Source organism: Lampetra fluviatilis, chromosome 62, assembly GCF_964198595.1.
Source record: "Lampetra fluviatilis chromosome 62, kcLamFluv1.1, whole genome shotgun sequence".
NCBI classification, from domain to species: Eukaryota; Metazoa; Chordata; class Hyperoartia; order Petromyzontiformes; family Petromyzontidae; genus Lampetra; species Lampetra fluviatilis.
This window is the reverse complement of record NC_136336.1, coordinates 4,403,722-4,547,900: the sequence shown is the minus strand read 5'-3', so window position 1 is coordinate 4,547,900 and position 144,179 is coordinate 4,403,722. Positions and strand designations below refer to the sequence as shown.

General features: G+C 52.2%; 3 protein-coding genes and 1 non-coding gene across 5 annotated transcripts; all 4 read right to left on the bottom strand.

Annotated features, from left to right (window-relative positions):
• Positions 1–28,660: 28,660 nt before the first annotated feature.
• LZTFL1 (leucine zipper transcription factor like 1) lies at positions 28,661–40,251 on the bottom strand. 2 transcript variants are annotated; one of them, XM_078881769.1, is made up of 10 exons: positions 40,052–40,251; positions 36,218–36,342; positions 35,354–35,548; positions 34,070–34,130; positions 33,314–33,385; positions 32,841–32,906; positions 32,154–32,231; positions 31,387–31,563; positions 30,507–30,610; positions 28,661–29,632 (listed from the first exon to the last, which is right to left on the bottom strand). In XM_078881769.1, the coding sequence occupies exons 1-10, from the start codon at positions 40,052–40,054 to the stop codon at positions 29,614–29,616; spliced, it is 900 nt and encodes a 299-aa protein (XP_078737895.1). In that variant the 5' UTR covers positions 40,055–40,251; the 3' UTR covers positions 28,661–29,613. The 2 variants fall into 2 exon arrangements, with proteins under 2 accessions (XP_078737895.1, XP_078737896.1); XM_078881770.1 differs by lacking the exon at positions 40,052–40,251 and adding an exon at positions 39,914–39,962.
• A 9,457-nt stretch (positions 40,252–49,708) lies between these two features.
• Positions 49,709–67,896, bottom strand: LOC144951395 (SWI/SNF-related matrix-associated actin-dependent regulator of chromatin subfamily E member 1-like). The gene is made up of 12 exons (XM_078881634.1): positions 67,606–67,896; positions 64,587–64,636; positions 63,935–63,984; positions 62,499–62,603; positions 58,450–58,530; positions 56,660–56,791; positions 55,782–55,950; positions 54,939–55,111; positions 53,865–53,966; positions 53,029–53,160; positions 50,848–50,959; positions 49,709–50,412 (listed from the first exon to the last, which is right to left on the bottom strand). The coding sequence occupies exons 2-12, from the start codon at positions 64,591–64,593 to the stop codon at positions 49,709–49,711; spliced, it is 1,767 nt and encodes a 588-aa protein (XP_078737760.1). The 5' UTR covers positions 64,594–64,636; positions 67,606–67,896.
• A 7,625-nt stretch (positions 67,897–75,521) lies between these two features.
• On the bottom strand, positions 75,522–143,378 carry LOC144951394 (uncharacterized). Its single transcript, XM_078881633.1, has 53 exons — positions 143,053–143,378; positions 134,224–134,409; positions 132,573–132,589; positions 131,955–131,984; positions 130,218–130,283; positions 127,375–127,431; positions 123,094–123,153; positions 121,834–121,878; positions 121,100–121,153; positions 119,309–119,362; positions 118,170–118,223; positions 115,937–115,990; positions 114,324–114,377; positions 111,195–111,239; positions 110,556–110,609; positions 109,651–109,695; positions 109,457–109,510; positions 108,336–108,434; positions 106,314–106,358; positions 105,868–105,966; positions 105,249–105,302; positions 104,418–104,525; positions 103,354–103,407; positions 102,559–102,657; positions 100,481–100,534; positions 99,648–99,746; positions 99,002–99,055; positions 98,392–98,445; positions 96,931–96,984; positions 96,427–96,480; positions 95,675–95,719; positions 94,893–94,991; positions 94,088–94,195; positions 93,279–93,332; positions 92,537–92,590; positions 91,637–91,690; positions 90,873–90,926; positions 90,274–90,381; positions 89,634–89,687; positions 88,817–88,870; positions 87,456–87,617; positions 86,055–86,162; positions 85,056–85,163; positions 83,696–83,749; positions 83,195–83,302; positions 82,305–82,358; positions 81,581–81,688; positions 80,167–80,220; positions 79,328–79,435; positions 78,508–78,796; positions 77,432–77,619; positions 76,731–76,970; positions 75,522–75,817 (listed from the first exon to the last, which is right to left on the bottom strand). The coding sequence occupies exons 1-53, from the start codon at positions 143,132–143,134 to the stop codon at positions 75,671–75,673; spliced, it is 4,350 nt and encodes a 1,449-aa protein (XP_078737759.1). The 5' UTR covers positions 143,135–143,378; the 3' UTR covers positions 75,522–75,670.
• LOC144951523 (U6 spliceosomal RNA) lies at positions 124,232–124,337 on the bottom strand. Its single transcript, XR_013640512.1, has one exon. It is a non-coding gene; the product is annotated as a U6 spliceosomal RNA (small nuclear RNA).
• Positions 143,379–144,179: the final 801 nt, after the last annotated feature.

The window sequence follows — 144,179 nt, the reverse complement described above, 5'->3', positions numbered from 1 at the left end:
GTTTGGGGGGGTGGGTTTGGTGGGGTGGGTTTGGGGGTGGTGGGCTTGGGGGGGTGGGCTTGGGGGGGTGGGTTTGGGGGGGTGGGTTTGGGGGGGTGGGTTTGGTGGGGTGGGTTTGGGGGGGTGGGCTTGGGGGGGTGGGTTTGGTGGGGTGGGTTTGGGGGGGTGGGTTTGGGGGGGTGGGTTTGGTGGGGTGGGTTTGGGGGGGGTGGGTTTGGGGGGGTGGGCTTGGGGGGGAGGGTTTGGGGGGGTGGGTTTGGTGGGGAGGGTTTGGGGGGGGTGGGCTTGGGGGGGGGGTTTGGGGGGGTGGGCTTGGGGGGGTGGGTTTGGGGGGGTGGGTTTGGTGGGGAGGGTTTGGGGGGGTGGGTTTGGTGGGGTGGGTTTGGGGGGGGTGGGCTTGGGGGGGAGGGTTTGGGGGGGTGGGTTTGGGGGGGTGGGTTTGGTGGGGTGGGTTTGGGGGGGTGGGCTTGGGGGGGAGGGTTTGGGGGGGTGGGTTTGGGGGGGTGGGTTTGGTGGGGAGGGTTTGGGGGGGTGGGTTTGGTGGGGTGGGTTTGGGGGTGGTGGGCTTGGGGGGGTGGGCTTGGGGGGGTGGGTTTGGGGGGGTGGGTTTGGGGGGGGGGCTTGGGGGGGTGGGTTTGGGGGGGTGGGTTTGGGGGGGGGCTTGGGGGGGTGGGTTTGGGGGGGTGGGTTTGGGGGGGGGCTTGGGGGGGTGGGTTTGGGGGGGGGGCTTGGGGGGGTGGACTTGGGGGGGTGGGCTTGGTGGGGTGGGTTTGGGGGGGTGGGTTTGGGGGGGTGGGCTTGGGGGGGTGGGTTTGGGGGGGGGGGTTTGGGGGGGTGGGCATGGGGGGGGGGGTTTGGGGGGGTGGGTTTGGGGGGGTGGGCTTGGGGGGGGGGTTTGGGGGGGTGGGTTTGGGGGGGTGGGCTTGGGGGGGTGGGTTTGGGGGGGTGGGTTTGGGGGGGTGGGCTTGGGGGGGTGGGCTTGGGGGGGTGGGTTTGGTGGGGTGGGTTTGGTGGGGAGGGTTTGGGAGGGTGGGTTTGGGGGGGTGGGTTTGGGGGGGTGGGTTTGGGGGGGGGGTTTGGTGGGGGGTGGGTTTGGTGGGGTGGGTTTGGTGGGGAGGGTTTGGGGGGGTGGGTTTGGTGGGGTGGGTTTGGGGGGGTGGGTTTGGGGGGGTGGGTTTGGGGGGGTGGGTTTGGTGGGGAGGGTTTGGGGGGGGTGGGTTTGGTGGGGTGGGTTTGGGGGGGTGGGTTTGGTGGGGTGGGTTTGGGGGGGTGGGTTTGGTGGGGTGGGTTTGGGGGGGTGGGTTTGGTGGGGTGGGTTTGGGGGGGTGGGTTTGGGGGGGTGGGTTTGGGGGGGTGGGTTTGGGGGGGTGGGTTTTGGGGGGTGGGTTTGGTGGGGTGGGTTTGGGGGGGTGGGTTTGGTGGGGTGGGTTTGGGGGGGTGGGTTTGGTGGGGGGGGTTTGGTGGGGGGGGTTTGGGGGGGTGGGTTTGGTGGGGTGGGTTTGGGGGGGTGGGTTTGGGGGGGTGGGTTTGGGGGGGGTGGGTTTGGTGGGGTGGGTTTGGGGGGGTGGGTTTGGTGGGGTGGGTTTGGGGGGGTGGGTTTGGGGGGGTGGGTTTGGTGGGGGGGGTTTGGTGGGGAGGGTTTGGGGGGGTGGGTTTGGGGGGGTGGGTTTGGGGGGGTGGTTTGGGGGGGTGGGTTTGGTGGGGGTGGGTTTGGTGGGGGGGGTTTGGTGGGGGGGGTTTGGTGGGGAGGGTTTGGGGGGGTGGGTTTGGGGGGGTGGGTTTGGGGGGGTGGGTTTGTGGGGGTGGGTTTGGGGGGGTGGGTTTGGTGGGGGGGGTTTGGTGGGGTGGGTTTGGTGGGGGGGGTTTGGTGGGGGGGGGTTTGGTGGGGTGGGTTTGGTGGGGGGGGTTTGGTGGGGGAGTTTGGTGGGGTGGGTTTGGTGGGGGTGGGGTTTGGGCGGGTGGGTTTGGGGCGGTGGGTTTGGTGGGGGTGGGTTTGGGGGGGTGGGTTTGGTGGGGTGGGTTTGGTGGGGGTGGGTTTGGTGGGGGGGGTTTGGTGGGGGGGGTTTGGGGGGGTGGGTTTGGGGCGGTGGGTTTGGTGGGGGTGGGTTTGGTGGGGGTGGGTTTGGGGGGGTGGGTTTGGGGCGGTGGGTTTGGTGGGGGTGGGTTTGGGGGGGTGGGTTTGGGGGGGTGGGTTTGGTGGGGGTGGGTTTGGTGGGGTGGGTTTGGGGGGGTGGGTTTGGGGCGGTGGGTTTGGTGGGGGTGGGTTTGGGGGGGTGGGTTTGGGGGGGTGGGTTTGGTGGGGGTGGGTTTGGGGGGGTGGGTTTGGTGGGGTGGGTTTGGTGGGGGTGGGTTTGGGGGGGTGGGTTTGGTGGGGTGGGTTTGGGGGGGTGGGTTTGGTGGGGTGGGTTTGGGGGGGTGGGTTTGGGGGAGTGGGTTTGGGGGGGTGGGTTTGGTGGGGGGGGGTTTGGTGGGGAGGGTTTGGGGGGGTGGGTTTGGGGGGGTGGGTTTGGGGGGGTGGGTTTGGGGGGGTGGGTTTGGTGGGGGTGGGTTTGGTGGGGGTGGGTTTGGGGGGGTGGGTTTGGTGGGGTGGGTTTGGTGGGGGTGGGTTTGGGGGGGTGGGTTTGGTGGGGTGGGTTTGGGGGGGTGGGTTTGGTGGGGTGGGTTTGGGGGGGTGGGTTTGGGGGGGTGGGTTTGGGGGGGTGGGTTTGGTGGGGGTGGGTTTGGTGTGGGGGGTTTGGTGGGGAGGGTTTGGGGGGTGGGTTTGGTGAGGGTGGGTTTGGGGGGGTGGGTTTGGTGGGGTGGGTTTGGGGGGGTGGGTTTGGGGGGGGTGGGTTTGGGGGGGTGGGTTTGGGGGGGTGGGTTTGGGGGGGTGGGTTTGGGGGGGTGGGTTTGGTGGGGGTGGGTTTGGTGGGGTGGGTTTGGTGGGGTGGGTTTGGGGGGGTGGGTTTGGGGGGGGGGGTTTGGTGGGGGTGGGTTTGGTGGGGGGGGTTTGGTGGGGAGGGTTTGGGGGGGTGGGTTTGGGGGGGTGGGTTTGGGGGGGTGGGTTTGGGGGGGTGGGTTTGGGGGGGTGGGTTTGGTGGGGGGGGGTTTGGTGGGGTGGGTTTGGTGGGGGGGGTTTGGTGGGGGGGGTTTGGTGGGGTGGGTTTGGTGGGGGGGGGTTTGGTGGGGGTGGGTTTGGGGGGGTGGGTTTGGTGGGGGTGGGTTTGGTGGGGGGGGTTTGGTGGGGTGGGTTTGGTGGGGGGGGTTTGGTGGGGGGGGTTTGGTGGGGTGGGTTTGGTGGGGGGGGTTTGGTGGGGGTGGGTTTGGGGGGGTGGGTTTGGTGGGGGTGGGTTTGGTGGGGTGGGTTTGGTGGGGTGGGTTTGGTGGGGTGGGTTTGGGGGGGGGGTTTGGTGGGGGGGGGGGTTTGGTAGGGTGGGTTTGGTGGGGGGGGGTAGCAGAAACACCCGCGCATCACGCAACGCACGTGCGTCGAACTTCTTTCGCACCGTACGTATCCGACCGTGCCAACCGACCGACCGACCCTTCCTCACCTGCAGCAAATCTCCCCGTGGCTCCACCGCTCCGCGCCGCGCATCGCCGCCTGCACGGGCAGCATGGCGAGGAAGAGGACGTCGCAAGCGGCGAGGTGCAGCAGGTGCAGCCGCGTGCTGGTGCGTGGGCCTCGCGCGAGCACGAGCAGCAGCGGGAGGTGACCGGCGATCCCGGCGAGCGCCACGGCCGCGTACACGATGGGAACGAGACTCATGGCCGAGTCTTGAAGCCAGCCGGTGCACCCCGGGGCGTCGACGATTGCGGCCAGGAGGTTGTTCGGTAACTCCGTGGAGTTGTTGTCGTCGTCGTATGAGTAGTTGAGGTCGAATTCGTCGTCGTCCTCCTTGATTCAGAGGGGGGTGGGGTTAGGGATGAACGATTTTGGGGACATGATCTAGTTGAGATTTTTCTTGACACTTTTTGCGATTTGATTTGCGGTGCTTCAGTTCAATATTCGCTGTGTAATAGATTTCAAACATGCGATGTTGCATCACCACGTGATACCATCAACGTATGAACCGCTCTATATATTCGAATGCAAGGATGCTAATGCTTCCAACATGGATTTATTAAAATGGTTTAATTGAAATAGAACAATCAAACTATTTGGGGTACAATATCTAATTGCGATTTTTCTTGACACTTACTGCGATTTGATTCGCTGTGTATTAGATTTAAAACACGCGATGGAGCATTACCACGTGATACCATCAAGATACGAACTGCTCTAGACATGCTAATCAGAGTTCGCAAACGGGTTTTGATTCCTTACCCGTACCCGTACCCGGCCGCACCAGGGTCGCAATCTGGTACCCGATACCCGTACCCAGCCGTACCTGTACCCGGCCAGTAGGGCACGGGTATCGGGTACCCGATTGCGACCTCTGGGATGAAGCCATGTTGCAGGCGCGGGTGGGCTGATTCTAGCAACTTGAATTGTGAGAAGAGACAAGACGTTGGGAAATGAGTGACAAACGGTGACTCACCAGTGACTCACGGTCTACCCGTACCCGTACCCGGCCGCACCAGGGTCGCAAACGGCTACCCGTACCCGGGTACCCAGTTGCGACCTCTGATTCTAATGCAAGGGTGAGAACTTAACATATATGAATTGCTTCCAACATGTATTTATTAATATGTCTTAATTGAAATAGAACAATCAAACATAGAACAATTGTTAAGCTAAATACATAAAGTTATAATAACAATAAAAAATAAAGCAATCCAAATAAGAAAGTAATATGACTTTTCAAATCGCAAAAAAATCGTCATGCCTTTGCGATTTTGCTAATCGCATTGTTTAAAATTGCGATTAATCGATTTGAAATCGTCGGAAATTTACGCCAGTAGCCCTGTACATGTAAACAAGTGTGAGCGTGTGAACACGGTGGGTGTGTGTGTGTGTGGGAAAGGCAGGTAAGTAGGTGTGCGCCGCGTAATGGTCGAAACCAGTTTTGTGTCGTTGGACCGAGTTCTGTGAAATCGGCGAAATCTGACCGCAGCGCGTCCCGGATTCCCCGTATCACTCAGCCCGCTTTCGTTGGAAGGACGGAGTCACCCAGCCGTGGGAATCAAACGGAATTAACCCCGGCGCCGTGAGTCACCGTGGGTCGTGGGAACGACCTCCTTTAGTTCGGAAGGCCCCTTTGCCATTAAGCAGCGGCCGTTTCAGTCGTCGGGAGAGAGAGAGGAAGAGAGAGGGGGGAAAGAGAGTGACACAAAATCTATTTGTTTTAAATATTATTACCATTATTTTAAAAAAAATTGTTTAAAAAAAGAGAGAGAGGGAGAGAGGGAGGAAGAGAGAGGGGGGAGAGAGCGATACAAAATCTATTTGTTTTAAATATTACCATTATTGAAAAACAAATGTGTTTAAAAAAAACTAAATAGATAGAGAGGGAGAGAGAGGGGGGGAGAGAGAGAGTGATACAAATCTCTTTATTTTAAATATTAGCATTATTTTAAAAAATTGTTTTAAAAAAAGAGATAGAGAGCGAGAGAAGGAGGGAGAGGGAGCCGCTGAGTCTGAGTTCGTTCCCTCCACCATGGTCTCCAAGGCACTCGGTTCTCTGTCATCGTCATCATCGTCGTCGTCATCGTCGCCACCTTTTCTTGCGGGGATCGTCGTCACGATACAGCGGCGATGCTGGAATCGTTGCCGTTATTATCATCATCATCATCGACGTCGTCACCGTAATCAGATTTCAATTCATCAGCATCATCGTCAGCACCGTCATCATCGTCATCGTCAGCATCAGAATCGCCATCGGACAACTCCACTCGACGCTCTGAAGCTTGTCGCTGTGTCGCCAGCGAGCGAGTGAGCGAGCGAGTCTCTTAGCCGCTGAGAGACACGGCGAGACACATTCTGCTGCTGTATAGACACGTGCTACTACTGCGAGACACATGGAAGGAACTGGGAGCCAGGTCTGGTGGTGAGTGTGGATGTTTTGCCTTTCTCTCCAGATATTTCTGAAATGTGTCTGATTCATACTCTTAGGTTTTTTGCGGTAAAGTCACGTAGGTAAAAAATAAAATTTTAATTAATAAAGTAAAATAAAAATCACGACGTTTCGGAGGCAACACAAGCTTCCGTCTTCAGGTGGAACCGTCACAGCACGATTGCTGTATCAAGTAAAGAGAGAGGATTTTTTAGATTTTTTACGTGACTTTACCGAAAAAACATGAGAGTGTGAATCCTTGCAGTCACGAAAGCTTCAAATCTAGAATGTGTCTGATTGCCTTTCGACTTCTCGAGACTGACCGCTTCGTCTCATCCAGTCAAATCGGTTTTAAGTTCGTCACGCCTGTCAAGTCTAAACTAAACTATGTTTTAGTTTACCAAGGCCCACTAGCTCGGTTTTTTTCACCAGAACCGAAAAGCGAGCGAGGTTTTAAAGTGATACCCCCTTCCAAATCTAATTACGAATCATTAATATTTGTTTGCGATTTAGAAGTAAAATTATTTTTGGGCGGGGAGAGGGGGGGATAAGATCGCGTACGTAATATTGTGTGTCGTTTAACCCTCCACCACCCGGTACAGCCCATTAATAAATTAGCACGTTTGTTCACCACGTGGCAGCTTCATTAATTGGCAGTGTCGGGCAAAGGAGGGTTTTTAACGACAGATATTTTCACTGACGCGATCTGACCTAGAACATTTGTTTTGTATTAATCATAACGTTGGTCACGAAAGCCTTCGGTGCTGAATTGTAGTGTATAGTGTAGTGTGTGTGTGCGTTGAACCTCTTTCGCACCGTACGTAGCCAACCGTGCTGAATAGGAGGTGCGTGGGGCAAGTACAAGAAAATAAACGCACCAAAAGCAGTTACACAAATTTAGTTTCTCAATATAGATGATGAAAAAGCGGATCGCTCCCAGTGGACTTCTTAATATCCAAAGGCAGAGCGTTCCAGACGGCCGCAGAATTGGCTGCAATGATTAAGATGAAAGCGAAACTTTGAATATTAAATCCAGACTTACGTGGAATTTAGTTCGGGAAAAAAAATCTCTGGAAAGATGTTTTTTAATTTCCGCTGGAAATTTTGAAAATCTCTTTTGGTTGCGTCGTGTTTACTTTGCTTTTTTTTTCACGCGGTTTTACATTTGTGTTGTTGTTTTTTTGTTGTCGGTGCAAGCACACGCGCAGCTAAAACAAATCAACAAAAAGTTTCCACCCATCTGCCCCCCCCACCACTCGCCCACCCACCCCACAACACCCACCACAAAACATTAACAGAGGCAACAACAACAGTCTACATCAGTGCTTCTTAACCTTCACCGCAGTCTTGCACCCCTTTCGTTCTCAATCGTTACAACATTTTACGATATTAAGAACTACGTAGGGATTCATATTCTTGGTTCTTTCGGTAAAATCACGTAGAAGGGAAATAAAAAAATAAAAATTTGAATTTTATTATTTCCCTTCAACGTGACTTTACCGAAAGAACCAAGAATATAAATCTCTGCAGTCACGAAAGCTTTAAATCGAAACTACGTAGGGGTTTGATGAAACAAAGTGAAGTTGTAACTTACATGCGCCGTGCTCAATTTGTATTTGCGATGATTGACCTTCAAAAAAAAATCTGCCCACGTCTCGCCAGCCCCCAGAAAGGGACATCTCGCACCCCCAGGGGGTGCATCGTGCAGCCCCAGGTTAAGAACAATAAGAAGAACCACCGCGTTGATTTCGTCGTGAATTTCGGAAATTAATTTCTCCAATTCGCGTGGCCGATGTTGTGCAGTTGTGGCCCCGACTACGTTCTGTGTAGAGCCACGGCGGAGGGAGGGGGGGGCACTCAGCGTCTCCCGATCAGCCCCTTCACCCCCCCCTCCAACAATTACGAATCATAACATTGGTTCTGAAAGCCGCACACGTGACATATCTCTCAGCGCCCTCCTCTCCTGCACGGATGTCGCGCTCAGAGTCACTGACGAGGCTTTGCGCCGTCTACAGCGGGCGAGCGTCAAGGAGTCGGTGGCTAGGAGATGTTAACTACCTCGCCTGGTATACAGGAGGTCGTGGGTTCGATCCCAACCCTTGACGCCTGCTGTATATATGGAGTTTGCGTGTCTCTCTCATCATCATCATTACGGTGGCTAGGAGATGTTAACTACCTCGCCTGGTCTACAGGAGGTCGTGGGTTCGATCCCGACCCTGACGCCTGCTGTATATATGGAGTTTGCGTGTCTCTCTCATCATCATCATCACGGTGGCTAGGAGATGTTAACTACCTCGCCTGGTCTACAGGAGGTCGTGGGTTCGATCCCGACCCTGACGCCTGCTGCTGTATATTTGGAGTTTGCGTGTGTCTCTCTCTCTCTCATCACGGTGGCTAGGGGATGTTAACTACCTCGCCTGGATTACAGGAGGTCATGGGTCCGATTTCGATTCTGACGCCTGCTGTATATGTAGAGTTGGTGTCTCTATCATCTTCACGGTGGCTAGGAGATGTTAACTACATCGCCTGGTCGACAAGAGGTCGTGGGTTCGATCCCGATTCTGACGCCTGCTGTATATGTAGAGTTTGTGTGTCTCTCTCTCATCATCACGGTGGCTAGGAGATGTTAACTACCTCGCCTGGTCTACAGGGGGTCGTGGGTTCGATCCTGACCCTGACACCTGCTGCTGTAGATTTGGAGTTTGCGTCTCTCTCTCCCATCATCAACACGGGATACCTAGGAGATGTTAACTACCTCGCCTGGTTTACAGGAGGTCATGGGTCCGATTCCGATTCTGACGCCTGCTGTATGTTTGGAGTTTGCGTTTCTCTCTCATTATCACGGTGGCTAGGAGATGTTAACTACCTCGCCTGGTATACAGGAGGTCATGGGTTCTATCCCGACCCTGATGATGATGATGACGATGAGCCCACCTCGTTGAGCTATCATTTGTGGTGACCAGGGTCGCTTCTGAAGTAGAGCTACATAGCAGCTCAGTGGGACCGTACCTGGTAAAATATCAAATGGTAGTGGTAGAAAAGGGCCCCAAAACGCCGAGTGGTGAGCAACAAACAGCACCGTCAAAGTTCATCTTCTTGGTTCTTTCGATAAAGTCACGTAGAATGGAAATAATAAAATAATAAAAATAAAACATCATAAAATAATTCTCACGACGTTTCGGCCACAACGCAAGCAGCCGTCCTCAGGTGAAGAACAGGTCTGTCGAGAAGACAGAGTCTGCAGTCACGAAAGCTTTAAATCGACCGTCAAAGTTGTAAACGGACAATAGTTAAATTCGTGTTGTTGTTGTTGATGTCATTATGAACACGTTGGTTGTGATGACTCTGTGGCCCGCTCCGATTTGTGTCCGCGCGCGTTATACATCGGGACGTGTTCTTTGTCATAGTTACTGAGAAAGGACCGTTGCCTGAAACGTTGCCCGCTGCATCGATTTTGTTTGTATTGTAAAGGCTGCGCGCCGACACGGATCGTGTGTGTGGGTTGGTTGTTGTAGTTTGTGCACCACATTTTTTTATGTGAAATATCAAGGGTGGGCTGCTTTGCTTAACCTTTAATGATATAAATGCATTTTAATGAATGGACTTATCCCGCAATAAAGCTTCAATAATTGCGAATAAAAATAATTCTACCAAGGATATTAAAATGCTCGCATCCGTTAACTCTGTCCCTCTATATAACATAGACAACAATGTAGTCGTTTTATCTCATCATAATAATAATACAAATGTATTTTTAATTAATGGACTAATCCCTAAATAAGTGATAATAAATTATATATAATTCAAACCAAGAACATTGAAATGCTCACAGCCATTCGCTGTTCTTCCGTTTAAAATACACAACTACGTAGTCGTTTTATCTCATAATAATAATATAAATGAATTTTAACTCATGGACAAATCCCGTAATAAAACTTAAATAAATGGTGATACAAATATAATTCTACCAACAACGTGAAAATGCTCACATCCATGAACTCTGCTCCCTCCAAATAAACAATTCAAATTTGCAGTCGCCTTATCTCATCATCCAATGCCAATCGTTATTTGCACACCACGAAAAACGCTCACTAAGTGCCTTGCTGGCAAATACAAGCAACACAATATAATAATTGACCATCATTTACAATTGTAAAATTAATTATCATCGCAAATGAATAACGATTATAACGACGTGAACGCAACGAAGAGCTAAGAGTTGTATGGTGTGTGATATGCAGTTTCTTTTTTGGCGGTCAAAATTCTGGGCTTAGTTTCTTCCGCGACATCGGTTCACGCGGCGCCGCTGATGAGAGACCGAATGTCAAAGCCGATTTCGGCGCTAAGTGATGCTTGTGTTGTACTGGTAGCAAAAGCGCCTCGAGTGAGCTCAGACGCACTTCAACTGGAATCAATCAGAGAAGCACTCGCAGAGAGAGAGACAGAGAGAGATTCGTGTGGCCGATGGGATGTGTATTTCAGACCTGCACCCACGGGACATCGGCAACTCTATAGCTCATCGGATTCCTCCAGTATAAATACATAATCGGGTTCTGTATTTTATTCCGGTGTTCTGGAGCGATACATTTGGCAAGGAGGCGTCAATAGATCAGGTTACGTGTTAGCTCTCTCACTTAAGTGTATCCACAATCACCGCTAAATAACACTGGTCAACACACTTTTTCTGCCATACGGTTTTAATGTAATTTTGGGGTGTTGATTCCAAATCTGGCATCAGTTTTTGTCTATCACATCAGGTTTTTTTGAGATATCAAATATTGCATTTTCAATAAAAACTGCAAAAGAAAAATATTAAATAAATGTGAATATCTACATAAAATTATATTATAAACACACTATCCTAAAAATACAGCGCCATATTTTAACACTAAAGCAGTCACTGACTCGCAACAACTTGCAATCATAAGTGACAGAGTTAATTTCGGGTAAAATCAATGAAAGTGGGGTATGCCGATAGCATAAGAATGAGATGTGATAGAGCAAATCTGAGATCAGATTTGGAATCAGCACCCTGAAATTAGTCTAAAACAGCTGCAAAAGTCCAGGCCAGAAATTTTTTTTTTGTTGACCAGTGTCATTGTGTACGTGCGTTCATAGAGGTCGACTCAGCCTCAAATGAGTACCCGGTGCGGTGTGTAAACATCGCCACTGGGGAGACAAAGGCGGCCGGGCCTGGTGTTGGCCACCCACCCCCTCGTGTGCCGTGCCGGTCTTCATAGGTGCTCGCTAACAGCACTTACCCCAACAGTCTGTTCAGGCTATATGGGGGATCTTTGTCTTTGTATGTACGTGCTTTACCGGGTGGGTTAGGGGGTAGCATAAACACCGCGGATAACGCAACGCAACGTATTGAACTTCTTTCGCACCGTACGTAGCCAAACGTGGCAATCGGAGGTGCGAGAAATCGGCTGTCGTCACGCACGTGGTGAAACAAAGGACGCAGTCTCGGTGCAGCGATAGAAATTCCGTGGATGGTTGTGATGGTGATGGTAATGGTGATGGTAATGGTGATGGTAATGGTGATGTTAATAGTGATGTTAATAGTGATGGTAATGGTGATGGTAATGGTGATGTTAATAGTGATGGTAATGGTGATGGTAATGGTGATGGTAATGGTGATGTTAATAGTGATGTTAATAGTGATGGTAATGGTGATGGTAATGGTGATGTTAATAGTGATGGTAATGGTGATGGTAATGGTGATGGTAATGGTGATGGTAATAGTGATGGTAATGGTGATGGTAATGGTGATGGTAATGGTGATGGTAATGGTGATGTTAATAGTGATGGTAATGGTGATGGTAATGGTGATGGTAATGGTGAAGTAATGCTGATGTTAATAGTGATGGTAATGGTGATGGTAATGGTGATGTTAATAGTGATGGTAATGGTGATGGTAATGGTGATGTTAATAGTGATGGTAATGGTGATGGTAATGGTGATGGTAATGGTGATGTTAATAGTGATGGTAATAGTGATGGTAATGGTGATGTTAATAGTGATGGTAATAGTGATGGTAATGGTGATGTTAATAGTGATGGTAATAGTGATGGTAATGGTGATGGTGAATGCACAAAGTATCGGTTGCTGCCGTGCCGCGTAAACGCCGAGCACACTGGGAATTGCAATACGCCCAGAAGATTTGCCCGTTCGGTTCGATCCCCTTGACGCGGCAGTTTGAAACAATTGGTGCCAATTTATTTGGGGTTTTGGTTTGTTTTAATCATTCTTTTATTCATCCACCGCCCAGCGGCAAAACGTCGTTACAGTTCGATCGTGTGCGTGGTGGGGTAAAACGTGGGTAACTCTCACCAACTCCAAGCCGTGGAAGAGTAGGCCAAAGGAGCCTCTCTCAAAAGGGGGGCTCTGGGGTTGAGCGAGCCCCCTAGAGGAGCCCCCTAGAGGAGACCAGCGTGGAAGAGTAGGCCAAAGTTGCCTCTCGAAAGGGGGGCTCTGGGGTTGAGCGAGCCCCCCAGGAGTGGAGGAGGAGGTTTCTTCCACCGCCAGTGGCGTGAGTGAGAAGTTGCAGGCCTGCGCCTTTAACCCCCCCCATCCCCCCATCCCCCTCGCCCGCCCTCGGCATTCACTCAGCGCCATGTGCACGATTTTGGCGTCACTCACCATAGCGGGGGACCCGGTCGTCCTCGTTCAGCACCACCACCACCACCACGCCTGCAGCAGCAACAACAACAACACGCGCACACGGCCGCGTTGTTAGCGGGCACCTCGTTAGGGCGGTCAGACACAAAGACAAAGATCCCCCGGATAGCCTTAACAGAGTATTGGGGCAAGTGCTGTTAGCGAGCACCTAGTTAGGGCCGCCAAGACATTTAAAGAGGTTTGTGCGGTCAGACACACGCACAAAGACCCCCCCCCCACCACACAACCAAAGACAAAGATCCCCCAGATAGCCTTAACAGAGTGTTGGGGCAAGTGCTGTTAGCGAGCAACCTATGAAGGCCGGCACGGCACACGAGGGGGTGGGTGGCCAGCACCACGCCCGGCCGCCTTTGTCTCCCCATTGGCGATGTTTACACACCGCACCAGCTACTCATTTGAGGCTGAGTCGACCTAGGGGAGGCTCAGGACCGGTTCAGATATTCGTCACCGGTGTTGGCCGTGAGCGGGAATCGAAACCCGGGTTGCTGAGTTCGTAGTACAGCGCGCTAACCACGACACTACCGCTCCCCACACACATACACACACAAACATACAACATCAAACGCATGGCACCCAGTGTCACGCACAGGAACGTGGAGTAACATTACTTAATATACACAATTAGCTTCCGATATAATCGGTGAGAGATACAATTTGGAGCCGATCGCGTAAAATGCACCTCGCCGAGTCGAGCGAGCGACGGATCTTGAGCTTCTACCCGTGCACGAGGTCGCCACGAGGTTCTTCTCGACGGGATAGCAGCCTTCGTAAGCCTTCGTAAGCCTTCGTAAGCCTTCGTAAGCCTTCGAAAGCCTTCGTAAGCCTTCGTAAGCCTTCGGTAGTAGCAGTAGCAGCAGCAGCAGAGTGGCAGTGGTTTAAAGTTTGGGCGAATTCACCAATTAAGAAGCTGCTGCCGCCACTTATCGTTCGCTACGCCTCCACGTGCCACCACCGAACCGCAGTGACGTCACAAACCACAGCTGGGGGGAGGGGTGTGGAGGGGCGGGGCGGGTGGTGTTGTAGAATGAATCTTCTTGGTTCTTTCGGTAAAGTCACGTAGAAGGGAAGTAATAAAACAATAAAAATAAAACATAATAAAATAATTATCACGACGTTTCGGCCACAACGCAAGCAGCCGTCCTCAGGTGAAACCAGGTCTGTCGGGGAGACAGCGTCTGAATGTTGTAGAATTTGTTGAGTTGTAATACGGTAATTTAACAAGTAGTAGTAGTAGGGATTTGAGTTGTTACGGTAGTTTAACAAGTAGGAGTAGCAGGGATTTGAGTTGTTACGGTAGTTTAACAAGTAGGAGTAGCAGGGATTTGAGTTGTTACGGTAGTTTAACAAGTAGTAGTAGCAGGGATTTGAGTTGTTACGGTAGTTTAACAAGTAGTAGTAGCAGGGATTTGAGTTGTAATACGGAAGTTTAACAAGTAGTAGTAGCAGGGATTTGAGTTGTAATACGGTAGTTTAACAAGTAGTAGTAGCAGGGATTTGAGTTGTAATACGGTAGTTTAACAAGTAGTAGTAGTAGGAATTTTAGTTGTAATACGGTAGTTTAACAAGTAGTAGTAGCAGAGATTTGAGTGGTAATACGGTAGTTTAACAAGTAGTAGTAGCAGGAATTTTAGTTGTAATACGGTAGTTTAACAAGTAGTAGTAGCAGGGATTTGAGTTGTAATACGGTAGTTTAACAAGTAGTAGTAGCAGAGATTTGAGTTGTAATGCGGTAGTTTAACAAGTAGTAGTAGCAGAGATTTGAGTGGTAATACGGTAGTTTAACAAGTAGTAGTAGCAGGGATTTGAGTTGTAATACGGTAGTTTAACAAGTAGGAGTAGCAGGGATTTGAGTTGTAATACGGTAGTTTAACAAGTAGGAGTAGCAGAGATTTGAGTTGTAATACGGTAGTTTAACAAGTAGTAGTAGCAGGGATTTGAGTGGTAATACGGTAGTTTAACAAGTAGGAGTAGCAGAGATTTGAGTTGTAATACGGTAGTTTAACAAGTAGTAGTAGTAGCAGGGATTTGAGTTGTAATACGGTAGATTAACAAGTAGTAGTAGCAGAGATTTGAGTTGTAATACGGAAGTTTAACAAGTAGTAGTAGCAGGGATTTGAGTTGTAATACGGTAGTTTAACAAGTAGTAGTAGCAGAGATTTGAGTTGTAATACGGTAGTTTAACAAGTAGTAGTAGCAGGGATTTGAGTTGTAATACGGTAGTTTAACAAGTAGTAGTAGTAGGGATTTGAGTTGTAATACGGTAGTTTAACAAGTAGGAGTAGCAGGGATTTGAGTTGTAATACGGTAGTTTAACAAGTAGTAGTAGGGATTTGAGTTGTAATACGGTAGTTTAACAAGTAGTAGTAGCAGGGATTTGAGTTGTAATACGGTAGTTTAACAAGTAGTAGGAGCAGAGATTTGAGTTGTAATACGGTAGTTTAACAAGTAGTAGTAGCAGGGATTTGAGTTGTAATACGGTAGTTTAACAAGTAGGAGTAGCAGGGATTTGAGTTGTAATACGGTAGTTTAACAAGTAGTAGTAGGGATTTGAGTTGTAATACGGTAGTTTAACAAGTAGTCGTGGTAGTAGGGATTTGAGTTGTAATACTACTTGTTAAACTACCGTATTACAACTCCCTGCTACTACTACTACAATATTATTCATAATAAAGGTTTTTTTTGGGGGGGGGGGTTGGTTTGATCGCATAAATAAATTAATGTGTCGTCAAACCACCGCTGACACCACCCGACGGAGCCATCTCGTGAGGTCGTGCCTCGTTAACAGACCGTGTCGATGAGTTACACAGGTTCATCACACCGTGACGCTCCGCTGGTGATGTCACCACGGTAAGTTGTTGATTGACGTCGATGATCAGAAGTATCGCAGGGATTACATAACCTTGACCCCCTCGATCTTTCGACCGAAACTGGAGGACAATTCTGGATAATCGCCCGGATGCAGAAGCTGGCTGCACCTTTATCATCTCGATGTAAATATAAAAATAACGCCTTGTATCATACTGGTAAAAAAAAAAAAATTCTGGCCTGTTTTTAGACAAATTTCAGGGTTCATATTCGTAGGTTTTTTCGGTAAAGTCACGTAGGTAAAACATTTTAATTAATACAAAAATAACGACGTTTCGGAGGCAACAGGGTGCTGATTACAAATCTGATCTCAGATTTGCTCTATCACATCTCATTTTTATGCTATCGACATACCCCATTTTCATTGATTTTACCCGAAATTAACTCTGTCACTTATGATTGCAAGTTGTTGCGAGTCAGTGACTGCTTTAGTGTTAAAATATGGTGCTGTATTTTTAGGATAGTGTGTTTATAATATCATTTTATGTAGATATCCACATTTATTTAATATCTTTCTTCTGCAGTTTTTATTGAAAATGCAATATTTGATATCTCAAAAACCTGATGTGATAGACAAAAACTGATGCCAGATTTGGAATCAGCACCCCAAAATGACCTTAGAAACCGTTGGAATACCTTACGCCAGAAAAAGTGTGTTGAGCAGTGTTATTGAACGACAAGAAATCTATCATCTCTGCACGGGATGTTTGGCCCATTTCCTGCAAGCGCGAGAGGCTGAAACTCAAAGCTCCGCACAGACGGATTCAATAATCCACCGGCCTTACTATCAATCTCCTGGCTACACCGCAGCACAAGCCTCGGCTTTGTGCTGCGAGACCACGCGAGCCACCGTGATAGAGACAGAGACCACCCCGTGTCCTCGATCTATCTGCTATGAAGAAGGGCCATTATCCGAAACGTCGTCCATCATATACTTTTACCTGCAAGGCCACACACACACACAGTGTTGTTGTTGTTGTTGTTGACGAACGTGTTGTGGGTTGTTTATTTTTGTTACGTGTACACCGCTGCTTTCAACGCAGTATCACCGCAAAATTTGTTTAGATGCGTTATCGTTCAATCGCCTGCACGGTATCCATGCCGCAGCCTGCAACGCCCCACCCTCCCTGCCACCCCCTCCCCCCAGCCCTCCCCCCCCTCCACTGTTATACAATTACCACGATATACTAATAGGGGTTTTCCCCCTTTTTTCTGGCAACAAAACTGACACCTTTTGCAAGGAATCATGCTTACATTAACCACAATACTTGCAGTCAAATGCAAACAAAAAACAATACTCTGATCATTTATGCATTGTCCTTGAAACTGATTGGTCCACACCAGAGACAGCTTTCTTTAGAGCCTAGTCTCATATGGTGTTCGACCAGATGACGCCAAAAGGCGCACAGTTCAAAGACAACGCACTACCAGAGTAATGAGAGCTCGGGGCGAGCAGCTACATCATGAGACCTCCTTTGCCAGTAGCAAAATATACCAATAGGGTTTTCCCCCTTTTTTCTGGCAACAAAACTGACACCTTTTGCAAGGAATCATGTTTACATTAACCACAATACTTGCAGTTTTGTGGCCAGAAAAAAGGGGGGAAAACCCTATTAGTATCTTCTTGGTTCTTTCGGTACGTGACTTTACCGAAAGAACCAAGAAGATGAATCCCTGCAGTCACGAAAGCTTTAAACCCTATTAGTATATTTTGGTACTGGCAAAGGAGGTCCCATGATGAAATTACCACGATGTCAACTATATTTATTTAGTGGCAAGGACCGGAGCAAGAGCACCTCGGTCAACGTGGATGATCCATGAATCTGAGAGTTGGTCTTCTAAAACTCTGCCCCCACGGATGTCTGAGAGGCAGGGGAGCTGTGTTAGTCCAAGCGTCTCGGGGTTTGGACGTCCACAACAATAACAACAACAACAACACACCGCTCCAGCCGAGGTTAACAACAAAGGGTTGCCGTTGTCAGTTCGGCGCGCAGCATGGAGGCTTCCTACTCTTAGTTTTTTCGGGAAAGTCACGTAGGTAAAAAAATGAAATACAAATTAATGAAAATAAAAGAATAAAAGAATAATATTATTTTATTTTTATTAATTTTATTATTATTATTTATTATTATTCTTTTATTTTTATTAATTTTTATTTCATTTTTTTTCGGTAAAGTCACGTAGGTAAAAACATGAAATAAAAATTAATAAAAATAAAAGAATAAAAAATATATTATTTTATTTTTATTAATTTTAATTTCATTTTTTTTCGGTAAAGTCACGTAGGTAAAAAAATGAAATAAAAATTAATAAAAATAAAAAAATAAAAAAATATTCTTATTTTATTTTTATTAATTTTAATTTCATTTTTTTACCTACGTGACTTTACCGAAAAAACTAAAGAGTATGAATCCTTGCAGTCACGAAAGCTTCAAATCTAGAATGGAGGCTTCCTGTTGCCAAAGCTCTGATGGAGCTCCCACCTCCTGTCTCACAGCCAGGCGTGTGAGTGGCATCAACGGCATTGACCGTGATGACCTATTGACCTTGACCGACTTTCGAACTCTTTGTACGGACCTTGGGCTTCTTTGGCACCGTAACCTTGCCAAACGCGCTAATCGGAGCGGAGGACGAAAAAAATGATGGACAATCGTTTCAAAATGTTGATGTTCATTATTCGATTGAAAGCTTTCGTGACTGCAGGGATTCATATTCTTGGTTCTTTCGGTTAAGTCGCGTAGAAGGGAAATAATAAAAAGAAAACAATAAAATATAATTGTTTTATTTTTAATAAAATATTATTGTTTACATTTTTTTTAATGTATTGTTTATTTTTATAATTGTATTATTTCCCTTCTACGTGACTTTGCCGAAAGAACCAAGAATATGTTCATCATTATTCCTACAATTATTTCGCAGAGCCACGTCGGGTCAGGCGAGAGGGTTACTCGGTTTGGAACAACATTCAACAATGGGGGTAAGCGTAGCAGCCAACAAAAGGTTGTTAAACCACTGATTTTGATGATTTTGCTGCTGAACATTTCCACGTGACGATAAGAAACTTGGTCGAGCTATCGTTTGTGAGCAGGTCACTTCTGAAAAATAACTACATGCAAAGTTGAGTTTTATTTGCGTGTTATTTTTGTTAAAAGTGATTTATTTACCTTTCCTATACTCTTGCTGCTATAAGTGTCCAAACGATGGGCCACCTTTTAAAGCTTTCGTGACTTTACCGAAAGAACCAAGAATATGATGGGTCACCCTGTTTTATTATCATTTGTCGTTGCCAGGTCGCTTCTGAACAATAAGTTAATATTTCGATTTAAAGCTTTCGTGACTGCAGGGATTCATCTTCTTGGTTCTTTCGGTAAAGTCACGTAGAAGGGAAATAATAAAATAATAAAAATAAAACATAATAATTCTCATGACGTTTCGGCCACAACGCAAGCAGCCGTCCTCAGTGAGAATTATTTTATTATGTTTTATTTTTATTATTTTATTATTTCCATTCTACGTGACTTTACCGAAAGAACCAAGAAGAAGAATAAGTTAATACTGGTAGGAACCCCCTGGTTACACCAGCCCACAGGAGATTATTGTGTCCGTCCGTCCGTCGTGCAGGGAGGGGCTGGGTGGGGAGGGAGGGGCTGGGTGGGGAGGGTGGGGCTGGGTGGAGAGGGGCGAGTAAGAGAGAGGGGAGAGGGGGGGGAGAGAGGGGAGGGAGAGGGGGGGGCTCACGGGGACGTAAACAGCCCAGGGCGCCGTGACCGCGAGAGTGACCGCTGCCCTTCCTGGGTCCACCACCTGCCCGACCCAGCCCGGCCCCCCGCCCCCCACTACCCAGACCCAACACCCCGCCCCGCTCCACACACCCTGTACCCCACTACCCATAACCCACCACCCCACTACCCCGCACCCCACTACCCATAACCCACCACCCCACTACCCATAACCCACCACCCTGAACCCCACTACCCATAACCCACCACCCCGAACCCCACTACCCATAACCCACCACCCCGAACCCCACTACCCATAACCCACCACCCCGAACCCCACTACCCATAACCCACCACCCCATTACCCATAACCCACCACCCCACACCCCACTACCCATAACCCACCACCCCACACCCATAACCCACCACCCCATTACCCATAACCCACCACCCCACTACCCATAACCCACCACCCCACTACCCATAACCCACCACCCCATTACCCATAACCCACCACCCCACACCCCACTACCCATAACCCACCACCCCACTACCCATAACCCACCACCCCACTACCCATAACCCACCACCCCATTACCCATAACCCACCACCCCACACCCCACTACCCATAACCCACCACCCCACTACCCATAACCCACCACCCCATTACCCATAACCCACCACCCCACACCCCACTACCCATAACCCACCACCCCACACCCATAACCCACCACCCCACACCCCACTACCCATAACCCACCACCCCACTACCCATAACCCACCACCCCACTACCCATAACCCACCACCCCGCAGCCCACTACCCATAACCCACCACCCCACTACCCATAACCCACCACCCCATTACCCATAACCCACCACCCCACACCCCACTACCCATAACCCACCACCCCACACCCATAACCCACCACCCCATTACCCATAACCCACCACCCCACTACCCATAACCCACCACCCCACTACCCATAACCCACCACCCCGCAGCCCACTACCCATAACCCACCACTCCACTACCCATAACCCACCACTCCACTACCCATAACCCACCACTCCACTACCCATAACCCACCACCCCGCACCCCACTACCCATAACCCACCACCCCACTACCCATAACCCACCACCCCGCAGCCCACTACCCATAACCCACCACTCCACTACCCATAACCCACCACTCCACTACCCATAACCCACCACTCCACTACCCATAACCCACCACCCCGCACCCCACTACCCATAACCCACCACCCCACTACCCATAACCCACCACCCCCGCTACCCTTGACCCCTTCGTCTCTCCAAGTGACGATGTTTTTAACGCACCACACCGGGTAACCCATTGGAGGCTGAGTCGACCTAGGGGGGGCCCAAGTGGCCGTGAGCGGGAATCGAACCCGAGGGACGCCGGGTTCGCAGCGCAGCGCGCTAACTGCTACTAAACCACCGCTCCCCCCCCCCACACACACGACACACCAAGGCAGTCATTATCATATATATTGGGACACACACACACACACCCCCCCCCCCATATTCAAATATGCTCAAAATGTCCCCTACCATATATTGCTATAAAATATATTTCTGTGTTTTTTTTATCGTGGTTATGGTTTTACTTTATTAATCCCTAATCTCTGCCATTACATGCTATGAAACAAGAAAAGGTAAAAAAAGAAAAAACAGAGCAATGTAATACAATACACTATTAGACATTATTGTATGTGTTAGTGAATTTTTTAATATTTTACACAGGAAATTCGTTTTCAAATGTAGATATTTTTCTGGGGGGGGGACCCCCAGACCCCCTGGAAGAGTTGGTCCCCCCCAATATTGACTCCATGGCTACGACCTTGCGACACACACACACACTACACACACACACAGCATGCGCCACACCCTGCACCAACACCCCTCGCCCCCCTAACCCGCACAGCACCGTCGCCTCTTCTAGAACAATGACGTTGGATCGAGCAGCGGACGGAGCGTGCGGAGGCAGGGAAGGCGTTTCTAAGTCGTGCTTCGCGTCACCACGTGGCGAGAGAGTGGCACGAGTCACACATTGGCCGCTGTGAGTGAAGTAGACGGCACGTGGCTGCTGGTGGTACTACGAATTAATGCCACGTCGTAGGAATAACTGGGGCGGCCGCTGGAATTCGAACCGCGAACCTCTTGCCACGCACCGTCTCGCGGCCCAAGGGAGGAAGTTTGAAGACTGTGGGGAGGGCGGGCGGTCGTGAGGATGGATTGAACGTGTTGATGATTGATGATGACTGTAATGGATTGCGGGGAGAGAGAGAGAGGCAGGAGGGTGTGCGGTTTGGAGGTGGTCGTGTGTTGACTGGGAATGGATTGAACAATACGGTGGATTGAGGATGATGGTGACGACGACGATGATGATGATGGATTGTAAGAGGAGGGGTGTCTAGGAAAGAGTCGGCACATTCGGCTGATGTTGATGGATGGATTGATTATACTGGATGGATTGAACACGATGATGATGAAGACGATGTTAATGGATTGTCAGAGGAGGGGAGGAGGGGTGTGTATGGAGGAGTCGGTACATTCGGCTGATGTTGATGGATGGATTGATTATACCGGATGGATTGAAACGACGATGATGAAGACGATGTTGATGGATTGTCAGAGGAGTGGAAGAGGGGTGTGTATGGAGGAGTCGGTAACATTCGGCTGATGTTGATGGATAGATGGATTATATAATTATACCGGATGAATTGACCACGATGATGATGATGGATTTTAAGACGTGGGCGTTGGAGGTCGGCTGTGTGTTGACTGCGGACTGGAGGAGACGAGGGGAGTTCGGTTGGGGGGGGGGGTCGGTTGGGGGGGGAGGGTTCGATTGGAGGGGGGGTTCGATCGGGGGAGGGTTCGATTGGGGGGGGAGGGTTCGATGGGGGGGGGGGGAGTTCGATTGGAGGGGGAGGGGGGGTCCCCCGGGCGGGCGCTGCGTGAGTCACACGCACGTGCGGGATCTGTAACATGGCGATGCACGCGGTTTTCCGTGGCCCGGGCCCTCCCTACCAGAGCTAGAATCGCTCCACCCAGAGACGACCTCCGTTTCCTCCCCCCCCCCTCCCCCCCCGTGGCCACACGGCTCCCGCCAGCCACTCGGGTCAAAGGCGCAACCCTTCAAAGTGCCCGCTCACGCCACTGCTTAGCAGAAAGGGAGGCCCTTGCCTCAATCCCACTGGGATATTTGCACACAGCGTTGGTGTACGGTGATTTTTCTCTGCAATATTTTGCTGTCTTTTCTTGGATTTTCTGTTTGCACATAGTCACTTTAAGATGTTTTCTTGTTCGTGTTTTTGTTTTTTGTTTGTTGCGGTTGCACCCGATTCAAGAGCCGAATGGCTCACAGGGCTATACCTAATAAAGAAACTTTGAAACGTTGAACTTTTAACAATTGCAAGGGGCAGCTCTGGTAAATCGGGGGGAGTGTTGCCGTCGGGCTACTGATGAGAACCATTGAGTCGAAACCGCTCCGGAATTTTTCGCCCGCTTAAGCAAAAATGCTGCTGCTGCTGCTGGATATCTGTTTGGAAAGTTATTAGGCTCATGGACTGAAACGTCAAAATGGTATTGTTGTATACAGGAGGTCGTGATTTCGATCTGACCCTGACGCCTGCTGTTTATTTGGAGTCTGCGTGTCTCTCCCTCTCTCTTCCCGTGGGTCGCGTGGATTTTTCTCCGGGTCAGCCGGTTTCCACCCCCCTCCAACATTTAGAATGAACATCCACGCGTTTAGAGGGTTTGACTGCTGCTATACACTTTGACGTGATAAGCCACTTTGTTGGGCTGTCATCTATGGCCAGGTCGATTTTGAAAAAGAGGCTCAGTGGGCCTCACCGGGTACCATTAAAATAGTTAGTTAATGGATAGTTACATACATTTCAATTTAAAGCTTTCGTGACTGCAGGGATTCATCTTCTTGATTCTTTCGGTAAAGTCACGTAGAAAGGGAAATAATAAAATAATAAAAATAAAACATAATAAAATACAATTCTCACGAAGGTTTCGGCCACAACGCAAGCAGCCGTCCTCAGGTGAAGAACAGGTCTGTCGGGAAGACAGCGTCTGAATGAAACACCCCAGGCTTGGAGCGTATATTTAAGCTGGGTTGGTCAGAGTAACGTGTTCTTGATATTGCTTTCCTCTGACCGTCATCAGCAGCAGCCATGGTCAATCCACTGCTGGACTAAGTCCGTCGTGACAGCCGCCGCCAAGCTGTTACGAACCAGCCATTACCCCCGGGTCGACCTTGCGAAAGTGAAAATGACCGCACAGGTCCCAACGAGCGGTTAAGTCGAGGATGCTGCTGCTGCTGCAGCTGCTGCAAATCCAGCCGGCATCTGCACGCGGGCGGAATTCATTGCTCCATCTCCTCCGTGTAACGTCCTACGTTGACATCGTAAATGCTGCACAAAAGAGGTGGTGTCAGTCCGTGTGTTCCATTGCCCCCCGCCGCCCCCCGTAAGACGCGTGGGCAGCGCACGTGTGCTTAGCCACGCGTCAAAATTTCTGACAGGTTGGTTGACCGTCTTTAAAAAAAATAAAGGGAAGGTCTCTCCACCACCCACCTCCCGTAGCAAGAGATGTGATGCACGTGCGGTCCCCACGAGCACAAGGGGGGGGGGGTGCAGCAGATGTCACACGGCTACAGATCGACGAGGCTGGAGGGGGGGGGGGGTCGACATCGCTGGAACGATCCTAACCGGTGGCCGGTTATTGCCGCGTGTCTGCGTCCTTGAGCGAAATGTGTTGATTGATAACACTGGTCAACACACTTTTTCTGGCATAAGGTATTCCAACGGTTTCTAAGGTAATTTTGGGGTGCTGATTCCAAATCTGGCATCAGTTTTTGTCTATCACATCAGGTCTTTTTGAGATATCAAATATTGCATTTTCAATAAAAATTGCAGAAGAAAAATATTAAATAAATGTGGATATCTACATAAAATGATTCTAGATTTGAAGCTTTCGTGACTGCAAGGATTCATATGCTTGGGTTTTTTCGGTAAAGTCACGTAGGTGACTTTACCGAAAAAACCTAAGAATATACATAAAATTATATTATAAAACACTATCCTAAAAATACAGCACCATATTTTAACACTAAAGCAGTCACTGACTCGCAACAACTTACAATCATAAGTGACAGAGTTAATTTCGGGTAAAATCAATGAAAATGGGGTATGCCGATAGCATAAAAATGAAATTAGTCTAAAACAGCTGCAAAAGTCCAGGTCAGAAAAAAATGTTTTTTTTTTGGTGACCAGTGTAATAATTAAATTTGTTTTGGGTTAGATCATTGCGTAGGTATCATGCCAACTGGTTTTCTTTCTTTCTTTCAACTCTGACCCTTCACCATCCGACGGCAACTACCACCGCTCCTGTTCCCTGCTTGCTGCAACTCGCGAGCAAATATTGCTGGGGTCTTCCTCCATCCACCCTCCACTATCTGGTGATGTGGCAGAGGTCGCAACCGGGTACCCGCAAGTCATCAAATTCATGACTCGAGTCTGACTCGAGTCCAAGTCACATGACTCGAGTCCACATCTCAGAGGTGGGACAAAGTCATTGTTATGCAAGTCCAAGTCGAGTCGCAAGTCATCAAATTCATGACTCGAGTCTGACTCGAGTCCAAGTCACATGACTCGAGTCCACACCTCTGCCTGTTTGCGAGTCACTGGTGAGTCACCGTTTGTCACTCATTTCCCAACGTCTTGTCTCTTCTCACAATTCAAGTTCCTAGAATCAACCCACCCGCGCCTGCAACATGGCTTCATCCCAGAGGTCGCAATCGGGTACCCGATTACCCGTACCCTACCCGGCTGGGTACGGGTAGCCGGGTATCGGGTAGGGTACGGGTACCCGTTTGCGACCCTGGTGCGGCCAGGTACGGGTAAGGAATCAAAACCCGTTTGCGACCTCTTTGGTGTGGGGGTGGGCGTCCATATTTATAGGAAGCCGCCCGCACTAATAGTTTAACACGTGTGAGGCTTTCGCGACCAATATTATTCATAATCAACGTTTTTGGGTTTAGATCGCGTTGTTTATGTGTCGTAACCCTCCACCACCCGACACGGCCAATCAGCAAAAAAAGTGTCACGTTGACAAAAGACAAATAGTTCACTGCTTTAGCCCACCGGTGTGTTGAAGCGTGAAACCACAACATTTACAATTTTTGAGTAGCACGACGTTTCGCTGGTAATTGCATCCAGCATCATCGGGCAATTCGCCAGAATGGTGAGGCTCTGCTCTTGCTCCCGGTCTTGCTCGCTGCAGGTGCCTCTCATGTTCAACAGCCGCTATCCCCACGTGACCAGGTATCGTGCCAACTGCGTTTTATTTTTAAATCCTTTATATTAAGTTCACTTGCGCGCTTGCTTGCTTGCTTACGACCGTGCAAATCTTTCGGTCGTTTTTTAACCCACTTCCCGTGATCCAATCGAGCTTACATTTTCCACACAGACTCGTTGTGCGTGACAATTAATGTTCGTGAAATTTTTTTCCCAAAATTTTACACTTTTTAGGACAAAAATATTATACTTAATTACCAATTGCTTAATGGTGCCATGCAATCATCTGACCCATAGGTGGCAGCCATCTCAAGCCAGAGGACGAGAGGACTCTAGCCGCCACGCATATAAAGGATTTATAGTGAAAAACTTTGTTTTTACGGGTTATACTTGTTAAACTCTGACGAACCCTCCGCCGGCCGATGGCTCCGACCACGGAGAGCGCTGTTGGCTCATTCACGTGGATTTTATTTTCCCTCCGGGACCTCGGGGTTTCCCCCTCCACATTTAGAAACATGCCTTGAGATTATCGAGATGGTTTTGCTGCTATAAATGTCCAAACAATGGGCCACCTTGTTTTGTTATGGGGTCGTCCATAAATGACGTCACGCGATTTTGGACGATTTTTGACCCCCGCCCCCCTCGTCACACGGCGTCAAATATGACGTCACAAAGCTCTGCTCCCCCCCCCCAAATAGAACATGCTTCAAATCGCTTTAAACTATTGTCATCATAGTGCGTATTTAATGTGGCGCTGAACTCTGATGTTGTAGGAGTGTTGTTGTAAAAATTAGTGTTGTTATAACAATTTTATATTTATTTAAAGTTGCGCATTTTTACGTGACGTCACATTTCTGAAAACACAACTTGGGGAGTGCTGTTGGTTGCTGGCTGCGTGACGTTTTGGCCTCTGGGCCTGTGTGTTAAAACAATAAAAATAAAGTTCATGCACAGCTTTCTCACACAAATACAGAGATCCCCCACCCATATAATCTTAACAGGCTGTTGAGGCAAGTGCTGTTAGAGAGCACCTATGAAGGCCGGTACGACACACGAGGGGGTGGGTGGCCAGCACCACGCCCGGCTGCCTTTATCGCCTTAGTGGCGATGTTTTTACGCAACGCACCAGGTACTCATGAGGCTGAGTCGACCTAGGGGAGGCCCAAGACCGCTTCAGATAATCGTCACTGGTATTGACCGTGAGCGGGAAATCGAACTCGGCCCGCCGGATTCGTAGCAAAAGCGCGCTAACCCCTCCACAACCGCACACTCACAAAGACATCTCACACACACGCACACACTGGTGTATCACCTCCATGTCACGTTTAATCAGCCGTGTTCCAGAGACGCTGCTATGCGATAGCGATTTCACGAAACCTCCAAAACGGACCGCTCACCCCGCCTCCCCCCGAGGTTATTATGAATCAACAGCAGACCCGGACAGACGTGCAGAGGAGGAGCAACGCGCACTACGGGCAACAAAACGCGCTGAAACTTTGGCCAGCGCTAACCACAGATTTTGGCCAGCGCTGACCACAGATGTGGGAGGTTGGTGGCCGCGTGACCCAGGCGTCAAGACCACTGGCCTGGGTTCGAATCCAGGTCTCAAGACATAACGTGAAGAAACGTGTTCTTTTTAAAAAGAGAGTTGACATATCCTCGGCCCGCTCACCAATCAGCGAAGTGCTATTTGGGGTGAGGTCCATTGAGCCGGGAGCTCATTTTCAATGGCAGATTTTTTTTTAAAGAAAATCCGTTCGGTTCTTACGTATAAGATGGCAGTGTGTTCAGAAGCCAGTTGTAGATGTCTGCTCGCTACGCCGGGGGGGGGAGGGGGGGGCTTCAGGAGAAAGAGTTGGTGTAGTTTTGCCGTTCCTCCTCCTCCGTCGAAGGGAGGTCAGATAAAAACCCCACCCCGCATTAAAACGTGGTGTCGCGCCTACTCAATCCGTATTCCAATTCCAACTCCGAGAGGTACAACTCCCATTCTGACTGCCCTTGGTAGTTGGGTTGGTTAAAGAGATGAAGTGTATGAACTTCAGACACAGCAGCAGCAGCTCCTTCTTGGGCCGTCCTCTGAACAACAAAGATCCCCCGTGTAGCCTTGACAGACTGTTGGGGCAAGTGCTGTTAGCGAGCACCTATGAAGGCCGGCACGGCACACGAGGGGGTGGGTGGCCAACACCACGCCCGGCTGCCTTTGTCTCCCCAGTGGCGATGTTTTACACACCGCACCAGGTACTCATTTGAGGCTGAGTCTACCTAGAGGAGGCCCAGGACCAGTGCAAATAATCGTAACTGGGTGTTGGCCGTGAGCGGGAATCGAACCCGGGTCGCCGGGTTCGTAGTGCAGCGTAGTGCTAACCACTACGCCACCGCTCCCCACAACAACAACGTACGCACACTGGGTTGGTTGCGACTGCACCTGCGAGTGCTCCGCTGGAGTTGTTCACGGATAACTCGTCTCGTCACGCGACGCCGACGGTGCAAATTGCAGTTGGGGGAAATGTTGCGGTCACGTGGTGCGGCGCGGCGGGAGGGTGGTGGTGGTGATTGGTGGTGGTTGGTGGTGGTTGGTGGTGGTTGGTGGTTGGTGGTGGTTGGTGGTGGTTGGTGGTGGTTGAGGCAATGTCCATCCTGCATCTGACGCGGCATTCCCGCATTTGAAACTTGAATGTGGGTCGTCACTCTAGGCAGCGGACACTATGACTGCACGTTTGATTTTCACCGAATTTGGCTCGGCACGAAAAGGCTAAGCGTAATTTTGATGCGGAATTAAGTTTCTTTTGGGTGAGATCATCGCGTTGTGCAAAATGTGAATCTTTTTCTTTTTAGTCTTTAACCATAACCCCTCCACCACCCGACACGGGCCACGTGCAGCTGTCTGGATCCTTCCCGTGCCCCCCTCCGTGCAGCCGCCCGTTTAACGTGAGGTTGGCAGATTCGGCGCTGCGCGTGTTGAAAAGTCGGCCACACTTCAACAGATGTCGCGCGTGCGTGCCGGCAGGAAACTCTGAACCCTGCGGTGCCACCACTCAAACCCCGGCCCCCCCACTCCCCCCCCGCCCACCCGCCCACCCACGCTCCGCGAGCCGAGAAGCCACAAATTTCAGATGTGAATCAGCAGTTTTCTATTTGAAGGAGCAGACCGAACAACTTCTGTGTATTTACGTTGCTCCGGTAACCGAAATAAAAGCGGCCGCCGCTGTTGTTGTTGTTTTTCCTTTGAGCGACGTCGTCTCACTCCGCAGCAGCGGTGTGGAGACGTCTTCCCTACCGGGGGCCAAATTAGGACTCTTTGAAATAACCTTGGGTGGTGGGCACATTAATAACACGCGTACGCGCGCGTGCACAAAGACAAAGATCCCCCGTGTAACCCTGACAAGACTGTAGGGGCAAGTACCGCTAGCGAGCAACTTTGAAGGCCGGGCACAGCACGGCACACGAGGGGGATGGGCCAACGGGGGCCGCGCCCGACCGCCTTTGTCTCCTTCGTGGCGATGTTTACACATCGGCACCAGGTACTAATTTGAGGCCGAGTCGACATAGGGGAGGCCCAGAACCGGTTCATATCATCGTCACTGTTGCCGGGCCGTGAGCGGGAATCGAACTCGGGTCGCCGTGTTCGTAGCGCGGACCGCTAACCCCTGCTGTTTGAGAGCAGCAGCAGCAGCAACGGCAGGAGCAGCAGCAGCACACACACACACACCTCTGCAGGGTGGTGCTGTTATTTCTAAGTTGTGGGTAACATCCCTCCCCCGTGGGCTGTAAGTTGCCCACGCCCGCTCTGTAGCGCCGCGACGCCCGTTTGCCAGCGCCGTGCGGCTTAAGGGGTCTCGCCGCGCTGTGGAGGCGGTAGTGCCGGTGGCGGGGAGGGTGAGGAGGAAAAGGGAGGGAGGGTCGGATTGACGTGTGCGGCAAGGGCGTCACTACTGCGCCCCCTTCAATGTGGGCAGTGAGGCAGTGGGGGGCTGGGGAGTTGCGGGGGGGGGGGGGGTCCCACACAGAGCCAGGGCCCCCCTCTCATGATTTTCACCGCGCTAGTCCTCGGGCTCGTACCTGCACGCACACACACAGACAACAGATGTGGCTGTCGGCCACGATTCTGTGAAGAGCAGCGGCCTGATGTGCCACCGCCAAAAGGTAGGTTTTCAATCGGTGCACACTCTGCATTCTAAGCTTTAAGCTTATTTTGTTTAACATTGGTGGGACCTCAAGAGACCAGGACTAAGTGTAATTTGCATGAGTTTCCTGGAGCATCAGTCTGCCGGTAGTGGACGATGATTGCCATGTATGATTGATCCCAATTGAGTAACTGGCGGTCTAATTTCTGCTTCGGACACCAAGGTCTCAAACTTTTACAGCCTCATGTCGGTTCTCTGCTATCACGTCCCGGTGTGGAACTCTCTCATCCCTTTGCACATCCACAATATCAAATGCACTCTGACTTTCAAGGAACATCTAAAGGCCTCTATCTGACTGGTCAGTCTTTCGAGCAGCCCCTGAGCTTGTCTCCGTGCCTCTGAGTTGTTGACTTGGCTGCAGATTTTGGCGCGTTATGTCATCTTCTTGGTTCTTTCGGTAAAGTCACAAATTATTTTATTATGTTTTATTTTTATTATTTTATTATTTCCCTTCTACGTGACTTTACCGAAAGAACCAAGAAGATGAATCCCTGCAGTCACGAAAGCTTTAAATCGTTATGTCATCGTTATCCATTTTACAATTTGTCAAAATGGACCGCGACGCACAATGGCCCAACTCTCGCGAATTTGCATCGCGGATTCTTGAGCATCGACTGAGAAGCGGACGACCAACGACGCGTGGTTGCCATGACACCACCCGCAGCGATAACCGAGGGCGGCCGCTGGATTATAAAACCGCCACGCTCTGCTACAAAGCGGCCGTGCGGTTGGTCCGCGCGTCCCCTCACCGCGACAGCCGCTTGCGCAGGTCCTTGATGGAGTCGTTCTTGCGCGCGAGCATGTCCTTGAGGTTGCGGTAGGCCGCCGTGTCCTGGAACTTGCTGTCCAGCTCCTGCAAGCGCGACCACCAACAACGTGGGTCGTGACGCGGTGGGTAGGGCGCCAACGGTGGCTGGGAGACGTTAACCACCTCGCCTGGTGTGCAGGGGGTCGTGGGTCAGATCCCAACGCTTGACGCCTGTTGTACGTTTGGAGTTTTGCGTTTGTCTCTCTCCCCGTGGTGGCGTGGATTTTTATCTGGGTCCCCTGGTTTTATTTAAAATCAATGTGTGTTTAGAGTATTTGGCTACAGCTAGAAATTTCCACGCGATAAGCCACTTCGTTGAGCTATCATTTGTGATAGCGAGGTCGCGTCTGAAAAAGAGCTATACAGCTCAGTGGGCCTTACCTGGTCAAATAAAAAATTGTTTAGTTCATTCATTCTTGCGTCAACACTTTTGTTCGCCTGCGCCGTTCGGTAGTTCAGACGTTCATCCGGGCAAGTGTCCACCCACCCAGTCAGTAAATCTACCCATCCAAGTCACACATCCACCAATCGAGTAATTAAGTCGGTTACTCAAAAGCCCATTCAGACATTCATCCATGCATCTAATCGCTCATCTTCCCTGTCATACACCCATTCCTTGCTTCTGCTCCTCTATATTTCCAGCACATCGATCCTCCCCACTTCCTCAACCAGATCCACCTTCTTCCTCTCTGCCACCAGCTTCTTCACCTTTCATCTCCTCCTCCCCCCCTCCCTCCTTCCTCCCTCCCCTCCCTCCTCCTCCCCCCTCCCTCCTCCTCCTCCCTCCCTCCTTCCTCCTCCCCCCCCCCCCTCCTCCTCACCTTCTCGGCCACCTCGAGCTGCTGCTTGATGCGCAGCAGCTCGTGCTGGCTGGCGGCAAGGCCCTCCTGCAAGGCCGCAGCTCCGGTCGCGCCGGCGCTCTGCTGGCGCTGCAGGTCCGCACGCAGCGTCGACACCTGCTGCTCCAGCGCGCTCAGGTCCGTCGACGGGGGCGGGCGCTGCTCTCGCAAGCACACGCACGCACGCGCACACGCACAAACATTCGCCCTCTCCAATTAGCCTGCAACAGGCTAATTGCAGGCTAAGCTAGCACCTAATGAAGCTGCCACGGCATACGAAACTGGGTGGGTGTTCTCGCACCGAGCCCGGCCGCCTTTGTCTACCCAATCCTACTGTTTACACAGAGCACCAGATACTAATTTAAGGCCGAGTCGACCAAGGGGAGGCCCAGGACCGGTTCAAATAATCGTCACTGGTGTTGGCCGTGAGTGGGAATCGAATTCGGGTCGCCAAGTTAACCGCTACGCCACCGCTCCCCACGCTGACATACGCGCGCGCGTCAACATCGCAAGGATGTCAAATGCACGCGCAAACGTCAAGCAGAATGCAAGTCGAGAGCCGATGACACTGCAGCGTGCAGCAAGAGAACACACTGCCGGACATAAAACGTATCCTGCAAGCGCGTCACATAGTTGCGTCTGCCTCGCACGGGCGCGCGTGTGTGCCTGTTGTGTATTCGAAGCAACACCGGTGACCCATGGACAACGGTTTGGCCACAATAGCTCGGCCCCATCAGTGCGGAGGTCACCTGATCTGCAGGTGGGTGCAGTGACGCCTCCTTGAGGCTTCTCTCCAGACGAGACCTCTCCTCGAGAGCGCTGGTCGCCTGGCGCAAAGGGGAAGCGGTCAAACACACAAGCGGCGGGCGAGGTGGCTCGGACAGATAATCCAGTCCTACCGTTTGCGTGGTGGTCGCGTGGAGTTTTCTCCGGGTCCTCTGGTGTTTCCCTCCGCAGTTTATAATCGATGTGTGTTTCGAGTCATTTGGCCGATATTAATTTCCACGCGATGATGATGAGCCCACTTCGTTGAGCTATCATTTGTGATGGCCAGGACGCTTCGGATATAGAACGACGCAGCTCAGTGGGCCTTACCTGGTAAAATAAAAAGTTTAGTTTTATTTGTGTGATGCGGTGATGCGGTGACGGCGTATTCTCACCACGTACCGACTGGCCGCACGTTAATTTGTCCATCTTGCAAAATGTATTTTGCGCGCGAGCAAATTATTATTCCTCTCGATTGGACCACAAAACTCCGGAACAAGCGGCGAACGTGCCACCGCTCAGCTACATCACTGCCCCCCAAACCCCGACCCCACGCTCCCCACTGCCCCCCACAAACAAAATGTGGGGGGTAGCTGGCTGCACGATGCGCCAACCCCACGCTCCCCACCGCCCCCCCCCCCCCCCCCCCAGAGCCTCAAGGGCCCTCTCACCTGCATCTCCACCATCTTGATGCGCACCTTCAGCTTTTCATTCTCCTCTCTTAGCCGCTGAATCTCCTGCATCAACGCACACAGACACACCCCAGGCCTCCCTTTGTCGGTTGGTTGAAAGACGGAGGGGGGATGCGGCCACGGTGGATGGTGTCAACGATTCCAGGATTTCCCTGATTGCAAACGTCGGGGCGTTGAAGTACCCTCACCCCCAACCGCCACCAAACCTGGGAAGCAGCAGCAGCCACGTGATAGGCCCACGTGACGCGGTCGCGACAGGAGGCGGGGCGCCACATGCCGCGTGCGTGAGCGACGACTGCGGCTGGATACGAGGAGCGCCACGAGGGGGATCGTCATTTTTGAAAAGTCGTCGGTGAGGTCCGTCGCATCGACGGCTCGAGCCAGGGTAGGTTGCCCACATCTGGGCTTTAGATGCCGAGGGCTACCGGGGAGAGGGCAGTAGCAGCACGCACCTTGTTGAGCAGCTCGGTCGCGCCGACGTCGCTCAGGGGGGTCAGCTTCGCCTTGCTGACCTCCGTGCTGGGCTGCAACGAACGCAGCACAGCAGCCCGTCGCGTTTTGACAACCAGCAGGCGCGCCGCGAGCGTGCAACAGTTTCACTTGCAGCTGGACGTACAAGGCTACAAAACGTGCGAGAGACGCACCGGGAAGGGTCACAAATGATACTGGTGTTTGGTAACCTCTGCTGTGTACAATGATCTTCCCAACTTGTAATTGAGTGCATTCATTTCCATTATTTCAATAAAGCAATGTCCTTTATTTGACCACAGAAACATGTAAGGGACACCCTCTATACATCTCTTTAAATGTGCGTCCACACCTGCGCAATCAGTTACGCAACACCCAAATGGCTCGCCTCGAAATCACGCGACGCAATCAACCGCTTTGTTCCACACACCCGGGCGAGTAGTCGCGCAACAGGGAAACTGCATCGCGCAACCAACAATCGTAACAACCAATCGTAGTTCACACAAATGTGGCGCATGATGAGTGAAATGTCTCAAAAGTCGAGTAGGTCCCTACTGCAAGAAACCGGTTGCGCAACTAGTTGCAGAGACGTCCAAGTACATGCAATGCAGTTGTATGCAACCGAGCTGCACAACTGAATTGCTCAGAGGTGGCCCTGGCTTTACAGACAGTGCAAGTTAAGCCGGAGCAGTTAGTAATGTATTAGAAGAGGACTTCAAGAGCCTCCAGAATTCTCGTACCTTTTTTCCGGCTGCAATGAACTCAGATTTCTCCAGCTCGGCTATCTGTTCCAGGAGCTCTCTGTTAAGCAGAAGAAGAAAAAAAAAACAATGCATACAGAGCAAACACAGGCAATGTCAGAACATCACAAGGAAGAGGGCAGCGCTTCAGATGGTAGGGGAGACGGTCCACAATTCGCAGTCAACACTTCGACAATTAGGGATGTTCGGATTGGCTTCGCTAGCGATTCAATTAATGTTCCCTATTCAATTAAACTCGAGTTTTTTCTTTAAACACCATCGTGAATGAGGCAGTCACTTGTGGCTGGAGGTCACGTGAGCCCTTTACATACAACGTATAGGCATCAAAAAATGATACCTACTCGTGAGCTTGTGTTGATTTTTATCAATTATTCGAAACACTGGAAGGGAAGAGGGGGGCACGGTATAATTTCTTGAATCAGGGCGCATACCACCCATGCTATGCCACTGGTAGGTGGGTAGACAAGCAGGTCGGTATGTATTTAAGTCCACTTCTGCGTGGGTTTTTCGCGGCTGTGCAGCGTTGCTCTCCGGCTGCACCGCGCGTCAGAGGTCGCAAACGGGTTTTGATTCCTTACCCGTACCCGGCCGCACCAGGGTCGCAAACGGGTACCCGTACCCGGCCGGGTACGGGTAGCCGGGTATCGGGTAGGGTACGGGTATCGGGTACCCGGTTGCGACCTCTGCCGCGCGTTGTTCGGCACCGTCATCCCGACGTTTTGCTCCATCTGCTGAAAGCTTCTTAAGGAAGTGAACTCGGTTACAAGCAGAAGCTGCCAGCATATGGGAGCGAAGCGTCGAAGGACGTCATGCCGATCAACGCGCGGCAACGACCCGAAAGAACACGTGGCAGAGTTAGGCCATTCAATTCAGACTCGTTTCTCAGCGGTGAGGCCCCATTGAGCTACGCGGCTATTTTACAAAAACGACCACGCCCCAAGACCCGTCGGCAGTGGCGGCAGTTACAGGACATCGCAGTCGGTCGGCAGTGAGACACCAGGGGCGAGTGGACAAGTGGGCGAGTGGACAAGTGGGCAAGTGGGCGAGGGTGGGCAGGTGATAAGGGAGCAGCAGTTAAAAGATATTGCAGTCGGTAGGCAGTGAGCCAGCAGGGGCGAGTAGGCAAGTGGGCAAGTTGGCGAGTGGGCGAGGGTGGGAGGGTGATAAGGGAGCAGCAGTTAAAAGACATTGCAGTCGGTCGGCAGTGAGACAGAAGGGGCGAGTGGGCGAGGTTGGGCGGGTGATAGGGGGGCGGGCAAAGACCGGTTCTCCAGCTCGGAGACGTCGGCCTGCAGCTTGAGGTGCCAGTGCTCGGCCTGGCTGAAGAGCTGGCGCAGCAGCAGCACGTTGGTGTGCGCGGTGTGGATGAGTTCCGACTCAAGCTCCCCGCGCACCACCACGCGTAGCCCCTCCAGCATGTCCGCCACCTCCTCCGCCGTGAACGTGTCGTCCACCAGCCTGCGTGTGTGCGCGCACGCAGAAGACGAAGATTACCCACCCGGTCCCCGGCCGTAGCCGTGCGGACTGTTGGGGCGAGCGCTGTTAGCGAGCACCTGTTAAGGCTGGCACGGCACACGAGGGTGGTGGTGTGGCCACATTTTTGCTGATGTTTACACACCATACTAGGTACTCGTTTAAGGCCGAGTCGACCTAGGAGAGGCCCACGACCGATTCGGCTATCACTCGGCACTGATTTTAGGCGTGGCCAGGCATCAAACCCAGGGGGTGGGGTGCATAGTAGCGCAGTACACGAACTACTACGCTACCACTCCCCACACGCAAAAAACAAACCCAGGATCAGCATTACAGACATCATCATTGTCCACACATAACATATTGTCAGCATAACCGTCATCACTGCCCTCTGCATCGACGTTGACTATCGTCACCGCCACCTCATTCACCTTGACCTCCACCACCGTCTCCTTTAACGTCTCTGCTCTGTCATCGGTGGCTGGAAGAGAGGGAAGCTGATTTAACAAATAGCAGGGAGGGTAGCTAAGTGAAGGTGGCTGATGCAGGGTGGCTAAGTGAGCATAACTGAGTTGATGGTGGCTGCGCGTGGGAAGTTGAGCGAGGGACAGCAGAGCGAGGATAGCCGAGGAGGTGGTGCAGGGTGCAGCCTACCGGCTCTCCTTCAGGTCCTGCACGCACGAGTCGACCGTCTTCAGACGCAGCAGGCGCTTGGAGCGGGCGAAGCGCATGTACTGGATCACCTCGTTCTGGTGGTGCTCGTTCAGGCCCAGCTCAGCCTGCAGCCGGCGCGCGGGACACACGCACCGACACGCACCGGCACGCACCCCACAGAAAAATCAACACGAAGACAAAGATGGCCTTTAACAGACTGTTGGGGCAAGTGCTGTTTGCGAGCACCGCATGAAGGCCGGCACGGCACGCGAGGGGGGTGGGTGGCCAGCACCACGCCTGGTTGCATGTATCTACCCCCAGTGGTGACGTTACGTTTCAAGGCTGAGTCGACCTCACTGGGGGTGCCACCACAGCGCCGCAGGGCTCCGTTCTGCCAAGGAAACTGTGGCGGCTTCATCATCAACCGCTTCACAACGGCCACCGCTCGCCGCCTGCCGCTGCTGCTGCCCGCTAACGCTTCTTCCACATGCGAGACGTGAAAGATGGACCCACGGCAGAGGTCGCAACCGGGTACCCGATACCCGTACCCTACCCGATACCCGGCTACCCGTACCCGACCGGGTACGGGCACCCGTTTGCGACCCTGGTGTGGCCGGGTACGGGTACGGGTAGGCCGTGAGTCACTGGTGAGTCACCGTTTGTCACTCATTTTGGGTAGGGTACGGGTACGGGTAGCGTACGGGTACCCGTACCTGGCCGGGTACGGGTACGGGTACCCGTTTGTGACCCTGGTGCAGCCGGGTATGGGTACGGGTAAGGAATCAAAACCTGTTGGCGACCTCTGCCCCACGGTGCAGGGACCGCGGCCACCCGAACCACGCAATGGACCACCAACGTCGCCAACAACGAAGTTCTACGCCCGCTCTCTGGCGGGCTGGGCAGCATTTAGTTGTGCTACTCCAGAAGCTATCGTCACGTGGCTCACAAACTTAAACCTGCTTGCCATACACTAGAAGAATAACGTTGGTGATGATATTTTAAATTGTGCACCATTGCCAACGGAGTCAAAGTACAGGGTGGTTCCCGATGTCTTGTGAGCCCCATTTAATTCTCTAAAACGTAATAATTTTTCAAGTAAGGTTGATTTAAAACAGTAATTAATATGCAAAAGGGACAAAAATGTTCAGGGTAAATTCATTGAACATGTTTTTTCTTCTGCAGAATGGTGGGACGGAAAGTACTGCCCTCTAGCGTAGCAAAGTGGTAAATTCACTTAAAAGTACTGTGGTATGATAATTGGTTTTTTACCCTTCTATCTGGCAACAAAACTGACACCTTTTTACGAGGAGTCATGTTTGCATAGACCACAATACCTGCAGTCATAATGCAAACAGAAAACATAACTCTGATAATGTATGCACTGTCCTTGAAGTTTTGTTTGCATTATGACCGCAGGTATTGTGGTCTATGCAAACATGACTCCTCGTAAAAAAAGGTGTCAGTTTTGTTGACAGATAAAAAGGTAAAAAAACAATTATCATATTTTTTACTGGCAAATTAGGTACCAATGGAGTACTGTGGTAGTTCTGCACTAGTGGTAGGTAGGTGTACTACTACTGTGGTAGTTCTGGACTACTAAAACACGTGCAGTGTATCTGCTTCTGCTGACCATTCTCAACAAGCAACGTGGAGCGGTGGTGGCGGAGGTGAGGGCCGGGGGGGTGGGGGCCGGGGGGTGGAGGAGAATGGGGGGGATTTGGGGGGGAAGGGGGATGTGGGGATGGGGGGGATATGGGGGAATATGGGGGGATACGGGGGGGAATGGGGGGTGATGTGGAGGGGATGGGGGAGTGATGTGGGGGGGGGGGGTGATGGGGGCCGGGGGGGGGATGGGGGCCGGGGGGGGATGGGGGCCGCGGGGGGTGGAGAAAAATGGGGGGGGGGTTTGGGGGGGAAGGGGGATGTGGGGGGTGGGGGGATATGGGGGAATATGGGGGGATACGGGGGGGAATGGGGGGTGATGTGGAGGGGATGGGGGAGTGATGTGGGGGGGATGGGAGGGGGGTGATGTGGGGGAGATGGGGGCCGCGGGGTGGGGGGATCGGGGCCGGGGGGGTGGGGGGGGATGGGGGTTGGGGGGGATTGGGGGGGCACCATTCTGTGAAATGTCCGAATGGGGATTCTGTGTCTCGTGGCATGACATCGTTCGCACAAGCTGGACAAAATTGGAACGTGGGAAAAGTTCAACAGAAGTGCGTTTTACTCGCTAGCACGCTGGGTCCTATTTTATTAAAGGGAACCTACCGAGCGTTCATCATCAACGTTCAGATGAGGGGAGTCAGGCGACGGTACATTGAAGTCTGGATTTAATATTTAAACCTGTTTCTGCATCCACGAACAAATATATTTTTAAAAACTACTTATTTGGTGACGCTACACTGGCAGTGATGCAAGAGCACAAATAAAGAAACCCTCACCCCACCCAACACATTCGTCAATAACTCTGTGGGGTGAAAAAATAAAAGGTGACGTTTCGGACAATTACCCTACTTCACAACACCCCTTACAAAAGCACTTTGTTGCACTCAACGTTCACGCCATACAACGCATCTAACATGATAACAAGCTATTAAATTATCATCAAGGTTTAACATTCAGACGCAATAATAATGGCTATGGGGCCGTCCATAAATGACGTCACGCACCTAGGGGGGGTGGGGGGTCAGACATTTGTGACGATGTGTGATGAGGGGGGGGGGGTTGAGAAATGTGACGTCACATCAAAATGCGCAACTTTAAATAAATATAGACAACACGTTCTACTTAATTAAATAGACTTGTTAATAAATTTTCTCCTACAACATCAGAGTGCATCGCTGTGATGGTTCCACCTGAAGACGGAAGCTTGTGTTGCCTCCGAAACGTCGTGATTTTTATTTTATTTTACTTTTATTAATTTTAATGTTTTACCTACGTGACTTTACCGAAAAAACCTAAGAATATGAATCCTTGCAGTCACGAAAGCTTCAAATCTAGAATTAGAGTCTATGAGTTTCGCCCCCGCCAGAGGAATTTGAAACAGTGGCTCCGGATATGTAAACAGTGGACAGTGATCTATTGACCAATACATCACTTTCACTTCAATGTATCATTAAGATCTAAGGGGCCGTCCATAAATGACGTCACGCGATTTTGGACGATTTTTGACCCCCCCCCCCTCGTCACACGGCGTCACAAAGTCAGACCCCCCCCCCTCAAATATGACGTCACAAAGCTCTGCCCCCCCCCCCAAATAAATAAAACATGCTTCAAATCGCTTTAAACTATTGTCATTGTAGTGCGTATTTAATGTGCCGCTGCACTCTGTTGTAGGAGAAAACATTTATTAAAAGTCTATCTAATTAAGTAAAACGTGTTGTCTATATTTATTTAAAGTTGCGCATTTTGATGTGACGTCACATTTCTCACCCCCCCCCCCTCCTCGTCACACATCGTCACAAATGTCTGACCACCCCCCACCCCTAGGTGCGTGACGTCATTTATGGCCGGCCCCCTAATCGTTAATACAAACGTACAATTGTAATCATTGTCATGGAAACGCTCCAAGGTGGGCGTACACACACCCACACACACACAGATCAATCCAGCAGTAGATACACCACGGCTCGTGACGATTTAACACAACAACAACAGCAATTTCGGCATGGCAAACACACACACGCACACGCGAATTGCCTCGTCGTCTGCCGTGTAACTCGCCCCCAAGAAGAAGAAGAACGCCCGGTGACTTTGTGGGGCACAGAGAGGGCCTCGAAAAAAAGGCCTCGACTAGAAATTGTCGATTTAAAAAGAAAAAACAACAACCGCGCTCACCATTTCCACGCGTCGCGCTCGGCCACGACAGAGGACGCGGGTGTCGTCTAACGCACCCTGAGACTGTCTTGTTGTTTACAAGAAAGAAAGTAAGATCGTTTGCATTCGAACGGTGAAACTTTAGCGATGTTGGTGGTGGTGGTGGTGATCGGGAGGTCCGAGGCTGCAACGGTGCGGCGTAGGTCGGTTACCATGGCAGCAACGCGAGCCCCTCTGCGATTGGACGCCTCGCGTCACGTGGTGCGAGACCAGTAAAGGTGGGGGCCCACGTGGGTTTCCCCGTGTGCGTAAAATATTGGACGGTACGTGAAGGGTCACTGCCCGAAACGTCGCCAATTATTGATATTTTTTTACTTATTTTAAGGCCACATTGTGTTTGTTGTTGTTGTTGACAAATGCGTTGAGTTTTTGTTAATTGTGCTTGTGCGCTACTGCCAACGCAGCAGCAGCATCACCAAATTATTCATAAAAAACATAACCCGTAAAAACAAAGTTTTTCACTATAAATCCTTTATATGCGTGGCGGCTAGAGTCCTCTCGTCCTCTGGCTTGAGATGGCTGCCACCTATGGGTCAGATGATTGTCTGCCACCATTAAGCAATTGGTAAATAAATATTTAAAAAAAATCCCTAAACAGTGTAAAATTTTTGTCATTTTTTTTCACGAAAATTCATTGTCACGCACAACGGGTCTGTGTGCAAAATGTCAGCTCGATTGGATCACGGGAAGTGGGTTAAAAAACGACCGAAAGATTTGCACGGTCGTAAGCAAGCACGCAAGCAAGCAAGCGAACTTAATATAAAGGATTAAAAAAAATTAACCCGTAAAAGCAAAGTTTTTCAATGTAAATCCTTTATATGCGTGGCGGCTAGAGTCCTCTCGTCCTCTGGCTTGAGATGGCTGCCACCTATGGGTCAGATGATTGTCTGCCAGCATTAAGCAATTGGTAATTAAATATTTTAAAATATTTCCCTAAACAGTGTAAAATTTTGGAAACATTTTTTCACGAAAATTAATTGTCACGCACAACGAGTCTCTGTGGAAAATGTCAGCTCGATTGGATCACGGGAAGTGGGTTAAAAAACGACCGAAAGATTTGCACGGTCGTAAGCAAGCAAGCAAGCACGCAAGCACGCAAGCAAGCAAGCGAACTTAATATAAAGGATTTAAAAAAATACCGAAATGCTGATTGTATCTAACAAAGCTTCCACTTGTAACAGCTGGTGGCCCCAGCAGCATTCGTTTGGTAGGCTCCTCCTAAACAAAAGTATCGAGACTCATTGAGGCTTTCCCGGGTAAACGATCGGAACGATAATTCCAATCAAGTCCATTTCCGTTCTTGAGTCCAGCTTCTCTGTCGATGGGAAACATGCGTCCGATCAACGTCACAATAGGAATAATAATAATTCCATTTATATTGTGGCTTTTCACCAAGGATTTCAAAGCGCTGTACAGGACACAGCAGCAGCAGACAGCATAAAATATTATATAATCAATTTAATAGATGAACTAAACGTTACAAAATCGGAAGCGTACATAAATAGGTTTTAAGACGCATTTTTAAAAATGTTCACAGAATCAGAAAAATCCATGATATCACGTGGAAGAGCGTTCCATAGCCTGAGGGTTACACAGGGGGAAAAAAACTCGGTCACCCACAGACCGAAGCCTTGACCTTGGAATGCAGAGAAGATCTCCATTCCCAGATCTTAGGGACTTTGACGGGACACGTGGGTGCAGCGTGTCAATGATGTAGGCTTGGGCAAGATGGTTCACCGCTTTGCATGGTTAACAATGGGATTTTAAACTGTGTTCCATGTGAGGCTGGAAGCCAGTGCAGGGAGGCCAACACGGGTGGAATATGACGCCGTCTCCCCGACAGACCTGGTCTTCACCCGAGGACGGCTGCTTGCGTTGTGGCCGAAACGTCGTGAGAATTATTTTATTTTTTTATTATTTGTATTATTTCCCTTCTACGTGACTTTACCGAAAGAACCAAGAAGATGACGCGAATATGTTCTGGTTAATAACACCCGAGGATCCGCATTCTGAACATGCTGCTCCTCCCACCCAGCTTAAAGTACGCTGCCAAGCTTAGCAGTGTTCATTGGAGCGCTATCTTGCAGACAGCTGTCTTGTGTTGTGGCCGACACGTCGTGAGAATTTTATTTTATTATGTTTTATTTGTATAATTTGTATTATTTCCCTTCTACGTGACTTTACCGAAAGAACCAAGAAGATGCTGCAAATGATTTGCGTATTTCGAGAAACCCTCCGTTTAGTTCTTAAAGAAAGTGTCCCGTTTCATTTCCGAGTTTCCAAACGCACATTTATTAATTTTTCCAATATGTGAAGTCACAGCCATGGAATGTTAAAAATACAAAACAAATAAAACATCACCCCCGCTTAGGTTTAAAAAAAATGCACCGAACCTGGTACCGTGATTACCAGCAGTGGATATGTGAACGAAATGCATTGAAAAATGTGTCCTTGGTTCATTTTAACGCGTCGTTTTTCGCAAACAATGTTACGATTCACAATTTATTTGATTTATTTTCGGGTAAAAATGCCAACGTTGTGTTCGTGTACCCTCCTCCACCCAACGCGGCCAAATGAATAAAGTTGCACCGTCAACAAATGTGCCAAAAAATATGACTATTGTTTCAGCGCACCGATGTTATCGTCAGGGAGAGATGCGCACACATTTAACGATAACGTACGACCTGTAGCTGATAGCTGCATCATCGTTCAAGGCCCAAGACTGGTGGCCGATGATGCTGCTCGTAATTACGAGCGAAGCTTATTGTTAAATGTGTGGATCTCTCTCCAACATCGGTGTGCTGAAGCAGGGATGCATTAAATTTCGATTTAAAGCTTTCGTGGCTGCAGGGATTCATTTTCTTGGTTCTTTCGGTAAAGTCACGTAGAAGGGAAGTAAAGGGAAGTAAAGTCACATGTTTTATTTTTATTATTTTATTACTTCCCTTCTACGTGACTTACTTCCCTTCTACGTGAAGGGAAATAATAAAAATAAAACATGTTTTATTTTTATTATTTTATTACTTCCCTTCTACGTGACTTTACCGAAAGAACCAAGAACAGGGATGCATTGGCACGTGTGTTCACGTGGCAACTGTATTTGTTTGGCTGTGTCGGCTGGATGAGGGTGTAAAAACACATCTTCACACAATATGGCCCTAGAGTTAGTTATGAATCAATATCGTCATGGTCCATTTCCAGAGTTGGGTCAGGGGCAGGGTTAGTGGCAGTTTTGTTGATATGGCCCAACGGTAGCGCACGACGCCGCTTGTTGAAACGGGTTTGTGGTTCGAATTCAAAAGGCCACCCTAGTTAATACTGCCATGTGTATTAACCATGAAATACTGTGCACCGTCTGCTCCACGGTGATCGTTGAAGAGGCCCGTGGCGTCGTTCGAAAAGCGTAGGCCACTGTGCGCTGGCGTCACGGCCCAACGTTTTTGAAAATGCACCCACAAAATACTCAATCGGGATTAATTACACAAAGAACACAACGTTGCCCCCTACTGTGAAACTACAGCGGACTATGTTCGCGAAGCGTGGCCTTCGCGATAGCCTTCCGCTCGTGAGAATGGCACGATGACCAAATGCGCCACTGTTTTGAGTCAACCATTTCGTTGTGGTCAGAGCTGGAGCTAGTGTAGCCGAAAGTGAACTCATCTGGCCAGAGGTCGCAATCGGGTACCCGATACCCGTACCTACCCGATACCTGGCTACCCGTACCCGGCCGGGTACGGGTACCCATTTGCGACCCTGGTGCGGCCGGGTACGCATAGGCCGTGAGTCACTGGTGAGTAACCGTTTGTCACTCATTTCGGGTAGGGTACGGGTAGGGTACGGGTAGGGTACCCATTTGCGACCCTGGTGCGGCCGGGTACGGGTAAGGAATCAAAATCCGTTTGCGACCTCTGCATCTGGCTCGGAAGGACGTGTACACGAGTAAGAAACATGACGCACGCTTCAGCGCCAGGGCCAGAGACCGAGAGAGAGGCAAGGGCCTAGACAGAGGTGGAACCAAGTGGTGAACCAGGGATGTGAAGGGCTGTGGAGTGGACGTGGAGACGATGGCCCAGGAAAGGATGCCGAGGAGGAAGGCAGACTCCCCCCCCTCCACATGAGAAACATTCCAAACGGAAGCAGAGAGAGAGAGGGTCTGGTTGGCTAGCGTGGTAATGGGTATGGCCTTCTCAACGTTTCGCTTTTGTCAAATGTATCTGCTCGTTCTTCACTTTGGCTTGTTCGTGTGATTCTGCGTGTGGCCTTGTCCCCCACCCCCACCTCCCCCCATTCCTAAGCAGGACTGGTGCCGAGATTTCTGGGAGCCCTCGCGTTTTGTTCAGGGTGCGACGTTGGCAAAAAAAAAACCCACAAAAGTGTGCGGCCCGAAAATAAGAATTGGTGTGCGATTCCAACACGCCAACAAGGGGCAAGCGTCCGTGTCACAACACCAGACACGGACCAAAATCCACAAACACCAAACCCCCAACTCAATCTCAGCTCTATTTCTAACCCCCCCCTACCCAATCCACTCTCGGCCTATATCAAATCACATTGACGTCAGAATACAATCGAGTAGTATTGATTTCACTATGTAACACAATTTGACTATGTAACGCAATTTTTTCTTTCCGTGGTTGTCACACCTGATGATGATTGCTTGTGTTGCAATCGAAACGTCGTGATTTAATGTATTTATATATTAATTAAAATAATTTTTTATTTGTTTCACTTACGTGACTATCGAAAGAACCAAAGAGTAACACAATTTTTGTTCCTGGGTACTAAGTGTTCTTTTTTTATTGCTTATGCCTTTAAAAAAGTATAGAAAATGGCTATTATTCACCACAAACTTTGCTTTTGTGACCAGGACTTCATGTGAACAAAAGACACAAATGCACACGTTTTTTTTCTCATTGAAAATAAGTAAATTTCAAAATATCACTGTCCTGGTCACAAAAGCAAAGTTTGTGGGGGGATAATAGCCATTTTCTGTACTTTTGAGGCGTAATAAAGTAGGAAATAACACTTACTGCCAAGGAACAAACATTTTTTTGCTACATTGTTTTCATGCAACTTTAATTGGAAATAAACATTTCACATTAGCCTCTCGAGTCTCAGTTAAATCTAGTTCCGAGTAAATCCCCGCTCTGCTGCGAGTTTGAATTCCCTAAATCTCACTCTAGCACCGACCGTGAAGCCGATCTTACGAAATGAATCTTACTTTAGTCCAAGTCCGATTCCAAATCCTCGTCCGAGTTCGAATCGCACTCTGGTCTTTTCTTCTGGACGCCAGTTTTTCACCTTGATGTGTGAGCTATTGGCCGAGGCCATGAGACAGCGGTGAGACGATACGGCACAGTCACGGAACTCACAACCGTTAGGCGTAACCCAATGACGAAACGGGTCGAAAACATCGAGAAAGCACTGAAAATTCAATCAATTCTTTACCAAAATACAGATCATGTACGACAAGACACAATCGCTCTCAGTTGCAACCAAGCCTTGCCAGATATCCGCCAGATCTCCCCTTGCGTAGCGATGCCACCAATATACAACGGCGCTTCGATATTGGACGAGGAATCGTGAAGAGGGCGGCGTTTGCGTGCCAGGCAAGGCGAGGGTGAAACAGGGGCCATGCCACAATCATAATCAAGATTACTATAATGATAATAAAGAGATACTCAAGGCAAAACAAAACTCCAGATACACGAGATTGTAACAGGCAGACGCAACCCATAAAACAAATAACGCTGCTCTTGTACACAGGTGGGGTGTCCTGGGCAGTTGATGTTGCGAGCCCCCCCTCTATCAACATTTAAAAACCTAGTGGGATGACAGAAGAGAGAGATGGACCGAGATAAGAGACAGATAGACAAACGTGTGTTGAGAGGAGAGACGAGATGCAGACAAGGTAGAGTTGTCAAATTAATTGGCATTTAAAAAGTGAATTGGCTTGCTAGGTTTATTATAATTTACACTCAAGCTCAGATGTCTTTCATGGAGCCGGGGAAGGAGTGGGACTTTGGGTTATCTTGTTCGAGTTGCTTGGGACCCTTCTTGCCACGGCAGCGTGCGTTAAAAGAAGTTAAAATGCGTTTTTTTCTCTCTCCCTCTCTCTCTCATATTCACGTAGCTCTGAGCTTGTGCCCGATGGCCTGGGAACATCACAGAGCCAGGGATGTGTGTGCGCGACTACGACGGAAATAAAGAGACGAAAGTTGATGTTTCCTGGGTTGCGTTTCGATTTAAAAGCGACAGCGCAGGCGCGGTTCACAGCCATCGCACGACCGCTTGGGGAGGGGGGGGCAGAAGGGGGGGGGCAGGAGGGGGGGCAGAGGAGGGGGGGCCCTGCACACCGACGAATCCAGAGCGTTTTACCGTTTTCAACGGAACCTCGGCTCAATTGGTTCCAATTGCCTCTGGCGGCAACACAGGAGGCTCGATGAACAAAGCTTGCCTGGAACGACGGACATACCGTGACGGGGGGAGGGGGGGCCCAACAACATTCATTTAAACCTAGCAATAACATTGACAATATTGACCATAGTACAGTAAGGGTTATTTCCACCACGTCACCCACTACACACCCTGTACCCTGTCCAACGCCAGCAATCTTAACTAAGCAGCGAAACACATTCTCTATCGCGGTCAATACCGAAGTTGGGGAAATCAACACGTGCGTACAGGCTGATACACAACATCAAACATGCTCAGACGTGTCAAGGGCCAGGGCTTTGATTTGAGCCGGGTCCGTGAACCGTGAAAAATATGTCCGCACCCCGGCACACCACGTGCCCTTCTTGACCAAAGTGTTACCGATGCATTGTTCAAGCCAGGCAAAAACGACACCTCCGGGTTTCGATTTAAAGCTTTCGTGACTGCAAGGATTCTTCTTTTTGGTTCTTTCGGTAAAGTCACGTAGAAGGAAAATAATACAAATAAAACATAAAATAATTCTCACGACGTTTCGGCCACAACGCAAGCAGCCGTCTTCAGGTGGAGAACAGGTCTGTCGAGAAGGCAGAGTCTGCCTTCTCGACAGACCTGTTCTCCACCTCTCGACAGACCTGTTCTCCACCTGAAGACGGCTGCTTGCGTTGTGGCCGAAACGTCGTGAGAATTATTTTATTATGTTTTATTTTATTATTTTATTATTTTCCTTCTACGTGACTTTACCGAAAGAACCAAGAAGATGATACCTCCGGGTTTCGACCTTCCGAGTTTCATCAGCAGGACGTGGGTAAACTCCCGATCGCGCCACCACGAAGCGTGTCAACGAGACGATGGCGAAAGATGCTTCACCCCGTGGTGGGCAGACGGCTCGCTGAAGGCGATACTGCAGAACTGCCTCGGAAATTCCATCAAGTGGAAAGTCAGTCAAGTGTGTTTTTTTTTATTTAAAGCTTTCGTGACTGCAGGGATTCATCTTCTTGGTTCTTTCGGTAAAGTCACGTAGAATGGAAATAATAAAATAATAAAAATAAAACATAATAAAATAATTCTCACGACGTTTCGGCCACAACGCAAGCAGCCGTCCTCAGGTGAAGACCAGGTCTGTCGGGGAGACAGCGTCTAGAAGACAGAGTCTTATTATTTCCATTCTACGTGACTTTACCGAAAGAACCAAGAAGATGTGTTTTTTTACTTTACCTGTACACCTCTCTAACAACGTGGTCTCTTTCTCGACTGGAAAGAGGGCAACCGTTCAAGCCCCAGATATACAGGGCCAGGCCCATATCGTGACAGTGTGCACTGAGCGATGAGATCGTGGCCAATGAACATGTTCGGCCAGGGGTGTTTTTACCGTCACCGTTACAGCCCCGTCGCCTTGTTTTGGGCCAATTTGAGACAGTTTCTTGTAGAACACCACAAGTTTGTGTTCTAAGTTGGACATGCAAGTGCGGGCAGACGCCCCGACATGGCGAAAGCTCTAGAGAAGAAATCCTCAAACAACGTCGGCAACCCCAGCTCCTGGAGAAAAAAACCGCACTTGGGTTATAAACGCGGCCCGCGGAAAGTTCCACGCCGGTGAAATCAAGTCGGTCGAAACGTGGAGATCTCTCCTTTCAAGCGACGAAAATAAATGGAAAACCAACGCGGTTCTCACGTTTAACCCGCGTGTTCTACTCCACTCAGCCACCCCATCACACCACGTGTGTTCTGGTGGGACGAGCGGGCTCCTCCACTCAGCTACCCCAGCACACCACGTGGTGTTCTGGTGGGACGAGTTGACTACTCCACTCAGCTACCCCACCACACCACGTGTGTTCTGGTGGGACGAGTTTACTACTACACTCAGCTACCCCATCACACCACGTATGTTCTGGTGGGACGAGTTTACTACTCCACTCAGCTACCCCATCACACCACGTGTGTTCTGGTGGGACGAGTTTACTACTACACTCAGCTACCCCATCACACCACGTGTGTTCTGTGGAACGAGTTTACTACTACACTCAGCTACCCCATCACACCACGTGTGTTCTGGTGGGACGAGTTTACTACTCCACTCAGCTACCCCATCACACCACGCGTGTTCTGGTGGGACGAGTTTACTACTCCACTCAGCTACCCCATCACACCACGTGTGTTCTGGTGGGACGAGTTTACTACTCCACTCAGCTACCCCATCACACCACGTGTGTTCTGGTGGGACGAGTTTACTACTCCACTCAGCTACCCCAGCACACCACGCGTGTTGTGGTGGGACGAGTTTACTACTCCACTCAGCTACCCCATCACACCACGTGTGTTCTGGTGGGACGAGTTTACTACTACACTCAGCTACCCCATCACACCACGTGTGTTCTGGTGGGACGAGTTTACTACTACACTCAGCTACCCCATCACACCACGTGTGTTCTAGTGGGACGAGTTTACTACTCCACTCAGCTGCCCCATCACACCACGTGTGTTCTGGTGGGACGAGTTTACTACTCCACTCAGCTGCCCCATCACACCACGTGTGTTCTAGTGGGACGAGTTTACTACTCCACTCAGCTACCCCATCACACCACGTGTGTTCTGGTGGGACGAGTTTACTACTCCACTCAGCTACCCCATCACACCACGTGTGTTCTGGTGGGACGAACGGGCTACTCCCCTCAGCTACCCCATCACACCAAACTTGACCTACACACAAAGTTACTCCCCCTTCATACACTCTATCTCACGTACAAATACGCATAAATTCTCTTACACATGCATTCTCACACGTACATACATGCACACATATACTATCTTACACACACACACACACATGGTACTGTCATTCAAGGCCGAGCTAACCTAGCGGAGGCTCAGGACAAGTTTTAATACACCACTTACCACTGATGGTAGCCGTGGCCGGGTTCGTACAGCAGCGCACTGTACACTGCGCTGACGCTCACGCACACACCACATCTGCGCACACAATGACCCATTTACATACGTACACACGCACACATTACACGTGCACACAAAGATAAAGATCCCCCATACAGCCTTCAACGGATTGCAGGGGGCAGGTACTGATCGCGAGCACCTACACGCACACACACAGACGTATACACACTCACACACGGAATACACACACATGCAACCACAGACGCCCACACGTACACACACATACACGCGCGCTCACTCCTGCTTCTCTGCACGCTGATGACCTCCACTCGCAGTGGGGGGCAGGCTCTCCGAGCTGCCGGGCGACCCCCCCTCCCTCTGCCCCCCTCCTACTTGCTTCTCCCGCCCGCTGCCCCTACCCCCCGCTGCCCCGGCCCTGCTGCTGCCCACGTGCCCCCCACACGGCTCCCTGCCGTGCTTCCCCGGCTTCCCGATCGCCAGCTCCTCCGCCGCCCGCTCGGCCAGACCACCACCGCCTCCACCACCACCACCGCCTCCACCACCACCACCACCGCCACCGCCACCACTACCACCTCCACCACCACCACCGCCGCCACCACCACCGCCGCCTCCACCACCACTACCGCCGGTGCTGGCGGCGCGGCCGCGGTTCCCATCGCCGCGTCCGCGCGTCCCGGCCGGTGGCGGCGTCTCCCCCTTGTCCTTTGCCGCAGCTGCCGGTTCTGCCGCCGCCGCCGCCGCCGCTTCCTCCTCCTCCTCCGCTTCGTCCTGGTCGTCGTCCTCATCTTCGTCGTCCTCCTCGTCTTCCTCCTCCTCGTCCTCCTCCTCGTCGTCCGCGTTGTTGTTGCTGCTGCTGTTGCTCTCGTCCGGCTTCTGCGGCTCCGGTTTTTTGATGACGACGACGCCGCCGACGACGCCGTCGCCGTCGGGGCCGCTGGCCGGCAAGGAGCCCTCGTCGGTGGCCGACGCGTCCGAGGCTGCACACACAGAAGGCAAAGATCCCCCGTGTAGCCTTAAACAGACTTTTGGGGCAAGTGCTGTTAGCGAGCACCTATGAAGGCCGGCACGGCGCACGAGGGGGAGGGTGGTTAGCACCAAGCCCGGCCGCCTTTGTCTCCCCAGTGGGGGGTGGGTGGTGTGGCCGGAACCACGGCGGACACCTTTGACCTCACCACTACCTCCCGTCCAGCAGCACACCAGGTGGGGACGGAGGTGAGACATTTTCTACTCGAACTATTGTCACGTTATCCATTCAGTCGAGTTACTGAGCGGGTAAACAGGAGAGAAATCGATTACTGAGAACATCGAACAGGCCCAGTCTCTCTCCCTCACAACGCTGCGTTTGTGGATGTGTCTCTCTCACCACGCTGTGTGTGTGGATATCCCTGGCACGTCTAGGGAGGGAGTCTCACCGTGCGGAGCTGTGGGCTCCGTGTGTGCCGATGCGGTCGTGCCGGGGCTGGGCTCATCCTGCCGCTCCGAGTCGGAGCTCTTCTCCCCCTCGGTCACCTCCATGGGGGCCGACTACAGCACACGGGTGGTGGGGAGACCACACACACACACACAGACACGTACAAACACACACACACAGACACGTACAAACACACACACACAGGCACGTACAAACACACACATTCAGACGCTGTCTCCCCGACAGACCTGGTCTTCACCTGAGGACGGCTGCTTGCGTTGTGGCCGAAACGTCGTGAGAATTATTTTATTATGTTTTATTTTTATTATTTTATTACTTCCCTTCTACGTGACTTTGCCGAAAGAACCAAGAAGATGACACACAGACACATACAGATCTAATGACAGTAGAGTCAACCTGCGGTGCGAGTGGCCACGGGAGGTAATAATGACAGGGGAGTCAGCCCACAGTGCGAATGGACTGGTGGCCACGGGAGGTAATGACAGGGGAGTCAGCCCACAGTGCGAATGGACTGGTGGCCACGGGAGGTAATGACAGGGGAGTCAGCCCACAGTGCGAATGGACTGGTGGCCACGGGAGGTAATGACAGGGGAGTCAGCCCACAGTGCGAATGGACTGGTGGCCACGGGAGGTAATGACAGGGGAGTCAGCCCACAGTGCGAATGGACTGGTGGCCACGGGAGGTAATGACAGGGGAGTCAGCCCACAGTGCGAATGGACTGGTGGCTACGGGAGGTAGTGACAGGGGAGTCAGCCCACAGTGCGAATGGACTGGTGGCCACGGGAGGTAATGACAGGGGAGTCAGCCCACAGTGCGAATGGACTGGTGGCCACGGGAGGTAATGACAGGGGAGTCAGCCCACAGTGCGAATGGACTGGTGGCCACGGGAGGTAATGACAGGGGAGTCAGCCCACAGTGCGAATGGACTGGTGGCCACGGGAGGTAATGACAGGGGAGTCAGCCCACAGTGCGAATGGACTGGTGGCTACGGGAGGTAGTGACAGGGGAGTCAGCCCACAGTGCGAATGGACTGGTGGCCACGGAAGGTAATGACAGTGGAGTCAGCCCACAGTGCGAATGGACTGGTGGCCACGGGAGGTAATGACAGGGGAGTCAGCCCACAGTGCGAATGGACTGGTGGCCACGGGAGGTAATGACAGGGGAGTCAGCCCACAGTGCGAATGGACTGGTGGCCACGGGAATGATCGGGAAGGGAGCGTGGCCAGGTGACGGAAGAGGACGGTGGAGTCTGCTGGTGGAGCCAGTGTCTAGAACCAACGAGAAGGTTCGGGAAGAGGGGCGTGGCCTCGGTCCGTATATCAGGGAGATGCGCGGGATACTTGGGGCTGTTGCAGTGGCGGTCTCCGCCTGCTCGAGTGAACATGTCTACTGAATAAAGAAACCATCTCAAGACGAAGTGTGCCAAGTCGTTTTTACACAGACACAAAAAAACAAAGATCCCCCGTATAGCCTTAACAGACTATTAGTGCAAGTGCTGTTAGCGAGCACCTATGAAGGCCATCACGGCACACGAGGGGGGTGGGTGGCCAGCACCACGCTCGGCCACCTTTGTCTCCCCAGTGGCGATGTTTTTTCGCACCGCACCAGGTACTCATTTGAGTCTGAGTCGACCTAGGGGAGGCCCATGACCGGTTCAGATAATTGTCACTTGCCGGATTCGTAGCGCAGCGCGCTAACCACTACACTACCGCTCCCCACACACGCACACGCACACACATACACACAGGTATGCACGTAAACAAATGATAAAAACGACGGTCCCCAATGTAGCCCGCACAGGCTGCTGAGGCGAATGCTGTTAGCGGAGCAGCAACTATGAATGCTGGCACGGCGCAAGAGTGGGGGAGTGCCGCCAAAACCACACCCGGCCACTCCCCAGTCACCGTGGTAAAGTGTGTGTCGTGGCGTGTGTCGTGGCGTGTCGTGGCGTGTCGTGGCGTGTGTCGTGCCGTGTGTCGTGCCGTGTGCCGTGTGTCTCACGACAGGCTGTGGACGTGTGTGGAACTTCTTTTGCACCGTGCGTAGCCGACCGCGGTGCGTGTCGCTGGGTGCTGCGTGTGGCCGTGTGTCTCGCCATGCGGTGTGTGTCACCGCGCGTGTCGCCACGCGTGCCGCGGTGTACGTCGCCGCGTGCGGCACCTGTGCGGGTGCCGGTGGCGCCGTGGGTTTGTCGCGCTCCTCCTCGCGCCGCTTCTGCGCCGTCTCCTCGGCGGTGGCGGCCACGTCGGCCGCCACCTTCTGCAGGTCAACCTCAATCTTCTGGCCTCGCAGCTGCAACGCACACACCACCGGCGACGACGACGACAACAACAACCGCCGTTCGCCACTATGCAGTGGTGACGTCACCATGGCGCTTGCGCCAGGCTAGGCGCAGTGTGAGACCACGGGAAGTGTCGAAGGCTCACAACGCAGGAGGTTGTCACAAAACAGACCCAGGTGCCGTGGGTTGACTGAGCGACATCACTGGCGGATGCACCGCCTGTGCTCCGCACTGTGCCAATTTGCGGACTTTTAGCCGCCCGGCGCTGCGCTCGTTGGTGTGAGCGTCACTCCTCCGCCCTTCGCTGTAGCTGGAGAGCGACTGCCTTCAACTGCCCAGTAACAGCATCCTTCACGAGTGTCCTCCACAGAGGCTGATCTTGACGCTGGTGGTACCAGTCGTCCACTCCTGTACCACGCTGACTAGCCTCCGCCATAGCAAAGTGGGAATTTCTGCCGATGCCTTCGCTGGAGGAGAAGAGAATCTCGGAGCAGCTAATCTCTTGTAAAAGCTGACTGGTGTCACCCAGCGCTTCCGTAGCAGGGGTTGGTGGGTCACGCAGATCACGTAAGATTACGCTTCCCGAAACCAGCCTGGCTCGGACGTGGCCAAAAGACGGGCGAGTAACAGCAAACGGGTTCACAAAAAAAATCGTGTGGTTGGTCTAACAACCCCTAGGCCCCATGCAAGCCCACGGTGTGACCCCGGGCCTCACCCTCTTGAGCTCCGAGTTGAAGCGCTCGGTCGAGTCGAGGAATTTGCGCTTCTTGCCCTGGTGCCGCTCCTCAATCTGCAGCAGCTCCGCCTCCAGCTTTTGCTGCGACGCGGAAACCACGGCGCACGCCACACCGAGTGGGCAACGGTTACTTTTCCACTTACAGAAGAGGGCAAAGAATCTTAAAACGCACGTTTGTTTCTCAACGTGGAGGAACGCCGAGAACAATCCACGCGACCACCAACGGGGGAGAGGGAGAGAACCCGCGATCGAACCCATGACCTCCTGCGTACCAGGCGAGGGAGATGACATGGCCGTGCCACCGCCTGCTTATCTATCATGACACAGGATCGTCTACGACAGTCGGCAGCGATCCGCTCTGTGCCATCTCACCGAGCGGCGCGTACTGGCCCCGAACTCTCCGTCGACGTCGTCTACGATATGCAGCCCGCGGTGTTAGCGCCGGTACTGCAATACTAAAGCTATTTTTAAAAAGTGTAATTTAGTAGGTAAGGCCCACTGAGCTATTTCTTTTTCAGCAGCGAAACCTGGCCACAAGTGATATCCCAACGAAGTGGCTTGTCACGTGCAAATTTCAACACCATCATCACGATCCATGAGCAGATAGCCCCTCGGTGTCCACTGCACATTACAGAATTTTTTTCACTTTCCTACGTATACTTATCCATTATAGTAATAATCCGATATTGCTGTACCCTATATTACTGATCATCCTATGAACAGATTTTCAGTAATATAGGGTATAATGCAGATCTAGACACTTTCCAGGGCGGGGGGGGGGGGGGGAAGAGCAATCATGAAATGTCTCTCTTTTATAATTCGGGCCCTAAATGTATTTTATGGTATCAATAGAATACCAATTTTAGGGTCTCAAGGGGGCGGTATGGGGGGAGTTGGGGGGGTGGGGGGGATTGACCCCCTCCCACAGCCACCGCCCCTCCCCCAACGTAGATTCACCACCGACTGCACCGATCCCTAATCGCGCCGCGCTGTGTGGCAGTGAGCACCGTGCCGCGTGGTGTGCAGCCGACGCCGTTGCCGCCGTTGCCGTACCTGGTGGACCATCAGCGAGTGCACCTGCCGCTTCAGCACCTGCATGCGGTTGGTGGTCACCACGGAGCGCACGTCGGGCACCACCGACTCGTTAAAGATCTCGTTAATGAGACGGTGGTTGCGCAGGAATCGCCCGGCCGACACGTGCTTCACCGAGAAGCCGTCGTCAAAGTCTGACGAGTCGGGGTGGGGGTGAAGTGGTGGGGGGTGGGAGAATAATAATAATAAGATAAAACGCCTTCGGTTAATCAGATCACGGATCATCAAATCGCCCAACGTACGTTTCTATCGGATTGTTTTCACGAGACGGTGACTGGTGGGACGCGCGTGCGTGCAGGATGCAGGCAAGGCCGATTGCCGGGCACCAGAATGGTCTCCACGAGTCCGGCGACCGAGGGAAAAGACTTCGTGCGACTGCGTACACATCTTCTTGGTTCTTTCGGTAAAGTCACGTAGAAGGGAAATAATAAAAAATTAAAACATAATAAAATAATTCTCACGACGTTTCGGCCACAACGCAAGCAGCCGTCCTCAGGTGAAGAACAGGTTTGTGTTCTTCACCTGAGGACGGCTGCTTGCGTTGTGGCCGAAACATCGTGAGAATGATTTTATTATGTTTGATTTGTATTATTTTATTATTTCTCTTCTACGTGGCTTTACCGAAAGAACCAAGAAGATGAATCCCTGCAGTCACGAAAGCTTTAAATCGAAATTTGCGTACACATCGCGATTGAGTGGGGGCGCGGGCGCGCGCGCACATGATCACGCAAGCAGCCGCGTGTGTGCGCGCGCTTGCGTGATCGTGTGCGCCCCCCGCCTCCCCTCATCACCGCGCCCGCGCACCCTCAGGGTCCTCTGCGGGCTGGATGCTCATGTAGGACTCGAGCTTGTCGTTGCGCTGGCGCTGGCGGCTCTCTTCCTCGAGCGCCGCCTCGGCGCGGCTCTTGGCGTTCACGTAGGCCAGATAGGTGGGCGAGTTGAGGTACGTCTTCATCGCCTCGCTGTACTCGATCTGCGTGCGACAAGACGGCGGCGGCGGCGGCACTCGTTCAGCTCGCTCAACTCTCGGCAGCGGCTCGGTCGCCTCTCACGGCAAACCCATCGCGGGCGACGGGTCGCGAAATCCGACAGCTCGAAAAGTCGCACGACGCAAATTGTCGCCCGCGGCCGCTCTCGTACGCTCCCCGAGCGGCGGCGGCGGCTGCGCAACAAGGACGCGCCGAAGCCTCACTCGGTCTCTGGGCAGCCCCTTATTCACCCAACGCAGCGATTGCTCGTTCGTCGGCAGAGGTGGCAACCGGGTACCCGATACCCGTACCCTACCCGATACCCGGCTACCCGTACCCGGCCGGGTACGGGTACCCGTTTGCGACCCTGGTGCGGCCGGGTACGGGTAGGCCGTGAGTCACTGGTGAGTCACCGTTTGTCACTCATTTCCCAACGTCTTGTCTCTTCTCACAATTCAAGTTCCTAGAATCAACCCACCCGCGCCTGCAACATAGCTTCATCCCAGAGGTCGCAATCGGGTACCCGATACCCGTACCCTACCCGTACCCGGCCGGGTACGGGTAGGGTACGGGTACGGCCGGGTACGGGTACGTGTACCCGTTTGCGACCCTGGTGCGGCCGGGTATGGGTACAAGTAATGAATCAAAACCCGTTTGCGACCTCTGCTTCCGCCTCCCTGCAGCAACGGCCGCTCCCCCCTTCCACCCCTTCACCTTCTCCGCCTCGTAGTCGTTGATGTACTCCTGCTTCTCCTCGTCGCTCAGGTCCCTCCACATGCCACCGATGATCTTGCCGATCTCCCACAGCTTGAGGTCCGGGTTCGACGCCTTCACCTGGTCCCAGACCTGGCAAGAGACACGCCCGCGCGCCCCGTACACGCATCTCGCCATCACCACCGCCGCCACCACCACCACCACGACGACCACCGCCACCACCACCAGTGCCGTCACCGCCACCACGATCACCACCAGTGCCGCCACCACCACTAACACCACCACCACGATCACCACCAACAACGTCGACATCGTCATCAACACCGCCACCAAAAAGAAAACTTGACTGCTCTAAAGGCTGCCTGAGAATCCAACCCCAAGTTCTAAGCCCAACGTCTCCGCGGAGGCCGTTGGGCTCGGACAGCGCTCGCTGCTCTCTCTCGCGCGCTCTCTCAGTCTCGTCGCAGGCTCTCGCGCTTTGCTCTCAAGGTCACTCCACACGCGAGGGTCTCTTTCGCCCGAGTGCATCTGAACGAGGGCTTCCCACCTGCACCGTGGCGCGCCCTGCCTTCTTCTTCCCTCCGGTTGGCTACACGCGCACACAGCAGTCGACCAATCAACGCCACCCTCATTGGCAACACGAGCCGCACGTCCCAGCCACTAACCCCCCCCCCCCCCCACATGCCCGTCCGCCCCCCCTGCCCGCCCGCTCCCCCCCCCCCCACGATCCATCACTCTCTCGTGCGAGGAGTTGATGCTCGGTGTGTTGGGGGAGGGGGGTTGGCTAGAGCCCCCCACCCCCCCCCCCCACGGCCGGCTCGCTTCTCTTAACCAAAGCGGAGTTCAACTTATTCCTCACGTCCTCGTCGCATTCGAGAACGTGTGCCCTAGCCGCGCGCTGTCGACGTTCAATTTGAATGCGACGCTGGATCTGAATTGTTCCCAAATAATGTTAGTGGACAGTTGCGAGGACCGTTCGTGTCCTTTATAGGGGGATCAGTGGTATCATGCACCTATCACTTTCAAATAATTTACGTGAAATTGCAAATAATCGATGCTCAGACGCACACAGTTCAAGGTATGCGACAGATTTCTATTGGCGTCGGGTCGTGGCATAATTCGATTCGGCCACTCGCGTTTGTTTAGCTGTGCGTGTGTGCGTGTGTGCGTGTGCGGGGAGCGGTGGTGTAGCAGTTAGCGCGCTGCAATATGAACCCGGCAGCCCCGGGTTCGATTCCCGCTCACGGCCAACACCCAGTGACGATTATCCGAACCGGTTCTGGACCTCCCCTAGGTCGACTCAGCCTCATGAGTACCTGGTGCGGTGTGTAAATATCGCCACTGGGGAGACAAAGGCGGTCGGGCGTGGTGCTGGCCACCCACCCCCTCGTGTGTCGTGTTGGCCTTGATCGGTGCTCGCTAACAGCACTTGCCCCAAAAGTCTGTTATGGCTATATGGGGGGAGCGGTTGTGTAGCAGTTAGCGCGCTGCGCTACGAACCTGGTAACCCGAGTTCAATTCCCGCTCACAGCCAATACCAGGGACGATTATCTGAACCGGTCAAGGGCCTCCCCTAGGTCGAATCAGCCTCATGAGTACCTGGTGCGATGTGTAAACATCGCCACTGGGGAGACAAAGGCGGTCGGGCGTGGTGCTGACAACCCACCCCCTCGTGTGCCGTGCCGGCCTTCATAAGTGCTCGCTAACAACATTTTCCCCAAAATAATATTAAGGCTGTCTAGGGGATCTTTGTCTTGTTTAGTTTTGTATGACGCGCGTGTTTCTCGTACCTTCCGGCTGTAGCGCATGTACGGCATGAGGGGCTTGTCTGGAGGCTTGGGCGGCTTTGGCACCGTGATCCCAGGGTTTGTCTGCGAGCGAAGCAAAGCATGGCACACGGTAACGGTTCGCCACGCCAGCCTGCTAGTGGAACGGCTTGCCACGCCGCACTGACACGCCTCACTGCACGGCGCCAAGACGGATACAAAACACCGCGACACACGCAACTCAGCGCACAGCAACACGCCACACGACGCCACACTACGACAAGCCACTCCAACAAAGCCACTGCACCACATATTCTTGGTTCTTTCGGTAACGTCACGTAGAAGGGAAATAATAAAATAATAAAAATAAAACATAATAAAAATTCTCACGACGTTTTGATTGCAACATCATCAGGTGTGAAAACTACAGCAAGAAAATGTTTTAGCTGTAAAAAAAACAAAAAGTCTTGCTGTAGTTTTCACACCTGATGATAATTGCTTGTGTTGCAATCAAAACGTCGTGATATTTTTTATTATTTTTATTTTTATTATTTCCCTTCTACGTGACTTTACCGAAAGAACCAACAATATGAATCCCTGCAGTCACGAAAGCTTTAAATCAAAATTACACTGCACCACATCACAACACACTGCACCACAACAGACTGCACACCATACACCACGCCGCACTACGACAATCCACTGCAAGCGACACAGCACTCCTATGCAAAACCACAGACCTCAAAGAGTACAACACAACACTAACAACAAACCCAACCTGCAAAACACACCACTCGATGCAAGAACCCACCACTCCACAGCACACCAAAGGCACACGCGGCGCACCACTGCCCACGACAGAAACACTCGCTGGCTCGCTCGCTTGACACAACACGCTCCCGCCGCCCCGACGTTTCGCTCCGCGCGCTGCCACAGCGCTCTCCACTCACTTCCCGAAGAAGCTTCCAGGACGCGGAGCGAAACGTCGGACATCACGCCGAACAAGGGGTGGGGGGAGTTGGGGGGGGGTGTGGTGGGTGCTGCTGGGGGGCGGGGCAATCCGAAAGCATATCGGATAACTACAAGCCACTCGGTGCCCCCCGCCTTGTCAGCTGGGAATGTCGGGGGGGGGGGGGCAGAACGAGGCGAGCCACCCCCGGTAGGGGAGTGACGCCCAGGGTTGTGGGTAATCGTGTACCTTAGCGCCTTACCCGGGGAGGGAGGGACATGGGAGGGAGGTACAAGGGAGGGAGGGATTGAGGTACGAGGGAGGGAGGGACATGGGATGTAGGGAGGTACATGCGAGGTACATGGGATGGAGGGAAGAACATGTGATGTACATGGGATGTAGGGAGGTACATGCGAGGTACATGGGATGGAGGGAAGAACATGTGGTGTACATGGGATGGAGGGAGGTACATTCGAGGTGCATGGGAGGGAGGGAAGAACATGTGACGTACATGGGATGGCGGGAGGTACATTCGAGGTGCATGGGATGGAGGGAGGTACATTCGAGGTGCATGGGAGGGAGGGAGGGAGGTCACTCACTAGGCCGTGCAAGGCATAGCTGTACGCGGGGGCGGCCCAGGTGTCACGAAACTGCCTGGAGGCTATGTCGTGAGACTGCCTACCCAGGTACGATGTCTACGCACACGGTGAGGGGAGGGGGGAGGTGGGAGGGAATGGGAGCAGCAGGCGGTGGTGGTGATGAGGCATGCGTTACGACAAAGCCAAAAAGAAAATGAGGGGTGGGGGGATGGCGGGAGGTTTGCAAGCTGTGGAGGGGGGGAGGCTGCTCAAAAGCGGACCGCGTAACTCTTCTTTGGAGGCAACCGAAAGAGCCTTCAGACCCAAACGAAAAGCAAGGCAACCGATTATACGTCCCCGTTCACCCCGCGCTAAAGACAAGATAAGCATTCGGCGGCGTCGTGGAGAATCTAAGTTCCATGATGAATAATCAGACGACACGCCTCCTCCTTCGCACACATCTGTCCCACTGCATTAAGAAAAAAAACTATTTTAAAAAGTATTTTATTACACATCCCATCATCAGCCACGTGGCCTTCTGAGAGTGCTTCATGCAAGGAAAAATTCCGGACCGGTGTCATCAGCAGCATCTCATCAGCAGTGAGGCTAACGTGGATCAATTGTATGTTTATTTAGTTTAAGTGAGAGGACAGACGTGTTGAGGAGACGCGCTTGTCCGATTGTCCGTTCTGTGACGTATGCCACAGTCCACAGCAGGTACATGGGCGGTGGTGGGCGGGCAGGGGTGGATGGGAGGGAGGGTAGGAGTTAGGGTGTGGAGGAAGGTGGGGGGGCGGGCAGGCGGGGACAAAGCCAAGCAGGGTCAAGCGCAGAAGGCGACAGCCGTAACAGTCGGGTGGTGGCAGCCGAGCTGGAAACTGAACCCATTACGCTGTGGAGAGAAGTGGGTCTGTGGAGGGAACACTGGCCCAGGAGTTCAACTCGGCCCTCGTGGTTGAGCCATGGAGGCAACCGGCTTCCCCAGCTGGTGTCAGAGGTCGCAATCGGGTACCCGATACCCGTACCCTACCCGATACCTGGCTACCCGTACCCGGCCGGGTACAGGTACTCGTTTGCGACCCTGGTGCGGCCGGGTACGAGTAGGCCGTGAGTCACTGGTGAGTAACCGTTTGTCACTCATTTCCCAACGTCTTGTCTCTTCTCACAATTCAAGTTCCTAGAATCAACCCACCCACGCCTGCAACATGGCTTCATCCCAGAGGTCGCAATCGGGTACCCGTACCCTACCCGATACTCAGCCGGGTACGGGTAAGGAATCAAAACTCGTTTGCGACCTCTGGCTGGCGTACACCATGATTCGCCACCACACCCACACCCTCCCCGCCTCTCCCCCCACTGCGGTTCCATCACGTGTCACAATGCAGGGTCAAAAAGAAGCGCGCTGGGTGGGGCACGTGTGTAAGATGGGGGGGGGGGTGAGCCGGTTTACCGAGACGTGAATTGGAGTGGTCTCCACGAGTCTAGCGACCAAGCGGAAAGAAAGAAAAGAACTAAGACCTAAGCCCAGATGGTGCAGTTTCAGCTGCAGGATATAGCGGGTCAGAAAGCGTTGGCCACGAGGTGGTGGTGGAATCAACAGCGTCGGCCTCCGTGACGTCTTGACCCTTCATCTTGAATTCAGGGTCAAGGTTGACTTCAAGCGTGGATTCAACTCTGACTATTGAATTCAAGGTCGAGTTCTTTTTTTTTTTTATCTAAAACTTTGTTGCGGACGAAATCGCTGCGTTGTAAATGGCGTGGCGCAAAGTGGGAGGAGAAAAACAAACCCAGCGTAGCGCACCGACCCAGTCCACCGTTTAACGAGACGAGGCACGGCAGTAGCCATCTTAATGCGGAAAGCTTGCATGCAAGGGAGGACAGCTCGCACACACGGGGGGGGGAGGTCATTCACAATGCAATGGTTACAAAAGACGAATGATTCAAACGTCATAGGCAAAAATCCGACATGCATTATTTGAAACGTGCGATTAATGGGGCCGACGGGCAGCGTTAATGACGTCGCTGCTACGGTGCGGGGCGGGTTACGCGGGCGCGTTCTACACTACTCAACTCGGCATGGTCCACAATTCAAAGCTTGGTCTCCGCGAATGCAATTGTTTTGCCTGAGGGTCGGAGGCAGGCAGGGGCTGTTAGCCGCAATCGCGCTGTTCTCTGTGAGGTTCAATAATGTTTATCGTCAGCGGTTACAGCAGCCATATAAACCCCGCCGGCCTCCGGCGATGTGATCATAATGGTTTTGAAACTAAACTCGGTTACAATCGTCAAATGTCCGCTTAATTTTCAACAGTCCGTTTTGCAGAAAAAACCCCCCGAATAAATTGGAATATTTTCTCACGTGACAACTGGTGGACGGTTGTAGTTTAATAACAAAAATGTACATTACACTGACACTATCTAAAGAAACGAAATATGAAGTGTAAAATTGGTCAAGAAAAAGCCTACTTGTAAAATGCAATTTAACACAGTTTTTGTTCCGCCACCATGCGGCTCAGCCTGGCCCCAGGGCCTGTCACTCACTCACTCACCATGGCTCTACTGTTGGCTCCAGGCTGTCCACCCAACTTGTAGTTGTTGTAGGCCAGGTGGCTGTACGGGTTGTAGCCCACGAAGCCAGGGTTGCTGGTTGTTTGCTGTAGATACGGTGGGGCCAACGGGGTGTGAATATACAACAACAAAGACAGCGGTATCCTTCTTAACACCCATGAAGCAAACCCATACACACTACACCCAAACACACACACACAGACATCAATGTCCCCAGCAGAGAATGCAACAGGCTGTTGGGGCAAGCGCTGTTAGCGAGCACCTACGAAGGCCGGCAAGGCACACGAGGCGGTGGGTGGCCAACACCACGCCCGACGGCTTTCGTCTCCCTAGTGGCGATGTTTACCAGGTACTCATTTGAGGCCGAATCGACCTAGGGGAGGCTCAGAACCGGTTCAGATAATCGCGACTGGTGTTGGTCATGAGCAGGAATCGAACTCGAGTCGCCAGGTTCGTAGCGCAGTGAGCTAATCGCTACACTGCCTAAGCCCAGATGGTGCAGTGGCACTAACAACAGCACACACACACACATACACACACACTAACATACACACGAGCTGGCAGAGTGTTAACAACAACCACTGCAGATGACTCAATTGGGACTACACAGTAGCAAGCATTACTCCCTACTGGCAGACTAATGCTCCCAGGTCACTCTTGTAAATGAAAAGAACACTCAACACATTCATAGCACATAAATGAAGATGGGCCCATTACTCGAAAATTCACCTTAACATATTTTTTTCTTTAAAGACTACGCAGTGTTGTTGACGAACGTGTTGTGTTTTAGTTTTTTGTTGTTGGTTGTGCTTGTACACAGCGTATCTAATTAATTTGTTTAACCTCGCAAGATACCAAATCCTGGTCTTTTGAGTTCTCACACTGGTTAAAGAAAATAAACCTGAAACGTGATTCGCATTACGCACAACCAGGGCAAGGGCTGTTTAGCGAGCACCGGTTTAGGACTTTATAGCAAAACACGGAACGCAAGGACAAAAAAAAAAGACTCAAATAATTCTGACTCGATCGCCATGCACGGCACTCCTCTTATTAGCTGGCCATGTGAGGTGCACAATTACCCAGTGTGGAAAATTATTACACAGGTAATTGAGTTTAGTGACACCTATCACATTCCACAGGCAATTTAGTGCTTCGCAACCTTTTTCATTTCACGGCACACTCTCAAACTTGCCCAGATCTTCACGGAACACGCAATTCGATTTTCTTTTTCAAAGCAACGGCTCAATATCCGTGACTGTTGGCCCCGGTCAAAAGGACAACTGTCGATGGCCAAAGGATAGCCGGATATGAATTACGAAGACGTTCCCGGGCTGTTTGGGTTTCCAGGCCAGAGAAAGAGGCCCAGTGTGGGTTCAGAGTTCACGAAGCAGACAGGAGAGCAGGCCGATTGGCTTACTGCCGGAGTGGTGGTGCCGGGGGCTGGGGAGGCGGTCACAGGTGGCCGTCCTGCACACACGCACACACGCAGACACACACGCATAAACTCACCTACACATATACACCATCACTTCTTAAAACCCCACTCTTTATCTCAACCACTATCATCTTAAATTTCGATTTAAAGTTTTCGTGACTGCAGGGATTCATCTTCTTGGTTCTTTCGGTAAAGTCACGTAGAATGGAAATAATAAAATAATAAAAATAAAACGTTATAAAATAATTCTCACGTTTCGGCCACAACGCAAGCAGTAGTCTTTCTGACAGACCTGTTCTTCACCTGAGGACGGCTGTTCTATTTTTATTATTTTATTATTTCCATTCTACGTGACTTTACCGAAAGAACCAAGAAGACACTATCATCTTACATACAATTTGAATATTTCTGCAAAGTGCCTCGGAATAAGGCACGATAAAAATCTAGATAAGATGTCACATACACAAGCAGACGCACGGTATAAAGTATAGTATTAATAATAATCCCCCTCTGTTTATCTTTGATATTTTCGGGGTAAGTACTGTTAGCGACTGCGGTGGATGTGAAGGTCTGCAGAGGAGACGGGGACTCGAACCCAGCCACGTGGGAGCACGGGGCCAACGGTAAGACTCACGCGACATGGTGACTTGTGGCTACTCCGCTGGTCACCCACAGAGAGAAATCCTGCCGTGGAAACACACACAGATACACACACGTGGGCGCAAAACGTGTCATCCACCCCATTGCCCCATCGCACAAACCGCCATCCACGGGCACACGTTTTATGTATGTTGCACTTGTCGCATCGTACGTAGCCAGCCGTGCTAAGGGGCCGTCCATAAATGACGTCACGCACCTAGGGGAGGGGGGGGGTCAGACATTTGTAACGATGTGTGACGAGGGGGGGGGGTGAGAAATGTGACATCACATTAAAATGCGCAACTTTAAATAATTAAATAGACTTTTTAATAAATGTTTTCTCCTACAACATCAGAGTGCAGCGCCACATTAAATACGCACTACAATGACAATAGTTTAAAGCGATTTGAAGCATGTTTTATATTTTGGGGGGGGGCGCAGAGCTTTGTGACGTCATATTTGAGGGGGGGTCTGACTTTTTGTGACGTCGTGTGACTAGGTGGGGGGGGGGCAAAAATCGTCCAAAATCGCGTGACGTCATTTATGGACGGCCCCTAATCGGAGGTGCAATTATGTATGTATGTTGAACTTCTTTCGCACCGTACGTAGCCAACCGTGCCAATCGGAGACCGATTCATACACCATAAGTGTTGAGCAGTATCTGAAAACATATATATGTGGGCTGATGTGAAAAAAGTTCGGATATGTAATAAGTATAACCCGTAAAAACAAAGTTTTTCACTATAAATCCTTTATATGCGTGGCGGCTAGAGTCCTCTCGTCCTCTGGCTTGAGATGGCTGCCACCTATGGGTCAGATGATTGCATGGCACCATTAAGCAATTGGTAATTAAATATATTTTTGCCCTAAAAAGTGTAAAATTTTGGAAAAAAATTTTCACGAACATTGTCACGCACGAGTCTGTGTGGAAAATGTCAGCTCGATTGGATCACGGGAAGTGGGTTAAAAAACGACCGAAAGATTTGCACGGTCCTAAGCAAGCAAGCAAGCGAACTTAATATAAAGGATTTAATAATAAATTTCTACTCTGGACGCCCTAGCAAACGAGACGTTCCACCCCAAGGGTTATCCTGGTAAAACATTTACTAAATAAACGAATTAATAACTCGAATGTACATAACAAGTTGCACCATGCGTAAACAATGCACCGAGTGAATGCGAGCGGACAAGTGGCGATTGAATATTCGACTTTGTCCTTGCACACAGTTTGTTGTCAATCCACTGCTGGATGAATGCCTCCTCCATGACTGTTGGTGGTGGGTGTTTGTTGACCATACTTCACCTCGATGGTCAATGCGGGTTGGTGAAGAAGAGAGGAATTGGGTGGAGGTAGGCCTCGGCAAGGTAAAGTAATTTACCATTTTTAAATCCTTTATATTAAGTTCACTTGCGTACTTGCTTGCGCGCTTACGACCGTGCAAATCTTTCGGTCGTGTTTTAACCCACTTCCCGTGATCCAATCGAGCTGACATTTTGCACACAGACTCGTTGTGCGTGACAATTTATTTTCGTGAAAAAAAATGTCCAAAATTTTCCACTTTTTAGGGAAATTTTTTTTGCATATTTAATTTAAAATACCAATGTGATAAAAATGAAACTCTTACTCAAGAAAAACAGAAATGAATAATAAAATAAAACCGATGCCACGCATATAAAGGATTTATAGTGAAAAACTTTGTTTTTACGGGTTATTTTTTTACCGGGTAAAAGGGTAAAGGTAAAGGGTAAAGATGTAGACATGCCAAGGGGTAAGGTAAAGGGTATGGTAAAGGTAGCTCGGAAGAATTACCAGGTAGGGTAAAGGTAGCGTGAAGTATTACCCGGTAAATACAGTACCTTGTTTACCGCTAAAAGCTCTGTGGCGCAGTCCGTGGCCTCCATTTAATAAGTTATATTTGAAAAAACTTGATTAAAAACACGCTTTTATTAAATGTACTAGTAATGACAGAACTCCAGGAAGTGTTAAAAATATATATATTGTAATGATATACAGTAATATAGTATTGTCATGCAGTCGATACCACATTAGGAAGTGGGTTAAAATTGAGTTACAAGATTTGAGGATACAACAACAACGACAACAACAGAGTGAGTTAAAAGAAAGCGTGTAAAATTGGAATCATCGAGAGTATTCTATATGAATAACGCGATCTACCTATAGCGTTTACCGTTATAAACCTTTTTCATGTGTAGTACCCCAGTAATTACCCTGTAATCGGGTAATTTGTATGGGGTTAGGGTAAAAGGTATGGTAAAGGAATGCACGTTGCTTTTTTACATTTTACCGTTTACCTTACCTGCTAAAAGGTAAAAGGTAAGGGTAGAGTGATTGTATTGTGGTAAGGTAAAAGGTAGGGTAAAGGTAGGCTCGTTGATTTTAACTTTTCACCTTACCGAGGCCTAGGTGGTGGTGTGAACTGGTTGTGATATCAAAACGCCCCCATCACTGCGCCACCGCTCCACTGCACAATGTATTTACTCAACACTATTATCATGCGATTACAGTCATGCCATATTATTTGTGTGGGTTTCCACACGGTGTTATTATTATACGCCTGTCATAGGACAGTCGCCATATTAATAACGGCGAATTTAAATACGGTAATAGGGTACAGTACTATTGTTTTACAATCACCATATTGACTGTAAACACCACATCAACAATAAACGGCCTTCATAAATCCACTGCTGGATGAAGGTCCCTCTTAATTAACATTAACGTACCTAATTTAACGATTGTCTTTATCGAACGATATTAAAATCGCTTATTAATGGCGTGCCGACACGTAATCGCAGCGCACACATTAACACGCCCAAAGCTAATGCAGATATTATTGAATTTTTTTTATGACCATCGATTAACCCCGTTAGCATCAACGCCTTTGTTATGCAATTATTATTTTAAAGTTTTAATCCAGATACCCCGGAGAACCGGGAGCCTTTAGGAGGTGGTTGGTGGTGTTAAGAGGGGTGGGGGGGGGGGTCCCGCGTACCGGGGCTTCCGCGGGAATCCGAGCACCGGCGCCCGTAGAAGAATCCAGGCAAGGCGGCAGGCTTCACCCCGCGCCTGCGGTCCGATGGGGTTGGCGGGCCACGGCGACACGGAGAGGACGTGAGACCAGCAACACCACTCCTCCCTTCCTCCTCTTCGCCCGCGATCGACGCACTCGAAACGCGGTCGACGAGGAGGACTCAGAGGGACATCGTTTTACGTCGAAACGGACCTACGCGCGACACGGCCTTACCCGCGCCGGCCAGGACCCCTAGGGCTGCCCTGCGCAAGAGCCCGAGTGCCTGATTAATATAATTTAATATTAGATATTTTAAATATTTAATGTATCATATAAAAATGTGAATAATGTAGGAGAGGATGTTAAACACGGGAGATGGAGCAATTAAATCAGTTTCATCTTCTTGGTTCTTTCGGTAAAGTCACGTAGAAGGGAAATAATAAAATAATAAAAATAAAACATAATAAAATACAATTCTCACGACGTTTCGGCCACAACGCAAGCAGCCGTCCTCAGGTGAAGAACAGATCAGACGTCTTTCCGACAGACCTGTTCTTCACCTGAGGACGGCTGCTTGCGTTGTGGCCGAAACGTCGTGAGAATTGTATTTTATTATGTTTTATTTTTATTATTTTATTATTTCCCTTCTACGTGACTTTACCGAAAGAACCAAGAATATGAATCCCTGCAGTCACGAAAGCTTTACATCGAAAAAAATGGCTGATGATGATTATATATTTTTTATGCCGCTTGCAACTGCTGCAATTTTACTGGTAGGAACCACCTGGTTCCACCAGCCCACAGGGGATTATTGTGTCCGTCCGTCCGTCGTGCATCCAAAAATGGGAGGGGTCGGGCTGGGTGGACAGGGGAGGGTGGGGAGGGGCTGGCCACCCCGTGGTGCCCTTATAAAACTCAACGTTTAAGCTACTCACGCCGGCTTGTGCCCGCCCTCACAGTCGGGCATATTTGCGGAATACACCACGCCGCCGTTGACCCTGGCCATTGACCGAGCAACCCAACGTTCCTACCAGCTGCCCTCCGCAGGACAATGTGTTTATGTAAAACGCGTGGCGTCCCTTGAACTGAGCCAGGTTATTTATTACTAAACTAAACTTTTTAAAAATGTTACCACGTAAGGCCCCACTGAGCTAATTGTATATATTTTTTAGTACACGCTTTTATTAACTCACTATATCGTATCCTCAAAACTTGTAACTCAATTTTAACCCACTTCCCAAATGTGGTATCGACTGCAAACTTGATATACTTATGTAATACTGATGACAATACTATATTCTATAAAAAAAAGTATTTTTAAAAAAATTTTATATGTTATGTTTCGGCTTTGGTCTATTTGCCCACGGTCCCTTACGTTATGGCAAGCTTCGGGGCCACTTCCTGGAGTCGTGGAGTTCTGCCATTAAAGCGTGTTTCTGAAAAAAGTATTTTTAAATATTACTTATTCAGAAGCGCCCTGACCACAAACGATAGCTCCACGAAGGGGCTTATCATCTTTATGAGCTGCCAACACTCTGAACGCGTGACGTCGTTTCTAAATGTGGAGGGGAAAACCGGAGGACCCGGAGCAAAATCCACGCGACCACGGGCAGAGAGAGACGCAAACTCCAAATATCCAGCAGGCGTCAGGGTTGGGATCGAACCCACAACTTCCTGCATTCTAGGCGCGGTAGTTAACATCTCCTAGCCACCGTGGTGATGATGAGAGAGACACGCAAACTCCAAATAATAGCCAAGCGTCAGGATCGGGATCGAATCCACGCGTTTCTGCATACAAGGCGAAGTCGTTAACATCTCTTAAGGGCCGTCCATAAATGACGTCACGCGATTTTGGACGATTTTTGACCCCCCCTCCCTTTGTCACACGACGTCACAAAAAGTCAGACCCCCCCCCCTCAAATATGACGTCACAAAGTTCTGCCCCCCCCCGCCCCAAAAAATAAAACATGCTTCAAATCGCTTTAAACTATTGTAATTGTAGTGCGTATTTAGTGTGGCGCTGCACTCTGATGTTGTAGGAGAAAACATTTATTAAAACGTCTATTTCATTAAGTAGAACGTTTTGTCTATATTTATTTAAAGTTGCGCATTTTGATGTGACGTTACATTTCTCAAACCCCCCCACCTCGTCACACATCGTCACAAATGTCTGACCCCCCCCTAGGTGCGTGACGTCATTTATGGACGGCCCCTAACATTTTATAGTAGTTTATTGATATAATAGATCAGAGTGCTGTGTTAAATCGCCGTGTCAAAACGTCCTTTTATACTAATATGTACTACACTTAGAAATCATTGTTATGCTAATGTACGATTTTATATCACAGTCGCGATTCAGTGTGTCCCGGTGTTGCTACTTCATCTTTAAAATTGACTCTGCGAGTGTCAGATTTCGTTCTTTGGTTCTTTCGGTTAAGTCACGTCTAAAAATAAAATAATAAATTAAAATAATAGCGACGTTTCGATTGCAACACAAGCAATCATCATCAGGCATAAAAGAAATAGCAATAAAAATCTAACTAGAAAACTATAGACAGACATACAAGCAGACAGACATCACAAGGACACACAGAGAGAGGACACATATCGGCACAGAGAGAGGGGTCGTTTCTGTGACGGTCCCTTAAATATAGAGAGGGGGGGCGGGGACGGAGAGAGGGAGGGGGCAGAGAAAATTAGCATATCAATGAGTGGACGGCAACGTGTTGCTGCTGCGCAAGTAAGATGACGACGTGGCACGGCACACAAGCTTGAAAATTAGGAGAAAGGCACACTAAAATTAAATAACCTCGCAAAATATCGAAATGTGATGTAATGCAACACAGAGAGTCGGTCAACACACAATTAACGCATAGCCTGGTTCGTATTAAATGCCATTGAGTGCATGCAAGCGATCCGCGCGAGAAACCATGTGGACATTCGAGGCTAACCTAATTCCTGGATGCAAATCAACGAGGAAACGAAAAAAGTCGTCACACTTTTTATTTATTTTGTCGACAGACCATGGCACGCCACTAAATTCAAGCAACGACAAACACAAAAAGTGAGATGTGAGCAACACATCAAATGGTGCAACCACCCTCCTCCACTACCCCAGATAAATATAACAACAGCCATATGCAGGTGTAAAGTGAGAACGTCACTCACGCCTATGGTTAGACGCAATCGTGACACACAAACACACGCACAGAGGCCAAGTCTGCACAGCACATCATCTGCTTCACTCAACTTCAGCTGTGAGTTCTAGATTTGAAGCTTTCGTGACTGCAAGTATTCCAATTCTTAGGTTTTTTCGGTAAAATCACTTAGATAAAAAAAAAATCAAAATTAATAAAAGTATTTTACTTCTAATTTCGTAGATAAAAAAATCTAAATTAATACAAGTATTTTACTTTTATTAATTTAGATTTTTAATCTACGTGACTTTACCGAAAAAAACTAAGAATATTCAGCTGTGAGGCCAGCACAGACGCTTCAGCTGGCCCACAGTCTTGGTGAGAGTAGAGATAGGCCTGGGCTGGATCCCTCACCTGTATAATGGTGCACTCCGTAGAATTTGGGATTCCTAAAAGACAAATTTGCATAGCTATGGGTAGTCAAGTGCATTGTGATTATTATTTAAGATCAGGCAAATGGTGATCAGTGATTGGAACCCGAGCCCCCCACGTGCACAAAACAAGCCCCAGATTTAGATTTGGACCAGCTTCTGGACCGCAAAGCTGCGTTCTACATTAGCTGAAATATAATATACTAGCTTTACTACCGGGCTTCGCCCGGGGACGTGGATTCACCACGCCCGGCCGCCTTTGTCTCCCCAGTGGCGATGTTCACACACCACAGCAGTTACTCGTTTGAGGCTGAGTCGACCTAGGGGAGGCCCAGGACCGGTTCAAATAATCGTCACCGGTGGTAGCCGTGAGCGGGAATCGAACTCGGGTCGCCGGGTTCGTAGCGCAGTGCGCTAACCACTACACTACTATGCGTTACGCTTCCACATGTGCGGGTCACGTGACAGATGTGACGTCACAGCTCACTTTCCGTGCAAAAAATATATGTATTTATTTTATTTTTTGCATGGTGTACAGTCTGGAAAGTACACACATGTCAAATTTCAAGTTGCATGTCGGGAAGTACGCGAAACATTTTGAACAGACACATAGTCACAACTTTGCCTTTTATATATATGGATATAACTTTCATTGAAATTGCTCGAATGTCAATCGACGGACAGAAACTCGGCAATGTTAATTGATTGTTGATCGAGTTATCAGTGGAAAAGAAAATGTGTGCGGATGCCGACCCGCTCTCGTGGCTAATAATAAAATGGCGTCGAGCCTCGTGGTGAGTTACTTAATTTATTATGAGTGTTAATTAACTTGTTTATTTTGATCAATCCAACTCGAATCAATAGATATCATGGAGTTGGAAGATGATTAGAGTGTTTTGGTGATGACAATATTAGTTGTTTTCGTAATAGTTTATAACATTTGGTATTATTGTAATTGCGTATTGCTCTTCATTAGAAGATTAATTTGAACATTAAGCTAATGGGGTGGTGTTCTTACAGAGGTTACGTTCCCGATTCGGGAATAAGAAATAATCATTGTTTTGTATGATTATTGTCAGTAAAATGTGATTCATCTAATTTACACGTTGTTAATATAATTAGGTAGTAATTGTACAAGTACGTATTGTCTCGTTTATGCATTACTAGCTTTACTACCCGGTTTCGCCCAGGACTTGGATTCACCACGCCCGGCCACCTTTATCTTCCCAGTGGCGATGTTCACACACCACACCAGTTACTCGTTTGAGGCTGAGTCGACCTAGGGGAGGCCCAGAACCAGTTCTAATAATCGTCACCGGGTTCGTAGCGCAACGCGCTAACCGCTACACCACCGCTCCTCAATACCAACACAATCGCCATTCGCCAACAAGTGACAGTGACGTCACCACGGCGCCTGTGCCAGGCTAGGTGCACTTTGAGGCTACCACGTGAAGTGTCGAAGGCTCGCTGACAGGTCTCGAGACAGATCTTGCAGGTGCCATGGGTTGGCTGACTGAGATGACCGGTAGATGCACCACCAGCTGTACCCCCTACTGTGCCAGGCTAGGTGCAGGAGGAGGTCTCGAGACAGACCCTGCAGGTGCCATGGGTTGGCCGACTGAGATGACCGGTAGATGCACCACCAGCTGTACCCCTTGCTGTGCCAGGCTAGGTGCAGATGGAGGTCACGGGACAGACCCTGCAGGTGCCATGGGTTGACTGACCGAGATGACTGGCTTTTGCACCACCTGTGTCCCCTGCTGTGCAGGAGGAGGTCACGGGACAGACCCTGCAGGTGCCATGGGTTGGCTGACCGAGATGACTGTAACTTATGCACCACCTGTGTCCCCTGCTGTGCCAGGCTAGGTGCAGGAGGAGGTCACGGGACAGACCCTGCAGGTGCCATGGGTTGGCTGACTGAGATGACTGTGGCTTATGCACCACCTGTGCCCCCTACTGTGCCAGGCTAGGTGCAGGAGGAGGTCACGGGACAGACCCTGCAGGCGCCATGGGTTGGCTGACTGAAATGACTGTGGCTTATGCACCACCTGTGCCCCCTACTGTGCCAGTCTAGGTGCAGGAGGAGGTCACGGGACAGACCCTACAGGTGCCATGGGTTGGCTGACTGAGATGACTGTGGCTTATGCACCACCTGTGCCCCCTACTGTGCCAGGCTAGGTGCAGGAGGAGGTCACGGGACAGATCCTGCAGGTGCCATGGGTTGGCTGACTGAGATGACTGTGGCTTATGCACCACATGTGCCCCCTACTGTGCCAGGCTAGGTGCAGGAGGAGGTCACGGGACAGACCCTGCAGGTGCTGTGGGTTGACTGACCGAGATGAATGTAACTTATGCACCACCTGTGCCCCCTACTGTGCCAGGCTAGGTGCAGGAGGAGGTCACGGGACATATCCTGCAGGTGCCATGGGTTGGCTGACTGAGATGACTGTGGCTTATGCACCACCTGTGCCCCCTACTGTGCCAGGCTAGGTGCAGGAGGAGGTCACGGGACAGACCCTGCAGGTGCTGTGGGTTGACTGACCGAGATGACTGTAACTTATGCACCACCTGTGCCCCCTACTGTGCCAACTTGCTGTGAGTTATCCACCGGCGCTCGTTGTTTGTGAGCGTCGCTCCTCTGAACAAAAAAAGACAAAGATCCCCCGTATAGCCTGAACAGACTGTTGGGGCAAGTGCTGTTAGCGAGCTCCTATGAAGGTCAGCACGGCACACAAGGGTGGGTGGCCAGCACAACGCCCGGCCGCCTTTGTCTCCCTAGCGGCGATGTTTACACCCCACACCAGGTACTCATTTGAGGCTGAGTCGACCTAGAGGAGGCTCAGGACCGGTTCAGATAATCGTCACCGGCGTTAGCCGTGAGCGGGAATCGAACCCGGGTGGCTGGGATCGTATCGCAGTGCACTAACCGCTACACCACCGCCCCCCACACAAACATAGACAAAGATCCCCCGTATAGCCTTAACGGACTGTAGGGTCAAGTGCTGTTAGCGAGCACCTATAAAGGCCGGCACGGCACACGAGGGGGTGGGTGGCCAACACCACGCCCGGCCGCCTTTGTCTCCCCAGCGGCGATGATTACACATCGCACCAGGTACTCATTTGAGGCCGAGTCGACCTAGGGGAGACCCAGGACCGGTTTAGGCAATCGTCACTGGTGTTTGCCGTGAGCGGTAATCGAACCCGGGTCGCCAGGTTCGTCGTGTAGCGCGCTAACCGCTACACTACCGCTCCCCACACTCACACACAGACACATACATCCACATACACACAGACACACACACACATCATCGTGAGACGAGCAAGCACGCGAGACGGAACGACGCCACACACACCGGTTGCACTGTGTATTTCGGTTTGTTTTTTTATTTAGTTCAACGACTGTTTCAACACAAGTAACACACACGTAAAAGGGGGGCGGGCAAGACTGTATTCTAAACAAAACAACCCTCAGCCCACGAGGCTTGGGAGAGTGTTCAATTGTAGCCGGGACATGATGGGGTGGGGGGGGTTGGTGAGGTGCATTGGGGCGACACGATTTTAGGTACCGCTTGCAAAAAAAAAGTGGGGTTATTATATATAAAAAAATTATTATTGTCTCTAAATTTGAGTAATTTACAGCCAAATACTGCTCACTGCAGTGTGTTTTCCTTTTAATCATGTGTCTTGGTTTTTTGTTGTTGATGTACCTTTTGAATTTGACAAAAAGAAAAATTCGATCTGGATCCATCATCCATCTGCCTACATTTTTCAACTTTGGAGGGGGCAAAGAGCCACCGGATCGGACCACGTGACTCTTGATGGCAGGGGGGGGGGGGCGATGAGAGAGATTTTAACGAATATCTCCACGGGGAGGTTACTCGCAGAAACATCCCACCGTGGTTCAAGAAAAAAAAAAAGTCCCAATAAATGTTTAAAATGCTCTCTTGTCGACTACCGCAAAAACGTTTGATGATATATAGCACCATGAGGAAAAGCGTCAATATTATCAGCACCCGGAGTGCCTTGTCACCCCTGCATTGACGTGTTCACACGTGTGTGTGTGTGTGTGTCGGGGGGGCCTGAGGTAGCTCCTACCGGAGATCCTTTGGTCTAAAAAAAAAAAAAACCTACTACCAACTTCTTACGTCGAAACTGACATCGACACAGCGGGCGACATCGCGTTGATGCGAGGGCGCGCGGATAGGCTCCCGCGTGAGAAGGAGCCGAACTCGTTTCCCGTCGGGGTCCCTAACCGAACGCACCTTTTGGGACGTCCCCCGCTCGTGACAAATCAAGGACACGTCTCCGTTAAGGGGATCAGAGTGGAAAGGGTAGCGAACTCTTTGACCGCGTTGTTTCATTGCCTTGCCTTTTCAAAAGATAAGCAGGTGGATGATTTAAGTACACATTTTTCAAACCTTTCAGTGCAGCAGTCCAAGAGTTAGGGGGGGGGGGGAAAAGACTGGAGGTGGTGTCCATTTAGAAGAAGCAGACGGGGCCAATATCAATGCCAAACTCCTGCTCAGGCCCTCCAATGTCCATTGGCGCAATATCCAGTATGGGCAGACGAGAAGTCTTCTGTGACTTGTACTCAATTTCCGCTCTTCCCCATTGACCCGTATGGCTCTGTAAAAGACAAAAGTAACCATCGTCGTCATCATCATCATCATCGTCATCATCATCGCCGTCGTCGTCGTCATCATCAAGATCCCAGAGAGATCCTTCCACCCCCCCAGGGATGGCTGACTGAGAGCAATACCGGCGAGATGTTAACTACCTCGCCTGGTATACAGGAGGTCGTGGGTTCGATCCCGACGCTGAAGCTGTATATTTGGAGTTTGTATGTTTCTATTATCATCGCGATGGCGAGATGTTAACTACCTCGCCTGGTATACGGAAGGTCGTGGGTTCGATCCTGACCCTGAAACCTGTTGTTATTTGGGGTTTGTGTGTCTCTCTCATCATCAGAATGGCGAGATGTTAACTACCTCGCGCCTGGTATACGGAAGGTCGTGGGTTCGATGCTGACCCTGAAGCCTGCTGTATATGTGGATATTTCTCTGGCTCCTCCGGTTTTTCCCATCCACATTTAGAATCAACGTGGATTTACAGCATTTGGCTGATAATATAAATTTCCACGTGACGATAAGCCACTCTGTCGAGCTATCATTTGCGATAGCCAGGCCGCTTCTGAAAAAGAACTACGCAGCTGAGTGGGCCTTACCTGGTAAAATAAACAACATATCTTTTAAAATAGTTTTGAGATAAATTTCAATTTAAAGCTTTCGTGACTGCAGCGATTCATCTTCTTGGTTCTTTCGGTAAAGTCACGTAGAAGGAAAATAATAAAATTAAACATTATAAAATAATTCTCACGACGTTATTTTCCTTCTACGTGACTTTACCGAGAGAACCAAGAAGAGTTTTGAGATACTTTCATCTCGCCGGTCACGCGCACCACCACCACCACCACCGACTGTCGAGTAGCCACGGCCGAGTCGGTTGGCTGGCGGGGGGGGGTGTAGTGGCTCCAGCTCACCTTGCAGCCGTCCTCCAGGACGCTGTAGGTGAAGCGAGAGTTCCCTTGGGCGCGGATCTCCACCTCGCTGGAGCCCTGCAGCAGCAGAGCCTTGCCGAAGTCACCCCGCTCGTCGGACACGGCCACGCTGTTGCGGCAGTGGTAGGTGAGCTTCTGCGACGCCTCGCGGGACAGCAGGCGCAGGAAGGTGATCTGCACGGCCGCCGTGTTGGCTGGGAGCGAGTCGTCGCCGTAGGTGAACTGGACGGGGGGCGCCGGTTCGCGGTGGTGGTTAGGGGGGAGGGGGGGTGGTGGGCAGGGTGGGGGGGGGTGGGAGAGAGAGGCTCCGTTAGCGGCGGCGTCGTTCAGCCGGGCAGCGACGGTCCCGGAACCACCGGACCGGCAGCATTTTGGCGATTTCAAACACCGACCCTCACCCCCCTCCCACCCTGCCCCCCTGCCTCCCCCCTCCCCCACAACCAAGGTTGGCACTTTTTTACCCAAAAATCTGATGAAACTTAACATTTTGCCAGCCGCGGCAATGGGCAGCCTTCGTCTTCAATGCCAATGGCCGAGTTGTCCGTTGGCAATAAACGACGGCTGATTACAAATGGCGTCGAAGATGACGACGAGGGACGACGCAAAACGTTCAGGCGACGACGTTCAGGCCAACCGTTGTCCCGACGTAAGCGCTCGCGCTCGCTCGCTCGCTCTCTCGTCACCTTGAAACCGCCCTGGACGTTCTCCCCGAACCAGATGTGCTTCTGCTCCTTGCCCTGGGCGCTGTGCCAGGCCTTGCGGGCGACCGACTTGGGGTTGGCTGCCACGCAGGTGTGACCCCTCTCCATGTTGCACCACACCTCCATGGCGTCGATGGGGCTGCCCTTGTTCGGGTCCACCCAGTAGTTGCCTGCACGCGCAAGCGAAGCAAGAAAAGACAAAGATGCACCCCCTCACCCAGCCTCCCGTGTAGCCTCAACAGACTGTTGGGGCAAGTGCTGTTAGCGAGCAGCACCTGTGAAGGTTGGCAATGTGGCACACGAGGGGGTGGGAGGCCGGCACCGCGCCCGGCCGCCTTTGTGTCGCGAGTGGCGATGTTTACACACCGCACCGGGTACTCATTTTGAGGCTGAGTCGACCTAGGGGAGGCCCAGGACGGGTTCAGATGATCGTCACTGGTGTTGGCCATGAGTGGGAATCGAACTCGGGTGGCTAGGAAATATGTTAATTTCTTCGCCTGCTATGCAGGAGGTCGTGGGTTCAAACCCGACCCTGACAATCTTGATTTGAAGTAAGGAATCCATACTCTTTGGTTCTTTCGGTAAAGTAACGTAGGTATGAAATAAAATAGATCACGACGTTTCGGGCGCAACACAAGCGTCCGTCATCAGGTGGGAAAGCATGGTCTGCTGCTGATGCAGACTGTTTTTAAAAGGTTTGAAATGGGTGTAGCCCAAGGGTCATAAAGAACTGGCTGGGTCTAGTGATGTTAATGTGAGAAATTATCATGTAACTGGGTACGGAAGTGGCTATGTTAAGTTGAGAGATTAGCACGATGTTACCGACCCTGACACCTGTATATCCGATTGTTCCCTCCACGTTGAGAATGAACATCACGCGTTTAGAGATGGTGACGAGCCACTTCGTGGGGCTATCAGTTGTGATAGCCAGTTCGCTTCTGAACAGAGAGCTCCACGTAGCACAGCGAGGCCCTTCTTCACCTTACCTGCCAAGAAAATAATATAATCCTAACAATTCGAGCGTTAAAAAACGGGGACTCCGCGGAAGGTCAACTCACCGCTCTTGAGGTCGGGGTGGGTGAGGTGCAGGTCGCGGCAGGTGCGCGCGGGCCTCTCCCGGCTGCCGTCGGGCACCTGCAGGAGGTCCACCTTGCCGCTGATCGTCTTGAGCGACGCCTCCATCTCCTGTGCTTGCACGGCCTTCTCCTGCACGGCCTCGTCGCCGCGGTAGAAGCGCAGCGGGTCGGGCCCCTTCTCCACCTCGGTCTGCACCGACTCGTAGAAGTATCCGCCGCCGCCTCCCGAGGGGCCGGGGGGACCGGGTGGGCCCGGAGGTCCGGCGGGCCCCTGCACAGCGGGACACGAGGGGGGCAACCGGTGACGTCAAAGTTCGAGCGGCGTTTTAAATCGGGCGCGGACGTGCCGGACGGCTCGCTCCGCGTCGCCCGGGAGCATGCGGCGTGCCCCAAGAAGCTCCCGGGGGAGAGTGCGGCGAAACGTCGGACGTGCTGTCGTGTGCGTTTATGCAGGATGTGAGTTGGTGCACATAGCCTGGTACAAGGGCCGTGGTGACGTCGCCGCCACTTAGTGGCGAACGGCGGACGCTGTGGTTGCTGTGGCGAGTACGTAGCGGCAGCAGTGGGTGTGCTGCGTGAGTGCGCGCGCGTGCCAGTCGACCCATGGCACCTGGGTCTGTCCCGTGACCTCCTGCCAGTTCGAAACTTCACGTGGCCTGGCACAAGCGCCGAATTGCGGCTGTCGTGGGTGTTGTGCGGTGCGTGTGTATGCGTGCGAGTGTGCGCGTGTGATTGTGAGTGTGTGCGCACGTGTGTTGCGCGTGCGCGCGGTGCGTGAGTGCGTGCGTTGTGCGGTTCGTACAGCAGGGCCGCTGCCTCCAGAGGGGCCACGGGGACCGGTGCCACCGGCGACGCCGGCGTTCCCGGCGTGTCCGTCACGACCGGCGGGACCCTGGGAACCCGGGATGCCCTGTACACACGCACACACGGTTAGACAGCGCGCACGCACGCACAGGTACGCACACAGACAAAGTCGTACATCCCCCGGATAGCCTTTGATAGACTGTTTGAGCAAGTGCTGTTACCGGCACAGTCCTGATGTTCAACACACCCCAATTGGTCTTTCAAACGAGGCTAAGTCGACCTAGGGGAGGCCCAGCAACGGTTTTTCGATGTTCGCGTCCAATGAGCGGGTCGACGCGTTCGTAGCGTGTGTGCCAACCACCACATAACCACTTCGCTCAGGTAGAGACAAAGATCCCCCGTATAGCCTAATCATACTGTTGGGACAAGTGCTGTTAGCGAGCACCTATGAAGGCCGGCACGGCACACGAGGGGGTGGGTGGCCAACACCACGCCCGGCCGCCTTTATCTCCCTAATAGCAATGTTTTTTTTTAACACATAGTACTCGGTACTCAATTGAGGCCGAGTCGACCTAGAGGAGGCCCAGGACCGGTTCAGATAATCGTCACTGTTTGTTGACCGTGAGCGGCGATCGAACTCGGCTCGCCGGGTTTGTGGCGCGGCGTAGCGCTAACCGCTGCACCACCGCTCCCCACGGTAACAAGACGCACGCAACTCCACAACGCGCATACACACGCCTCTGCACGCGCACACACACACGGTCCACACGTTCACAGTCCACGTGCACTCAGAGACCACGGGTGGAGCGAGGAGAAGGAGGTGGAGCTGCAACTCACCCTTGGACCGGTTGGACCAGCAGCTCCAGCACCACCACTCTCTCCAGGGCGACCCTGCAACGGACACCAGGCACTCGTCAGCCGACGCTTCGATCAGGAGGGTGCCTGTGTAATGGTCTTGGAGGGATACGGAGTCTTCGTAGAGACAACACGCTTTATTTCACCAAACAGTTTACACTAATCCCTAACACAACCTGGGGAGGTACAGCCTCCGGGCAATTGTACCTACAACTCTCCCTACTGAGCTCTCCGGCTAGCTTAGACCGCTGGCCCGGTGGGTCCCTGACCACCGGCCCGTCCGGACCTGGCCCTCACAAGGGCATCAGGCTGAGGGAACCTCAGGGTCCTAACCCCACGACCACTGGCACCGCACTGAGCCCCGGCCCTCAGAAGGACATCGGCGGCTTGGGGTCCAGGGTCTTCTTCTTTTTCTCCAGGCGGCTTCTGGCTTCGGCTTGAGGCGGACAGACTTGCGCTCTCAGGGACCCGCCTTATATACTCGTTCTCCCTGAGGGGCGGGGTTTTGGGGGATCGTAGCTTCCCCCAGCCCCCTCCCCTCAGAGGGGTTCCAACCGCCGTTGGCCCGACCGGTCCGGACCGGTTTCTACCCCTCCCGCTGGTTGTGGCGCGTGTGTGTCAATCATGACCACCACACCTGCAGGTCCCACCCTGGGAGCTCCATTGCCTCGGTCTCCTTAACCTCCCCGCCGTTCCTCTCTCAAATCCTCACCTCTCACCCCACTGCCCATTCTCCTCCTCTTCCCTCCACTCATTCGCGTCCCTCCCCCCACGCCCTTTAGTACCCCCGGCAGCTCTGCTCACTCGTTCCTCAATCCGTCGGCCATCTGAATCAGTGTCTCTTGTCACCGTTCCGTGAACTGTGTCGAGCGACCTTGAGCGAATGCGCCTGATTTGGACTTTCGCGTCAATGAACATACACGGCAGTCGTTAAGGGACAGTTTGTGCTTTACATGATGTGCGGTGGTGGTGGTGGTGGTGGCTACACGCCGCTGCACGTTGCTGGTGCCTGGAACCCAGCGCTGTGGGGGCAGCAGCGAGGGTTTGGCGCTGTGGAGAAGGTGCCGTACCCTGGCTCGCCAGGAGAAGGCGGCACATAAAATTGCGGACGAATCTCCATCTCTTTCCATTTGCATGGGATAGAGTGTTTCCCCCTCGCACACGTGGGTTTTCTCCGGGTGCCCCCGATATCCTGAATCTTTTTGGTTTGTTATCCTTCCCTCGCAACTTCGATTAGCACAGTTGGCTACGTACGGTGCGTAAGAAGTTTAACGTACACACGTAAAATCGGTTTGAAAACATCTTCATATATATATTGGACTGCAGAGTTTGGGCAATTGCCAACTCGGTGTTTGGGGGGGGGTGCGCCCGCGAATGAGCCGGCTGGGGGACTCACCATTCCACCATGCATCCCCTGGGGACCGGGATCTCCACGGAATCCCTTCTCTCCGCCCGCTCCAGCGCCACCAGCCTCTCCCTTGCCTCCCTTGCCGCCAGATGGACCCTGGAGGGATACGGTGACACGCGAACGCCCCCGTCACTCAGCCCCGTCGTCCCACCGCCGGCGGGGGCCGCCTGCGTCTCGCGACGCCGAGTCCACGGGCCTTTGCGAGCGCGCCGGCGCGTCCCTAGTCGCTCGAAGCGGACGTCGGGATGGCAGCCGTCTCTGGCTGGCGGCGGCAGCTGACGTCACCGCGCTCCCACGGTAGTCGCGGGGAGTCCCTCCTTTCGGGTGACCGCCGCGAATTCACCGACTACAAAACCGCGTCTCGTTTTAATCGACCGCAGAGAGGCGGGGGGGTTGGGAGGGGGGGTGGATCGGCCCCCGACCGGGACGTGGGATTGCGTTTGCGAGCCGTCGCGCTCTTTGGCGCAGCGACTGCCGGGAGAGACGATCGCGGCGATGAACTTGGTCGATGAAATGAAGCGACGACGACGGTGGTGGACGACCACGATAATTACAACGACGATGACAATCTACCATGTCCTGCAAATCCGGATAGAGGGTGAAATCCGCCTTCCATTTTACCTTCAAGCCCCCCCCCCCCGCCCGCCCTCCCGCCACCATCCCCCGGACCTCAGAGACACAAAAGTGTGGAGGGGGGGGGGGGTTCACTTACCGCGGGGCCTCGGGGCCCAGCAGGACCAGCGGGGCCTCCTGGTCCTCCGGGACCCTGCACAGAGAGAGGGGGACACGGACACGGGGCAAGGCGTGAGAGTGGCTTCATCACAGAATGTCCAGTTTGGGGCACGGGATAAGAACGTTACATCAAGAAACGATGCAAACAATACGAATGGGAGTCCAAAGTACAAGAAAGGTGAAGAGATCACCCAAACGCATACAAATACAACTAAACCATCCCCATCCTAAGCCCACTGAGGTATTAACTTAATGTTCAAAAGCGACCTGGCCACACGTGATAGTGGATTATCATTATTTATAGCTGCAAAATTATCATCATCGTCATCAAAAAGGGGCGTTAGTCTGGCTCAGTGGTCCTCAGGCAATCAAATAGATTCGTTAGAATCCTAACGATGCCTCACGCTGGCTGTGCGACCCTCAGGCAGTACCGCTGAGCCGTTAGAACCCTATGAAGGTGCCTTAGTTTGGCTCGAATGCCGCAATGTCCGAGCTACGTCGTGGCACCACCGGGCGTCTGTGATAAAAAGAGCTTCATAGCTCATCGGATTTCTCCAGGATAACTAAAGATTCTGATTCTGACACAGTGACGCACTCGGCGACACTTGGTGGCAGCAGACGTCTGTGAAAATGAGCACTGTGGCTCATGGGATTCCTCCAGCCTAAGTAAAGCTTCGGAGTCCGCTAATAATGCCGTTGCTGTGCTGCAGAAGAGCAGACTTTGGTGGCAACTTGCTGCGCCGAAGGTCCGCACACAGGCACATTGTACGCCGATTCAAATCCTTCCGCGCCGCGCGTAGCCAACCGCGCGAATAGGGAGGTGTGCTCTCGGTGTTTGGCGAGCGCTTTGATGCACGTGGGTGTTCGTACGGTTTCTCCGCGGTTGCCAGTGCTGCCAGCGGGTCCGCTGGGTCCCGGTGCTCCCATCATGCCCGACGCTCCCGCGGCACCGGCAAGGCCGGCGTCACCGCTCTCTCCCTGAGACAACGGAAGCAGCGCGGTGAGGTGAGCGGTGGCGGCGGCAGTACCATGGACAGCAACAACCCGCGTAATGACACACGTCACAGTGACACACGTCACAGTGACAAACGTCACAGTGACACACGCACACACATCACAGTACACACATCACCGTACACACATCACAGTACACACATCACCGTACACACACCACAGTAACACGCACGCGCACATCAAAGTGGCACACGCACACACATCACGGTACACATATCACCGTACACACACCACAGTAACACACACGCACGCGCACATCATAGTACACGCATCACCGTACACACACCACAGTAACACACATGCACGCGCACATCATAGTGGCACACGTGCATCGCAGCCGCGCAGAGAATTCGTTACCTTGCCTCCTGCGTATCCATCACGGCCTGGGGCTCCATCAGAACCGGCGTTGCCCTGCAATGCAACAGCACGCACGCTTCAGGTCAAAGGCTGCTTCTCGCAATCGACAACGAGCAATGAGCACGTGGGCAGCACGGGGGCAGCACGGGGACCACAGGCTGGGCAGCCGCGACGTTCAGCCAACGTCAAGGCGAGGCAGAGAACTGATGACCGGTTGTGATGGGAAACGGGTGTCGTTTTGATAAGGTTATGCTCGATTCCAGGACGACGTTCTGGTCTCCTAAAATAAACCCCGCCGCCCCCCCCCCCCCCACCCACCACACACCCACCCACCGCTCTCCACGCTCATCCCAAATCTCGTGGAAGTCATCGCCTATGAGTGGCGGCTAAAGGTGCTCCACTCTCAGGGCTATGCTCGATTCCAGGACGACGTTCTGGTCTCCTAAAATAAACCCCGCCGCCCCCCCCCCCACCCACCACACACCCACCCACCGCTCTCCACGCTCATCCCAAATCTCGTGGAAGTCATCGCCTGTGAGTGGCGGCTAAAGGTGCTCCACTCTCAGGGCCGTGCGATCGTCAGCGATGTCGGAGGAGCAGGCCATCATTCTACCCAGAGTGCAGTGCAACCGCCAAAAAGGCGGACGGGGAGAAACTGCGGTCGCAGTTTTCATTTCAACCGGTCGTTTTTCTTTTTTGGTCGCACTTTTGTTTTTACCTAACTTCCGTAACTTCGCAGAGTCTTTCTAAAAAAAATCCACCCTCAGGCTTTGGGATTCGCGAGCACAAATTATGGCCAACGTTTTACCCTTGGAGCTACACACTCGGGTGAAATGTGGCGACAGAGACGACGTGGCGACGTGGCCTCTTCGCGCAGCCATCGATAGCTGACTCAGCGCATGGACTCGTCACACTTTGGAAGCCGGCATTTACCGGTTTAACCGGGAATCAACCGAAACCCAGAGATTCAGCCGTGCCGGCTCAGGGTCCCTGACACGGCCATTATTTAAGTTCTAAACCATTTTTTATTTTACCAGGCAAGTCCCACTGAGCTATGTAGTTTATTTTTCAGAAGCGACCTGGCCACAAATGATAGCTCAACGAAGTGGCTTATCGCGTGTAAATGTATAGCAGCACCCAAATACTCTGAACGCGTGACGTTCATTCTAAATGCGGAGGGAAAAAAACCGGAGGATCCGGAGAAAAATCCACGCGACCACGGGGAGAGAGACACGCAAACTCCAAATGTACAGCAGGCGTCAGGGTCGGGGATCGAACCCACGACCTCCTGTACACCGGGCGAGGTAGCTAACATCTCGCCTCCCTGCCCCGAGTGGAGAGTGTGCATCTCGATTCTCACTTCACGGCCGCTGTCACCGGCGGGTCCGGGGGCACCAGCGGGGCCTGGGGGCCCGTCGGGTCCCCTCTCGCCAGCGGGGCCAGCAGCGCCATCCCTGCCCATGGCTCCCTGGGGACGGGGGGTGGAGTGAGGAGGGGGGGGGGGAGAGAGAGGGGGATGATGAGGCTGAAGTTGGGAGAAGTCTACAAGTTGGCTCGCGTCGGCCGAAATGGATCACCGGCACGTGGTTTGCGTGCGTAGAGCGCGAGCAATTTCCTTGAGCACGACGGGAATCGATTCTCGTCGGTCGATCGATGTCTTCGCGTCGCTTGCCCAAGGATCACAGGAGCAGTCCCGGCAGAAGAGGTAAAAGATTAACCCGTAAAAACAAAGGTTTTCACTATAAATCCTTTATATGCGTGGCGGCTAGAGTCCTCTCGTCCTCTGGCTTGAGATGGCTGCCACCATTAAGCAATTGGTAATTAAATATAATTTATTTTTTCCTAAGAAGTGTAAAGTTATGGAAAAAAATTTTCACGAAAATAAATTGTCACGCACAACGAGTCTGTGTGCAAAATGTCAGCTCGATTGGATCACGGGAAGTGGGTTAAAAAAACGACCGAAAGATTTGCACGGTCGTAAGCGCGCAAGCAAGCAAGCAAGTGAACTTAATATAAAGGATTTAAAAAGGGAATCGACCGAGAGATGACGTGAGACGGAAAGGCGAGAGACGTGTGCAGCACGGCATCGCCAGTGGGGCGACCATCATTTAGTCAAGTGCCCTTGTCACAGGGGGCTCACAGATGGACACATCGAAAACGCATGTAACTTTACATCAACGCAGCAGGCAGGGAGCTTTGCGCTCCGGGAGGAGTGAATACAACGGAGCAGGCGAGGAGCTTTGTGTCACGGAGGACGTCAACGACGCAGCAGGCAAGGAGCTTTGTGCAACAGGAGGAGCGAACGACGCAGCAGGCGAGGAGCTTTGTGCAACAGGAGGACGTCAGGTCGTTTCCTTACAGATGGGCCAGAACCTCCAGGTCCTCCCCTCTCTCCGCGAGTCCCGGGCACTCCCAGCATTCCTCCGCCGCCAGACAATCCGGGGGGTCCAGGGGGGCCGACTGGGCCCTGGGAGCAAGCGGAGAAAACAGAGGCAAAGGTCACCCGTGCGCGTAGGCCTCAACGGACCGCTGGGGCAAGTGCCGCCGTTCGGCGAGCGACACACGGGACCGGAGCGCGCGATCACGTGGGCAACGCGTTTCGGGGCGGCTTTGCCCCGTGAGTTAAAGCGCCATCGTGTGCGGAAATATTTTTTTCACGCTATTTCGAGTGATAATAAAGCGTGGAGTCAATTAGGTTTTGTTTAACACGTAGTAGTAGGGCTTTCGCGAACAATGTTATCCATAATAGGTTATGGGTTAGATCGCGTAAATGTAAATGTGTCGTTAAACCCGCCACCACCCGACACACAACTCTGGCTGTCCCGCCTGATGATGCTGGTTCTAATTACTGGTAAAACCTCACAGTGCTCCAATTGTAAATGTCGTAGCGGGTTTACTCTCCAACACACAACCGGTGTGCTGTACTAGTGACGCCTTAGCACGTTTTGTTTACGTGACAAACCTTACTAATTGTCTGTTTCAGGTGGTGGCGGGTTTAACGACACATTTATAGTTGCGCGATCTAACCCAACAACACCTCTGCTATGGGGCAATTCGGTTTTCGCCAAATATTAAAGGGGGTTCCAGCCCCCCTTTGCCGAACGTTACGCTTGAATTCACGTCTGTGGCTCGCTCGCTCGCTCACGACTGGTTCTCCACGTGTCAGACGTCGCCACGTGCTGTCGCGCACGGCAACGCGTTGCGGCACGTCACGTGGCACTCCGTCGCATTGTTGTGTCTGCGCGCCTGCGATACGCGTCGTTGTTTTGTCGTCGCACCGTTGTTCTATTGACGAGCACTACGTTGCAAGATGCCGTGTTGGCATTCCTGCATGTTGTGTATTCCCACACTGCCAAGTGCCCTTTCGGTCTGGGAAGCTAAGTCTAGATTGAGCCTAGATAGCGCCTGGATGGGCGACCACCATGGATTACAGGTGCTACGGGCGGCGGGACGATGCTGTTGGCAGCAAGACATTCAGCTGTTGTGCTGTACCTCTATGCCCCCATATATATTCTCCCCGCCACCGCTAACGCGCACCGACCAGGGCGGTGAAGTACGGTGACATGACCTCGACTGCGCAGGAGTGGGGGGCCCTCATCCAGCAGCGGACTGACAAAAGGGCGCCTCACTGCGCAGATTCACGCCGCTGTAATCGTTTGCGTTGAGGCAGCGCCGCATTGCCCAACGCGGCGCATTGCAACTGCCGTCTTATCAGTGCCGCTCTCGGCGCTTGCAGTGCCGCGCCGCCTGCGCCACTCACGCCGGCGCCGGTTGCTCCGGAGGGTCCACGCTCGCCGGGTGGACCCGGGGGCCCGCCGGGTCCGATGGAGCCGTCGCGTCCGGAGGGGCCGCCGTCTCCGCGTGGGCCGCGGGGTCCGGACTTGCCGGCTGGGCCAGGCCCGCCGGAGGGTCCGGTGAGGCCCTGGAGGCGTTGTGGGAAGGAAGGGGGAGAGGGGGGGTGGCGGTCAGAGGTGCTGTCGAGCGTTTGTGTGTCCGTGTGCGTGGGGGAGCAGGGGAGCGGTGGTGTAGCGGTTAACGCGCTGCGCTATGGCCAACACCAGTGACGATTATCTGAACCGGTCCTAGGCCTCCCCTAGGTCGACTCAGCCTGAAATGAGTACCTGGTGCGGTGTGTAAACATCGCCACTGGGGAGACAAAGGCGGTCGGGCGTGGTACTGGCCACCCACCCCCTCGTGTACCGTTCCGGCCTTCATAGGTGCTCGCTAACAGCACTTGCCCCTACGGTCTGTTAAGGCTATACGGGGGATCTTTGTCTTTTTTGCGTGTACGTTGAACTTCTTTCGCACCGTACGCAACCAGCCATGCTAATCGGAGGTGCGGTGTGTGTGTATGTTGCTGGTGGATTAGTTAAGTGGAATGCGCTGGCTAGTGGCTGCACCATCAAGCGCCTTCTCTAGCGGGCGGGCACTCGCCGCTTCCCGGGGGGACCGGCGTGGTGCAGCAGCAGCAGCGGCAGCGTCATCATCGCCGTCACCGTCGCCTTACGTGACACTGCACTAGCAGTGGTGTAAAAGCGTGGGACCTTTTTTTGCCAGTAAGCATGAAAAATGAGAATAGGTTTAACCCTTTGAGACCTCCTTTACCAGTGGCAAAATATAGTAATAGGTTTTTACCCTTTAAACTGGTACAAACTGACACCTTTATACAAGGCACCTTTATACAAGGCATCATGTTTGCAATAACCACAATACAAGCAGTCAAAATGCAAACAAAAAGAAACAAGTCTGATGATGATAATGATATGCACTGTCCTTGAAGTTGATTAGTCCATATCCGAGACAGCCTTTTGGCGTCATCTGGTCCAACACCAATGGAGACTAGGCTCTAAGAAAAGCTGTCTCGGGTGTGGACCAATCAACTTCAAGGACAGTGCATATCATTATCATCATCAGAGTTGTTTCTTTTTGTTTGCATTTTGACTGCTTGTGTTGTGGTTATTGCAAATATGATGCCTTGTATAACGGTGTCAGTTTTGGTACCAGTTGAAAGGGTAAAAACCTATTACTAGGTTTTACCCTTTCCGGCAATGCATAGATAGAACACAGACAGACAAAATGAGCACAGCAAACACCAAAGAGCGCGTGCGTGGAGACACTCACAGCGGGTCCTGATCCACCAGGGGCACCAGAAGCACCGGGGAATCCAACGGGGCCCTGCAGAAACGGGAAGAGGATTTTGTCAAACGCCGGCGTCGGGCACGACCGTCGCCGTCGCGGCAGCCGACATCACCACGGCACCCCCCCCCCCCACCCGGAGAGTAACAAAACCTCCAAACCGTCCCGATTGTAGGGGGGGGGGCCCATCGCCATCGCTCCGCGCTGTTCCCCAGCCATCATCAGGTCGGGCGACGCGTCACTCGTCAAACGACACTCCTTACTACGTCAACTCCAGCCGGGCTAAATTTCGATTTAAAGCTTTCGTGACTGCAGGGATTCATCCACTTGGTTCTTTCGGTAAAGTCACGTAGAAGGGAAATAATAAAATAATAAAAATAAAACATGATCAAATAATTATCACGACGTTTCGGCCACAACGCAAGCAGCCGTCCTCAGGTGAAGAACAGGTCAGACGCTGTCTTTCCGACAGACCTGTTCTCCACCTGAGGACGGCTGCTTGCGTTGTGGCCGAAACGTCGTGAGAATTATTTTATTATGTTTTATTTTTATTATTTCCCTTCTACGTGACTTTACCGAAAGAACCAAGAAGATCCAGCCTGGCTCTTTAGGCCTTTCCCCCTGGTTAGGCGACGTCACCCTCCGACATCCGTTCAGCAACCGCGGACGGCTCTCCCCCCAACCCCACCCCCGATCGAGCCCACGGCACCACCGTGGTGGCCGGAGATTTGTTCTTGCCGCGGGCACGGACGCGTAGCGCGAATAAGAAAAAAAGACACGGCAACAACGATCTCGCACTTACGGCTGAGCCGGCGGGTCCAATCCCTCCCTTTCCACCGACCAGACCAGCAGGGCCCTGGCGAAGAGAAAACAAAAACACACGGACGCATGAGCACAAATTCTGAACTCGATTCACGTTCGGACACGCGAGGACACGTGCAACGCACGGGAATGGAACGAGCGTGTGCGTGGGAGCGTGCGTGCGTGTGTGTGCTCGCTCATGGAGGAGGCAATGGAGGAGGCTCGTTAAGGACGCTACTGGGCGGTCACCCTCCAACAACAACGGAGTGCAGAGGAGCGACGCTTACAACAACGAGCAGAGCGCCGGACGGCTAAAATGCAGCAATTTGGTACAGTAGGGAGCGGAGGTGGCGCATCTACCAGTCGTCTTAGTCAACCCATGGCACCTGCTGGGTCAGTCCCGTGACCTCCTGTCAGCGAGCCTTCGACACTTCACGTGGTAGCCTCAAAGTGAACCTAGCCTGGCACAAGCGCCGTGGTAATGCCACCGCCACTCAGTGGTGAATGGCGGCTGTTCTTGTTGTTGTTGTGCTCGCGCTTAGCACTTGCCCCAACTGTCTGTTGAGGCTCCACCGGAAGGGGGGGGGATCTTTGTATTTATCTCTAGTGTGCGGGAATGACGAAGGGCAGCGACGACTCACCGGGGGACCAGCAGGGCCATAGGGGCCGGGAGGACCTGCAGCGCCACCCTCGCCCTTGCCGCCAGCCTCACCACGCTCGCCACGGGTGCCGGGCTGCCCGTCGCTACCCTGAGAAGCGACACGGGGCAGCGTCAGCGTCAGAGGGCAGCACCACGTGATGGCAGCAACACAGGGGCAAGGGCCTTGTCGATCGGGCATAGCGAGTCGCCCGGTGGCCATTTTTTTTTCTTCGCGCTGGGACGGTGGTGAAGGTGCGTTCCATTTATTGTGCGTGTCAAACTAATGAAGTATCCCGGAAAGGAAAAGGTTTGTAAAACCACAGATAGTTACCTTCAAAACAACATTAAATTTTGTTGCGGCATGTTGAACGTGAAGGTTTCCGAACCTGTGGAGCTCGGGGCGTGTTGACGTTCGTTAATAAAAAAAAAAGTCACAATCGCGAAATATTCCAGCAAGTGAGTCTCATTGCCTCGGTTGACTCTCGGACAGCCAAGGATCATTCGCCGCACTGACGTGAATGTTTCATCGCGCATAGAAGAAGAAGAAGAAGAAAAAAATCGTCTTTTCGGTCGGAGTGGCTCAAACAAAGATGTACTCACAGGGGGTCCGGGGAAGCCAGGACCACCAGAAGCACCGTTGGATCCACGCTCACCCTGCCAGCAGATAAGACACCAGTCAGCCAGACATTGAGTCACCCACGACCGTCATCCACTAATGCACAGGGTCACAAAGTCGCCCACCCACCCAGAGAGTCACTCAATTTATCCAGAGATTTACCCACTCATCTACAGGGTCAGCTCCACACCTGGGGTTACCCTCTTCACGCAAATATTCACACACTCATTCACAGAGTCATCCACAGATTCACCCGCTCACCCACAGATTCACACACTCATTCACAGATTCACACACTCATTCACAGAATCATCCACAGATTCACCCGCTCACCCACAGATTCACACACTCATTCACAGAGTCATCCACAGATTCACCCGCTCACCCACAGATTCACACACTCATTCACAGATTCACACACTCATTGACAGAGTCATCCACAGATTCACCCGCTCACCCACAGATTCACACACTCATTCACAGATTCACACACTCATTCACAGAATCATCGACAGATTCACCCGCTCACCCACAGATTCACACACTCATTCACAGAGTCATCCACAGATTCACCCGCTCACCCACAGATTAATCCGCTCATCCGTATAGTCGGCTACTCATCATAATTTGTCTATCAGTGGTGCGTATTGGTCTATGTAGTATTGTATTTGTCTATCAGACGCCACATCGCGCTGACACCGTTGTGGCGCGCATGGTGGGGCGTGCCGGTGCAGCGCCGTCTACTCACAGGGGGTCCCTGGAGACCTGCGGGCCCAGAAGGGCCGGAGGGACCAGCTTCACCCTGCCGGGGAGAGGAGAGAGAAAGGGGGAGAAAGACAACAACAACGACATCAACATCAACGCTGGAGCGCGGCGTCAATAACCCGACGGGAGCCGCGCGTCATCGCACGTCGCTCCGACGTCACCCGAGGTGGGTGGGGGAGGCTCAGCGCTCCGATGTCTATTTGGGGCTTGCGCCGGGCAGTCGTCGTGCGCGCCCTCAAGAAGGTCCGGCACGCGCAGCGCAACCGTCGGACGCCGTTGCCGAGCGACGCGCGGCGGCGCGCATCGGAGAGGGATTCCCCCATTCCCTTTCGATTCTCGCACACGATGGCCAGCGGTCATCTGTTCAGGGGGCCCGATGCCAATGTGGACGTCTGCTACTGCTGCTACTGGTTGGGACGAGAGGGCTTCTCCTCCGTTGATTGAGCGCATGGCCACAGTGGTTTTACTTTGCGGTCCGTAGTTTGAGTTGCATGGCCATAGTCGCACTGCTGCGGCTTGTACTTTAATGTTTCGATATGGACCTATATTGGTCGCTATATGTCTCTGTGGGTATCTGTGTATGTCTATGGGTATCTATGTATCTCTATGTGGCTCTATGGGCTTACTATACGGTCCATAGTTTGGGCTGCATCGCCACGCATCGCACGGCTACACCAGAGACAGCCTTTTTCACGGCCTTGTCTCACCCCCCAGCGTGAGACGACCAGAGAACGCCAAAAGGCGAACAGCACAAAGGCAATGCAAGCATCAAAGTATTAATAGCTCGAGTTGGACGAAAATTGGGACCATTTTTTGCCAGTATCGCGTGTGTTGAAATGTGGAGTGGGTGCGTGTGTTTGGAGCAGAATAGGATCATTCTTACTCTCTCTCCACCGGGACCCAGGGGACCTGGGGGACCAACGGGACCATCTGGACCCTGTTGATGAACAAACACGGACACAACATCAGGACAGTGACAGCGGTGCAAATGTCAACTCAGCTCAGCGTTGACTTAAGGGCCATCACTTCAAGCTTGGTACAAGACCTTACGCGATATTTACACCTTACAACTACAATTTCTTGAAATATATATGTGTGTGCATATATTTATATACGTGTGTGTGTATATATGAACTAAAACAATAAACTCAACTTGTTATTTTACCAGGTAAGGCCCACTGAGCTATGTAGCTCTTTTTCAGAAGTGACCTGGCTACGAATAATTGCTCATCAAAGTGGCTTATCATCATGTGGACATTTATAGCAGCCAAATACTTTAAACGCGAGTTGATTCTAAACAACGGGGAGAACATGCAAACTCCAAAAATACAGGCTTCAGAGTCGGGATCGAATCCACGACCTCCTGTATACCAGGCGAGGTAGTTCACATCTCACCACCAAGATAACTATCCGTTGTCACGAGTCCACGTTTGATAAACATACTTAAAAAGTAAAGAATGTGTATATTCATATGTATATATTTGTATATTACACGAGGCATTGGGATATTCAGGTGTGCCACGCAGCCACGTGATTGGCTAATAATCCGGTGAAGGCGTGTGACCTTCACGAACCAATCGCATGGCTGCGATCAGTCACGTGATGGCGGTTGGGCGAGGACTCACGCGAGGGCCATCCCTCCCAGGGTTGCCTGCACTTCCTGCTGGACCACCGTCGCCCTGCCAACGAAAACCAAAAACAAACCGTTGCAAAAACCACTCCTTTCAATGCAACCGAAGCACTCCATGTCAATTCCATTAACATTGCATTCACAACAATTGTTTCCACGAGTCTCAAGCAACAAAAACAACATGCAATAAATTATGAACACGTTGACGAATTAAGCAAAGCATGCGGTGATGTTTTGGCCAACAAGCCTCGATTAGGCCGAAACGAGCAACACTGCCACATTGACGAGTAACGACAAATTCGTTGCCAGGGTAGCAATACCCTTGGGGCGGATGGAGAAAATAGAAACACAACAAACCTGTTTCGCTTTCACCCCAACAAATGATTTTGAATAAACACGGGAACTGCTTCCCATATTGGCAAACCCTCCCCACCCCCACCATATTGTCACAAAATCCTTTCACCCTCAGGTAAGCTTTGATTGGATTGGAGGAAATTATTGAATAGTTTTGGTGTTGCCCTGGCTCTCCCCCAGTTGTCCCCTGTGGGGCTCTCTGCCATTCCTATTTTTGCGGTGGTTGTTGTCGTGGTTGTGGTGGTTGTTGTTGTGGTGGTTGTTGTGAGCCCTGGGCCCCAGTTACTTCTTCCTGGGCCATGCCACGGAGTCTCCCTCACTCATCCCTCCCACGTTTCCTCGGCCTAACCCTCCACACCAACCCTGTTCTACCCTTAAGCTATATTTCGTTTCAATTTCCACGTTAACCGCTGTTGATCTGTCCAGTTCGTTTTCTGCATTCCCACCGACCTTTTCTCCTTTCTCTCCGGGAGTTCCACCCGACCCTCGGTCACCAGGGAGTCCCATCATGCCCGGGCTGCCAGCTCCTCCGGCTGGGCCTGCAGGGCCAGCCTCACCCTGCCGACACAAGGAAGCTGTCAGTCACAAGCTGCCATCACCACTGGCCCGGACCATAGCCGTGAGCCGTTCACCGGATATGGAAGACGCGATTGACACTTGCCATCCCGTCCACGTTTCACGGAACGTGGCAACTCCCATGCACGCACGCACGCAAAACACATACAAACCTTTGGCGAGTTCCACGCTAACGGAATTAGAGCGTAAGACGCAGAGCCTGATGATCATAAACTCGAGCATCGCTTGGGATGTCTTTGGGTCTCTTAAAGCGTTCTCGCAGGGCATGCCTTTTCGACGCACGCAAGCACGAGCTCGCACGCTCACACACAGCGACGCAAGCGTCCTTATTATCGACGTTGCAGTCGGCAGACACCGCGTTCGGCAGGCCAACCTTTCCAAATGAAACAATGCCATTGACGATGAGATAACGACGCTGACGGACGAGCGTGCATACTCGACACGATCATACTTTGGATATACTATTAGCATCCGGGTAGCTGTGGATAGATTCATTTAAACTACGCCAAGGCCATCCCTTTAGTTTCCTGCCACATGGGTGAGCGAATGGTGGGCATGACTTAGCCTGTCCTTTAGCAAACGGCGCATGGCTGAGTGGACACGGCACGTCTGTCCCATGGCACCTCGGTGCCGTGTGGGGCGAGTGACCGAGAGTGGACACCGGGGCGTCTGTCTGTACCTTTCCTCCGTCCGCCCCCGCAGGTCCAGCCTCTCCTCTGGGGCCTGCGGCTCCAGCGGGGCCTGGGGCTCCACGCTCCCCGGGGATTCCGGCCTCTCCCTGTCCCACACAAACACAACACCGGTCATGAGCACAACAAGAAAATATACACGTCTGTAAGTTATCATTTCTACACTCCGGGCCGTTCGTGTATTCCACGGTGGAGAGAAAGGACTGGACGTATGTATTTATGCTGAACTTCTTTTGCACCCTACGTATTCAACCGTGCTAATCGGAGGTGCGGGAGAAGTACAACAAACTGAACACAAAACGCAGTTCTAAATAAATGAGCTTTCAATCCAGATGATTTAAAAGTGCATCGCTCCAGTGGCTTCCAAATATGGGAAGAGCGTTCCAGACGGCCACAGAAGTGCATCTGAAATCGCGCGATGCGGTGACCACCGTCTTTGTTCAGTAGATTATCCAAACGCTGCTGTGAGGATGACCGGAGTTCGCGTGATGATGGTTCATGCTCCTCAAAAAGATAAACAAGGTAATCGTGGTTTATTTGTGACAGGCGCTTTGTGTGCAATGAGCACGACCTCATCATGTATTCGTTCGGCAACCGGAAGCCAATTCCGCTCGGCGAGCACCGGACGGACACGGTCGAGTTTCATTTGTCACGAACAAGGTAATTGTCACGTGAATCCTGGAACCATGCGGACGACAACCCCCCTGATGCCGGCGAGACGTGCCGATCCGCTACGGCAATAGCCCGCGTGCATTTCCATTGCGGCACTTACCCGGGCACCAGCAGGTCCAGGACCACCCCTGTCACCAGGACTTCCCTGTGGAGGAGAAAATCAAGGTAAACGTTCACGACCGCCAGCGATAAATCCAGCAACGTTCACCCCCATCGACATCATTGTCATCATACGTTCACAACCTTCGGGAGCCTGGCTCAAGCAGCGCTCAATGTCAATAACAGCCCGCGAACTACACAACGTCTGTACGTTACTTGCGTGGGCCCGATTCTAATCGTAGCAATTTCAGGATTTTTTTTTTACAACTGCATTTCAGCGAGCGGCCTAGCATTTACACGTAGTGTGTATGTTGAACTTCATTCGCACCGCACGTAGCCAACCGTGCTAGTCGGAGGTGCGGGAAAGGCGGTGTTGTGCACACGCAGATGGGCCGGGATGCACACCTCACTAAACCTGCGCGATTCGACTCGCGCTGGGTGCCGGTAATGGAAGCCATGGCGCGTGTCGACACGCAAATGACGCCGTTATCAAGGACACGTGGGGGCGTCCATCATTAAATAACAAAATAAAAGTTTTGCGCAGTGCTCCTGCGTTGTGTTCCTTTGGCTCCACTGCGCGGATCACTCTCTTTGTCGTCAACTGCGACACGACTCGACGACTCGCTCCCAACAGCGGCCACGTGCGCACGCACACACAAGGCGCACGGCTACGCCAAAGGCCCCTTCAATACGGGCCTCCCTCTCGTCGAGATCCCTTCGTGCAGTGGTCACGTGACCCTCTCACTCACTCACCATGCTGCCGGCGCGACCCAGCTCTCCATTCGCCCCTGAGGGTCCGGGAAGGCCCTGCGGGGGGACAGGGGGGGGGCCGGTTGCGCCAAGCCGTTAGCTCCTCCGGCCGTGGCCAGTGATTGGCGGAGGTGCGACTGGTGGTTGTGGTGGTTTTTGCGTTGGTGATCGTGGTGGTGGTGGTGGGGGTGAAGGATGGGCAATGGTGATTATGATGCCGGTTTGGTCGTTCTGGTGATGGTGTGGTGTGATTGCGAGTTGGTGATGATGGTGGTGGTGATAATAGATACGTAGCGTCAGTGGTGAGAAGGAGATGGTTCTGATATTTTGATGACCAAGTGGTGATAATGGTTAAATAATGACGACGACGATGAGAAGGAGGTGATAGCGATGTGGTGGTGGCGGTGGCGGTGGCGATGATGTTGTGACTATGATGACCCGTTGACAGTAGAAACAATGACGTGGGTGTAATGACGACGACGGCTCTGAGCCCCCCACCCCTCTTACCTGTGCTCCAGGGAGACCAGCAGCGCCACGCTCGCCACGAGAACCCACGGGGCCCTGTGACAGAACACGGGGGGGGGGGGGGGTCACTCACACGGCCAGCGGCACCGGCAGATTGCACAGACTCGGCGCGCGTATGCAGAGCCGAGTGTCGATAATCGTCAGGAATACATTTGGCCTCATTGGCTACGAACGGAGGAACGATTCGTGTTTTTTTTGTTTTTTTACGGCGCCCTTCGAGCGGCGCTTCACGTCTCGTTGACGTGGGCACAGTCCCCCGCCCCCCCCCCCCCCCAAGTGGTGGCTGACCCTGTGCCCGGCACAGGGTCAAACCGTGTCAAGCCATCACGGTTCACTCCGTATTCTTGCACGGGGAAATTTAGTTTTCAGGTCCATACGGCGTACAATCGTTTCAGTAGGGACAAACATTTGAGTTTTTTTTGTCTATTTATGTTTCTCGCTTGCGATGGGACTTTGTAGGATGAACGTTGAGATTTGTAAGGGGCACGGGGTGACCACTGAGGTCTGAATTGGTCTGTAACAAGGTAGGGCGCTGATAAGGGGTTGACAGGTTTGTAGTGGTGAGTGTTCTAGTGGTGAGTGTAGTGGTGAGTGTAGTGGTAAGTGTACTAGTGGTGAGTGTAGTAGTGGTGAGTGTAGTAGTGGTGAGTGTAGTAGTGGTGAGTGTAGTGGTGAGTGTAGTGGTAAGTGTACTAGTGGTGAGTGTAGTCGTGGCGAGTGTAGTAGTGGTGAGTGTAGTAGTGGTGAGTGTAGTAGTGGTGAGTGTAGTAGTGGTGAGTGTAGTAGTGGCGAGTGTAGTGGTAAGTGTACTAGTGGTGAGTGTAGTAGTGGTGAGTGTAGTAGTGGTGAGTGTAGTAGTGGTGAGTGTAGTGGTGAGTGTACTAGTGGTCAGTGTAGTGGTGAGTGTAGTAGTGGTGAGTGTAGTAGTGGTGAGTGTAGCAGTGGCGAGTGTAGTAGTGGTGAGTGTAGTAGTGGTGAGTGTAGCAGTGGCGAGTTTAGTAGTGGTGAGTGTAGTAGTGGTGAGTGTACTAGTGGTGAGTGTACTAGTGGTGAGTCTCGTAGTGGTGATTGTCTATTTGTGTTACTCCCTCGTGATGGAACTCTGTAGAATGAACGTTCAGATTTGTCAGGGCACGCGGGTGACCAATACGGGTTTGAATTGGTCTGCGATAAGGTAGTTCACTGACAAGTAGGTTGACACGGATATGACAGGCTGACTGAGCACCTGGCCCCCTCACAAACGGCGACGGAGCGGCTGATTGCTCCGTGCTAACCAAATTGAGCGTCTTTTGTTTTCGGTTCGGTCGCGCGGAAGGCAGAGAACTACCGGAAAATGCCGGATGGCTGCAAGGTGGCTGAGCGAGAGGAGTGGAACGGCCCACGGATTTCCATGAATCTATCAGTGCGGAGGTTTGAGGGCGCGGTGCGTGAGCGCCAACTCACCCCGGGACCTGCCAGACCAGCGGGACCGCCCTCACCATCCTTGCCAGGAGCCCCCTACGGACGGACAACACGCGCGCGGGTGAGAACCACGCACCTGCACGGCATTGGTTGCTGCAGCAGAGAGCGCGCAGAGGGGAGTAGAGTGAGATGGGTGGGGAGAGGCAGGAGAGTGTGTGGAGGGGAGTAGAGTGAGATGAGAGGGGAGAGGTAGGAGAGTGCGTGGAGGGGAGTAGAGTGAGATGGGAGAGGCAGGAGAGTGCGTGGAGGGGAGTAGAGTGAGATGGAAGGGGAGGGGCTGGAGAGTGTGTGGAGGGTGTCGAGTGAGATGAGAGGCAGGAGAGTGCATGGAGGGTATATATTAAGCTGAGAGGGGAGAGGCAGGAGACTGAGTGAAGGGTGTAGATTAAGCTGAGAGGGGAGAGGCAGGAGAGTGAGTGGAGGGTGTAGAGTAAGCTGAGAGGGGAGAGGTGGGAGAGTGAGTGGAGGGTGTACAGTAAGCTGAGAGGTAGGAGAGTGAGTGCAGGAGAGTAGAGATTTGGGTGGCAGTGCTGGAGTTATTGCTGGCGCTGGAGGTCAGTGTGAGTGCCGCGTGATGCCGCTGGCTACTTACACGTGGCCCTGCGGAACCGGAAGGGCCCCTGTCGCCGGGCTTGCCAGCCTCGCCCTGAGTGCAACAATCGGAGCGAATTCAGCAGTTATCCAACGTATCGTCTCACCAAACTCTCACGACACACAACTCTCAGAACCGGAGAGAGAGAAACGTGCAATCTGCAAACATGCAACAGGCGTCAGGGTCGGGATCGAGCCCGCGACCTCCTGTATACCAGGCGAGGTAGTTAACATCTCGCCACCGCGGCGCCCCTGAATATATATACATATACACACACACACGTTGCTTGTGCAGGTCTGGCCAACACCCGTGACAGGGCGAGCAACTCGGAACTCGCGAGAGGGATTCAAGCGTGGAGACAACGTTCCAGACGGACACGGTTCACGGGGGGACTAAGTGCGGAGACAATGTTCCAGACGGACACGGCTCACGGGGGGACTAAGCGAGGAGACAACGTTCCAGACGGACACGGCTCACGGGGGGACTAAGCGCGGAGACAACTTTCCAGACGGACACGGCTCACGGGGGGACTAAGCGTAGAGACAACGTTCCAGACGGACACGGCTCATGGGAGGACTCAGCGTGGAGACAACGTTCCAGACGGACACGGCGGTGGAGGCGGTGGTGGCGTTGCGTGGGTACGTACAGCGCCTCCTGCGGGCCCTGGGAATCCGTTGGGGCCGGGAAGACCACGAACTCCAGAGGGACCTGGGGGGCCAGGGCGACCATCTCCTCCCACGGGGCCCTATTGGGGGGAGGGTGGTGGGGGGGGGTTAAGAGACACACACACGAGGACGAGGGCACCTCGTTACAATGGAGCCCGCGCGGAGAATGAATCTCCGTTACGAAGACGGCGAAAAAATTTGAAGGCAACGTGGCGACGGGGGCAGTAACGCGGGGGGGAGAGGGGGGCGTTTTTAGTTCGGAATGGGGGGCAGACGTTAGGAGCTCTTCGTCAGCTCGCAAGCTCTCCGCGCGCAGAGGGTGCACGCTCGCGATCACGCTGACGGACGGAACGAGGCCATTGAGATTGTTTTAGCAAGGTTGAGACGTCGCGTTCGCTTGGGGCGGTAGGCGTCACGGGAGGGGATAAGGGCCGGTGGTCGAGGGCGTGAGTGGTGGTGGTGGGATGTGAGTGGTGGGGGGATGTGAGTGGTGGTGGTGGGAGGGCGTGAGTAGTGGTGGGGGGATGTGAGTGGTGGTGGGAGGGCGTGAGTGGTGGGGGGATGTGAGTGATGTGAGGATGTGAGTGAGTGAAGGTGGGAGGATGTGAGTGGTGGTCGAGGGCGTGAGTGGTGGTGGTGGGATGTGAGTGGTGGTGGTGGGATGAGAGTGGTGGTGGGGGGATGTGAGTGGTGGTGGTGGGATGTGAGTGGTGGTGGGAGGATGTGAGTGGTGGGGGGAGGGCGTGAGTGGTAGTGGGAGGATGAGAGTGCAAGAGAGAGAAAGAGAGAGAGGCACGAGTCGGGCTCCACTCACAGAGACGCCAGGCTTTCCCTCGGAACCAGCTGCTCCAGGACTCCCAGTGGAACCCTGAACGGACAAAGTCACAACGCGCGGTGTCACGGCCACGCCAAAATTCACCGCGCCGCTGCCAGCGGACCGTCGAGACACAGCGTGTCGTGAGCCGTGGCACGTGGTTCCTGCCACGTGGTTCCTGCCACGTGGTTCCTGCCACGGCTCCCCCCGCACCGAGCGTGCGACACGACCCCGCATTCTTGTGGGATCCCGACGCGACGAGCCGTGCTTAGCTCGAGGGCATTGCTGAACAGCGAGGACAGAGAGCTGAGCCGGTTCCTTTAAAGTCTTTAGTTCTTTCGGTGAAGCCACGTAGGTGGAAAATAAAATAAATCACGACGTTTCGGACGCAACACAAGCGTCCGTCGTCAGGCGAGATTTTTTCCCACCTACGTGGCTTTACCGAAACAACCAAAGAGTGTGGATTGCTGCAGTCACGAAAGCTTCGAATCATGACTGGTTTCTTTTCTCTTTTTTCATTTGTCATCTGTCAAACACGGATCGACGGTGACGTGACCGCCACGCTGGCCAAGCCGCTCGATCCAACCGCTCGTCGTCACGATGGCTGCATCTTGTATCTTTGTATCGAACCTCCGATCGCCACGGCTGGCTACGTACGGCGCGAAAGAGGTTCAACGTGCGCGTACGTACAATGCACGCGGAGGAGAAGCATCGAGGCCCTGCTAATCGGAGGTGCGGTGTGTGTACGTGCGTTGAACTTCTTTCGCACCGTACGTGGCCAACCGTAGCTAATTGGAGGTGCGGTATGTGTACGTGCGTTGAACTCCTTTCGCGCCGTACGTAGCCGACCGTAGCTAATCGGAGGTGCGGTGTGTGTGTACGTGCGTTGAACTTCTTTCGCACCGTACGTGGCCAACCGTAGCTAATTGGAGGTGCGGTATGTGTACGTGTGTTGAACTCCTTTCGCGTCGTACGTAGCCGACCGTAGCTAATCGGAGGTGCGGTGTGTGTACGTGCGTTGAACTTCTTTCGCACCGTACGTGGCCAACCGTAGCTAATTGGAGGTGCGGGGGAAGGACAACAAACTAAACACACAAAGAGTAAACAAATTATCTGGAGATGCTGCTGCTGCTGCGTTTGCAGTGGTGCACAAAAGCACGATTCCCAACAAAAAAACAACGCAACACGCTCAGTGTCAATAACAGTACTGCAAGTGGTCTTGAACTATGAGACTAAACGATTTCCATTTCACCAGGTAAGGCTCAACTGAGCTGTGTAGCTCTTTTTTCAGAAACGACCTGGCTATCACAGATGATAGCTCAACGAAGTGGCTTATCATCATCACGTGGGCATTTTGTACAGCAGCAGCAGCAGCAACCAAACAATCGAATCTCAAAAAGCCACCACTAAGGTAGGTCCTGTTCTACTTTCGGTCACCGTACGTCAATGCGTCTCGTCGCTGACAACGGCGAAGCATTTTAAAGTAGCCCCAGAACTTCTCTCTGGTCACTTCCTCTTTCAAGTGGTGGAGACACACACCGAGGCTCCACATTCTCAAGAGGTTGTCAAGAGTTTCTCGCCCCCAATTGGCAGACGGATGCCCGTAGACCTCGAACTGGGACCAGGGATAGCTGCTGCTGGGTAGACTGCAGGCATGGACTAGATGAGATGTGATGTCGGGTGAATTTCAGAATCAGAATATTTATTTCTAACTGGAGGAATCCGATGAGCTGTAAAACTCTTTTTTCACAGATGTCCGGTAGGGGCACGGGGTAAGGACGTTATGACAACAAACGATAGGAGTGATACGTACAAGAAAGGTCAACGAATCACCCAAACACAAACAGATACAACACTAAACCACCCCCATCCTACCAGGCAAAGCCCACTGAGATATTCACTTAATTTTCAGAAGTCACCTGACCACAAAGCGGCCCACCATTGGGACATTTACAGCCCCAAAATAATCGAAACAATCTCAATGCCCGTTACTGTGAAATCGGAGCAAGTGCCCAATTAATGCCCATCCTTCTAACCCTTCGCGACGCGGATGGAGGTGGCCGCAGACGGCAACTCACCCTGGCTCCAGGAATTCCGGAGTCTCCTGGGCGTCCAGGTCCTCCTTCAGGTCCCTTGGCTCCAGCAGGGCCGGCCGCTCCACGTTCGCCGGGCATTCCCTACACAGACACGTGACACGCGACGCGCTCTCAGGGCTTGCCCTGAAGGCCCTACGAGTCACGTACACGGCGCACGGCACGCTGGCCGAGCGCTGGCACCATCGCCCTCCGGCCTCGTACCGCCGTGAGCACCCTTCTCTCCCCGTGCTCCTCTCTTCCCGCACCCTCATCTCCCCGTGCCCCGCTCTGCCCTCTCTCATCTCATCTCCCCTCTCTCATCTTTCCCCGTGCCCCTCTCGGTGCGCCGTTCCGGAGTGAGAGCGGTGGCAACGTCACGCTTGGGGGGGGGTGCCCGCACTGACCGTGGCGGAGATGCCCGGGTTGGGACTCCTTCCCTGACGTCGCGGGATTGAACGCGCGGGCGGTCACGATCCTCGTGACCATTCACCGCCCTCCGGCAAATCCGCTCGATTCTCACGGTCCAAAGTCGCAGTTCGATTGAAGAACCAATCTTTGTTTTTTTTTCGTCCTGCTTTGTCCCGTCTCGTTCGGCCCCCATCGTTAGGCTAACCGCACGCAATAGCAATAACCGCCTGTCATTTTCACATCATCGGCCTCTGTGTAAGTTGCGAAGCCGCTGCTCATTTTGTTTGACGCGTTCGCGGCGAGCGCAAGAGCCACCCCCACCCCCCCGCGTCGGGCGCTGGCGCCAGCTTCGTCGTCATCATCTTTCCCGCGGCGTCACCGGCTACTCACGATCGATCCGGCGTTGCCGCCAGGTCCTGGCATTCCACGACCGCCCGGAGCTCCCTGTGGGGGGGGTCACAAAAAAAACAGCGCCGCGCGTCGTTACAAAAACCGCGTCGGCGCAGTTTCCCCCGCTTTTCCCCAGCCGCGTTGTTTCCCGAAAACGGACTCGACGGCAGGGAGGGATTCCAATGATCCCCCCCAGCACCGACAAATCGCCGACGGGCGAGGATGGCGATGGAACAGCAGCAAAGGCGAAGGATCGCACGCCCGGGTACGAGATTAGCTCCCGCGCAGGAGTGAAATTTTGGTTTGTGGGTCATCTCGCAAGACCGTGTGGGCATGGGGGGGAGGCCGAACTTTATCCAACAGTGGATGGAACATGGGATTTTTATCATGATGATGGTGATGATGATGATGATGATTTTACGTGTGCTATTGGTTTCACGAGTGATGGCGGAGTCACTTCAATAGACCTCGTTATCCACACGCGGGGCACACCTCTAAAATCCCTGCACGGAGTGATCGTTGCGTGCCAATCAAACTGATTTCAATTATTTTTTGTGGACATTTTAGTTTTACAGCTGGAATGTCGTCAAAATGAATTAAAATCCAGTCGTGGGCGGCCGCCTTGAGACCATCAATTCGTCACACCGGAGGCCCTGGCCCCCATCACCAATATCTGGACAAACAAACATGACGTGAGGTTTTGTCCTCCAACTAAATTTGGCTAAATCCCAGCTCTGAAAATGGAAGAAAAAAAACATTTATTGGTTTCACCCTTGGGCAACAAATACTCCCCCTGCTACAGCACGGCGGGTGGACCTGAGGTCTCAGAATAAGTTCTGCGGTGTCTGCCTCTGTGGGCCATTCTCCAACGCGAAGGGTCGCGACGGCCCTGGGATGGCTGCGAACGGATTCTTTGCCTTGTCGATGCACGCGGCGGCAATAACAGAATTGGGATAAAATTGTGGGTGGGTGGGGTGGGGGGGGGGGGGGTGATGGAATATAATAATCGAAAAAAAAAAATGAAATCGATTTCATCAAAGCGAGCGGGAGACCCCCCCACTCACCCTCTCGCCGGCGGCGCCAGCTGGTCCAGATGCGCCAGGCTCGCCGCGGGCGCCGTTCTTGCCTTCCTCTCCGCTTGGGCCGGAGGGACCCGCGGGCCCCGATGCTCCCTGGTCACGGGAGACGCGTGCAACGACACGGGGAGAGCGACACACGCGGTGAGGACGCGGCGGGGGGGGGGCCCTGTGGGTCACCGTCGGCGGTGTGAGACGCGGCGATAGCCATCGGCGGTGTCGGACGCGGAGGTCATGTCCGTGTGAGCCGGGCGGTAAGGTGGCAGCCCGTGCCTGCGTTCCGGGCGAGCGTTGGTGGAGCACGCGGATTTTGCGTAAAACTCTCAAACCTGGTGGCCTGCTGCCAAGGGGATGGTGAGAGGGCAGGTTCATGAACCCCGAGTTTTTGCCAATCTCCACAGTTTCCTCCCACGAGCAAAACGCTCCTGCGAAAAGGGTCGCGACCACCCTCCTGACAGGAGAGTCTTGCGGCTGGGGGGGGGGGGGCAGCCCTTGATAGACAACTGATTTTACTATCGTAATTTATAGTTTCTTCACGAGACGAACAAATCACACAGAAGCCCGCCTCTCCCACTCACGTCACGCCGCTCGCCCCCACGCACTCTCTGCTCTTGAGGCTCATGGTCGATGCTCGTCCCCTTCCCCCAGCTGTCCGTGCTCTCGACTCCCTGCCAGCCACAGCTGTTCTAGTCCAGGCTCAAGGCTTCCCTCCGTCCCCTCTCCTACCGCGAGCTTCCCTCTCTCTCTCGCTCGCTCTCTCACGAACGCCTCCGTGCGCGGTCGCGCTCAAGACGCGGTGCGCGGCGCGCGCCAACTCACCGGCACTCCCTTGGCACCGCTCTCGCCCTTGAATCCCGGCACTCCGGGCTCTCCCTGTTGGCACAGCAGCGCAGCAGCGAGCGGGGCAGAAGTGAGAACGCGTCAAGAGGGGGGCGTGGGGAGAGAGGAGAGGGGGGCGCGGAGAGAGAGGGGAGAGAGAGGAGAGGGGGGCGCGGAAAGAGAGGAGAGAGAGAGAGGAGAGGGGGGCGAGGAGAGAGAGGAGAGAGAGAGGAGAGGGGGGCGCAGGGAGAGAAGGGAGAAAGGAGAGGGGGGGGGGGTGTGGGGAGAGAGGGGGCACTGGGAGAGAGGGGAGAGAGCAGAGAGGGGAGATAGAAGAGGGGGGCACGGGAGAGAGAGCGTAGGAAGAGAGGGGGTACAGAGAGAGGGGGGGCAGAGAAGGGGGTAGAGAGAGGGAAGGGGTAAGGAGAGCAGAGCGAAAATATTTTGTTAAATCTTTCATTTAAAAAGGGGGGGGGAGGAGTTACATAAAGCAAAGCATTGAAAAAAAGAAAAAAACTAAATTATGAACGAAGCAAAGTGCCGAATACACCGAGCAACTTCTTGTTTCCTCCGACGGTGAAAAAGAGAAAGAGTGCGGGGAGAGAGGGGCAGCACTCACCGCAATGCCTCTGGGTCCAGCAGGGCCCGACGAACCGGGGGGCCCGAGGGGCCCACGAGGTCCGGGCATCCCGGGGCCACCGGCAGGTCCAGAGTCTCCCTGCGGTGGACAGAGGCGCACGGTCAGATGAGCGCACGCATTTTAAGACGCAAAGATACAGGCATAGGTAGTAGAGGTACTAGAGGCAAAGGTCACTCCCCCCCCCGTACAGCCTGTAACAGACTGTAGGGGCAAGTGCTGTTGGCTAGCACCTATGAAGGCCGGCACGGCACACGAGGGGGTGGGTGGGCAACACCCCGCCCGGCCGCCTTTGTCTCCCCAGGTAATCGCCAACCACCGCGCGACGGTTATGAACATCAACGACAACAACAACAACAACAACGACGACAACAACAACGTGCGCGCTCCGAGCGCTGAGCAGGTGACCCGCGGCCGGCACCACTCACCGAAGGTCCTTTGGGTCCCTGAGCTCCGTTGGCGCCTCTGAGACCCTGCGGAGAGAGGGCAGAGAGAGAGAGAGAGAACAACGTGCATTTACATCGCATGCAGCTATTGGGTCACCAGGCAGCCGTGCCACACTGGGTCACCATAAAGCTATTGGGTCACCAGGCAGCTATTGGGTCACCAGGCAGCTGTGCCACACTGGGTCACCAGGCAGCTATTGGGTCACCACGCAGCTGTGCCACACTGGGTTACCAGGCAGCTATTGGGTCACCAGGCAGCCGTGCCACACTGGGTCACCATAAAGCTATTGGGTCACCAGGCAGCTATTGGGTCACCAGGCAGCTGTGCCACACTGGGTCACCATAAAGCTATTGGGTCACCACGCAGCTGTGCCACACTGGGTTACCAGGCAGCTATTGGGTCACCAGGCAGCTGTGCCACACTGGGTCACCAGGCAGCTATTGGGTCACCAGGCAGCCGTGCCACACTGGGTCACCATAAAGCTATTGGGTCACCACGCAGCTGTGCCACACTGGGTTACCAGGCAGCTATTGGGACACCAGGCAGCTGTGCCACACTGGGTCACCAGGCAGCTATTGGGACACCAGGCAGCCGTGCCACACTGGGTCACCAGGCAGCTATTGGGTCACCAGGCAGCCGTGCCACACTGGGTCACCAGGCAGCTATTGGGTCACCAGGCAGCCGTGCCACACTGGGTCACCAGGCAGCTATTGGGTCACCAGGCAGCTGTGCCACACTGGGTTACCAGGCAGCTATTAGGTCACCAGGCAGCTGTGCCACACTGGGTCACCAGGCAGCTATTGGGACACCAGGCAGCCGTGCCACACTGGGTCACCAGGCAGCTATTGGGTCACCAGGCAGCCGTGCCACACTGGGTCACCATGAAGCTATTGGGTCCCCAGACAGCTGTGCCACACTGGGTCACCATGACGCTATTGGGTCACCAGACAGCTGTGCCACACTGGGTCACCATGAAGCTATTGGGACACCAGGCAGCTGTGCCACACTGGGTCACCATGACGCTATTGGGTCACCAGGCAGCCTTGCCACACTGGGTCACCATGAAGCTATTGGGTCACCAGGCAGCAGTGCCACACTGGGTCACCAGGCAGCTATTGGGACACCAGACAGCTGTGCCACACTGGGTCACCATGAAGCTATTGAGTCACAACGCAGCCGTGCCACACTGGGTCACCAGGCAGCTGTGTCACACTGGGTCACCAGGCAGCTATTGGGTCACCAGGCAGCTGTGCCACACTGGGTCACCACGCAGCTGTGCCACACTGGGTCACCATTAACCTATTGGGTCACCAGGCAGCTGTGCCACACTGGGTCACGAGACACGCACCCACGGAATACAATAGGCCAGCAGGCCGGTACTTTACAGGCCACAGGGGCCGGTGTTGTAGCCGCCACCTATTTAGGGCCAGGACTCTTCACAGGGCAGCGGCGCAGCCAGCAACCCGCCCGCCCGGCCACCGCCGTCTCTCCGGTGGCTGACGTTCGCATGCCGCCCTTGGTACTCATTTAAGGCCGAGTCAACCTAGCAGAGTGCCAGTAACCGGTTCGGTTAATCGTTGCTCGTGAGTGGGAATCCAACTCGGACCGTCGGGTTTGTCGCGCTTACCGCACGCACACACACAGACACGCACGCACACACACACACGCGGACACGCGCACGCACACACACAGACACGCACGCACACACACACACATGGACACGCGCACACACACACACGCATGCACACACACACGGACACGCACACGCACACAGACACGCACGCACATACACACATGGACACGCACACACACAGACACGCATGCACACACACACACATGGACACGCGCACACACACACGCATGCACACACACACGCGCACGCACACACACAGACACGCATGCACACACACACACATGGACACGCACACACAGACACGCATGCACACACACACACATGGACGCGCACACGCACACACACGCACACGTGAGTCGCGGGTACTCACGGCAGAGCCTGCAGGTCCGATGCCTCCGCCAATGCCGGGCTCTCCCGCTGGTCCCTGCTGTCCACCGGCTCCGATAGCACCAGCGGGGCCCACCTCACCCTGGTCACGCGGCAGAAGAAGAACCACGGTGTCAGAGGGTGCGCTGTCTGCGAGCACCCGTTAAAGCGCTCAAGGGCTTGGACGGGGGTTAAGGCTGGCCTGGTTTTTTCCCGCGGTAGTCCCCACTTTTGAGATCACAAAACTCTCCTGGGAAATCTGTAAAGCCCCCCCCACCCCCCAAAACCTCACCCCCACCCCCCCGGGACAAAAACGTCCCAAGCAAACGATAACAACACAACAGCGCTCAAGACGGAGCGCGCACACGCGCGTAGCTCTTCCGTCTGCCGGCACGCCGGGACATTCTCTTCCCCGTGACATTATTTGCAGGATTTGCTGGCACCTCAGCGGTGGCAACCCTCTCTCCCTGCTCCAGCGTTGGAGTGCGGGAGGGAGGGGGGGAGGGGTGGTGAGGCCGGGACTGCGTCTTCCCTCGTCGGCCAGGCGTTGCGATGCGGAACCCCAATGCCACCGCCCCCCCCCCCCCCCACCGCGCATCTCACGCGTGCGCCTCTCCCCACCGATGTCGTTTATATACCCCCCCCCCACTCAACCCCCCACTCCATCCCCACCACCACAACTCTCTGCCCCGTTCGTCGTTTCTCTCGTCTCGTGCAAGCACTACCGGCGATACTGTGGCGCTTCAAAAACCCCGCTCGCCGGGGTTTTCGAGAGCGACCCTTTACGGGGGCGCTTCGTCAATTTGAATGATCACTCTCGCTGCCGTCGGCGGCGTTCGCTCGGCAACATTGTGGTGACGAGCCGCGGGTGGCAGGCCGGCAAAACAAGGGGGGGGGGGCGGGGGTGGGGGGGTGCCGAGCGCCTCCGAGCTCCGTCCTGACCCCCTCGAGGCCCCGCCTGCCATGAGTGCCGCGCGAACGGTCGAAGGAGCTGGAGCCCATCGCCACGGCGGCTCGCGTGCCCGGTGCAAACGAGCGAAGCGCGTTTCAAACATTCGACTGCGACCCATTCACGCACGCGGCTGGCGGTCTCTCTCTCTCTCTCTCGCGCGCGCGGCCACCCACCTTGTTTCCGGGGCTCCCGGGGAAGCCGGGGACACCGACGCCTCCGATGGGGCCCTGCGGGAGGAGCGCACGGTCAGCAGTGTTATTACAGCGGGGTGACACGAAGCTCCACGGGCGATGGTGTTACTACAGCGGGGTGACACGAAGCTCCACGGGCGATGGTGTTACTACAGCGGTGTGATGGAGATGCTCACCGCGGGTCCGGCGGGGCCAGGGGCACCATCAGCACCACGAGCTCCCTGCAAGGGGAGCACAACAGCAACAACAACAACTTCAACAACGACAACAGCAACGCCATCAGGAACACGTATCACAATCAACAACACCATCACAATCAACAACACCATCAACAACACCATCACAATCAACAACACCACCAACAACACCATCACAATCAACAACACCACCAACAACACCATTACCAGCAAGAACACCATCAACAACACCATCACAATCAACAACACCATCAACAATACCATCACCATCAACAACACCATCACCATCGTTATCACCGTTCCGCTGACGGCTCGTGCCACCCACACCGGCACGGTCCGAGCACCATTCACCATGCTTGCATACGAAGTGCTTCCGTGATGATGATGATGATGATTTTGACAGGTGTGATAAAGTTGTTGGCAATATCAATTCACAATTTTTGGTGCGCAATGACGGCGATGATTCTGAGATCATGATGATGTCAGGAAGACACGATGGCCATCACGAAGAGCGATCGTGATAGGGTGGCCAGGAGCTAGCCAACGATGATCATGGTGATGTCAAAGTAAATTTTATTGAAACTAATTTTTTATGATTATTATTAATAATGTTTACGTCGTGATGGTGACCCAGGTAATGATGATGTTGGTGGCAAAGTTTATTTTAAGGAGTAATTAATAATGACGATGATGACGACGACGACGACGACGACGATGACGTCGTTAACGATACCGGAAAAGTTTTCATATTTTTATTTAGTTTTCTTTTTCTTTAATTCGTGGCGACACGTGACGGTGACGGCTACGGTGATGACAGCCGCGGTTGATCCTCTCGTTACGCCAGAGGCCACGCGGCGGCGTTTGTTTATTCTCGGTGGACTCACAGCAGATCCGGCGCCGCCGCTACGTCCCCTCTCGCCGGGCATTCCACGTGGTCCCTGAGAAAAGACACAAAAAAACAACAACAACACCGCCACCCCGTCACGATCTTCCCTTTGCCCTGCCGTGCGCGACACGCGAGCGGGCTTAGCGGGCGAGCGTCGCCGCGCCGTGAATGCGTCCGTCGGCAGGAACGCGTCGCTAGCCCCCCACCCCGCGCCGTGTTCACGAACGGCCCTCCTTGACCTCGTGACCCCGTGGGGCCACGATGTGGCCACGGTTGGGCCACGGCGGGGCGTTCGTTACGGGAATCAATAAAACTTTATTTCTAGAGCACTATTCGCGCACAACAAATGCAATGCGTTAGTCGTTTTTATTTTATTTCATCGGACGGCATCTTCATTTGCGGCTGCATATATACGCTATGGAATGGAAATCGCGGTGTAGTTTGTCAGTAGCAAGAGGGAATTCTGCCGCTGCTGCTGTGTGTGTGTGTTGTGTGTGCTGTGTGTGTTTTGTGTGTTGTGTGGGTTGTGTGTGCTGTGTGTGTTGTGTGTGCTGTGTGTGTGGTGTGTGCTGTGTGTGTTGTGTGTGTTGTGTGTGTGAGCTCGCAAGGTGTAGAGCGGGGCTTCCGAGGTGCTCACCGTAAGACCAGCAGCTCCGTTCGCTCCTGATGGTCCACGCTCACCCTATGGGGACAGAGCAAGGAGACATCCCGCGTGAGACACACACACAGCGTGAGACACGATACAGCGTGAGACACACACAACGTGAGACACACACACAACGTGAGACACACACACAGCGTGAGACACACACACAGCGTGAGACACACACACACACAGCGTGAGACACACACACAGCGTGAGACACACACACAGCGTGAGACACACACACAGCGTGAGACACACACACAACGTGAGACACACACACAGCGTGAGACACACACACAGCGTGAGACACACACACAGCGTGAGACACACACACAACGTGAGACACACACACAGCGTGAGACACACACACAGCGTGAGACACACACACAGCGTGAGACACACACACAGCGTGAGACACACACACAACGTGAGACACACACACAGCGTGAGACACACACACAGCGTGAGACACACACACAGCGTGAGACACACACACAGCGTGAGACACACACACAGCGTGAGACACACACACAGCGTGAGACACACACACAGCGTGAGACACACACACAGCGTGAGACACACACACAGCGTGAGACACACACACAGCGTGAGACACACACACAGCGTGAGACACACACAGCGTGCGGTACGGGTGCCAGTCCAGTCTCCTCCATCGCATGTTTGCTGCTGCTGCTGCTGATGTTGTTACTGCTGCTGATGTTACTGCTGCTGCTGATGATGTTGTTACTGCTGCTGATGTTACTGCTGCTGCTGCTGATGTTGTTACTGCTGCTGATGTTACTTCTGATGATGTTACTGCTGCTGATGTTGTTACTGCTGCTGATGTTACTGCTGCTGCTGCTGCTGATGATGTTGTTACTGCTGCTGATGTTACTGCTGCTGCTGATGATGTTGTTACTGCTGCTGATGTTACTTCTGATGATGTTACTGCTGCTGATGTTGTTACTGCTGCTGATGTTACTGCTGCTGCTGCTGCTGATGTTGTTACTGCTGCTGATGTTACTGCTGCTGATGTTGTTACTGCTGCTGATGTTACTGCTGCTGCTGCTGATTATGTTGTTACTGCTGCTGATGTTACTTCTGATGATGTTACTGCTGCTGATGTTGTTACTGCTGCTGATGTTACTGCTGCTGCTGCTGCTGATGTTGTTACTGCTGCTGATGTTACTGCTGCTGATGTTGTTACTGCTGCTGATGTTACTGCTGCTGCTGCTGATTATGTTGTTACTGCTGCTGATGTTACTTCTGATGATGTTACTGCTGCTGATGTTGTTACTGCTGCTGATGTTACTGCTGCTGCTGATGATGATGTTGTTACTGCTGCTGATGTTACTGCTGCTGATGTTGTTACTGCTGCTGATGTTACTTCTGCTGATGTTACTGCTGCTGATGTTGTTACTGCTGCTGATGTTACTGCTGCTGATGATGATGTTGTTACTGCTGCTGATGTTACTGCTGCTGATGTTGTTACTGCTGCTGATGTTACTGCTGCTGCTGATGATGATGTTGTTACTGCTGCTGATGTTACTTCTGATGATGTTGCTGCTGCTGATGTTGTTACTGCTGCTGATGTTGCTGCTGCTGATTTTACTGCTGCTGCTGATGTTGCTGCTGCTGATGTTGTTGTTGCTGCTGCTGATGTTACTGCTGCTGCTGATGTTGCTGCTGCTGATTTTACTGCTGCTGCTGATGTTGCTGCTGCTGATGTTGTTGTTACTGCTGCTGATGTTACTGCGGCTGCTGATGTTGCTGCTGATGTTGCTGCTGATGTTACTGCTGCTGCTGATATTGTTACTGCTGCTGATGTTGCTGCTGATGTTGCTGCTGATATTGTTACTGCTGCTGATGTTACTGCTGCTGATGTTACTGCTGCTGATGTTACTGCTGCTGCTGATATTGTTACTGCTGCTGATGTTGTTACTGCTGTTGTCACTGTTGCTGCTGCTACTCCTGCTGCTGCTACTGCTGCTGCTGCTACTGCTGCTGCTACTACTGCTACTACTACTGCTGCTACTACTGCTACTGCTGCTGCTACTACTGCTGCTGCTACTGCTGCTACTGCTGCTGCTACTACTGCTGCTGCTACTGCTGCTGCTACTGCTGCTGCTACTACTGCTGCTGCTGTAGAGCAACAACGGCTGTGATGTTACATTTGAGCTGGTCGAGCTGGAGGGGTCGGGGGTCGGGGGGGGGTGTCTCGTGCATCGTCAGGAGTGTCCGAGTGGTGAGTCGTCGTTGCCATGACGATTCCTCCTCCGTGTTTGCGAAGCGAGCACCTAGCCTGCGTTACGCGTCCCCCCCTCCCCCCCCCCCCCCCCCCCCGGTTCTCTTCTGGGCATTGACCACAGAAGTCTCCAAACGGAGAGTTAACAAACAAAAAATTCCCTTTTTTTTGTTCGCATCATCAGCGAGTAACATCAGCAGCTGCCGTGGTCCCCCCGCTCCGGGTCACGGTCACCGGCGTGGCGAAACTAAAAAGAAAGCGGGCGATGAGCCATTTCTGTCGTGGCGACCGTCAGCTTTGTCGAAGCGTGGGAATCCCACCGATCGATTCGCGCGTGAGCGGGAGCCGGTGACGTCGGCATCGCCGCAACGTTAACACCATTCCCGTTCCCGATGGACGGTGAAAGGGTTGATGTGACGCACGTGCACGTCATCGGAACGAAATGGGGAAGAAAAACTCAAATTTAATTACTTTTATCGGTACCGAGGCTCCCATAAGGCCGTGCGGGAGGGCCGTGTGGCACGGTTTGGCGCCGGCTATCGGAAAGTGCGGCGGTCGTGCCGCTACGCTCCCTGCGGCGAGCGACAATGTCTTTAAAAAAAACGACGGCGCTGCTACTAAGCCTCTCTAAATAAAATTAACGCGATCATCTCGGTACGGGGCAGGGTTCAGCGACATTATGCTTGCGGTCATCTCAAAGAACCTCCTCCCCCGGCTTCTCCAGCGGAGCCTCGCTCGCTGGTCTTCTAGCGGAGCTCTCTTCACCGACGCGCTGCAGATGCAACGCCGCGTCCCGATGCCGAAGGGGGAATGAAACGAGCGAACGAATGAACGAACGAACGAATGAGGTTGACGTCGCTGAAGAATTCACCAACCTTGGGTCCAGCGCCGCCAGCCTCGCCCTTGCCTCCATCCAGACCATCGTAGCCCTTGGAACAGACACGGCGGCGGGGTTAGAAAACTGCTTTTATTTCGGGGCGTGCTCTCGGTTTGTTGTCCCTTCACCCCCCGCACCTCCGATTAGCACGGTTGGCCACGTAGGGTGCAAAAGAAGTTCAACACACACGTACGTGCAAAAGGACGAAGCCTTAGCAGACTCATCTTGTTGGTTCTTTCGGTAAAGTCACGTAGAAGGGAAGTAATAAAATAATAAAACATAATTAAACAATTCTCACGACGTTTCGGCCACAACGCAAGCAGCCGTCCTCAGGTGAAGAACAGGTATGTCGGAAAGACAGCGTCTGAATAGCAGACTGTTGGAGCAAGTGCTGTTAGCGAGCACCTACGAAGGCCGGCACGGCACACGAGGGGGTGGGTGGCCAGCACCACGCCCGGTCGCCTTTGTCTCCCCAGTGGCGATGTTTACACACCGGTACCAGTTACTCATTTGAGGCTGAGTCGACCTAGGGCAGACCCGAGACCGGTTCAGATAAACGTCACCGGGTGTCGGTGGCCATGAGCGGGAATCGTACTCGGGTCGCCGGGTTCGTAGCGCAGCGTAGCGTTGGTCGCTACAAAGATAAAGATCCCCTGTATAGCCTTAACAGACTGTAGGGGCAAGTGCTGTTAGCGAGCTCCTATGAAGGCCGGAACGGTACACCAGGGGGTGGGTGGCCATCACCACGCCCGACCGCCTTTGTCTCCCCAGTGGCGATGTTTACACACCGCACCAGGTACTCATTTGAGGCTGAGTCGACCTAGGGGAGGCCCAGGACCGGTTCAGATAATTGTCACTGATGTTGGCAGTGAGCGGGAATCGAACCCGTGTCGCCAGGTTCATAGCGCAGCGCGCTAACCGCTACACAGAGACAGTCCCACACACATAAACACTCACACACAGGCGTAGACACACAGAGAGAGAAGAGCCTTGAGACACAGAGGGCAGAGAGTGGGAGCTATGAGGATGACTGGGCCACGTTCGATTGACTTTGGGACCTTTTTTTTTTTTGGCCAGAATCAAAAACGATGGGGAAATGAGAGTCGGTTTTCGCTTGCACGTTCGTTTGCCACGAGTAATTTGTGGCTACGTGATGCCTCGCGAAAGGTGTCAATTTGGTGTTTGAACATATTCACACAGCTCCAGTTTTATGGCCAGTAAAGGGTCAAACCCTATTTTTACTTTCTCACCATTGACTGACTTTGTTTTCACGGCTACTGACTGCCTAAACATTTAAAACTAAGCGTAAAACAAACAAACAAACCCTACGCAGACGGATACGCAAGAGAGAACTAACGCGGGTTTTTTCAGACGAGCCTTCAAAACCGCGACTGACGGAGCTTCTCTCGCTAAATGAGTTTTGAAGTTGAGATGATTTGAAGATGCGCGGCTCCGGTGGGCCTCCGGAATGAAGAACCCGGCGACAACGACAACAGCAGCAGTAGCCACAGAAACAACGACAAGAACAACAACAACAACAACATCATCAACAACAACAGCATCAACAACAACAACAGCAACAGCAGCAGCAACGCGTTGTCGACGGCTCACCTTGTGACCCCTCATGCCGCTCAGCCCGGGGTTGCCAGGGAAGCCACGCGCGCCCTGGAACGAGAAAAACGACGTCACGACAGTAAAAATTAACTCCAGCCGCCATCGTCCGTTCGTCGTCCGTGCGAGAGAACGGCCGTGGGTGACGCTGGGAGCGAGCGGGGGCTGGGAGCGAGCGAGCGAGCACAGCACCACCAGCTCGCTCGCTCACTCGCTCCATCGTTCACCTAGAGGGGCCCGGCCAACTCCAAACGCGCCGGGCGAAGGCGACCTGCGGCCCCGCTGCCGCTCCGAGATATCGGACGTCAATTTCAGGAGGTTTAACGAACTGTTGAGTCGCTATGAACGTGTACTAGCTATTCCCTAACTGTTAACTACCTCTTTTTTTTTTTAAACCAGGTAAGGTCCGCTGAGCTACGTTGCGCTTTTTTTCAGAAGCGACCTGGCCGTCGCAAATGATAGCTCAGCGAAGAGGCGGCCCATCGTCATCGCGTGGAAATCTATAGCGGCAGCCAAACACTCGAAACGCGCGATGTTGATTCTAAATATTGGAGGGGAAAAACCGGAGGTCCCGGAGAAAAATCCACGCGACCACGGGGAGAGAGAGACACCGCAAACTGCAAATATACAGCAGCAGGCGTCAGGGTCGGGATCGAACCCACGACCTCCTGTACCTCAAGGCGAGGTAGTTAACATCTCCTAGCCACCGTGATGATGATGATGAGAGACACCACACACTCCAAATATACAGCAGGCGTCAGGGTCGGGATCGAACCCATGACCTCCTGTCGACCAGGCGAGGTAGTTAACATCTCCTAGCCACCGTGATGATGATGAGAGAGAGAGACACGCAAACTCCAAATATACAACAGCAGGCGTCAGGGTCGGGATCGAACCCACGACCTCCTGTCGACCAGGCGAGGTAGTCAACATCTCCTAGCCACCGTGGAGCTTTAAAGGAATGTACAGCGGTGGTGCCAGGCGTACGGAGGTAAACGGACATCGTCATCCACGCTGGAACAGCGGTGACGGTGCGTTTAGTTTCGCGTGAGTCCGTGTGTGCGCGCGCGTGTCCACCCACCGTACAACTTGTTTAAGTCGTTAATTGTGAAATTTCAGTCACAGTTCCGATGCTCACTGTTACATTTCTTTTATGGCTTTATTTTGGTGATTTCGAAAACGTTTTTTGGTTTGGCCATGTTTGTTTGTTGTAGTACGGAGTTAGACTGATGGCTTTAATCTAAGTTGTCTACACTGCTGCTGCTACTGCTGTTACTACTGCTGCTACCGCTGTTGCTACTGCTACCGCTACTGCTGCTACACTGCTGCTGCTACTGCTGTTGCCACTGCTGCTACTGCTGTTGCCACTGCTGCTGTTGCCACCTCTGCTGCTGCTGCTGCTACTGCCACGCTGCTGCTGTTACTGCTGCTGCAGCTACCGCTACACTGCTGTTGCTACTGCTGCCGCTACTGCTATACCACTACGACTGCTGTTGCTACTGCTGCTACCGCTGTTGCTACTGCTACCGCTACTGCTGCTACACTGCTGCTACTGCTGTTACTACTGCTGTTACCGCTGTTGCTACTGCTACCCGCTACTGCTGCTACACTGCTGCTGTTACCACTGTTGCTACTGCTGCTACAGCTGTTGCCACTGCTGCTGTTGCCACCGCTGCTGCTGCTCCTACCACTACTGCTGCTACACTGCTGCTGCTACTGCTGTTGCCACTGCTGCTACTGCTGTTGCCACTGCTGCTGCTGCCGCTACTAACGCTACTGCTTCTGCTGCTACTGCCACGCTGCTGCTGTTACTGCTGCTGCAGCTACCGCTACACTGCTGTTGCTACTGCCACGCTGCTGCTGTTACTGCTGCTGCAGCTACCGCTACACTGCTGTTGCTACTGCCACGCTGCTGCTGTTACTGCTGCTGCAGCTACCGCTACACTGCTGTTGCTACTGCTGTTGCTGCTGCTGCAGCTACTGCTACACTGCTGTTGCTACTGCTGCTGTTACTGCTGCTGCAGCTACCGCTACACTGCTGTTGCTACTGCTGTTGCTGCTGCTGCAGCTACTACTACACTGCTGTTGCTACTGCTGCTGTTACTGCTGCTGCAGCTACTGCTACACTGCTGTTGCTACTGCTGCTGTTACTGCTGCTGCAGCTACCGCTACACTGCTGTTGCTACTGCTGCTGCTACACTGCTGCTACTGTGAGACCGTGATGCTCGCGTACCTGAGAACCGGGACCCCCACGCTCTCCGGAGACGCCAGACTTGCCGGGGTGACCCTGGGCGGAGGCGCAAGACGCGCACATCGGTGAAACGTTTACGCATCGGGAGGGAATCCTCGCGCGTATCGATTGAGCAGGTGTGAGCTCACACACTAATGTTGAGTAGTAGACGGAGGTACTCGGAGATGGAGGTGAGTTAGGGGCTTCCGCCAGGGTTTATTAACAAGTATCACTATAAAGGGTTCCCTCTTCACCCCTTCCACTATCCCCGTTCCTCCAGTGACCCCGCCTACGTCACGGGGTCTCCGTTAAATACCCTAGGAGGGGTGACGTCACGTGCACTGCCCAGTGCGTGCGACCCCACGTCCCGTGATGCCACCGCACCGGACAGCGCACACGACGCCACCACTCTCCTCTACTCCTCTACACTAATGCCGAAAATAACTGTGAACTATTTTTTTTATTTTACCAGCCCACTTAAGCTGTGCAACTCTTTTTCAGAAGCGAATTGGCCACAAATGACAGCTCAACGAAGTGGCTTATCATCACGTGGACATTTATAGCAGCCAAATACACTCTGGACGCGCGACGTTGATTCTAAATGTGCAGGGAAAAAGCGGAGGACCCGGACAAAAATCCACGTGACCATGGGGAGAGAGAGAGAGAGACACGCAAATTCGAAATATACAGCAGGCGTCAGGGTCGGGATCGAACCCACGACCTCCTGTATACCAGGCGAGGTAGTTAACATATCACAGAACCCACGAACTCCTGTATACCAGGCGAGGTAGTTAACATCTCACAGAACCCACGACCTCCTGTATACCAGGCGAGGTAGTCAACATCTCACCTTTGGAACCTCATTTTCCAGAAGAAAAATATGATAATTGTTTTTTTATCCCTTTATCTGGCAACAAAACTGACACCTTTTCTTACAAGGAGTCATGTTTGCATAGACCACAATACCTGCAGTCGTAATGCAATAAAAAAACATAACTCTGATAATGTATGCACTGTCCTTGAAGTTCATTGGTCCACACCCGAGACAGCTTTCCTTAGAGCCTAGTCTCACATGGTGTTGGACCAGATGACACCAAAAGGCGCACTAGTTAACATCTCGTAAAAGTGGCGTGGGTACTCACATCTTCACCAGCACGGCCTGGGGACCCAACGGGTCCAACAGGGCCAACGGGACCCTGGGGGATGGGGAGAGAGAGAATGGGGACAGCATCAACACCACCATCACCAACGTCAACATCATCTTCAACATCATCAACATCATCACAAACATCGTCACCATCAACACCACCGTCATCATCATCATCTTCATCATCAACACCACCACCATCGTCAAAGTCATCATGAACATCGTCGCCATCAACACCACCGTCATCATCATCAACACCACCACCACCACCACCATCGTCAAAGTCATCATGAACATCGTCACCATCGACAACCCCTATCGTCAACATCACTTATCTTCACCGTTACCATGAGTCACCGTCTTGAGACGTTGTATTCGATTAAATGATCTACAATCGGGTACCCGTACCCGTACCCTACCCGATACCCAGCCGGGTACAGGTAGCCGGGTATCGGGTAGGGTACGGGTACCCGTTTGCGACCCTGGTGCGGCCAGGTACGGGTACAGGTAAGGAATCAAAACCCGTTTGCGACCTCTGCCATGGACGTGGTGAGATGTGGGTGCACGTGGTGAGATGTGGGTGCACGTGGTGAGATGTGGGTGCACGTGGTGAGATGTGGTTGCACGTGGTGAGATGTGGGTGCACTTGGTGAGATGTGGGTGCACTTGGTGAGATGTGGGTGCACGTGGTGAGATGTGGGTGCACGTGGTGAGATGTGGGTGCACGTGGTGAGATGTGGGTGCACGTGGTGAGATGTGGGTGCACGTGGTGAGATGTGGGTGCACGTGGTGAGATGTGGGTGCACTTGGTGAGATGTGGGTGCACTTGGTGAGATGTGGGTGCACGTGGTGAGATGTGGGTGCACGTGGTGAGATGTGGGTGCACGTGGTGAGATGTGGGTGCACGTGGTGAGATGTGGGTGCACGTGGTGAGATGTGGGTGCACTTGGTGAGATGTGGGTGCACTTGGTGAGATGTGGGTGCACGTGGTGAGATGTGGGTGCACGTGGTGAGATGTGGGTGCACTTGGTGAGATGTGGGTGCACGTGGTGAGATGTGGGTGCACGTGGTGAGATGTGGGTGCACGTGGTGAGATGTGGGTGCACGTGGTGAGATGTGGGTGCACGTGGTGAGATGTGGGTGCACTTGGTGAGATGTGGGTGCACGTGGTGAGATGTGGGTGCACGTGGTGAGATGTGGGTGCACGTGGTGAGATGTGGGTGCACGTGGTGAGATGTGGGTGCACGTGGTGAGATGTGGGTGCACGTGGTGAGATGTGGGTGCACGTGGTGAGATGTGGGTGCACGTGGTGAGATGTGGGTGCACGTGGTGAGATGTGGGTGCACGTGGTGAGATGTGGGTGCACGTGGTGAGATGTGGGTGCACTTGGTGAGATGTGGGTGCACGTGGTGAGATGTGGGTGCACGTGGTGAGATGTGGGTGCACGTGGTGAGATGTGGGTGCACGTGGTGAGATGTGGGTGCACGTGGTGAGATGTGGGTGCACGTGGTGAGATGTGGGTGCACGTGGTGAGATGTGGGTGCACGTGGTGAGATGTGGGTGCACGTGGTGAGATGTGGGTGCACGTGGTGAGATGTGGGTGCACGTGGTGAGATGTGGGTGCACGTGGTGAGATGTGGGTGCACGTGGTGAGATGTGGGTGCACGTGGTGAGATGTGGGTGCACGTGGTGAGATGTGGGTGCACGTGGTGAGATGTGGGTGCACGTGGTGAGATGTGGGTGCACGTGGTGAGATGTGGGTGCACGGTCGCTGGCGGTGACTCACAGAAGCTCCTGGCTCTCCAGGCTCTCCTGGGGCTCCCGAAGATCCAGCTGGGCCCTGCGTGGCACGAAGAAAAAAACACGCATCGGCATCAATGACAACACAAAAAACCACGACCACCTTCGCAGGGCGCCTAAATAACGCAAGCGAGGGACGTCTAAACGAAAACTCAACTATTTTTTATTTCTTTTACAAGGTAAGGCCCAGTTATATGGCACATTTTCCAAAAAACCTCCGGTAGAAAAACATGGCGCATGTTGAAACTATCAAATTGTTCTTTAAATAATAGTTATTGACAGGTACAGATGAAACTAACGATTTGTTTTCCCCTATTACCCCGAGCTCTCATACTCTGATGGTGCATTGTCCTTGAGTTGTGCGCCTTTTGGCATCATCTGGTCCAACCCATGTGAGACTAGGCTCTAAGGAAAGCTGTCTCGGGTGTGGACCAATCAACTTCAAGGATTATGGCTGCAGGTATTGTGGTCTATGCAAACATGACTCCTTGTAAAAAAAAGGTGTCAGTTTTGTTGCCAGATAGAAGGGTAAAAAAACTATTATCAAATTTGTTTTCCATTCAGCTTCTTGTTGTCGAGCGCAACATGGACACCATTTAGCCACGGACGCGCCGCCGAACCCCAAGACTCCTCGCGACGAGGTCCCTGCACTCGTTACGTCCGCCCACGGCGGTTCAACGGCGACCGAGTGAGGTCAGTGCTCGCGGTGCGGAGACTTACCGAAGGGCCAGGAAGGCCAGAGGGTCCCCTGGGTCCCATGGGGCCCTGCAGAGATGGGTGGTGGCGGGGGGAGGGTGGGAAGAAGGGGGTCAGCGGGGGGGGAGGCAGACGTGAGCAGTGGAACCCCGGAACCGTTTCACAGTTGATCCCAGCAAGCGGAGTAAAACGTTCGCGACGCATGTCAAAGCAACGCTTGGGTCGAAAAACGACGTGATATACGTCCACAGCGTTGAGTGGATGTACGTTTCTTGAAAGGATATTTAAATATTTCATTAAAATTTGCCCTATGGATTTTCCAAACCATACATCAATACGACTAATTAGATGATATCTTACTCGTTAACAATAATGTTCTCAGCCGCTTTCTCAATCCGCAAAAATCTCCCCATGTCGTCGCTCATCACTGATGTGACCCACGGCCGGAGGATCGAACTCGGGTTCCCATCGATGTCAACCCGTCACGGTTTAACCCCTTAATCTTGTACAGGGAAATTGAGTTTTCACGTCCATACGGCGTACAGCCGTTGCAATACGGGCAAAATATGTATTTTGTTTATTTATTTGTGTTTCTCCCTATTGATGGGACATTGTTGGATGAACGTTGAGATTTATAAGAGGTACGGGGTGACCAGATAAGGTCTGAATTTGTCCGTGATAAGGTAGGGCACTCACAATAAGGGGGTTGACACAGCTATGTGGACGAACCGTCTTGTATTGCACCACGTGGGGGGGAGGAGGGAAAACCGAAGCATCCCGGGGACTTGGGGCCCTTGTCATCGTCGTCGTCATCATCGTCATCATCATTGTCATCATCATCGTCGTCATCGTCGTCGTCATCATCATCATCGTTGGCATCATCATCATCGTCGTCATCGTCGTCGTCGTCATCATCATCATCGTTGACATCATCGTCGTCGTCATCATCATCGTCGTCATCATCATCATCATCGTCGTCATCATCATCGTCGTCGTCATCATCATCATCATGGTCGTCATCATCATCATCGTCGTTGACATCGTCGTCGTCATCATCATCGTCATCATTATCATCATCATCGTCGTCATCAATATCATCGTCGTCATCATCATCATCATCGTCGTCATCATTATCATCGTTGTCATCATCGTCATCATCGTTGTCATCAGCAGCCGTGAAGCCGACTCGCTGTGGTGCCGAGGCTGAGCGTGGCCGCGCGCGCGCGCACGCGGGAGGCCCCGGGGGGGGTGTGAGTGGGAGGCGCCGAGACCGGTGAGACTCACGGGCGCGCCCGTCTCTGTCGACTCCGTCTTGTAGCCGCCGCCCATCTGAGCTGCGTACGGCTGCGGCGGGATGCAGGCGGGGGAACACACACACACGCACGCACACACACGCGCACACACGCGTGCACACACGCACACACACACACACGCGCACACACACACGCACACACACGCACACACACACACACGCGCACACACGAGCGCACGCATACACACACACATGCACACACGCGCACACACACGCGCACACACACGCACACACACGTACACACACGCGCACACACACGCGCACACACACACACGCGCACACACACACACACACGCACGTACACACACACACTCGTTATACACGGCGAGTAAGCGGCTACGTCCACACACACACCAACAAAGATCCCCCGTATAGCCTGTAACAGACTGTTGGGGCAAGTGCTGTCAGCGAGTAGCACCATGTGAAGGCCGGCACGGCACACGAGGGGGTGGGTGGGTGGGTGGGCAACACCACGCCCGGCCGCCTTTGCCTCCCCAGTGGTGATGTTTTACAGTTCACCACCAGGTACTCATTTGAGGCCGAGTCGACCTAGGGGGAGGCCCAGGACCGGCGACCCGGGGATCGAACTCGGGTCGCCGGATTGGTAGCGGGGTGCGCTAACCGCTATGCTAACGCTACGCTAACACGCACGGCAGCCCCAACCACGATAAATCAACTCCACGTTCAACTTCCTATTCTAGTAGAAGGGGGGGGGGTTGCTACAAGCAGCTGACAAGATGTTTTGTGAATGAGTTACATCACGGTCACCGAAGCGCCAGTCAAAGGCACCAACTGATTGACGTGAATTCGGTGCGTCGGCCAAGAGGGCCTCACTGAGAGTCTCGAGATGATTTTCAGGAGGTGTCCTGCATCGAAATGTTTGGCCAATTCCCTCGACGGATGGTCGGCGTGTGGGAGGCGAGCGGAGCACGTGGAGGGGAACACCTCCGCACACGTGGAAGTGGATCGCACTAAACGGGCTGCACAGATGGGTTCAGCACTCACATTTCGTACATCTCGATATGGGGATTCATCCCAAGCAACAATAATTATTCCTATTGCACGGAGAGAGAGAGAGCGAGGGAGGGACACGGGGAGAGAAAGAGAGTGAGATACACGGAACGCTTCACGAATTTGCGTGTCATCCTTGCGCAGGGGCCATGCTGATTTTGTCTGTATCGTTCCAATTTTAGAACATGTACTGCCAGAGAGAGACACGGAGGGAGAGAGCGAGAGACAAGGAGAGAGCGAGTGAGAGACACGGAGAGTGAGAGACAAGGAGAGAGCGAGTGAGAGACAAGGAGAGAGCGAGTGAGAGACACAGAGAGGGAGAGACAAGGAGAGAGCGAGTGAGAGACACGGAGAGTGAGAGACAAGGAGAGAGCGAGTGAGAGACAAGGAGAGAGCGAGTGAGAGACACGGAGAGTGAGAGACAAGGAGAGAGCGAGTGAGAGACAAGGAGAGAGCGAGTGAGAGACACAGAGAGGGAGAGACAAGGAGAGAGCGAGTGAGAGACAAGGAGAGAGCGAGTGAGAGACACGGAGAGTGAGAGACAAGGAGAGAGCGAGTGAGAGACAAGGAGAGAGCGAGTGAGAGACACAGAGAGGGAGAGACAAGGAGAGAGCGAGTGAGAGACAAGGAGAGTGAGAGACAAGGAGAGTGCGAGTGAGAGACACGGAGAGTGAGAGACAAGGAGAGAGCGAGTGAGAGACAAGGAGAGAGCGAGTGAGAGACACAGAGAGTGAGAGACACGGAGTGAGCGAGTAGGAGACACGGAGAGAGCGAGTGAGAGACAAGGAGAGAGCAAGTGAGAGACACAGAGAGTGAGAGACAAGGAGAGAGCGAGTAGGAGACACGGAGAGTGAGAGACAAGGAGAGAGCGAGGAGACACGGAGAGAGCGAGTGAGAGACACAGAGAGAGCGAGTGAGAGACACAGAGAGGGAGAGACAAGGAGAGAGCGAGTGAGAGACAAGGAGAGAGCGAGTAGGAGACACGGAGAGAGCGAGTGAGAGACACAGAGAGGGAGAGACAAGGAGAGAGCGAGTGAGAGACAAGGAGAGAGCGAGTAGGAGACACGGAGAGAGCGAGTGAGAGACACAGAGAGGGAGAGACAAGGAGAGAGCGAGTGAGAGACAAGGAGAGAGCGAGTGAGAGACACAGAGAGGGAGAGACAAGGAGAGAGCGAGTGAGAGACAAGGAGAGAGCGAGTGAGAGACACGGAGAGAGCGAGTGAGAGACACAGAGAGGGAGAGACAAGGAGAGAGCGAGTAGGAGACACGGAGAGAGCGAGTGAGAGACACAGAGAGGGAGAGACAAGGAGAGAGCGAGTGAGAGACAAGGAGAGAGCGAGTGAGAGACACGGAGAGAGCGAGTGAGAGACACAGAGAGGGAGAGACAAGGAGAGAGCGAGTGAGAGACAAGGAGAGAGCGAGTGAGAGACAAGGAGAGAGCAAGTGAGAGACACAGAGAGTGAGAGACAAGGAGAGAGCGAGTAGGAGACACGGAGAGTGAGAGACAAGGAGAGAGCGAGGAGACACGGAGAGAGCGAGTGAGAGACACAGAGAGAGCGAGTGAGAGACACAGAGAGGGAGAGACAAGGAGAGAGCGAGTGAGAGACAAGGAGAGAGCGAGTAGGAGACACGGAGAGAGCGAGTGAGAGACACAGAGAGGGAGAGACAAGGAGAGAGCGAGTGAGAGACAAGGAGAGAGCGAGTAGGAGACACGGAGAGAGCGAGTGAGAGACACAGAGAGGGAGAGACAAGGAGAGAGCGAGTGAGAGACAAGGAGAGAGCGAGTGAGAGACACAGAGAGGGAGAGACAAGGAGAGAGCGAGTGAGAGACAAGGAGAGAGCGAGTGAGAGACACGGAGAGAGCGAGTGAGAGACACAGAGAGGGAGAGACAAGGAGAGAGCGAGTAGGAGACACGGAGAGAGCGAGTGAGAGACACAGAGAGGGAGAGACAAGGAGAGAGCGAGTGAGAGACAAGGAGAGAGCGAGTGAGAGACACGGAGAGAGCGAGTGAGAGACACAGAGAGGGAGAGACAAGGAGAGAGCGAGTGAGAGACAAGGAGAGAGCGAGTGAGAGACACGGAGAGAGCGAGTGAGAGACACAGAGAGGGAGAGACAAGGAGAGAGCGAGTGAGAGACAAGGAGAGAGCGAGTGAGAGACACGGAGAGAGCGAGTGAGAGACACAGAGAGGGAGAGACAAGGAGAGAGCGAGTGAGAGACAAGGAGAGAGCGAGGAGACACGGAGAGAGCGAGTGAGAGACACAGAGAGTGAGAGACAAGGAGAGAGCGAGTAGGAGACACGGAGAGAGCGAGTGAGAGACACAGAGAGTGAGAGACAAGGAGAGAGCGAGTGAGAGACACAGAGAGTGAGAGACAAGGAGAGAGCGAGTAGGAGACACGGAGAGAGCGAGTGAGAGACACAGAGAGGGAGAGACAAGGAGAGAGCGAGTGAGAGACACAGAGAGTGAGAGACAAGGAGAGAGCGAGTAGGAGACACGGAGAGAGCGAGTGAGAGACAAGGAGAGAGCGAGTGAGAGACACGGAGAGAGCGAGTGAGAGACACAGAGAGGGAGAGACAAGGAGAGAGCGAGTGAGAGACACAGAGAGTGAGAGACAAGGAGAGAGCGAGTAGGAGACACGGAGAGAGCGAGTGAGAGACAAGGAGAGAGCGAGTAGGAGACACGGAGAGAGCGAGTGAGAGACACAGAGAGGGAGAGACAAGGAGAGAGCGAGTGAGAGACACGGAGAGTGAGAGACAAGGAGAGAGCGAGTGAGAGACAAGGAGAGAGCGAGTGAGAGACACGGAGAGTGAGAGACAAGGAGAGAGCGAGTGAGAGACAAGGAGAGAGCGAGTGAGAGACACAGAGAGGGAGAGACAAGGAGAGAGCGAGTGAGAGACAAGGAGAGAGCGAGTGAGAGACACGGAGAGTGAGAGACAAGGAGAGAGCGAGTGAGAGACAAGGAGAGAGCGAGTGAGAGACACAGAGAGGGAGAGACAAGGAGAGAGCGAGTGAGAGACAAGGAGAGAGCGAGTGAGAGACACAGAGAGTGAGAGACACGGAGAGAGCGAGTGAGAGACAAGGAGAGAGCGAGTGAGAGACACAGAGAGGGAGAGACAAGGAGAGAGCGAGTGAGAGACACAGAGAGTGAGAGACAAGGAGAGAGCGAGTAGGAGACACGGAGAGAGCGAGTGAGAGACACAGAGAGGGAGAGACAAGGAGAGAGCGAGTGAGAGACACGTACCCCAACGGACTCCGGGTACGAAGGAACGGGAATCACCGGCCGCCTTCCGTTCTCGGGCTGAGACGACAGCGAGACAAAGAGAGAGTGGCAGCGTGAGTGACGCGGCACCACCAACATCGCACGTGCTTCCCGGCGCCAGCGCACACGACCGCCAAACCGAGGGGCGTTACGCATTTTCCGCGATTTACCAAATCTCTTGCGACGCTCGCGAGCGCCCAACGTGACCCCAACTGCGGCACCGCGTGCGCGCCTGATCGAGGCGGGGGAGGGGGGGTGGTGAGGGTTGTCAAAGCGGTGGCTCTGCGCGTCCGCCCCTAAAGGAAATTTTGACGGCAAGCCGAGTAACAATAGCCTATGTAATATGAATAACAATAGCCTGTGTAATGTGAGTAACAATAGCCTGTGTAATGTGAGTAACAATAGCCTGTGTAATGTGAGTAACAATAGCCTGTGTAATGTGAGTAACAATAGCCTGTGTAATGTGAGTAACAATAGCCTGTGTAATGTGAGTAACAATAGCCTGTGTAATGTGAGTAACAATAGCCTGTGTAATATGAGTAACAATAGCCTGTGTAATATGAGTAACAATAGCCTGTGTAATGTGAGTAACAATAGCCTGTGTAATGTGAGTAACAATAGCCTGTGTAATGTGAGTAACAATAGCCTGTGTAATATGAGTAACAATAGCCTGTGTAATATGAGTAACAATAGCCTGTGTAATGTGAGTAACAATAGCCTGTGTAATGTGAGTAACAATAGCCGATTTTATATGAGTAACAATAGCATGTGTAATGTGAGTAACAATAGCCGATTTTATATGAGTAACAATAGCCTGTGTAATGTGAGTAACAATAGCCGATTTTATATGAGTAACAATAGCATGTGTAATGTGAGTAACAATAGCCTATGTAATGTGAGTAACAATAGCCTGTGTAATGTGAGTAACAATAGCCGATTTTATATGAGTAACAATAGCCTGTATAATGTGAGTAACAATAGCCTGTGTAATATGAGTAACAATAGCCTGTGTAATGTGAGTAACAATAGCCTGTGTAATGTGAGTAACAATAGCCTGTGTAATGTGAGTAACAATAGCCTGTGTAATGTGAGTAACAATAGCCTGTGTAATATGAGTAACAATAGCCTGTGTAATGTGAGTAACAATAGCCTGTGTAATGTAAGTAACAATAGCCTGTGTAATGTGAGTAACAATAGCCTATTTAATATGAGTAACAATAGCCTGTGTAATGTGAGTAACAATAGCCTGTGTAATATGAGTAACAATAGCCTATGTAATGAGTAACAATATCCTATGTAATATTCATAATAATAGCCTATGTAATGAGTAACAATATCCTATGTAATATTCATAACAATAGCCTATGTAATGAGTAACAATATCCTATGTAATATTCATAACAATAGCCTATGTAATATTCATAACAATAGCCTATGTACTATTCATAACAATAGCCTATGTAATGAGTAACAATATCCTATGTAATATTCATAACAATAGCCTACGTAATATGAGTAACAATAGCCTGGCTCTGAAAAAGGGCCATTGACCGAAACGTTATCCGAGCACATCTGCGCTTGTGGTGCAGCGCCGCTTGCGTGCGGGTGCCGTGCGAACGAGAAGCAGCACGCGGAGTCAGCGCGTGGTCGCTCCTTATCAACCTGCGGCTTCCACTCCTCCCTTCACGCAAGTCCCGGCTCGATAACCCTCCCTAGCCTGTCGTCGTCGTCATTATCATCGTCATCCGGCTACTCCCTGCTCCCAGCTACGACCAGGGCTACCTCTACCACTACCGCTACCACTACCCCAAACATCATTACCCCTACCACTACCCCAAACATCACTACCCCTACCACTACCCCATACCCCTTTCACTACCCCTATCACTACCCCTACTACTACCCCAAACATCACTACCCCTACCACTACCCCATACCCCTACCACTATCGCTACCCCTACCACTACCCCAAACATCACTACCCCTACCACTACCCCATACTCCTTTCACTACCCCTATCACTACCCCGACTACTACCCCAAACATCACTACCCCTACCACTACCCCATACCCCTTTCACTACCCCTATCACTACCCCTACTACTACCCCAAACATCACTACCCCTACCACTACCCCATACCCCTACCACTATCGCTACCCCTACCACTACCCCAAACATCACTACCACTACCCCAAACATCACTACCCCTACCACTACCCCATACTCCTTTCACTACCCCTATCACTACCCCGACTACTACCCCAAACATCACTACCCCTACCACTACCCTAAACCCCTTTCACTGCCCCTATCACTACCCCTACTACTACCCCAAACATCACTACCCCTACCACTACCCCATACTCCTTTCACTATCGCTATCCCTATCGCTACCCCTATCACGATCCCAACCCCTATCCCAACCACTGTCACTACCCCAAGCCCTCCTTAACCCCTCCCGCCTGTCCTGTCACCATAACTACACCACCAACACTTTTAATAACCCCACCGTCTACTCTTTAGTATCTCAGCCACGATCATCTTGTGTACAATTGCATTGTAAATCTGTATATAGTAATTCTGTATATAGTAAATCTACATGTAGTATATCTATATATAGTAATTCTGTTTATAGTACATCTATATATGGTAAATCTCCATGTAGTACATCTATATGTAGCAGATCTCTATACAGTAAATCTACATAGTAAATCTATATATAGTAAACATATATAGTAAATCTATATATAGTAAATATGTACAATAAATCTACATCTAGTCAATCTAGATGAGATAAGGGACGAGCGGAGAGGCAGTGTCCACCTGGCTGGGGACGGGTGGCCGACCGGGACGGCGAGCATTCGCCTTGCCCCCACGCGCCGGTTTCACCTGCTCACGCGCACGCCACGGACACGCGCCGACACCACGCCGTTAGCCACCGCCACCCCGCCAATGCCGTTAGCCGGCACCACCACCACGCCGTTAGCCACCAACACCACGCCAATGTCGTTAGCCAGCACCACCACATCACGCCGTTAGCCGCCAATCGTGCTGGACTTAGCAAATCGTCGCAAATCGTCACAGATGAGCGGCAATATGACCAGCGAGGGTGAGATGCGTTAGGAGTAACTTCAACGGAAAGCGAGCCGATCCCCACAACATCACCCGTACGCGTTTACGATCGATCGTTCACGGCCTTTGACCCCCACAGCCGAATCGGGGACCTGTTTCCGCGACCGCAAGAAAACGCCGCTTTGCCTGGGGGGGCGGCGCGTGCCAAAAGCAAGCGGCCAAAGCACGCGGACGACGCGGCGAAGATCGTCTTGGTGCGGCCGCGGTGGAGAGCATGCCCAGTCGTAACCCCCCAGACGCAGGGACGTTGCTTTCCCAGCCACGGGGCATTTGTTCCATCCGTGCCGTCGAGGGACTCACAATCATCTTCTTGGTTCTTTCGGTAAAGTCACGTAGAAGGGAAGTAATAAAATAATAAAAAATAAAACATAATAAAATAATTCTCACGACGTTTCAGGTGAAGACCAGGTCTCTTGGGGAGACAGCTTGCGTTGTGGCCGTAACGTCGTGAGAATTATTTTATTATGTTTGATATTTTTATTCTTTTATTGCTTCCCTTCTACGTGACGACTTTACCGAAAGAACCAAGAAGATGAATCCCTGCAGTCACTAAAGCTTTACATCGGGACCCACAATCGTGAATATTCCGTAGAGCGTGAGATTTGAAAGAGCCGCGCTCCCGGTGTGAGCTCTCACGCCGCTCGCCCGTCGACCGCGCGGTTCTAACTCGGTCCCGGCCGACGTACCGACCCGGCGTCTTAACCGGCTCGCCGCTAACCCTAAGCAGGAGGAGTGGGTGGGGTGTGTGTGGGAGTTACTAATAATGATGATGATGCTATTTTTCGATTTAAAGCTTTCGTGACTGCAGGGATTCATCTTCTTGGTTCTTTCGGTAAAGTCACGTAAAATGGAAATAATAAAATAATGCAAATAATACAAATCAAACATAATAAAATAATTATGTTTTATTATTTTTATTTTATTATTTCCATTTTACGTGACTTTACCGAAAGAACCAAGAAGATGATGCTATTATTGGTTCTTTCGGAAAAGTCACGTAGAAGGGTAATAATAAAATAATAATAAAGCACAGCAAGAAAATGTTCTTGCTGTGGTTTTCACACCTGATGATGATGATGATTGCTTGTGTTGTGATCGAAACGTCGTGAGAATTGTATTGTTTTATATTTGCATTATTTTATTGTGTCCCTTCTACGTGCCTTTACCGAAAGAACCAAGAATATGAATCCATACAGTCAAAAAAGCTTTAAATCGAAATTTAATGATGATGATGATGTTTGCCTGGCAGGGAACAAAATGGTTTGTTCCCCTTGGGGAGAAACCATTTGGGGTGGGGGGGGGGGGGAGAGAAACTTCGTGGGGGGGTGGTGGGGATCTGGTCTGTGCTGCCTCTGCAGGTCTCGGCCAGGCCGAAAGCAGGGCCCGGCCCGGCATCTCTAGCGAGGATCGCCGCTCTCTCTCTCTCACCTCCACCTTGGGCTCTTCGGTGAGTTGAAGCTGCGGCACAAAAACCGAGAGACGTCGGCAGAGGTTAGAAGGGAACCGGGCGTGCAAGAATTACACGGTTTGTTTATTTTTTTGCACGATACGTGCGCTTGCAATCTCTACCACGTGCGTCTCTTCGTGTCTCTGATATTGTCCATAGTTTGGGCTGCGTGGCCGAAATCACAGTACCGTGGCTTGACTTTAAGGTTTCGCTCTGGATCTCTATTGGCCTCTGTGCATCTCTATGGGAATCTATGTATCTATAGATGAGTATCTATGTATCTCTATGGGTCTCTGTGTTTGACCATACGAGGTCTATGTGTGCCTCTGTGGCTTCTACTCAATGGGTCCAGAGTTGGTGTTGTATGGCCACAACCACACTCCTGTAACTTGCTTTTAATGTAACATCTTTGGGTCTCCAAGCATCTCTACGTATTACGACGGCTCTTTATGCATCTCCGCGAGTCTCTGTGGCTGTGTAATCATTCAACAACGGGCGGCACCCTCAAATCGGTACGCCTTCATTCGAGCGCATCTGTCGGATGCCGCGCATTGCAGAAGAGCGCTGCGTCAGGCAGACGCACGGGGGAGATCACGTACCTTGGCAGCGCCGTTTTCTGAAACACAAAGAGACGCAGAGAGACTTGTGTCAGACTAACACGAGACGAAGAATTGGCGCGGTTGGCTACGCACGGCGCGAAAGACGTTCAACACATGTACATACACCGCACCTGTGATTAGCACGGCTGGTTAGGTATTGTGCAGAATAAGTTAATTCTAGATTTGAAGCTTTCGTGACTGCAAGGATTCATATTCTTAGGTTTTTTCGGTAAAGTCACGTAGGTAAGAGTAGAAAATTAATAAAAGTAAAGTAAAATATTTTACTTTTATTAATTTTAATAAAAGTAAAATATGAAAAAGTCACGTAGGTAAAAAAATAAAATTAATCAAAGTAAAATAAATATTTTACTTTTATTAATTTTAATAAAAGTAAAGTAAAATATTTTACTTTTATTAATTTTAATTTTTTACCTACGTGACTTTACCGAAAAAACCTAAGAACAGAATAAGTTAAACATTCAAACATACACCGCACCTCCGATTAGCACGGTTGGCTACGTACGGCGCGAAAGAGGTTCGACACACGCACGTTTATATTGCAGATCCAGCAGATGTCACGCGCTATCAGCCTCGATGGCCGTGCACACCGATTGGCTTGTACACGACTCTGACCGATCGCTTACACCGCAGTTACCATTGCGTCCGATGTTCCCATTTCCTTTCATTTTTGTAATTGCCTGGGCCACTTTAACCGTTTGCAGCCAACGCTGTTGTTGGCGCGGAGAAATGTCCTCGATCCCGCTCGAAACTCATCGAAAAGGCGCAGTAAAATGCCGATGCGATGTTCCCAGGAACTGATCTGCAGACCCTGGCGGAAGCGCTACGGGAGTCGCATCGTAATTGTCTGCGTGCTAACGCTAGCCCGATCAGCGGGATAAGGAGCGTGTATGCCAACCCGTGGTGTCACTGAGGTTCGCGGCTGGCTGCGATGATAAGTATTTAACGAGCGGTGACCCATGCTGCCTTGGAAGGCATCTCGCTGGGAGACCAAGATCAAGGATCAAGGATCTTGATCTCGGTGAGCGAGACAAAGCTACACCCTCTACAGTAAAATAACATCGGGTTACCTTACTTAACAATTCCAAAACTAGTTTGCTATATATAACAAACAAACGAACAAAAATCTAACATGTAATTTTACATGAATGTCATTATTTAGTCGGGGGGAAAACCACATCAGGGGAAAGCCACATCAGAAAATATTTCGAGTAAAATATTTAAATGTCAGTGGACCGCATCACTAGTAAAAGTGATGTGGTCCACACGTGCATGGCTAAAAAAAACACATGGTGTGGTAACTGGTTACTGGCCCTACCAGGCCAAATGGTGAAAAAAATAACCCACAACTTAACCAAATTGGGATTACGCAACTCAACATCGCTCCGCAAACTTGTCAGGACCCCTCCTCCAAACCCCCCCCCCCCGACCCAGAGTCTTGAGACTCAGTGAGGCCTTCCCTGGGTCGGACAAAGCGGAATTTTGACATCAAGCGAGTGCCTCTGCTGGCACCATAGCCGCACAACGTGTGACGGTGGCCTGTCACCGCCTCCTGTGAAATGGCAGAACCCACATCGGTGACGGGAGAGAGCGGGGGTGGGGGGGCGGGTTAGGGGTCGGTGGGTGCAGTTACCGTCGCCGCAGATGGGGCAGCACTCCCCCTCGGGGATGACGGGGTTAGCACAGTCCATCAGGTCCTCGCAGATGAGGTCATCGCACAAGATGTTGCCATTGTCGCAGACGCAGAGGGTGCACGGTTCGGACTTCCACACGTCCTTGTTGTCGTGCAGCTGCCCGATCTCGTCCTCACAGCTCCCGACTGCTCGCGCCGTGACGCACAACGGGAGAGGAGAGCGGAGCGTCACACAATGTCACGGTCACAACACCACTACCACGAGACCCCGGGGAGTCACACAACGCCACGGTCACAACACCACTACCACGAGACCCCGGAGATCACAGCAGCCCACGGTCACACCACCACTACCACGATATCCCGGGAGGTCACACAACGCCACGGTCACACCACCACCACGAGACCCTGGGAGGTCACACTACTCCACCGTCACACCACCACCACGGGACCCCGGAAATCACAGAACCCCACGGTCACACCACTACCACAAGATCCCGGGAGGGGTCACACAACGCCACGGTCACACCACCCCCACGGGACCCCGGAGGTCACAGCAGCCCACGGTCACACCACCACCACCACCACCACGAGACCGCGGGAGGTCACACTACACCACGGTAACACCACCACCACGAGACCCCGGGGATCACAACCCCACGGTCACACCACGAGACCCAAAGACCACACACGAGATTAAGATGTTGACGAGGCCTTGCACCAGTGGTGTAGCTATGAAGGGAGTGGCAGGCGCTGCAAGTCCACAAGAGGAGCCCACAGGCCCGGATAGACCCAGGCACCGGGCCCCTTCGAGTGGGGCACCACTGGACAGGGTGGTTGGCACTTCAATGCTTGCACCAGGGCCTGTGCCAACCGCGCTGCGCCACTGTCACGGGCTCACACGGAGATCCATGGACTGATACAGAGATCCTGAGACTCACACAGAGATCCATAGACTGATGCAGAGATCCTGAGACTCACACGGAGATCCATAGACTGATGCAGAGATCCTGAGACTCACACGGAGATCCATAGACTGATGCAGAGATCTGAGACTCACACAGAGATCCATAGACTGATGCAGAGATCCTGAGACTCACACAGAGATCCATAGACTGATGCAGAGATCCTGAGACTCACACGGAGATCCATAGACTGATGCAGAGATCCTGAGACTCACACAGAGATCCATAGACTGATGCAGAGATCCTGAGACTCACACGGAGATCCATGGACAGATGCAGAGATCCTGAGACTCACACAGAGATCCCTAGCTGCATAGATGATTAAACTGGGTTTGTCAACTAATGTAGCGGGAGCGGGTCGAGAGTTTCAGATTGGTCACCAGTGATTCGTATACAGGGTGCTTCAACATTTATTTAACACTTCTGAGAATTTGCAACAACAACACGAGAAAAGCGGCTCCGAGCTCTGGAGACCACCTGGAGAAGATTCCAGGCCACGCGTTGACAACGCTGGCGAACAAGTGGGAGACTCTTTGACTTTTTGAAGCTATTAACATCACATTTGTTATCATGTTAGAGTGCATTATCCGTTGTTTTCCCATTAAAAACGAGAGTCCCATTAGAAGTGTTAAAACTAAACATTTACGCACACCTGTATTTACGCAGCGGCCCACGGACTTACGAAGCGTCTCACGGATCAGTTTGGGCTAGCTACCGAGAAGAGTGCAGGCGGTGCAACTGCACCGGAGCGGCCCAGCTGCCGGGCTTTGAAGCGAGCGTTGGGGGAGGGATATTCAAAGAGTGTGCGGAGGCCGATGCCACCGCTGCTCGAAGGCACAAACCACCCAGCCACCCACCACGGCCACAGCCGGTCGCGCCTGGCGCCTGCAAGCTGCTAATCTCGGACCAAGAGCTGTGACCGTGATTACTCTTGAGGGTCTTGTTGCTCAAGACGCGTCGGATCTCGAAACGCCGTGCGAATGACGATGTTGAGGTCACGCATCGAGGGTTAGCGAGCACGGTTTGTGCTACGTGCGGTGCGCGAGAAGTTCAACTGTACGTACGGAGCGAATGCGTAATTTTGTTTTTAAGAGGCACAGAGGGCAAGAGGGAGGGGGTCGAAGGTCAAGATAATAACTTGAGAGCTGTACCTAAGCACGTTGCTGCTGCGGTTGCAAAGATTTGACTCGCGAATCAAAAAAGGTTGTGAGTTGAAATCCTGGTTCGGGAAGGGAGGGTGGAGGGGTGGGGGAGGTGCTGACTCAATCCATCATCGCACTGGAGTTGATGAAAATGAGAAGGCCAAAGTTAGTGAGACGTTAGCAACCGTCAGGATGGATGACGCTTTACTCGGGAGAGTTCCTACACCGTTTCAGGAGGGGAGGGGGGCCCTGTAGGAGTTTGCGGATTCCTCAAGGATGAAGAAAGATGCCGGTTATGAATTAAGTGGAGAAACGTCGCCTTTGGTGACTTTGCTTCGGAGAAACAACAAACATCACTGAGGGTCTCGTGAATCTCTTTTCTACAATGGGGCACACATTTAAAGCTCGTTGATGTTTGACAACAGTAATACTAGTAACAGTAAAGCGTTCAATTTAACGCGTAGGCTTTCGCGGCCAATAGTCATAATATAGTCTGGGGGTTACATCGCGTGAATATTAATGTGTCTTCTTGGTTCTTTCGGTAAAGTCACGTAGAAGGGAAGTAATACAATAATATTATTTTATTATGTTTTATTTTTATTATTTTATTACTTCCCTTCTACGTGACTTTACCGAAAGAACCAGGCAGATGAATCCCTGCAGTCACGAAAGCTTTAAATCGAAATTTATTAATGTGTCGTTAAACCCGCCACCACCCGACACAGCCTAACTAGAACAGGTTTGTCACGTGAGCAAAACGTGGCCAATTCGTCACTAGTACATCGCCACCGCCGTGTTGCAGAGTAAACCCACAACATTCACGCTCAGACTACCGAGACGTTTCGCTGGTGATTACAGCAGCAACTAGCATCATCAGGCGACGGTCAGAGTTGTGAAGACTTCCATGGTGACGTCATCACTTCCATGGTGACGTCATCGCTGTGAGCCTATCAGGTGCGATGAGCAGAGAGGGGTTAACGTAGTCTATATAAGTTACAGTGGATCACGTCAATCTGGGAATATCCCGTACCCTATTATTAATTGGGTCATTCACAGTTAACCTGCATACACAATGTTTGCCGTCTTTTCTTGGATTTTCTGTTTGCACTTAAGTCACATATTCACTTTAAGATGTTTTCTTGTTCATGATTTTTGTTTGTTGCGGTTGCACCCGATTCAAGAGCCGAATGGCTCACAGGGCTACACCTAATAAATTAACTTGAACTATGTCATGTCACCAACTCCACCCCGACTGGCTGGCATAGGGCGCAATACAAATGTGTTTGATGATACTGACGACATCGATGCTGCTGAGGATGATGATGCTGAGGATGATGATTCTGAGGATGATGGTAGTGGTGACGTCACACATTACCATACCTGTCAACCCCTGATCAGTGCCCTACCTTATCACAGACAAATTCAGACCTTATTGGTCACCTCGTGCACCTAACAAAATCTCAACGTTCATCCTACAAAGTCCCATCACGAGGGATGAAACACGAACAAATAGACAAAACACATTTTTGTTGCCGGTATTGCAACGGCTGTACGCCGTATGGACCTGAAAACTCAATTTCCCTGCACAAGAATACGGGGTTAAACCGTGATGGGTTGACAGCGATGGGTTTTTGTTTTCCACGACGATAACGGCAATGATGACGACGACAGTGGGTGATCGAAGAGACGGGAGCGATGAAGACGATGACCATGAACCAATCATTGAAAACTAATAACGTTTTCAATTATTTCTGCAAAGCAAAGCCTCGGACGCGTTGTTGGAGGGTTCACCGGCCACGAATTCTCATCGCTCGATTGCTCGAAGCGCAAGCCCAATGACCGGGGGAGCGCTCTCACGAATATCGCCCCCGTCCATGCACAGCGCACCAATGGTACCACCAGCAAGGCCACGTTACCTGGCTCTACCCCTCCACCCCTAACCCTGAGCTGGCACGTATGTACGTTGAACTTCTTTCGCACCCTACGTAGCCAGCCACGCTAATCGAATTCGATGTTCGGGGCGGGGGGGGTGTACAACAAACTAAACGCACAAAAATCAGTTCTGAAGAAATTTGTTTGTCAATCGAGATGACGATTTAAAATCGCGCAGCTCCCAGTAGCTTCCGAATGTCGTTAGGAAGAGCGTTCCAGACGGCCACGGAAACGCAACCTGAATGTGGCGCGCGGTGCAGTGACCCGACTTTGTTCGATGGCCAGCAGCCAAAAAGCGGCTGCACTTGAAAGTTGCGACGATTAGCACCTTCGATGAGCATGGTTGGCTACGTACGGTGCGAAGGAAAAATACAGACAGTGTTCGCAGAGGTCTCCCTGCAAATAAACGAGACTTCTGGTCCCGAATTGGGGCTCTCGGCTGGGCTTACATTAACGATGCCGTTCTGCATCGGATCAGAGACAATGATATCCCTGGGGGACCATAGATTAAATGAGCAACATTTGAAAATATAAATCAATGAAAACATAACTTCCAGCCGTTTGTCAATCCACTGCTGTAAGAAGGCCTTACCAAATGCCGTGTTGGTTATGGTGGTCTGGTTGACCATACTTCACCACGCTGGTCAGTGCGGCCTGGTGAAGCTGTGAGTAAGGGGGTGTGTTGGCCCTTAGTTGATGTATACAACTATAAAATATTTTTGGGTTTTTTACCCGGTAAGGCCCCACTGAGCTAAGTAGCTCTTATTTCAGAAGCGACCTGGCGATCACAAATGATAGCTCAACGAAGTCGCTTATCATCACGTGGTAAATTAATATTAGTAGCCAAATACTCTAAACGTGTGACGTTGATTCGAAGTGTAGCGGGGAAAACCCGCAGGGCTCAGAGAAAAATTCACGCGATCACAGCGAGAGAGAGAGACACCGCAAACTCCAAATATACAACAGCAGGCGTCAGGGTTAGGATCGAACCCACGACCTCCTGTATACCAGGCGAGGTAGTTAACATATCCTAGCCACCGTGATGATGATGAGAGAGAGAGACACCGCAAACTTCAAATATACAGCAGGCGTCAGGGTTGTGATCGAACCCACGACCTCCTGTATACCAGGCAAGGTAGTCAACATCTCCTGGCCACCGTGATGATGATGATGAGAGAGACACGCAAACTATAAATATACAGCAGGCATCAGGGTTGTGATCGAACCCACGACCTCCTGTATACCACGCGAGGTAGTTAACATCTCCTAGCCACCGTGATGATGAAAGAGAGAGAGAGACACGCAAACTCCAAATAGACAGCAGCAGGCGTCAGGGTTTGGGATCGAACCCACGCCCTCCTGCACACCAGGGTTGACTGACGTCAACCGTGGTCTGGAATTAAACTCGGGTGGCCGGGTTCGAAGCGCAGTGCGCTACACCACTCCGCCACCAACCCCTCGACCCCCGAAGACATCCGCGTCGCCTATCGCGGTGGGACCATCCATGTGGGGCGCGCCGATAATCGTGGTCCGCACGCGGTCAGCCAAAGACGACGGTCGGTAGTGAGGCAGGGAAAGGTTCTGGGACAATTGCCGGAAGTGAACCAGGGAAGCATCGGCGAGGAACATTCGGCACGACTGCCCCGAACTGCAGTTGGGGGGACCAATGAACAACACAACATTGTTGTTAACTTAGGGTAGAACACTCAATTGTGATAGGAGGATGATGATTTCGATTTAAAGCTTTCGTGACTGCAGGGATTCATCTTCTTGGTTCTTTCGGTAAAGTCACGTAGAATGGAAATAATAAAATAATAAAAATAAAACATAATGCAATAATTCTCACGACGTTTCGGCCACAACGCAAACAGGTCTGTCTCCCCGACAGACCTGTTCTTCACCTGAGGACGGCTGCTTGCGTTGTGGCCGAAACGTCGTGAGAATTGTATTTCATGATGTTTTATTATTTTATTATTTCCCTTCTACGTGACTTTACCGAAAGAACCAAGAAGATGAATCGTAGGCATATTGACACAGCAGTCAAACCCTCATCAGTGCCCCATCTTATCACAGACCAATTCAGACATTAATGGTCACCCCGTGCCCCTTATACATCTCAACGTTCATTCTACAAAGTCCCATCACAAGGGTGAAACACAAATAGACAAACAAACTATATTTTGTTGCCCGTACTGAAACGGCTGTACGCCGTATGGACCTCAAAACTCAATTTCCCTGTACAAGAATACGGGGTACACCGTGATGGGTTGACAGCGATGTCTTCAGAAGGGCAATTGTGTATCTGCAATAGCGCTGATCAGAGACACCCTCCACGTCACAACACCGCGGCTGAATTCCTCGGTTCAGAAGATAGCGCAAATCTCCATTATGATGACAGCCGCTTATCACATTGAACAACATTTAACAAACATTTTACAATTTCCCTGAACAAGAATACGGAGCAAACCGTACGGGTGGACACGGCATGCATTGACTTAAGCGCAGCAATTATTCCCCGCCGCAGACAGCCTACTGATTAGTCGTGTTGCGTTTCGTCATTCGCATCGCGATGAATCAAACGAGCAAAGATAATTAACTTTGATTTGAAGCTTTCGTGACTGCAGGAATCCATACTCTTTGGTTCTTTCGGTAAAGTCACGTAGGTAGAAAATAATAATGTTTTTTTTATTATTATATATCATTATGTATGTCTTTTTTCTTGTCGAGAAGACAGACTCTGTCTGTCGAGAAGACAGACTCTGTTCTCCACCTGAGGACGGCTGCTTGCGTTGTGGCCAAAACGTCGTGAGAATTATTTTATTATGTTTTATTTTTATTATTTTATTATTTCCCTTCTACGCGACTTTACCGAAAGAACCAAGAAGATGAATCCCTGCAGTCACGAAAGCAGCTTTAAATCGAAATTTATTTTTTCTTTGTTTTAATTCTTTTTCTACCTTCGTGACTTTACCGAAAGAACCAAAGCGTATAATTAACTTCATTGTTGATGCCGCCGCGGTGGAAAATTCGAGCGCATTCTATAATTGCGCTCATCCGAATCGTGACCTTCACTGGGAATTGAGGAGGAATCCGATGAGCTATGAAGCTTCTTCTGTTCACAGATGTCCAGTAGGGCCACCGGGGTCAGAGAATTACAGCAACACATTTAAATGGACCGACGTGAGCGCAAAGTGTACGGAGAAGTTGTGAAAGTCACACTAAACAAATTAATATATTGATATAAATACATAAAAAGCTAAAAGTGTATAAACTCGTGGTGTATAATTGATGCTTGCTTTTGGGTTATTCGTTCACGCAGAGCGGCGCTTGGCAAACCGAAATAACAACAAGTGTCGAATGTTTATGAATCGGTAACAAATACGCCTCGCGTGACACTCACGAGCCGATATCACGAATTATTATCGGCGTTCTGTCATTCCCAAATCGTTCATTAATTCATCGCACATTCAATCAAAATATGTTTTTGTTAAGAAGGGACCATTGTTATTCTTGGTTCTTTCGGTAAAGTCACGTAGAAGGGAAATAATAATATAATATAAATATAAAACAATAAAAATTATCACGACGTCATCAGGTGTAAAATCCACAGCAAGTCGAAACGTCGTGAGAATTTTTATTGTTTTATATTTATATTATTTTATTATTTCCCTTCTACGTGACTTTACCGAAAGAACCAAGAATATGAATCCCTGCAGTCACGAAAACTTTAAATACAAATTTAAGGGACCATTGCTTAAAAATAAATTAAATGTAACCCAGAGTGTCGAATGCGTTGATACGAAGTTCATCAGCGGCGCGAACGGTGCACGTCACATTTGACCGTGCCATCAAATCCAAATAACTTTTATTTTGAAATCTCGAAAGTTAAAACTATTTATGTTTTGCAGAGAGAACAAAAAAAAACGAATACTAATTCGCACCGTTGCCGTCATAACGAAGCGAGCGTGACGATTCTTCCAGCGTTCATCCCGAAGCGAAACTCAAAACTCCCAGTCTCAATGGGCTCCCTCCTCTTACCAGCACCACAATAAAATAAATAAACACGCGACTTGTGACAAACTACACCGGTGGGCGCATCCCAACCCGAGCGAAATCTCTCAACAGAAGAACACACGCGCACACGTGACATCTCCCAACACAAGAACACAAACACACACACGCATGACATCTCCCAACAGAACAACACACAGACACACACACGCATGACATCTCCCAACAGAAGAACACACAGACAAACACCCGTGACATCTCCCAAAAGAACAACACACAGACACACACACGCATGACATCTTTCAACAGAAGAACACACAGACACACACACGCATGACATCTTTCAACAGAAGAACACACAAACATAAGCGTGACATCTCCCAACAGAAGAACACACAGACACACACGCGCGCGCGACATCTCCCAACAGAAGCACACACACAGACACACACACGCATGACATCTCCCAACAGAAGAACACACAGACAAACACACGTGACATCTCCCAACAGAAGAACACATACACACACACGCATGACATATTTCAACAGAAGAACACACACACATAAGCATGACATCTCCCAACAGAAGAACACACAGACACACACGCGCGCGCGACATCTCCCAACAGAAGCACACACACACAGACACACACAGACACACTCGCGACATCTCCCAACAGAAACACACACACACACAGACACACACAGACACACACACACACAGGCACACACAGACACGCGCGCGCAAACCCATAAACAATGCAAAGTTTGACTCACGGGGTGCATCGTCTTGACATCTCACAGTGACGGCCAATAACGCTTGCACCGCCAGCAGCCAAAAGGTCCTCCGGATCATCATCGTGCTCAGGCGTGAGCGACACAACGGGGGGTCACAGACACGTAGCAGCAGCAGCAGCAGAGTTGCTCCTCAATATTTCACGTGCGCATTAAGGAGTCCCACGGGGAAGAGGGATTTGTTAACAACGGGTTCGCTCCTGACGCTGCTGCCGCCACCGAGAGGTGGTGATTGGGGTTCGGGACCGGGGGGGACTGCCTGGCACCGGTCGACGAGTCCCTCTTCGCAGACGCAGTGGCGCGCTGCTTCAATCGCTTACGACTTTAAGAAAGCCGCCCCCTTCGCCTTTATGGCGACGCTGCTCCGCCCCGAGCCTCTGAGTGGTGGACGAGGCGCGCTCCCGCCACGCCAATTTGTAATCCGAGCGGATGACACCCGCGGAGAGGGTGGTGGTGGTGGTGGCTCTCACTGCGGTGATGACCCCCCCTCCTCCCACGCCTATCCCACCAAAGGCAAAAATCCCACACCCCCCCCCCGTGTAGCCTCAACAGACTCTTGGGGCAAGTGCTGTTAGCGAGTGAAGGTGGCACACGAGGGGGTGGGTGGGCCAGTATCGCCACCAGGTACTCGTTTGAGGCTGAGTCGACCTAGGAGGAGAGCCCAGGGCCGGTTCAGATAATCGTCACTGCTGATGCTGGTGGCCGTGAGCAGGGAATCGAACTCGGGTGGTCGGGATCGTGGCGCAGCGCGCTAACCGCTGCACCACCACTCCCCCCCCCCACCACCCACACCACTGCTGCTGCTCTATGCACGCAGGTGCAGAGGCGGCGATGGGGTTGGTGGGTTGGTGGGTGGGTGGGTTGGTGGGTGGGTTGGTGGGTGGGTGGGTTGGTTGGTGGGTGGGTGGGTTGGTTGGTGGGTGGGTTGGTTGGTGGGTGGGTTAGTTGGTGGGGGGGTTGGTGGGTGGGTTGGTGGGTGGTTTGGTGGATGGGTTGGTTGGTGGGTGGGTGGGTTGGTTGGTGGGTGAGTTAGTTGGTGGGGGGGTTGGTGGGTTGGTGGGTGGGTTGGTTGGTGGGTGAGTTAGTTGGTGGGGGGTTTGGTGGGTTGG

Coding starts and splice junctions, on each gene's coding strand:
- LZTFL1 (XM_078881769.1), bottom strand. Junction 35,549..36,217: donor CAGGACCTGAAGGAGAGCCG/GTAGGCTGCACC, acceptor GCACACACGCAG/GCTGGTGGACGACACGTTCA. Junction 31,564..32,153: donor TGCACCCACCTGCAGATCAG/GTGACCTCCGCA, acceptor TTGCGAGAGCAG/CGCCCGCCCCCGTCGACGGA.
- LOC144951395 (XM_078881634.1), bottom strand. Junction 62,604..63,934: donor CCGGCACCACCACTCCGGCA/GTAAGCCAATCG, acceptor CCGTATCTACAG/CAAACAACCAGCAACCCTGG. Junction 50,413..50,847: donor GGAGCCCACAGCTCCGCACG/GTGAGACTCCCT, acceptor CTGTGTGTGCAG/CCTCGGACGCGTCGGCCACC.
- LOC144951394 (XM_078881633.1), bottom strand. CDS start 143,134: ATGATGATCCGGAGGACCTTTTGGCTGCTGGCGGTGCAAGCGTTATTG. Junction 119,363..121,099: donor CTGGAGAGCCAGGAGCTTCT/GTGAGTCACCGC, acceptor CCCATCCCCCAG/GGTCCCGTTGGCCCTGTTGG. Junction 102,658..103,353: donor GCGGCAACGCCGGATCGATC/GTGAGTAGCCGG, acceptor GTGTCTGTGTAG/GGAATGCCCGGCGAACGTGG.